Source organism: Caretta caretta, chromosome 3 (assembly GCF_965140235.1).
Source record: "Caretta caretta isolate rCarCar2 chromosome 3, rCarCar1.hap1, whole genome shotgun sequence".
NCBI classification, from domain to species: domain Eukaryota; kingdom Metazoa; phylum Chordata; order Testudines; family Cheloniidae; genus Caretta; species Caretta caretta.
This window is the reverse complement of record NC_134208.1, coordinates 163814858-163959036: the sequence shown is the minus strand read 5'-3', so window position 1 is coordinate 163959036 and position 144179 is coordinate 163814858. Positions and strand designations below refer to the sequence as shown.

The following is a 144179-nucleotide window of genomic DNA, read 5'->3' as shown; positions in this document are numbered from 1 at the left end:
AAAATTGTCCTCTTTTCAGCCTGGGAAGAGGTATTATGTCACAAGATAAAGTATCCTGAAAATGTCAAAGTAGCCCATGTCAGAGCCCTGCTTTAGGGTGGTCTTGTTTGTTTCAGAAAGAGAGAGGTATTTTAAGAGGGGCAAAACTAGATCCTGAGAGTTTGATTCCTGTTTAAAGTCTGTGCATATGTGCTTACGGTATTACTATCACGGGTTTGGAAATTATGCGTGGATAGAATTCTTGTAGTTCAAGATAGAGCCCCAAATACCTCTTTCGATAGAACTGAATTGCTAAAACTAAACACTCCACTTTAATTTAGTCTGACCTACCTATGCTTTATCCTGCGTTTTTAAGAGATACTTCAAGATGCACAAAATTAATAATCATATGTTTGGTTGAAAAAATTTGTTTAGTGTACAAAACTTGCCTGGTAAGTAGGACTAGCCTCTCTAGTTACTACTGTGGGCTATGGGAATGTCTCTAAATTATCGAAAGAAGAAACATCACTTGGACTTTCATGATACCACATGTGATTTTTAGCTATAACGTTCCCTTTGGCAATTTTCAATTTCTGTAGTAAAGTCTTTGATTATGCCTATACTGTGGAGCCTGTGTTGGCATAGCCTGCTCCTGTAGATGCTGAAGGAGTTGTTCTGTCAGTGTAGGAACACCACCTCCCTGAAAGACATTAGCTATGTTGACAGAAGCACTCATCCATTGGCATTGCTACCTCTACGCTGGGGGTTTTGCTGGAATAGCTGTGTTGGTGGTGGTGTTTTTTCACATCCCTGAATGATATAGCTATGCCTGTAAAACTGTTAAGTATAGACCAAGGGCTTGTCTACACTACCGGCCGGATTGACGGGCAGCGATCGATCCAGCGGGGGTCAATTTATCATGTCTAGTGTAGACTGCCAATCGATAAATCGACTGCCAATCTCTCTAGCATTGACTCCGGTACTCCACCTCAACGAAAAGCGCAAGGGGAATTGATGGCTCCCATCAACACACCACAGTAAGTAGATCTAAGTACGTCTACTTCAGCTACGTTATTCATGTAGCTGAAGTTGCGTAACTGAGATCAATTCCCCCTCGTATTGTAGACCAGCCCCAAGACTGTAACTTCAAGATTTGGAGCATAACTATAACAGCGTTTAAAAGAGAACTGGATAAATTCATGGAGGTTAAGTCCATTAATGGCTATTAGCCGGGATGGGTAAGGAATGGTGTCCCTAGCCTCTGTTTGTCAGAGGGTGGAGATGGATGGCAGGAGCAAAGGGAAATGTCACTAAATCAGCAGTTTCCAAACTTTATTGGTTCGTGTACAACCACCTTCAAAAATTGTTTTGAAGTGAATGATGGAACATTAAGCTCATCTACAGAGAGCACAGTTTGGGAAATGCACTAGGTCATAGCTCTTTGCCCATTTCAAATGCTGAGTCAGACCTTAGTTCAGCGGTGCTTTGTATATGACTCTTGAAGTGGAACTGGTGTTTGTCTGAGGATAAAACTTTGTTCTCACACTAATCTAAGCAATGTGTAGTGTGTTTGGAGTTGACTCCAGTTCGCTGTAAATTAAATTACAGAATTGGAAGCTGCAAGGGTAGATCCATTGTTGGTTTTAATTTTTCCTGACTTCACAATCAGCTTGGTTCTGCTTTGATTTGGCTCTTCTAAATCTAGTGCTTTTTAAAGTCTGAGCCGTGAGGGTACACTTGTGTGATGTTTTCAAGCTTTTCTTCATAACTAGGAGGGCTAGAAGATTTTTTTAATGAAAGCTGAGATTCTTATATAATCGTGTGAATCCAGGAGCTGGAACTTTACATCAGATCTCACCAGATTTGTGATCAGGTTGCAAGAGTTGGCAACATGAAGGCTGTGTCTAGGATTCCTGAGTTTTGCTCATGACAGTGCCACTGACTCACTCTGACCTGCAGTAAGTACGTTTACATCTGTGGTCTGTTTCCCCATCTGTAAACTAGGAATAATACAAGCCTAGTTTAGCTAATGTTGGTAAAGAGATTCTCAGACTAAAGTTCCTGTAAAAGGGCAAAGTCAGAGCTGTGCTATTGCTTGAAGGTCTTATTTACATGAGAAATTAAAGGTGTGATTTTAAAACTGATTTAGTTGAATCAGTTCAAAAGGCTGTGTGGGCTCTCTTAAACCAAAATAAATCTCAACACTGGGGTTTTCACTGATTGAACCACATTGGTTTAAAAACCCATATAAATTAAACTGGTCCAACTTTGAGGTATAGATGAGGTCTAGAGTAGAATGCTGAATAATTGGCAAATTCTTTGTGTTAGGGAATAGACAACAGCTATGTGATTCTCCACTCTCACATGTCCAAAAACCTGCTGGTGACTCAAGATAGCAGCGTGAAGATGTCTTGGTAGCATAAGGACAGTGCATCTTTTAGAAATTACTAAATAAGATGGGATGATGGCATAATAAGCATCTAAATGAGAGTCTTCCATTTTATCATTGCACTTACTCCAGGATCAGCACTCATGAAGTTCTTTCCTCCTTTCATGACATGGACACAGAACACTAATGGAATTTGTATTCTGTGGCTTAAATAAATATACTTCTCAGAACACAGCAGTTTTATTCGATCTAAATGCTGACTGTTCACAATAGTGTTCATATAAGCATAACAGGGCCAGATCATGATACCTTTACTTGTGTTTTATAGTACCTTGCACCGTGAGAAATTCCATTGAAGACAATGAGACTACACATGGAGTAAGGTATCCAGTGAGTGCAATGGTACTGCAGTTTGGTCTGGGTTACTGAGGGGCAGCATGGTTTTGTGCTTAAATTATGAGCCTGGGCTCAAGTCTCTTACGTTCTATTCATGGCTTCATCTTGCTTTGCCGGTGATCTTGGACAACTAACTTAACATACCCATTTGCTGGGCTTGTAAAATTCACTAACCACTTGGCCCTGTACAAATAAGAAAATACCCCTCAGAAGCGGGGTGGGCTGATTCTGATTCTGGAATGAAATAGTTCAGTTCTTCAAAGTCTTTTTTTCCCTTCCTTCAGCTAGGTATTCTGTACAGTTAACTAAACATGTGTTAAGGATTTGCTTTCATTAAAAGTGCATGTACAAAAATTCCAGTTGTAAGCTTTGTGAGCCTCGGTTCTGACTGTGTGTTCTCCCTTAGGCCTGACTCTTTTTATTGCTGTCCAAATGGAGCATTTTGAGAACCGTATAGTTGGGGACATGGTGTGGTGATGGGGATTGTAGGTTAGGGAAATGGAGGGTGAAAGATGAGATTAGAGAAGGGAGGAGGAAGGTGAAGGGAAAATGCATGCTGGGCACTGTTTTATGAATAGGCTCTTCTGTGGTTCTGCTTGCTGTAGAATCTGTCTGGAATGTGAGGAAGAAAAATTGTCGTGTTGAGGGTGGGGTGTGTCTTCGTCTGGAATACATCTGCTGGAGGTTTCATGAAGCCAGCAGTAAAATACCATTAGAGTATCTTAATATTATAGACAAAAGGTATTGCACCCAACATGAAGTAACTCTACTTTGGATCTCACTGTAGGGAATAAATCACTGGACTGGAAGCTGGTTGTTGCTTAGGAGCCAGTGATCATGTCCTGATTATATTCAATAAAGGCAAACAGAAGACCATCTTAACCAACAATAAATATATTTGCTGCTTCAAAAAGTGTAGTTTTCCAAAGCTGAGGAAATTTATGAGTGAAATTGACTGGGAGGCAAAATTTAGACAGAAAAATGTGAATGAAAATTGGGCGTTCTTTAAGAAGCATTTTTATGTATTAAGAAAGAGGACAACTTTGGCTAAAAACTCATCTTGTGAAGACTGCAGTCAGAAATAAAAAAGCAGTATATTTACAAATGGAATAAAAGGGAAAATTGATAGCAGTCAATATTAATGAGAAGTTATGAAATGAAGAAACTTGTCAGGGAAGCTAAAGACAGCAGGGGAAGATCCATGTCTGTCAGGGCTAAAGACAATAAGTTTTAAAATATACTAGGAACAAAACAAATCTTAGTAATAGTAATGGCCCATTAGTAGCTGGAGATGATAAAATTGTTAATGATGGAGAGAAGGCAGAAGTGTTCAATAAACATTTCATTTTTTTATTTAGATAGAAGCAGGATGAAATATGCATATCCTAAGGACTTTCCATTTCATTAGTAACTGCTAACCAAGGATGACGTTAAGTACAATAAACATTTTTTTTAAATCAGCAAACTTGGAGAACTTGTACCCAAGAATCCTGAAAGAGCCGGCTTGGGGAATCTCTGGCCTGTTGGCATTAATATTTCGTAAATCTTGGAATACCAGGGAAATTCCAGAAGACTGGAAGAGTGCTAATGTTATGCCTATATTCAAAAAGGGCAAGCAGGAAGACCCAGGTAATTATAGGCTAGTTAGCCTGACATCAGTCCCAGGCAAAATAATGGAAGCGCTGATATGAGAGTCAGCTGATAAGAATTATAGTATAGGAATATAACTAATGCCAGTCAACATGATTTTATGGAAAATAGATCTTGTCAAACACACCCGATTTCATTCTTTGAGGAGATGACAAGTTTGGTTGATAAAGGTAATTGTCAAATAAATTTGTTAGTATCTAAGCTGCCATAAGTACTCCTGTTCTTTTTGTGTAGATGTAATATACTCAGATTTTGTAAGGTGTTTGATTTAGTACTGCATCATATTCAAAGCAGCGAATTGGTTTCTAGTAAAAATAAAACAAGTTTATTAAACAAAAAGTCATGGGTTTAAATGATAACAAGTATAAGAAGTAAGGAGAGAAAAGATTAAAAACAAATGAAAACACACTTTTAAAACTAAAGCTTAATTTCAGCAAATAACAATCTTTGCCTAAGCAGGTGTTTCACTTATCAGTTCCCAGAGTCTTCAGCCTATTGGTTGAAGGATACAAAATTCTGTGATTTCAAGAGCTCTGGACTCTTTAGTTCCTCAAAAAATGGATGCAAAAATGGCGTTTTCTTCCTCCATAGCTTCGATCTTCCCAGAGTTCACTGACCCTGCTTCAAGAGGCACAAATGCTTCATCGGAGCGCAGTCTCCATTCCCTGCAAGATTGTTTATTAGTCATCTCTCCCTACTTGCTCTCTTGATGCCTCTGTTTACCTTGCATAAAGGTGGGGTTTTTTTTTGGTCTTTGGTCACAGCTTGCTTAATTTACATGAGACACACATTCCTTTGTCTGGAACGGGTGTGACTTAGGCACTGCTTACCAAGTACATTTTAAGAACATATTTGCAGCACATCTCTCTAAAGTCCGTTATGGGTTTTACTGTACGTACATCATGCAAGAATATTAATGATCAGTGAGTTATTGGTTTTCCAGTGATATACTGAAAAGGTGGCATGTAATAAATAACGTAACAGGGTGCCAGCTAATACTGGGGTGCTATAAAGGTCCTAGATGTTTCTAGTGGGGTTCTGAAGGGGCTAATATTAGGCTTGATGCCATTCAACAATTTCATCAATGATCTGGAAGTAAATATAAAATCACTGCTTATAAAATTTGTGGATGACACAAAGATTGGTAGATAGCGATCAGGACAGGGCAGCCATACAGAGTGATCTGGATTGCTTGTAAGCTGGGTCCATTGAAGTAATACAGCCAGTTGAGGGTCATTGATATAGCAACAGTGTTTGCAGGCCATATGTACAGAGTGAGGGACAGTATGCTATAAAGCAGTGACTGAGTAGGCGATGTAGGGGTAGTAGTGGACAAGCCACTGAACATGAGCTCCTAGTGCGATATTGTGGGGGAAGAAGGGTCAATGTGATCCTTAGGTGCGTAGATGTGAGAAGGAGTGGGGAGATTGTTTACCTCTGCATATGGCATTGGTGAGACCAGTGCTGGATAGTGTGTCCAGGTCTGGTGTCTACATTTTATAAAGGATGTTGTAAAATTGGAGAGGCTGCAGAAAAGGGCCACAAAAATGACTCTAGGGCTGGAGAAAACACCTTACAGTGAGAGACTTAAAGAGCACAGTCTGTTTAGTTTTTCAGAAGGAGTTTTGAGAAGTGTCTTAATTAGTGTGTAAGTAGGATCTGGTATTTCCCCGTGAGGGTAAAGAGTTCTTTAATCTAGCAGGGAAAGGCATAACAAGAACCAAGGACTGGCAGCTGAAGCCAGACAAATTTGAATTTTAACCTTGAGGATGATTAACTACTGGAACAAGCTACCCAGGGAAGTGGCTTATTTTCAGTAGCTTGATATCTTTTAATCAAAACTGGATGACTATCTGCAAGTTGTGCTTTAGCCAAACACAAGTTATCGGGCTCAGTACAGGGCTAAGTGGATGAAATTCAATTGCCTGTGGTATACAGGAGGTCAGACTAGATGATCTAATTGTTCCTTCTGGCCTTAAACTCTATAAATCTATGAAACAATGCCCCTGTACAATAGTGAAGTATTGTCTCAGTTGTGCAGATGGAGAACTGAGGCACAGAGAGAGACCTTTACTCTTACTAGGTAGTACCTTATTCCTCAAATAGTCCCATTAACTTTATTGAGTTACTTGTTACCCTTACTCATGTTGGGTAGCATCTGGCCCTTAGTGACTTGCCCAGGGTCACACAGAAAGTTTATGTTAGAGAGGAATTAGTTCAAGCCTTCCTGAGTGGCAGACCAGTTCATTAACCACAAGGCAGTCCTTTTTCTGAGGGTTCAAGCATGGTATGAGAATTAGAGCGCCTGAAGCAGCTGTTACCAAAGTCAGTGCAAAAAGTGAAGGGGTTGCCTAGATGTGCTGGGAAAGATCTCTCCTTGTTCCCAGGTCAGACTTCAAATCTGCTTGCAAACTGGGGAGAACTGAAACTCATTAAGGGCAACCCAAGAGGTAGCTAACAGAACTGCTGTCCCACATGTTGCCCTCCAAAGGAGGCTTCATCAGTCTGCTTTGGTGGTTGCGGGATGTATATCGGGGTGGGGGAGGGGGACTGGTGGCCCTTTCTCTCTCCCCTCTTCTCACATGCTGCTGCTGTTTGTTTTCAAAATCCAGTATTACTCTGCGCAAAAGAAAGAAGTAGGTATTACCCATATTCTCAGGGGAGATGTGAGCATCTCTTTGTGACATAGGAGCTCAATGTTCTGGGAAAGTTTGAGCATTCTGGATCCTAGAGCCACAAAACAGCCCTCCGGATACTTTCTATCTGCCTAGGAAATTGTGCTTTGAGGGTCTTTTACTTTAATGTGGCTTGTGCGCTAATCTGAATTAGCTTTGTGTATCTGTGGGTAAATGTCATGCAACCATTAGGCTAATCTGCCTGGTTCTATTTATTTAAACACTAGGTGTCAGTGTTGCGGTTTTAATATTTTACCAGAAAAGCTTTTTCTCAGAAATCTGCCGCTTTTAATCATCAAAATGTTCATTAATCCCATAATAAATTGTCACTGCTCTCTTCTCTTTCCTCCCACCCCAACTTCTTAAATCATCACTCAGAGGAGCAAATGCTTACACAATGTACTTTGTAATAAATTCATTATAGTGATGTATGCCCCACTGGACGTCGTCTTGAGGAATTAGTTGTAACAGGAAATGGTGCGTGGTCCTGAACTCTTGTAACATTTCAGCTTGAGAGGAATTCTCTTAGTGGTAGGATATTCAGAAGCAGGGATTCTGACATCTTCCCTCTTTCTTCAGGTTCTGAGCGGAGTTCAGAGCTCCCAGAAGACGACTTCTCTTCAGAGGGCGAAGCATTAGACGGTGACGATGAGGATGAGGCGATGGCCCACGGCAAAATGGATGAAAATGAAGCAGAATCCCAGGCTGGCCCAAGTGCGGGTTGGGCGGAGGCCATGGCGAAAGTGCTTAACAAAAAGATTCCCAAAAGTAAATCCACCATATTGGTTAAAAGTAAAGAGCTGGAGAAGGAAAGAGAGAAAGAAAAACAAGAGAAGCTAGAGAAAAAGAGGCAGGTGAGAAAGAGACCGTCTGTGATATCCCTGTGCAGTACTGCCACTCCAGCACTTAATGGAGGCTCCTGAGCTGGAGCACCCTGGTAGAGATGGGGAAGCTGCTGGTAGACGTCCTCCATGAGGACTCCTCATCTCAGAGCCATAACAAGGGCATATTTGCACCCAGGGTGAGCAAGCATATTTGCATCCCCTACTGTTTCTTTTTCCCCTTCATTTCTTCGCCCCATTTTTCCGCCCCTGTGGCTATGTGCCCTGGGCGGCTGCCCCCACTTACCCTGCCCTGGTTATGGCCCTGCCTCACCTTTGGGATCTGTTCACTCATTTGAACTGAAATAGCCTGAATCTGCTGATCTTCAGAGCATGCTGAAGACCTGTGTCTTTACCCACACAGGCTTTTGAGTCGCAATAAGGTCTGATGTTTGGCAATGGGAGTATTGTGTTTGGATTTTGCTCTCATTTTGGATTAAGTATGTGTTGTTGTGGGGGGGGGGGTGAAAAGCATCTACTGGTTCACTTTTCTTAAGACTATTTTTAATATGTGGTATAGGTGTGTTCTGGAGTGTTACAAACCGAAATAAATGTGAAGTTCCAATGTCTTAGTATCACAGAAGCTAGAGACAAAAAAGTTGCCTTGGGCTAAATTCTGCTGTGACTTATGCCACCATTTGACTTCTGTGTGTAAATCAGAGTGGAGCTTGATTACCTGGTCTAGTGGATCACGCTGCCAGTTCAGTTTCTTTCCCAATGAGTATTTTTTCTCATGTTCTGTCTATGGTTGTTTTAAGCATCCCAGGTTGTATGCAGTTTTGAAATTGTTAGGTGACTAAAACAAAATTGTGTAGCTGATTAAGTAGGTTAGCTGCTTTTCCTATGAAGAATTGTGATTAAAAATAGAAAATTGATTTACCTTGCTATTAAAAGTACAGAATAGAAACACTTAAAACAGTATTGTTAGGCCAAGGCATTTAAATGGGATGACCCAGTCAGTGGTTTGGTTAGCTGGGACATACCGTGGTGGTTACAGCCCACCTTTTAAATGCAAAGCATTGCAGTAAGCAATCTAATCAGTTACTGTTCACGCTGAATACCTCGTGTTATCCAATAAATATGTGGGGTACTGCAAATTAGTGGTGGTCTGTGAGGCTGTAAACTGATTTGTTCACCCCTGGATAAACTTGAAAACAGTCTGCCTTTTATTAATTCCATGCTGATGGAAGCTAGAATAGGGTAATTCTTTTGATCAAAGGCCAGAGCATGGTCATAAACTCATGAATTCATAGTAGTCTGCCTGGAATGATAAAGATAAGGACTCTAATTTCATGAACGAGTTTTTGTATGATGCAGACTTAATGTAAGATCCCTATGACTAGAACACTGTTAAATTGCTTTTAAAAAAATGATGCAAACTTGTTCCTGAAACAGGGGTGGGGAATACAACTTTCCACTATCATAGTGGAAATAAAAACACTATTTACCGCGGCTGATGATGATGGCAGAAAATATGGTTAGGCTGGATTTTAAAACAGCGAGCTTCAAAAGAAAACTGAAATGTTTTATATCTCAGCTCTTTTTCCAGTGGACACAGTGTTCTCCCTCTTTGGTCCAAATTCTTTCCTTTATAGCTTTCTTCTTGCTATGTCGTTGCCCATCACAAAATACAGTGCATTGTATGATAGTCTGTTCGATGGAGAACATCAAGTAGTGTAGGCCCAAAATGTGACACACCTTTATTGGCTGAATATTTAACTTAAACTTTTTGTCTACTATGCTGTTCCTACACTGTGTGATGAAGAATATGATTTTTGGGGTAGGGGTGGGGAAGGATTCCTTTTTGAATAATTTTCTCCTGGTTCGCCACTCTCTTGCTGAAAAGGGATGAGCTGAGTTTCCTCCCAGACTCCATTAATCCTTCTAGGTCACCCAGAAGATTTTCTGCAGGGGGACTCTCAAGGGCTTTTTATCTCCTTGTGGGGACAAGAGGCTGTTTGAGAATCTGATTGGCATCCTTGTGTGAGTGTGGCAAACTTATCGCAGGACCTGTTGTCCAGCCCCATAAAAGTACTATTTAGAAGTTTCCCTAACCCTCATCCAAACTGAGTCCAAATGATTTATCATCTTTGTCGTCTTACAGAATATCCTATCAAAGTATGTTACATTTTAAAATGCCTAATGTTTTTTCACATAACAATATTTATAACCTAGCTTGATAAAAAGCGGGAGTGGGAAATGATGTGCAGAGTGAAGCCAGATGTTGCCAAAGACAGAGAAAGGGAGAGAAATTTTCAGAGAATTGCCACACGGTAAGAAAGTGTTTTGTCCTTCTTCTTCTTCTTCTTTTTTTTTAAAGCAGATATAAAAGCATGTGTGGGTAATCTGTTTCCAATCAGATAGAACTCTTAAGAAGTGACTCGTGGGAGCCAAGTGATTTATACCCAGGTTTGCCTTGTACAGTATTGAGTTCAACAAACTAGTTCAGAAGTCTTATAAGAACATAAGAATTTAGGCAAGAATTTAATGTGTTAAGTGTTTGCCCAGCATGAATGTGGTGCCTGAGCTCGTTGTTTTGTTAATTCTGTACTTAAAAATATGTAGATCAATCACATCTACCACGTTCTTTTTTTTTTCCTCTACAGAGAGTTCACCAAATTCATTTTTCTCGTGGTCAGATTACTGTCTCACATTACCCCAGTGCGGTATCACGTGTCTTTGGCAGAACACATTGCTGGTGTTCGCTCTATATTTACTTTTATTTTGCTGAGGTCACTCTGATACTCCTTCCCCTTTCTGTCTTGATAGGTGGGAGTGGCAGGTGATAGATTTGGGGGGCGGGGTAGAGCATTGTCCTGTGGTTGACTCCAGCACTTTGTACCATCCTTCAGCAACTTGATGTGACTGCTCAATAACCTGTTAAGAACTCTGGCTCTAGTTCAGTTATGCATGTGAGTAGCCCCAATGACTTCATTGGGACTATCCATGTGCTTAAGTACCTTGCTGAATTGGGTCCTATAGCAGTAGATGTCTGTCTGGTTCATAGCAGCAGGTGTGAAGAATGAGGTGCATTATGATTACTTGCTCTTTAGCTGTGTGAGAGCCTTAAGTCACTGTTTTTGAGAACAGTAGTTGATGGTCTTTTTAGCATTTGCACCAGCACAACGTTGTTGTTGTGGTGTGTGTGTGTGTGTGTATCTGTGTATCTATAATGACAACCTGATGCAAAATGCAATATCATCTTTCTTTTCAACCCTAGGGGTGTTGTGCAGTTATTTAATGCTGTCCGGAAACACCAAAAGAATGTTGATGAGAAAGTGAAAGAAGCAGGGAATTCCAATAGGAAACGTGCTAAACTGATGTCATCTGTTTCAAAGAAAGACTTCATCAATATGCTCAGAGGGAATGAAGATGCTAAAAGAGAACAAAGTATTTCTGGGAAGACCCTGAAAAGCAAACAGGTAGGCATGGTCTTGCTGAATTGACACGAGGGGTTCTCTTACTGTAGTTGTTTATCCTGGTTTTATTTGATGGTGCATAAATACTTCTGCCCTTTAGCACAGTGGTTCTCCAAGTATGATTTTTGTGTGTGGGCTGCTTAGACAGAGAGTGAGCGTCTCTAGACCCATCTCCCCTCACATCGTAATCTTTAGTCAATTCTGTGAAGCTCAAGGTAGACTTTGATGATCCATTGATCACAGTGAGTACATTTTGCTTTAGTGATACGTAAAAGTTGGACTCATGCTTGGTACATAATCAGAGACAGTAATAGAAACTATTGGATTTTAATGGCTTGTGACTTGATTTGAAGTCTCATACAGTAGTAAATGGCTGGGACTTTCCTGTGGTAACATGTGGCACAGTGATCTGTTCAACTTACGCATTCACGCAGGTAGTCTCTTTGTACTCTCTTGCTCTGAAATGATTATCAAACTTGAAAATGAAGGGCTTTGCACAGGTGTGAGGGTGATTATTGTTATGGAAAGATATACTATATTGGCAGGGAATAATAAGGGTATTTAGAGACTTTTTTAAAGATCAGATGTGGGGGTTTTGTTCACTTAATTGTATGCACGTTAGCCAGGTTTCAGAGTTGGTTAGGACATTATGCATTTTTCTTTCCTAGAGTTATCAAACAAAATCACATGGTCATTACAAACAGATACTGGAGTGACACAGATTTTTTTGGATTTGCCAACCCTTGGACCAATCCTGTGAACCCCTCAAGTATCTAGGGTTTAATAACAAGTTGCTCAGACTTTTCTCTTGCTTTCTGAACTTTCAGAAGCTGCCCCATTTTTAAGCATATTTGTGCTTGTGTTTGAACTTTATGCTTGGTAGCGGGTGGAATACTTCTCTTGGCCCAGATCCACACAAGCTAACTAAGTGCTTTTGTGTGCCAGGAAGAAATACTTTAATCGGTTGGGAGACAACAGTTTGTCATATGTTTTTTGTTTATGTGCATTTAGGGAGCGTGTTGAAACACTCCATGGCATGAAGAGCACTTAGAAATTTCACTCAAGTGTGGTATTAAAGTATTTTTAAAACTCTTTGGGTAATTAGAGCAAGTTAGCTTGGTGCTGACGCTTTATTTTTCTTAAAATCTCTGTAGCTTGCGTGATTTCAAATAGCAAAAAAAATATAGCTGGTATAACAGCAATGCCCATTAGTGCTGCTGTGGTTAAGAGTCTGACAGTATTATAACTCCATGGGCAGGGGAGATTGTACATCACCCTGCAAAAATATGGCAGGCTGAGATTGGGCCAATAGTTAAGGAATTATTGAGGGTTTTTTTATTCCTATCCAATTGTCGAGTGGCAATTGTCCAATTTCTTCTAGTGACAAGGTCACAAAATGTAGGTTTCAAGTGCCTCTTTGTGACCTTATATACACTAGAATGACTGACTTTGAAGAAGTCAGCATGGGCATGTTCCTTTTCTGATGCTTTGGAAAATCAAATACAACTCTCTGGATGCTGAATGGTGGTTTGTCTTTTTTCTAGCTTTATAGCTGATGTCATCTTTTCCCCCATCTGAACAAATTTACAAAGTCCAGGACTTCCTGAGTTGGGGCATGAAATTTGGGGGTTTTGCAGCTTGGATTTGGGGCCAAATTTGCACTTTTATAACAGCCATATCTTCTCTGTAGATACCCCAGCTCTTCTCCTCCTGTCATTTCCTTTTGTCACCATGGTCCTCCAGCTAGGACTGAACCAAGTAAGAAACTTTGTTCAAGCTGCTCTTAATCAAGTCTTGTTTTCTCTTGGTAACGTAGCTCACCAGTTATGGAAACGCCTAGCTCGTACCTTGATGAGAGAGACTGAGGCAGGTATCTAAACCTAGGTTTTCTCATTATTAGAATACAAATGTTCTGCCACTGAACAGGACTTGTATCTTTTCTCACATCATACCTTGCTGTTTGGAGTTTGTGGATCTTTTGGGGGATTTTGAGTTGTATATTGGAAAGAGCAGGAGATTTTTAGCTTGTGTGTAAGATCTGAAGGCAGGTTTTGGTAGCAAGTTGCTGTGCATTTCAGCGTTGGAGTGTATGGTCTTTACTGTTCAAAAAACGTGAATATGTTTATTTCAACATAAAGAAAAGGAGTACTTGTGGCACCTTAGAGACTAACCAATTTATTTGAGCGTGAGCTTTCGTGAGCTATAGCTCACTTCATCGGATGCATACTGTGGAAACTGCAGAAGACATTATATACACACAGAGACCATGAAACAATACCTCCTCCCGCCCCACTGTCCTGCTGGTAATAGCTTATCTAAAGTGATCATCAAGTTGGGCCATTTCCAGCACAAATCCAGGTTTTCTCACCCTCCGCTTCCCCCCCCCCCCCAAACTCACTCTCCTGCTGGTAATAGCCCATCCAAAGTGACCACTCTCTTCACAATGTGTATGATAATCAAGGTGGGCCATTTCCTGCACAAATCCAGGTTCTCTCACTCCCTCACCCCCCTCCACAAACCACACACACAAACTCACTCTCCTGCTGGTAATAGCTTATCCAAAGTGACCATTCTCCCTACAATGTGCATGATAATCAAGGTGGGCCATTTCCAGCACAAATCCAGGTTTTCTCACCCCACTCCCCACCCCCATACACACACAAACTCACTCTCCTGCTGCAGGAGAGTGAGTTTGTGTGTGTGTGTGTGTGTGTGTGTGTTGGATTTGTGCTGGAAATGGCCCACCTTGATTACCATGCACATTGTAGGGAGAGTGGTCACTTTGGATGAGCTATTACCAGCAGGAGAGTGAGTTTGTGTGTGTATGGGGGTGGGGGGGTGAGAGAACCTGGATTTGTGCAGGAAATGGTCCACCTTGATTATCATACACATTGTGAAGAGAGTGGTCACTTTGGATGGGCTATTACCAGCAGGAGAGTGAGTTTGTGGGGGGGGGGGGGGGGGCGGAGAGTGAGAAAACCTGGATTTGTGCTGGAAATGGCCCAACTTGCTGATCACTTTAGATAAGCTATTACCAGCAGGACAGTGGGGCGGGAGGAGGTATTGTTTCATGGTCTCTGTGTGTATATAATGTCTTCTGTAGTTTCCGCGGTATGCATCCGATGAAGTGAGCTGTAGCTCACGAAAGCTCATGCTCAAATAAATTGGTTAGTCTCTAAGGTGCCACAAGTACTCCTTTTCTTTTTGCGAATACAGACTAACACGGCTGTTACTCTGAAATATTTCAACATAAACAATCTAAAAGATGCCAATCCCACACTGTGGGCACCCTGCCATCAAGTAGAATACAGTTCATAACAATTAACCACCACTACCACCCCACCCACATAAGCAAGAAGTCAGCAAGAAGAACATAGCAGAACAAACTCTCCCCGTGAAAGCCAACCTTTCTTAAACCAATCCTTTTGGTATGCAGATAGTTAGGCTACACTCAGGAGTGTATCTGCTGTAAGTTGCAAATGCAGCGAACTGTGCACTCACGAACTGCCATGCCCTGAGGGAATGCTAATTTTTCTCCTCCCCTCCAATATCCTGGTAGCTGATCTTTGGAGAGGCACTGATGGGAACTTTCAGGGATCATTAGTATCTACTTTTTGCTGTGATTTGCTTATTAAGCATCTGTGTACAGATCTGTGCGTGTGAACATTTTGGAGACATAGAAGTCCACCTGTGGAATTGGGATTTATTTCAGTAGCATAACCACCCTTCTAATAGGGTTTGCGGTGTTCCTTCTTTACCCTTACAGCTTGTTATCTTAGTTAGATGAGGGATTACTTGTACCTTTCCTAGAACTTTATTTGTTGTATATGGTCTTGTATACTTGCTTTATATCCATGAGCCTAAAATCTTTTCAGTGTTTCCTTTTTTTCCCTAATACAGCTACAAAAGGAGGATCCATGGGCTTCTGTTAAATATTTGCTCATACAATTTAAAACTGTAGCCCTTTTGCAGGTTGTGTGTGCCCAGATGGGAGTAATTACTTTTCTGACTTGAAGCCAAGGGGTTTTGCCTTTCATATCATTAACTGTTTATCAAGATATTTCTTAATCCTGGCTGAGCCAGCTAGCTTGTGGAATATTTTTTTTTTTTTTTTCCCCAAGGTACTGTGCACAATACTTGTTTCTGGTCAAGATCCCCCACCTTATCAGAAAGCCTTTCTACGTGGGACAAGAATGTAGTCGTTGAAAAGTACTCCAGTTTTTTGAGCATTTCTTTTACAGTGAGATGTGTTTTGTTTTGAAGTCCTTCTAGAACAGCCTTTCAGTACAGTGCATTGTTTGTCTTTCTCTTCCGCCCCCCCTTCCTTCCCTCCTGACCCCACTAAAACAATAATATAATCTGCAGTATCTACAATCTTTTTTAAAAAAAAAAGGAAAAAAGTGCCTGTGAAAGGTGCTATATTGCCAGCTCTGGGGACAGAAATCCTCTGTGAATCCACAGAACAGGTACAACATGGATAGTGGCAGTGCTGGGAAGTGTGCCCTGCTCTCCAGATAAGCCTCAACCGTAAATTGGAAGGACAGCCTCTAGGGTGGGAAAAGTAACTTGTCTTTCATGCCCATTCAGTCCTTGACCTCTGAGATAGACCTCAAGGGAGTCGATTTAGGTAATGAACAAGTGTCTGTTGTAAAATTACCCACAGGTGCTCTGAGGCTACAGATGCATTTCCCAGAGGCCCCCAGACCACAAATGTGATAACTTTGATTAGTAGGAGCCTGGCCCGGATTAGAAGTGATGATCTGGAGGTGAATGGTAATGGGGTACAGAATCCGCATAGTTCTCTCTTAGGAAACTTTGTCTTGCTTTCCAAGGCCCTTTAGGTAAAATGTAAGAAACCTGTTTTGTCTACCAAAGACTTCTTGGTGCTTACTTCTTAAGGATACATTTCAGAATGTGGTTACTGAGACACTAACACAGACCATCGTGCCTAATTTGATGCAGGTTGAATTAAAAGAGAGTCCAATCCATCTTTTGTGAAAGTTCAGTGCAAAAACTTCAATGAGATTTAGATCAGATTCTTGCTAAGTAAGCTACATGCCAGGTGTTCTTAACACATTGTTATGAACTGCTGATATAAGGGACTTAGGTTTATTTCTGTTTCCAGGACTAGTTGAGGGTTCCAGTACTATTTTAGACTGGCAGAGACGTGTAGTCAGTAAGGTACATTAGTCAACCTTAAGGCACGAAAGCAAGGAAATTCAGAGTTAATATTCCCAGGACAATCCCAACTCTGTCCCTTTACCAGTTACAAAAGAGTCTTTCATTATATGATTGCAGCAGAAGCATTGGGGTCTCTGGAACAAATGATTAAACAATCAGTTTGTAAGCATCTAGAAGATAATATGGTTCTAAGGAATAGCCAGCACGGATTTGTCAAGAACAAATCATGCCAAACTAACCTAATTTCATTCTTTGACAGGGTTACTGTCCTAGTGGATATGGAGGAAGCAGTAGATGTGATATATCTTGATTTTAGTAAGGCTTTTGACAGTCCCACATGATATTCTCATAAGCAAATTAGAGAAATGAAATTATGGTAAGGTGAGTGCACAACTGCTTTAAACACTGTACTCAGACTTGTTATTGACGGGCTCGCTGTTGTGCCCTCCCAGTTTATCTGGTGGGACTTTGCAGGGGTCAGTCCTGGGTCCAGTGCTATTCAATATTTTCATTAGTCACTTGGATAATGAAGTGGAGAGTATGCTTATAAAATTTTCAGATGACACCAGGCTGGGAGGAGTTGCAAGCACTTTGGAGGACAATATTAGAATTCAAAATGACCTTGACAAATTAGAGAATTGGTCTGAAATCAAGAGGGGAATTCAGTAAAGATAAGTGCAAAGTACTGCACTTAGGAAGGAAAAATCAAATGCACAACTGCAAAATGGGGAATAATTGGCCAGGTGATAGTACTGCTGAAAAGGGTCTGGGAATTATAGTGGATCACAAATTGAATGAGTCAGTGGTGTGGTGCAGTTGCAAAAAGGTTAATGTTCTCGGGTCTGTTAACAGGAGTGTTATATGTAAGACAAAGGAGATAAATGTCCAGCTCTACTCTGCACTGGTGAGGCCTCATCTGGAATACTACGTCCAGTTCTGGGCACCACACTTCAGGAAAGATATGCACAAATTAGAGAGAGTCCAGAGGAGAGCAACAAAAATGACAAAGGTTTAGGGCTTGTCTACCCTGGCAAGTTTCTGCACAGTAAAGCAGCTTTTTGCGCTCAAACTGCAGATTTGTACACACTGCCAAGCCACTTTGTGCGCAGAAACTCCTCAGTTGCAGCGCTGCAAAAAAACCACCTCGACGAGAGTCCTAAGGCTATTTGCACAGAGCCTCCAGCACTCTATTGCCAGTGTAGACACTTGATTGCTCTCTCCGCTGTAATTGACCTCTGGAGCATTCCCATAATACCTCAAGTGACCACTCTGCTTGTTGTTTTGAACTTGGCTGCCCTGGAGACATATGGCCCTCCCCTTTCAAAGCACCATTTCTGACAGCCTTTATGTGCTGTGCTGAGCTGATCTGCTCTGGGACACAAAACAAACCATTAATGCGGAATGCTCATGTTGTTGAACACAGAGAGGGGTGTGTGTGTGATTGATTGCTGTGCAGAGACCCCAGGGAAGGAGGCAGGGGGCTGATGTTGGGATTTTCCCCTCCCCTTGCCTCAGGACTGGTTGCTTCCTGCTACTGTCTGAACTTACAAGACAGCATGCTGACACTCTCTCTGTCCCCCAAAACACACGGTCTTAAAATATGATTGGGGTGTTCTGAAGAGAATGGCGATCAATTGTTCTCTGTGTCAACTGAAGATAGGACAAGAAGTAATGGGCTCAATCTGCAGCAAGGGAGATTTAGTTTAGATTTAGGTTAGTTAAAACGTAAATGTTAACAAGTAAACATTGTATAAGTACATTAAAAGCAAGAGGAAGATCAAGGACCGGGTAGGCCTGTTACTCAATGAGGGCGGAAAACAATAACAGAAAATGTGTAAGTGGCAGAAGTGCTAAATAACTTTTTTGTTCCTGTTTTCACTAAAACAGGTTTAATAGCAATTGGACATATAACTTAATGAATGTTGGTGAAAATGAGGCTAAAATAGGGAAAGAACAAGTTAAAAATTACTTATACAAGTTAGATGTCTTCAGGTTACTAGGACCTGATCCTAGAATACTCAAGGAGCTGATTGGGGAAGTATCTGAGCCATTCGTGATTACTTTCGAAAAGTCATGGAAAACTGGAGAGATTCCAGAGGACTGGAAAAGGGCAAATATAGCACCAATCTGTAAAAAGGGTAATAAGGACAACCTGGGGAATTACAGACCAGTCAGTTTAACTTCAGTACCTAGAAAATAAAGGAGCAAATAATTTAATCAATTTGCAAACCCCTACAAGATAATAAAGTGATAAGTAACAGTCGGAATGGATTTGTCATCAATCATGTCAAACCAACCTAATAGCTTTCTTTGACAGGATAGCCTTGTGGATGGGGGGAAGTGGTAGATGTGGTGCATCTTGACGTTAGTAAGGCTTTTGATACATCTCACATGACCTTATATACAAACTAGGGAAATACAGCCTGGCTAGAACTACAATATGGTGGGTGAGTAACTGGTTGGAAAAGCATTCCCAGGGGGTAGTTATCTGTGGTTCACAGTCAAGCTGGAAGGGCATAACGAGTGAGGTCCTGCAGGGATCAGTCCTGGGGCCAGTTCTGTTCAATATTTTCATCAATTATTTAGATAGTGGCATAGAGAGTACTCTTACAAAATTTGCGGATGATGCCAAGCCCTGAGGGGTTGCAAGTCCTTTGGAGGACAAACTGGAGAAATGGTCTAAAGTAAATAGGATGAAATTCAATAAGGACACAAATGCAAAGTAGTCCACTTAGGAAGGAACAATCAGTTGCGCGCACACACACACACACACACACACATACACACACAATGAGAAGTGACTGTCTAGGAAGGAGTACTGTGGAAAGGAATAAGGGGGTCATAGTGGACCACAAGCTAAATATGAGTCAATAGTGTAACACTGCAAAAAAGCAAATGTCATTCTGGGATGTAGTATTGTAAGCAAGACACACGAAGTAATTCTTCTGCTCTACTACGCACTGATTAGGCCTCAGTTGGTGTATTGTGTCCAGTTCTGGGCACCACATTTCAGGAAAGATTTGAATAGAAGTCCAGAGAAGAGCAACAAAAATGATTAAAGGTCTAGGAAACATGACCTACGGGGAAAGATTGAAAAAAAAAAAAAAAAAAAAGGATTTGTTCTCTCTGGAGAAGAGAAGGTTGGGAGGGGGGACATAATAATTTTCAAGTACATAAAAGGTTGTTTCAAGGAGGAGGGTGAAAAATTGTTGTCCTTAACCTCTGAGGATAGGACAAGAAGCAATGGGCTTAAATTGTAGTAAGGCGGTTTAGGCTGGACATTAGGAAAGAAATTCTAAATGTCTGGGTAGTTAAGCTCTGGAATAGGCTTCCAAGGGATGTTGTTGTAGAATCCCCATCATTGGAGACTTTAATAAAAGGTTGGACAAACCTTTGGTTTAAGGTTTACTTGATCCTACTTCAGCACAGGGGCTGGACTTGATGGCCTCTCATTTCTTTGCATTTGTACTACTCACAGTAAGATTGTCTTAAGTGATAAGAGGTATCCCAGTGGTGTGTAATTTACATGGGAGTTGTTTAGAAATATACTGTGTAACAAGCTTCCTCTGTATTGGTCAGCCTTATTTTGAGTTAGAGGTCTCCTGAGTGTGATCTTCTGAGTCTCCTCCGCTTGCTTTAACCAACAAAACTATTCGTTTTCTGTAGTTTTTATTGCAGAGCTGTTGCAATGGTGATGTGTGAGCAGGACTCTCTTCTGCCCTGTTTACAGTGAACTACACTGTTAAATTTTAAATTCTATTGCTAGCTTCATTGGTGACTATACAAATCAGTAAAAAGCATAATTTGATTCTTAGACCTAATTGACTGTCCTATGGTGACAGCTAGGAAAATCGCTTTGGCGTCTAAACAGGGTAAATTTGCAATGACATACAAAAAAGTGAAAAACCAAGGTGCTATTTTCAGCCATCTTTTGGCCCTAAGTGTAATTCTAAGTCCTCGGTCTGGAGTTGTATCATGGGCCTCAGGAGATGGAACAGCTTTGCTACCAAGATTTCTTCTTCCCTCTTACTTTTTTGGAACTGAGGTACATTTTGTGAATGCTCCTGGTAATTAGTAAGCAAATCACAAGTGCAGATGATTGCAGGAGCAGATTGGCTGGGGAGTCTAAAAAGCACAAGCTTCGTTTTTGTTTCTTTGCCATGTCCTGGTTTTTGAAAAGTTTTAATCCGTAAACATGGAAGTTCTGAGTAATAGCTTGCCATTAGTATTTTCTTTTGCTTCTGAGAATGTTAGTTTGACACTCTTACCATGACTGCATCAGATGCCAGATCACAAATAGATGCAAGTTTTTGGGTTGTTTGTTTTTCTAATCAGGTTTGAGGAAAACAAAATCACATGATAATAGAAAAACATTTTTCAGGTGAAAAGTCAAATATTTTTTAAATAGGTGCAATTTTTTTTTGTTTCCGTTTGGTCTGGGGATATTTTGTGGTTGTTTTTGTTCAATTACATATCTTTATGGGCTTTGTCAAGTCACGTTGCTTTATTCAGGGTCCTGAGAGTACAGATATGAAAATAAGCTCCACATCCAGACAACTTGTTGAAGTGGCAAGAATCTCTAGGGCTTTTTGGGTCAAGTAAGGTCAGGAGGCTCATAACAGTGTTCAAAAAGAACGAGATGAAAGTCATGGAGGATAGGTCCATCAGTGGCTATTATCCAGGATGGGCAGGGATGGAGGTGTTTGCCAGAAGCTGGGAATGGGTGACAAGGGATGGATCACTTGAAGATTGCCTGTTCTGTTCATTCCTTCTGGGGCACCTGTCGTTGGCTACTGTCGGAAGACAGAATACTGGGCTAGTTGGACCTTTGCTCTGACCCAGTATGGCCATTCTTATGAGTGTTGATGAAGGCCTAGAACTCTGCTAGCAATCTGGGGTCGCTTGAAACCTGTTTTGACCTTTTAAAAAGCAGTTGCTTATGCAACAAGAAGGCACAAATATTGCAGAGTAGAGTCTGGTGCCAGATCACTGCTGCAGATGTTCGTACTGGCATTTGTTTTCAATGCTACAGCCACTGGCAGTTCTCTGCCGAGTGTGGTGCAAGCATACCGTAACTGTCCGCATGTAGTGCGCTGGGCTTACAGAAAGCATTTTAAATACAAATCCAGAGTGATAGGAATTTGTTGGGAACAAATAATTTGGCTGGATTTTCTGCAACATAATGTCAAGAGTGACAGCAGCAAGAACTTATTGCAAAAGACTAGTATTTTGAGAGGAAATAACAGTGTATAGTGGATGCCACTTAAAAAAATAGCAGGAGTTAACACATTGAGTGTTTGACTTTATTGTGTATTGACACTACTGTGGTATTTCCTACCTGAAGTATCAGAAATGCCACAGTAAAGTCCAATACTGTAACATAGTAACCCATTGCTTTTTTGGAGGAGCGCACCTACATTTTAGAGTGTTTAATAGTCAAGTAAAGTTACAGAGTATGCAACTTGTCCAGGCACTGAACTGTCCCCTTTAGTCCAGTTGACCATGTTGACAGCTGCAGCAAACTCCTGCAGTAAAGTGAAAATCTCTCACCATCCTAGTCCATAGTGATGGTCCTAGCATTAATACGTGAGGATTTTTCCATATGAATTTTAGTTTAGGTTATTGTATAAATCCTTTTATTTGTATCAATTTCTCTAGCTGTACATATCTTTGATTATTGCTAGTCCACCTGCTGGATCATTTTTGAAGCTCACTTATATTTTTAGTCTAGGTTTTTGTTACAATGGAATGTGATCATATAATTAAATACTGTATTATAATGCACAGGTACAATGATGCTGAATCAAGGTTGCCTGTGCAACCTTAATTCTGGCATTTCCTAACTTCTGTGTGCTTGACTTTGCAACTTTAATGATCTTTTAACGTAGGTTTTCTTTGTGTGTAATTTCATAATTTTTTTTAAGCAAACTGGAAAAAAACGAAATCCTATCATGTAGGACCATGATCTCCACCTTGGGTTATCAGCAAGATTGGGATATTTACATCCACAGTACAGTCATCTGGTGCTTGAGCAAATGGAGTAGTTGGTAGCAGTAGAAGGCTGTATTCTTCTGTGTGAACCAGACAGGGAGAGAGACAAACTTTGCCAGTGGGTTTTATAACTATTTGCTAGACAACAAAGCAATGTTGAGACTCAGCATCCTGAGTTCAGTTCCAGATTCTGGAGGGGCATGTGTTCCAGTCGATACAAACAGTTCTGCCAGCGTCCCCACCCCCTTTCAGCTATCTTTTCCCCCTTCCTGGCTCCTGCTCCTCCCTCCCCTCTGCATTCCAGTCAAGCTATTTCTTCCTCTCTATGCTGCCTGGGCACCAACAGGGGGAGCACTGAGAGTAGGAGAGAGAGTCTCCTTGCTTTCAGTTCTGATTCCTAACACCAAAATGACCCCAGCTGCTGGGAGAAGGAATTGGAGGGAAAGTCCTGCAGCTGTGGGATTGAGCATGCTTAATTAGTTTCCTTGTGGGGATGGTGCATGTGCAGTCTGATCTCATGTGAGAGCTGTGAGGGATTGGAGCAATGTCAGCGAGGACCGACTATTTGGAATTTTTATCTGCCAAACTTTAACAAGTCTCTGCTTACCATGTGCAAACTGAGATTTTTTTTCAGAGGCTTATAACGTGGCCAAATTTGAATGAATCTTCATGAGAACATCAGAAGGCACATCTCTGGCATCAGGGTGACCCCCTAGCAAATTACAAGTCCATGCTCCAAAGCATGGGGGAGTCTGAGCTTCTTAACAATGTGGTTGTAAGAATTTTTTTTTATCATGGGCAAAACAACATTTTTCTCTAATCTCATTCTCGATAATAGCAGAACTGTTTTAACTGAAACTTTGCTTCAAGTTGGACTTTTTGGGGAGGCACCTGGCATGGAAAATTTCAGCCCAAAGGGTTTATTTGACAATATTATAAGCAACTGAAAACAGGGTCTTATAATGGGTAATGTTGGGCAACTTTAACTATAGGCAATGCTATCAGCTCCACCTATAACATAAAAATAAAGTATTTGAGAATTCCATGCCTTGATACACATTCATTAGTAATTCAAAGGGAGCTGCTTTTCCCAGATGTTGCTGCCAAGCTGGATTTCAATGAAATTGTGACTAAAACAGCCACAGGGAGGGGTGCATTTGAACAATTTGCGGTATACATCTTCTTTTGATCTTCTGTAAATGCACAATACATAGACATCCAAAATGTCTAATCCTATTAAGACTGCTTTATTGAACTCTCAAACTATGATCTCCAAAGCTATTTTAATGGGAAATATGTCTTGAAGAACTCAAATTGGATGTCTAGTTGTTTTGGCTGAGGCTTTAATAGCTCATGGTGTCATGTTTGGCTTAGTTGAAGCTTGTCCTTTTAATTTGGACCCTTTTTTCCACAACATTCCTTATTTGTTGTATAGGTAGCAGAAATTTGTTCCTTTGTGGATAAATAACTGAGATCCTTTTTAGGACGTTTATCTCTTTCTAAATTCCAATTCTTTCAGTTATGTTTGTTGACAGACTTTCTAAACTGTCAAATAGCTCCTTCTCTTTGATTGCATCAAATGATCTTCTGACCATTGGCTAAACTCTAATTGGTGATTACGTTTTTCTGGTCACTGCTTATATGCGCTTAGCACTGAGTCAGTTTAAAGCCAAGGAAGTTCAACATATTGGCCCAAACTCCAGTGGTAAGCAAATCTCAAAAGGTTTGGAGTATGGATTTGATTTCGGTTAAATCTCCCAAAAGCAGAATTTCCTTGAGAGTTTTCTGTCTTTGTTCATAGCAGTTATTGGCAGGACAATGTATGTAGAGAAAAATATACATAAACACTTCTGAACTTTATATAAAGATTTTTGTTCGGGGAAAAAACTGAAGATTTGGTGTAGTTTTTATCTGAACTAGTTTGGTTCACCCCATCTGAGTGCTGTCTTTCACAGATTACCTTGTGGAGCAGTCAGCTCTGTATTACTTGGGTTTTTTTGGTGTGATGTGTTCTGATTTCTATTTACCATAAAAGAGCATATATGTATTATAAGTATGACTTCTGTGTGCACCTGCTCTCTCTTTATTTATGTGGGTAAATTGAAGAGTTCTGCAGTGTAACAGATGGTGGGTTAAACTGGAAGAGCAGTTGAAAGACTGAGCTAAACGTTTACTATCATCAAAGAATTTGACCAGTTTTTAATGATGGTTTCTCAAAGGACACTGGTGATTAAAAGAGAAATCACATAATTGAGGTCTTTTTTTAAAACAACTGTTATGGAAAACACCAAAGATAATTTTAACTGAAAGATTAGAGAGCAGTTAACCCTTTTCCAGTTTGTTTGAGCATGTGACACTATTCTGTGTATAGTCAGTTTAGTTTCCCCCTTAATAGCCAGTTGGCTTTCCCCTCTTTGCAGGGTAAAAGACCCACACAAAAAAGAAACTTCCCCGCTCCCCCTCCAAAAAAAAGAAAAATTGTAACCCATGAGAATGGGGTGGAAGAGTGGAACAATTGGAGGCAACAAAAGAGAGGGAGGATGGTGCACTACCTGGGGTGGTAGCCTGGAACTCAGAAAGCCAGGATTAAATTCCTTGTTCTGCTCCAGACTTCCTGTGTGACCTTGAGTAAATCACATAGTCTCACTGTGCTTCAGTTCCTTCTTTGTAAAATGGGGATAATAGTGGATAATTCCTACTTCACAGGGGTGTTCTGAGGATAAATATACTAAAGATATGTGTGGCACTCGCCTCCTATGTTAATGGGTAGAATAAGTAGGGGGCATATTCTCAGATAAATAAGTGGGGGATTTGGGGACAAAGTGTAGTGCCATAAATTACTTAACTTGTTTTTAAAAACAAGTTAATTTCAAATTAATGGCATTCCTTTTAAACAAATCAAAGTCCTGCACTAGCCAGACACTTTTCTTTAAAGGAGACTTGTCTTTATTAGCTATGTGCCCAGGATTAAAAATTACACTGGTCGAAGGTTTGCTATGTTAGATGCTGGACCATTGCAAAAATAGCACTTCTGCTCAATGCCGGTTTTAAGGACCATTTTCTCACAAAACACCCGGGCTAGATGTACTCAATTATTTAGAAATTTGGTTGTCTTTGAATTGTGAACCTTGAAAAATTCATGATGTTGATACTCTTGCGTTTTTTTCTACACTTCAGTTCCAAACTGAGTTTAATGGTTGCCATCTTGAGGATTATAAGAGCTGAAATGAGTACTGTGCGTCATCTGAAAAAATTCTTTGTTTTCCACTTAACTTAGTATTTGTAACTCCTGAAGGTGGAGGCACTGTGACTGCTTTTATGATGATAGCAGCAGCATAGGACTGAAACAGACGGACAAGCTTTATTGGGAGAGGGAACTACAGTGATAGTCCAAAAAGACCTTGATCTGCAGACCTTCAAGATGTCCTGCCAAAGCTATGTGTAGGAGGAGGGACCAGATGGGGTTTTGGGTGGAAAAGATTTGCACAGCTGTCAAGAAGTTTCCAAGTTACTCACTTACAAAGATTTTGAAACAATAAATTGGGTGATTTTCACTCTTGAAATTCTAATATTTTATACCTTTTGGTAGACCAGTAATCTCATTTCAGGATCCATAAACGTAAGCATTTGCCCTGGACTAGTGATCGGAAAGGAGGACCTTTTCCAAGCCTGGACCCATTTGATTGCTTTGTCAGGTCACTTCGTTACCTGAAATGCCAAAGGAACTGTCATTACTTTAGTCTTCACTGAATGATTAAGGTCCGTCTATTTAGCAAGTCTGTCTGGGATTGACTCTTCTGTGTTTATTGGTCAGCCTTGTTAAGAATGGCGGTTGGTATTTGATTATCATTTGCAGAGAGGTTTTAGTGTTTCTTTAGCGTTTAGTGTTTCTTTCATTTCCACTGGTTAAATTCATCACCCTCAAATTGTCTGAAACTCTGCAGCTTGTGTGTTTACTCTCAGTTGGATCCAGATAATGCTCTTCTTCACTGTGTTCCTGGCTGACTCCCGTTTTCATACAAAGCCTGTACCTTATAGTTTCCAGAAATTTCTTGGCACCCAAACCAATCTGATGATGCTTGAATTGCACAACGTTTGACAAAACACATGAAAAAATTCTAATCTGACTCTAGAATGTTTATCTAGATAAGATTTAATTTTAAAAGCAATAATACATATTTTTTGTATACGGTAGCAACTGGAAGCCCCAGTCATGGACCAGGTCCCCTTTTTACTCTGCAGTTATTTATTTATTTATATTTATTTTTCAGATCGATCTTTATGAAGCAATCTGTGCATTGAGAGGTCACATGGGGGATGCTATATAAAGTTTGGGTTCACTGTTGATCCTTGAACTCTAATTCTGGCCTAATTTTAACTGCCACTGTAATCCTTTATCATTTGATCCCATGACACTTAGAGTAACATACTCATGAAATTACTGTGTACCCATCTTGCAGAGCATTAGTTTCAAATATTAACAGAAATAGGAACTGTGATACATGTTCTACCTCTAATGCATCTTATATACCTATAAAATATCACATTGCATTTCACTAAATCAGACTTGTTTTCAGGTATTTCTGCACTGGGTACATGAGATTAATATAAAAAGAGCCTGATTACATTTTACTAGATAACTTTCAAATGTCTTGTGGGCTATTTTGTTTGTAAGTAAAATGGTTTGTCATGGAAGAAAAGAGAATTACAAGAATATTCAACCTAAAAATACAATTTAAAGGGGTATCAGCTTAAAAAACACTTCTTAATTCTTTTTATCCAGTATTGTTACATGTAACACCTAAAATGACTATAATTGAAAGAGACTGAGAACAGCATCTGTCCAATTGTTTACAATATATTTTACTAACTTTGTATATAGTCCGTTTCACGATATCTGCTCCTCTTTCCTCTTTTCATAGTACCTTCCCTTCCTCATTGCAGCAAGTTTGTGTGGGGGTTTTAAACAGCAACACAAGGGAGAAAACCATGTTTAAAATCAGAAAAGTGACTGTAAAATCACGAATTTGCAGAAGATCTATTACCTGAAACTGCTTTAAATGCTTTTTTTAAACTGATTTAGATTTCATGTTGATTATGTTTCTTTTAAAAGTCATATGCTTTCCAAAACACACGTACATTGTGCATAGTATAATCTGGAACCCAAATTTATGTGTTTTCCTGGGCAGCTCCTAGTGATGATACTCCCATATCTTTCTCCACTACACTCAACAGGTATATGTGAATCTCTTTGCCAACATGTCTGTCTGTTGTCTTGCAGCAGCATGTGGTAAAATTCTTCTTGCAGTGGAAAGAATTCCCAGATGGCTGCTATCAGAAATGGAATGCCCCAAACTCTGCAAAGCACCAAAACTTCCAGGCAAAAACCAGGCCCCTCCTAATTCTCTATTTTTTCTTTTAATGTCTTTTACATCTTGTGGTACAAATGCTCTTGAAACTCATTGGGTTTCTTTTACCAGGACTAAATAAAGCTGCTTTTTTTTTTCCCCACGTAAATAGCTCAAAATATAAATGACTTCTGTTACATCTCTTTACAGTCAAGTATTAAGTAATGGTATTAGAGAATGAGGTTGCTATTAATTTCTTTTTTTCACTAAAGCCAAGGTGAATGTTTATTTTCAGAATTTCTGTAATTCAATTCTGGGCTTTATTAGGTTAGTGTGTACTCAAACCTCTGTGCGTGCCAACCCAAGCATTCCTTCTCATTCACACATCCACCATGGCAATAAACCCAAGAGAAGGATGTAGGGATAGCGGGATTACTCACTCAGATTGCTAAACTGTGGGGTGCTCTTCCAGTTGTGCCCAAAATGCTAATCAATGTTTGTTGAGCCCAAGTTGCCCCTCTGTGCAGTAACTCCAATGTTTTACCTAATGTAGAAGTTGAATATTAACGGCTGGAATTCAAATGCTGTAAACAATTGTTTGTAATGGTTGTTTACTGGAACTGGCCTTATAGATTCTAGCCTATGCAAGACTCCTGGGTAGAGCTGTGACTAAATGAGATTGTGTATTGCTCCTAAAGTCAACAGCCTAGATATATCTCAAATATTCAGTTGCATTTCAATTTAGTCACTCTAACTTGAAGTCCAGGGGAAGTGTGAATGTGTGTTGAATGACATGCTTATCATTAGGAGTAAGTGTTTGTGAAATTACCCTGGAGCAGAACAGGCACCTGTTGTACAGTCGGCATGTTCTACAAGCTTTCACTTTAAAATACTTTCCTAAACCAAATTAATATGAAGTGTGTTGTTCAGAGAATGTAATTTACCCTGTTACGACAATTTTTATGTGAAGGGAGTGTTTGTGAAAGTTGCCAGATTGAGAGTCCAAGATGCTAACAGGACAGAATAACATAAAACATAGTTTATAAAGTTTTCAGAACAGGGATGTTACTTCTGTGTCTGTTCAGGGCCATGCATATTTATGGTGCTTTGTTATAGATGAATTTGGTTTCAGCACCAATATTTTTCCATTATAAGCCTCTGTTTTCAATTGCTGCTTATATTGCCAATTTTTAACTGCTTGGGCTGCAATTTTCCTTACATGTTCTCTGCCTCAGGAGAATTTTTTTTAAAGCTTCAGAGAAAAAGCTTAGATATTCCTGAGAATAAGGTTAGAAAGAGTAGATAGTTTTGGCAATGTTAAAAAAAAAAAAAGTTTCCAACTGTTTCTTTGAAGAGCTTTAGCACTTTAGATGTTGGGAGCAGGAACTTGAAATTTAGCAGGGAAATTGTTGTCAGAGTCAGAAGTGCCTTTTATTATTTCCTTGGAAATCCATCCAGATTTATCCCAAGTTAAACGCATCTGAAAATCACCATTTGCACTTGTTCAATAGAGCTTATTTGAAGTTGGCTGCTAAAATCACTGAACGTTCTAGCCACATGGGGCATACTCACCTGCCCCAGAGTTGGACTTCTGCGCAGGAACGGCAGCATCAGCTAGCCCTTTTTGCTTATGGGAAGGAGTGCTGGGCCAAGAGTCAAGAAGAGACGATGAATTTCTCGGGCTTGTCTACACTTAAAATGCTACAGCAGCACCACTTCGGTATAGACACTACCTATGCCGACGGGAGAGATTCTGTTGTCGGCAGAGGTAATCCACCTCTCTGAGAGGTGGTAGCTAAGTGGACGGAAGAATTCTTCCATCCATCTAGTGCTGTCTATTCGGGGACGCAGGTCGACTTAGGTACGCCATTCAGGGGTGTGGATTTTTCACACTCCAAGCGATGTTGTTATGCTGTCCTAATTTTCTAGTGTAGACCAGGCCGTAGTCTCAGATCTTCTACTTATTGGTGGTCATAATTCCGTGTACTTACATCTCTTCGTATTGAGCAAAGTCTCAGATCCCTATCTTGAAAGTCAGGTAGTTCTAATTCCTCCCATTTTACAGATGGGATGCCACACAAGGTCACTTTGAACAGAGCTTATAATAGAATATGATCTCCACTATAGCTATCCAAGCCTTATCCACTCAGCCATACATGGCTTTTCAAAACAGGTGGCCTGAATTTATATGCTTAGGTGTGCTGTCATTAATTGCTAGACCCATTCTCTGGAGCCAGGAGTGGATCCCAGTATTTGATTTCCAGCATTCTACTGCTATCTAGCAAAATGTGTCATGTTCCCCTCAAGTGACTGGTCCATACAGAGGTTAACACCCTACTGCTGCTTCAGACACTCCTTTACCTGAAGTGGAAGGGGTTTTTTACTGTAATGTAAAGGTCCTGGGTTCCAACTCTAATACTGAAAGACCCAGAAAGGGGTTCAATGTGGTTCCATATAAGGGTATTTCCTCAGTTTTCTGGTTTTGGTTTGGGGTTTTTTTTGTTAAACCTTAAAATAACCAAAACCAAACCTGTATTTAAAGGAATATTGCAACTGCAAAGTCGAGCACTCAGAAATAAGGAAACATGAGTATTAAGGTTGCCTCTGAAACCTCAATTTGACCAGCTTGTGCATAAGCATTATGATAGTCTTGAATTACATGATCTTTACTTGTTCCAGTGGGATGCCTGCCTCATTCAATGCACAATCTGGACAGTGAATGAGGCAAAGGGTTGTAAGAAAAGAACAGTGTTTTTCTGTGGTAAAGGCAATGTGATTTCTGATTCTACCACATACTTTCTATGTGATGTTGCACAAGACTGTCGTGCATTGGTACAAGTTAAGATTGCATAGACAACCATAGTACTGATGTTGCCTAACTTTAGAGTGCTTGACTTTGCAACCTTCATTTTCTTAAAACATAGGCCCTTCTTTGTATGTATTAAGCAACTGGGCACAGGTAGTGTCCGTGCAGACTTTCCCACACTGCACTGTTGATGTCCCTCCTTCCTATCCAGGAGCAGTTCCTCTGAGGGGATAAAAGAGAAATTCCAGTCTCCTTCGCCATTCAAAATTTTGCCTGTCTTAGACTGCCAGCAGGGTGCCAGTCATGATGGTGGTTACTGTGGAGTGTGTATGTAAATACCAATTAACCAGGAAAGCTTTGCCACAATGAAATACTATTTAAATAATAAATGCTAGTTATTGATTGTGTTTCTAGTTTTATTGCCAAGTAGAAAATAATTTGCAAGCTTCTCTCCAGCACTCCTATTCTACCAGGACCCCAGACAACACAAGACTGTGGTCAAGATGGTTAATTCCAGTAGTGGATGCAGAAAGGTCAAACATATCAAATGACTTTTGTCAATTACATTTCACAGTTCTTTCATGGCAGTCAGTGCCTCCTATATTTCAAGCTTTCAGACTGCTGTCTTGAGCTTAATGGGTGCAATTGGAGATGTAGTTTGAATTAATTATGCTTTAAGAAAAAAATGTAAAAAAAAAAAAAAATTACTCTAGACATAAAGCTGTTGCTTAAAAATGTTTACATTAGAAATTCCTTCCTTGCGGTACAAGTAAACACTTATTATAGGTGAAAGGTAATGCAAGAGTGAGGTCAGTGCAGTGTCTGGTAGTTCATCTATGAGTATAAAGTGAAGGCAAGGGAAACCCAGTATGTTGGTTATAATTGCCAGGCTTGCAAAATCCCTGCAAACTTCTGCTAATGTTCTACACTTTCAGACAAGGGTGTCAATGTACTTTACACCAGGGTTGGGGAAATATTGCTCAGGCATGCAGGAGTGAAATCAGGAAGGCCAAATCACACTTGGAGTTGCAGCTAGAAAGAGAAGTTAAGAGTAACAAGAAGGGTTTCTTCAGGTACGTTAGCAACAAGAAAAAAGTCAAGGAAAGTGTGGGGCCCTTACTGAATGAAGGAGGCAACCTAGTGACAGAGGATGTGGAAAAAGCTAATGTACTCAATGCTTTTTTTGCCTCTGTCTTCACGAACAAGGTCAGCTCCCAGGCTACTGCACTGGGCAGCACAGCATGGGGAGGAGGTGACCAGCCCTCCGTGGAGAAAGAAGTGGTTTGGGACTGTTTAGAAAAGCTGGACGAGCACAAGTCCCTGGGCCGGATACGCTGCATCCGAGAGTGCTAAACGAGTTGGCGGATGTGGACGTGGTGTTCCTTGATTTTAGCAAAGCTTTTGACATGGTCTCCCACAGTATTCTTGCCAGCAAGTTAAAGAAGTATGGGCTGGATGAATGGACTGTAAGGTGGATAGAAAGCTGGCTAGATTGTCGGGCTCAACGGGTAGTGATCCATGGCTCCATGTCTAGTTGGCAGCCGGTATCAAGTGGAGTGCCCCAGGGGTTGGTCCTCAGGCCAGTTTTGTTCAATATCTTCATTAAAGATCTGGAGGATGGTGTGGATTGCACCCTCAGCAAGTTTGCAGATGACACTAAACTGGGAGGAGAGGTAGATACGCTGGAGGGTAGGAATAGGATACAGAGGGACCTAGACAAATTGGAGGATTGGTCCAAAAGAAATCTGATGAGGTTCAACAAGGACAAGTGCAGAGTCCTGCACTTAGGACGGAAGAATCCCAAGCATCGCTACAGACTAGGGACCGAATGGCTAGGCAGCAGTTCTGCAGAAAAGGACCTGGGGTTACAGTGGACGAGAAGCTGGATATGAGTCAACAGTGTGCCCTTGTTGCCAAGAAGGCCAATGGCATTTTGGGATGTATAGGTAGGGGCATTGCCAGCAGATAGAGGGACGTGATTGTTCCCATCTATTCGACATTGGTGAGGCCTCATCTGGAGTATTGTGTCCAGTTTTGGGCCCCACACGACAAGAAGGATGTGAAAAAATTGGAAAACATCCAGCGGAGGGCAACAAAAATGATTAGGGGACTGGAACACATGATTTATGAGGAGAGGCTGAGGGAACTGGGATTATTTAGTCTGCGGAAGAGAAGAATGAGGGGGGATTTGATAGCTGCTTTCAACTACCTGAAAGGGGGTTCCAAAGAGGATGGCTCTAGACTGTTCTCAGTGGTAGCAGATGACAGAACGAGGAGTAATGGTCTCAAGTTGCAGTGGGGGAGGATTAGGTTGGATATTAGGAAAAGCTTTTTCACTAGGGGTGTGGTGAGTGCATTACCTAGGGAGGTGGTGGAATCTCCTTCTTTAGAAGTTTTTAAGGTCAGGCTTGACAAAGCCCTGGCTGGGATGATTTAGTTGAGGATTGGTTCTGCTTTGAGCAGGGGGTTGGACTAGATGACCTCCTGAGCTCCCTTCCAACCCTGATATTCTATGATTCTATGAACCCTTTTTGTGTCACGGGCCATTGACGCACGGAAAAAATCAATGGTAGGCCGTGCACGTTCAGCTCACCTGCCGGGGCGGGGTGCAGAGGCTCGGGGCTTCTGGCAAGCTGGCACTCATGGCTCCAACCCTGCGGGTGGGAAGCCCCAAGCCTCTGCGCACACACACCCCCTCCCCCATGGGGCTGGAGCCATGAGCACCAGCTCGCCCCACCGCCGGGGGGAAGCCTCAAGCCTCTGCACCCCCCACGGGCTGTAGATTGTCCACCCCTGCTTTACACACACAGCCTCACAACTTCCCTGTGAGATAGGTTATTGTTTTCGCAGATGGGGACACTGAGGCAGATAGAAGTTAAGTGACTTATCAAAAGTTTCAATATGAGTTAGTGGAAGAGCAGGGAGTAGAACCAATATTCTTACTCTGTCATGGGTTCTCACTACAGGAGTTCACTCCCACCAAGAACTATACTTTTGCTGATGTTGTCTCATCCTACAAGGTTTAGAATCTTTCCTTTCTTTCTCCTTTAAAAATACTGTGTCAGTTGAATGGCCGTGTTTTCCTCATTCACTTAAACTTTGTTTCTGGCACACTAGTTATTCTAATCGTGTTTTCCAAGAGAGAGTTACATAACACGAATTGGTACAAGCAATAAAAATAATGGCTAAAAACAGAGAGGGACGCTCAGTTCTAAATTCCAAAATTACTTCATCACAAATATACAGATCCCAGCTGTGGTGGCATGGGGGCTTCACAGAGCTGGTTACTGCACTGGCCCCAAGACACCCCCAAAAATTAGATGCCAAGGCCATATTGCTGTGTTGTACTGTACAGAGTGACATCCATTAATGATTATGTCCTCCTATTGGACCGTTCTACTCATTTTTCAAGACTTGGCTGGCAAGATTCAGCTCACTGTGTGTGAGTCTTAGCTCAGGTGATTGGCACTCATGGCTGGTTCATGCTGGGAACTTGCGTCCACATGGCTGCGTCCCTCAGGGGGCGGGGGGAACCACACCCCCTGAGAGATGTGTATATGGTGCCCTAACTCCAGGTGTTAACAGTGCTGGGTCGACAGAAGAATTCTTCCATCAACCTAGCTATTGCCTCTTGGGGCAGTGGTTTAACGACGCTGATGGGAGAACCCTTCCTGTTGGCCTAGGTAGCGTCTACACCAGGGATCGGCAACCTTTGGCGTGTAGCCCACCAGGGTAAGCCTACTGGCGGGCCGGGCTGGTTTGTTTACGTGCCACATCCTCGGGTTCGGCCGATCGCAGCTCCCACTGGCCGCGCTTCACCACTCCAGGCCAATAGGGGCTGCGGGAAGTGGCGCAGGCCAAGGGGTGTGCTGGGCGCTGCTTCCCGCAGCCCCCACTGGCCTGGAGCGGCGAACCATGGCCAGTGGGAGCTGCGATCAGCCAAACCTGCAGATGCGGCAGGTAAACAAACCGGCCCGCCAGGGGGCTTACCTATTGCCCCCTTACCAAAGGTTGCCAATCCCTGGTCTACGCTGAAGCGCAACAGTGACCCAGCTGCTGCATTGCAGCTGTGCTGTTGTAGCAGTTTGTGTGGGCATTCCCTCAGACTTAGCCTAGCCCAGGTGGAGCATCCTCTCTGCAAAGCAGACCCGTGTGGTTGCATCCACACAAGTAGTGTGCTTATGCATGAGAGGCTCTTGGAAAGATGTGGAGGGGGTTGGCTGTCTTTTAGTGTTTTGCAAGTGACCATAAGCACAGCTGCTGTCTTGGTACAAAAACGTATCTGGTTTTGGGAACAGAATAGGGTTAGTCTGGGTGCTCTGGTGAGATAGAGGTCATCCCAGAGCAGTAAGAACGGCTGACTTAGCATGTGTCCAGTCTGGTGTTGGCTGCCCAGATGTATTGTTCTCAATGCTTCAAGCCAGTGTGAACATTTATTTTTTTTGCATGTCCGATATCTTTTATAATGTGCCCGTGTTGTGCAAGCAAACAAGTTTCCAAGAGATGCTGTGGATTAGATTGCTGTTATCAATTAACCCATGCAATACTTCTGAATATTATCGGTGAAAATATAAGAAGCCATCTATGAAATGTTCTTCAGCCTCTTCCATCTTTTAAAGTGATAGATGGAATTAGCCATCAGGCCCCTGTTGAAACTGTGGAATAAAACAAAATAACTTGAACATCACTAGGAAACAGCGACTCTTCAAACATTATATATACACGTTGTTCTAGTCTCCTGAATGTCATAACCTGTTTGAAGAACAGTTTGCTCTACACATGTGAAGCCCATGGCACTTTACTCTTGCCTTCCCAAAACAGTCCTTTTGTGTAGCACTACACGCTAATGTTTACACACTTTTTTGTTTTCATTTGGGGATGTTCAGAAGGGACTTCAATACTGGAGTAAAATCTGGAAGATGTGGACAAACAGCTGAGTGAAAGCTCAAAGCAATCATATGGAATGAAAGCTGGTTTACTTGGCAAGTGCCAAGAATCAGTTTGTTTTTACTTAGATGAAACTAGATTATGGTATTTAAAACCCTAGGACATGAACATTCTTGCATAGATAAAGCACGTGGTGAAATTAAACATGAACTAACTGCTAATTAGATGCACAGATTTACTGCACATTTTCCTAGGACTTCATTTTGTTTGTGTGATATTACAACACCAAATAGGTCAGTTTTGTATTTTCTTCCGTCCTAATTCATTGACCCCTTTGCTTTTTCTGTTCTGCAGTAGAAGTGCCCCACTGTTAAGTGGGATGAACATGGGTTTTCTCCTTGTGGTAATATATTTAAAACCGATAAACCACCTGAAAGTAAGTGCGCATCTTCCAGATTGAGACCTGATGCTGCTTTCTAACGCTTTAGTTAATGCTTGCACAGGTCTCTAATCCAACTTTACATGTAATTCATTTACACAAGAGATGGTCGCTTTACTGAAGTTCAACATCTGGTTTTTGCTGAAGTCCTGTTTTCCAGGTGTTGCTGTTCAGTTGGCTGAGCCAAAAGGAGGCCCACTGGCTTACTGAAGGTCAGATGATACTGGCTTTGAATCCGTGGCTGCTTTCCTGGTTCCTAGCCCTTTGCTCTAATCCCCTAGAACTCACTGCTGCTGCCTCTTGTCCTTTATCTTTTTAAACGCACCATGTGGATTAAAATGTAGTGATCTTTTTCTGTTGCATTTTTCTTTAGCAAAAGCAGCTTATTGGAAAAACAAGCTGGATTTTTTCAATTGAGTATTTAGAGTTTTACTTCAGTGTTATATCCAGACTGTGGTGATTATTGGGTTTAGCAAAGAAGGGTTTGTGAGTGTTTTCTTTCATCATTTTAGCCTCTCTTCCCTGACAGGGTAGATGATGAGATATAAAACAGCTGGGGCCCAGTCAAGTCCCATTATCTCAGCAACAATTTTCTTTTTAAACTGTTCTTGTGCATTCTGGCTATCCGCCAAAGGGAACGCCACTCTGTCTTCTGGGCAGAGCTCTTCTCCAAGCAGCCGTAGAGGAGCCCACCCTGCATGCAGACCAAAGAGACTCCTGGTTTGGCTACCAGAGACTTTTATTACCCAGAGTTCATTGATGTTTGTAGCCTTGAACAAACATTTGCGAAATATCCACATTAGCCTTTACCAACATGTTAACTGTTTTTGAGTTAATTGGAAATCATTAAGGCAAGGTGAAAAAGTCTCATGTAGACAAACGCTGCAGTAGGTGGACGTCAGGCTTTGTGTGCACACAGTTTTTGTACTAGTTTAATTGTTAAGAGGATGATTCTTTTACTGATTTAGTTATACCAGTAAAATCCTTAGTTGTGCTGGGATAAAGGGGCCTATTCCCCTTCCCATATGGGAAAAATATATACTGATAACTGAGCTCATGCTGTGGGGGAAGCAGGTGTTACCGGTTCCATTCTGCAGTGCAACTTCTGCGTGGAGCCAAGCCCCCTGTGGAGTTAATCAAGTTCTCTGGAGGCCATTTGGTGGAATCTGAGACACTGCTGTTGGAGAAGAGGGTGTTGCTGATTCCGTGGTGGCTGGAGATGGGAGAACTACTCCTTGGAACAGGAAGTGGCGGAAGTAGCTGTAAAGGCCAGGCAACCCGTAAGAAGTCTAATCAGCAGCTTCACAGGGTACTTTTTTCGGGATTGGGCTTTTGGGAACTCTTTTGAGAAGGATGTAAAAGAATAAAATAACCAACCCTATGAGAGGCATCATTTTAACACAAGTGCAGGACAAGTTGTAATTCTAGATGAAAAAAGAAAAGGAGTACTTGTGGCACCTTCGAGACTAACCAATTCATTTGAGCATAAGCTTTTGTGAGCGACAGCTCACTTCATCCGATAAAGTTTATCGGATGAAGTGAAGTGAGCTGTCGCTCACAAAAGCTTATGCTCAAATAAATTGGTTAGTCTCTAAGGTGCCACAAGTACTCCTTTTCTTTTTGCGAATACAGATTAACACGGCTGCTACTCTGAATTCTAGATGAATGCTTCTGTTTTTTGACAGCCATTAGCTTAAAGATCTCGCTCTTTATGGAAACACAGGTCTGGCCCAGAACTTGTATTCATTATGCAGAAATGCTTTCTTGCTAGTCTTTTTATATGTTTGCTCTTTACTAATTGACCTGAGTTTTCCAGTCTCTTTTTTTCCCAGGGCACTAAATCCTTATAATCTCTCCCTGAGATCACATGAAAGTAGGCTTACACATATTGCGTTCTGTACTCTTTAATGTATAGCATCTAGAAATGCACTAGAACAAGGAAAGGCATGCATAAATGTGAAGAGACTGACTATGTGCAGTAGGCAGAGCAACAACCGTCAAGGTGTTTATCGCATAGAATTCTCATTTCAATTAATTCCTTGTGCCAAGATTCATTTAATAAGATAGTATTAATCCTGACATATCCCAAAGCACGTTACACCAAAGTTATGTGTACGCGCTGTACACATCATATAGCATCACGAAAGTGTAAGTGCTTCTGGGGTGACAGTTTACTAGTCAGTGATAGCAATGCAGGGGGAGAGGATACTTTTGGCCAGGAACAGCAGGGAAAACCCCTACTTTTTCTGTTTGTCTATACAGTTTCATCTCAAAAACCCTTCAGTGGTAAACTGCATGTTACTTCATTCATCTGCCTTCCAAAGGTGAAGCAGATATTGAGCCATGTTGTTCCTTGGAATATTTCACACCGGAGGCTTAGATCACTAAACTACCACTCTAGTACATGGAACAGTTTTGAGTGTTTCTCTTCAATAATATAATATAGGTAAAATTCGTATAAACTGTATTGCTTAAATTATTTCCACAGGGTGGTGCTGTTGCACCGTCTGTGTTTTACCACGTAATCTTTGGAGATCTGCTGCCTCGCAATACATTAAATGATAAGCTAACCAAAGCTCTTTGTCACCCTTCTTTTTATTAACCCCCTGAGCCTTTAAATATTGCCTTAGTTAAACCATTTTCATGCAGAAGCAAATTTGGAATCAAGGTACTGTTGGCTTGCTGACCATAGATCAAATTTCCATTTCTTTTGGAAGCATCTTTGTACCATATGTAGGCCCAGGTAGTGAGGCAATAATAACCCACATAAAGGGGATTTGGTTCACAAATCACAAAATATGTTAAATGTTAAATTTGTTTTTTACAAAGCCTTTATTAAATCCATATTTGTATTGCAGAAATGTGCCAAAAATGTTCTAATGAAGCAGCACCTGGGGGTTAATAAATGATATCATGAGTCCATTTTGATTGCCAAAAATGATTTTACTAAAGGAAGCCATGCCCAGGGTTGACTGTGTTTAGTCCATGAAAAATAATTGTTTTGTTTCCATATTTCTTTTATTGCTTTGTCAAGTTTTTTTATAATTCGCTTGCATGCTTGTTTGCACTGAAAGCAAATGAAGTCAGCCCTCAGTTTGTCTGTGTTTTTTCATGCATTGTAAAAGTGGGTTTTGGGAGGAGGAGGGGGTATTGTGGAGGCTCAGAATCCTCCACACTGCCTGATTTCCGCATTCACCTTTTCTGTTTTTGTTTTATCCTATTCAGGGTGAAGTGAAATCTGATGAAGAGCCAGCATGGAACATACTCCGTGACGATTTCATGATGGGAGCGTCTATGAAAGACTGGGATAAAGAGAGTGACAGGGAAAGCAACACTGGACAAGATGATGGACTAAGGCAGGATAGTGAAAGTGACTGATGGATGAAATAAAAGAATATTCAAGATAAAATGTTAGTTTACTTGAATAAAAAGCGCTACATTCTGTGAATGCACAGCTTTTGGGGATTGTAGAGATGCCTATTTTAAGGAAAGCAAAGACTTTCTTAGATTTGGGTGTGGCTTCTTTCCTCATTAGCTTCAAACTTTTATTTACCAAAACTTCACTCCCTATACTGAAATCCTGAAATATTTTCCAAAACATGTATAATTTTCAACATCTTTCCAAAACATTTTGTACAGTCAAAATAGTGGCACCTGCCCAATGAAAGATATGTTTTGCCAAGGTCATTAAAAGTGAATACATTGGTCATGGCTATTGACGTATTATTGTGCCTGCATTTCCAAAGCTAGGTTGCACCTTGAAAAGGTGTTAGCAATTTGTAATAGAAATGGCTTACAATAAACACAGAAATTCCATCACCTTGTAAAGTTATTGGTCTCTTGTAGAGTCTGCAGTCCTTTGGCCAAGAAAGATTTTGTAGATAATAAAGAAAAGTTATGTTATGTTATATGACTAATGTCATAGTACTGGTCTCTGAGCATTGATTTGGTGGGAGACAATGGACACTTAATTTAAAAAAAGAAACTGTGCCTTATGACTGATGTCATCTCTTTATATTTTCTTTTTTTTTTTTTCTTTGCAGGTCTTAAGTTAATTGCAGTACAAGACTGGTAGGAGATGAAAGGTGCTCTTGTGTTTTGTTTTTTTTTTTTACAATAAATAAAACTTCAGGGGGTGATGTTGAGATTCAGATATTCCACATTCAGAAAGGAACTTCACCTGTGAGGTCCATGGCATAATTGCTATGACAACTGTACAGCTTGATTGATTAATGGTTTTATAAAGCGCTGTCTGTACATGATGTTGAATTGTGTCAAGGAAGGGTCACTGCTCTGAATTGCTTTTAGTATGAAGGTCAGATTCTCAGTTGGAGTAGATGTGTCGCTCTGTTACTAATTTACCCCAGTTGGTAATCTGTTCCTTAAAGTACAATGGGTAGAATACATATACATGTAAAGAAGGGATAGTTGTGTGGATAAGGAAGAAAAGTAATTCAGGGGACTGAATTCTGTCGCCCCACCCCGCCCATCCATAGGCTTGCTGTGAGAGCTTGTGTAGGTCAGTACCTCAGTTCCCCAATTGTAAAATGAGGATAATACTTCATGGGTTTTAAGGCATAATTCATTGATATTTTTAAACCACTTTGAGATGATCTGGAAGCTTTTACAAAACTGCCAAGTATTCTTGAGTCTGCTGATTTCTCATGCACTGAACTATCTTTGCATCTTATTATATGCAGGGCACTAAGGAGTGCCTTCACTAATTTAAAAAAAATACTCTTAAGTATTCCCTTATTCGGCATCTAAGTGAAAATATAAAGGACATCATTGATGTAGTAGAGACAAACTATAAATGTTAAATTGGATTTAAATTTCTTAAATAATATGAGTGGAGGGATTTGTATATATTATACCATGTAAATATAATATACATATATAATTCATAAAACCAGCCCCTAACAACTGGCAATAGTTCTGTTATACTGTAGCCTGTTAACGCATCTGTTATATATTGTAGCATAACTCTTTGAGGAGAACTCGAAGCTAACAGCAGAAATGTTTACGTTTTCAAACTGGTTTGAGTGTGAAGTGTATTAGATATCTAAGGCGACATTAGCTTGTGGCCTCATGATTATTATCACAAATGAAGGCATGTACCCAAAATATAAAGTGGCAAAACCACAAAAGTTTGATGTACATTTATCCCAACTTCTGAGGATTTGACATCTGTATAGTTATTAAATTAGTAGAATTGGCATCTCATTTATGCATTAATGTAAACAAATATTTTTAAATAAGATAATATAGTTCGAATCTTATAAAGTACCATTATAGTTTCATATCACATTTCTTGGTTTCTGCAGAGTTTAATTACTTTGAGTAAAACCTCCATGGGCAGCCTTAAATCTATAACTTTACTGAACAAAGAGTTGATGATGCTGATTTAAATTTTCTCTGTGGTTTGTTCTTAAGGCCAGGTACTGACTTACATCCAACATCTAAGTCCTGTTTGAGATCAGCAGTATTTGGCTCTGACCAGTGGCTTACTGAGAACAACTACTTTAAAAAAGATGAATTTTTCCTACCAGAAAGTTGCTTGAGAAACTATAGTATATTTTGAAATGACTACATTTTATAAAATTATTTTCAGCAAACATTTCCATAATCTTTGTTTTCAGAACTTGTTTGTATGCACTTAGGTTTTTGCAGTAAAGTTATAAGTGACCAAAGCATTGAGTTGCCATTTATAAGTGTTTTTAAGAAAAACACGGAGAGATTATACATCAAAGATAACGTCTTAAAAGCTATAATTTTAGATGGCACATCAGCAGCTGAGCGTTGTGTGTGTAGGCCACATGTATTGCCTTTCAAAACCCTTAACGTACATAACTCTGACCTTTTTTATGTACTACTTCACAGACTGCCTAACCAACCCTCTCACCCTATAAAGCCTCCTTGCTTTTTCCTTTGGGTTGCATACAATATGCTGATGAATAATTAAAATCTAAATCTGAGCCATGATTTTTTTAAATTAATCTTAAATAGGTGCTTTACTTGAACTGAAATCTGCAAAGCATCAGCACATCCATACGCTGTTTGAATTGCTACATTATTGACAGCATTATTGTCTAGCTTTCAGTGAAGTACGTATATGTGAACTTCAATCCTGCAACTTCGCTGGCCAATACATATTTTTGGGAAAAAAGTGTTTGGGGGACATGCAAATATTTTAATATTTCATCAAAAACAAATTCTTCCTCCCACCACTTCTTTCTCCATCCAAAGTAATTCTGAAACATATTTCAAGGCACGGAAATAGTCCACTTAGCTTAACCCAACTGCCTTCTACCTTCTCTGTACCCGAAACATTTCTGTGAACACAAATCCTGCCTTATAATTTGGTATTGTGGTTAAAGCCCAGCTGGAGATTTAAATGTGTAGTAAAAGTAGATTCCTGTTGTATAGGAGCAACTCTGAGACTGATTTCCTTTCTCAAGAGGGCAAGGATGATCAGACCCGTGGGCTCAATAGATGCTCAACACCTCTGGAATAGTGTGGAAGAGACAGAGCTAGAACCCACGTCTGCTGACTCCCTGCCCTCCCTAGCAGTGCCCTCTTCCTCTACTATCGCAGAGAGAGCAGAACTTGGTTCTCCAGATCAGTCTCCTGCTCCCATGAGTATATAGGCTTCAGAAGAGCTGTGCTACTGCCTGACAGGAGAAGTTCATGATCCTATTTATCTTTATATGGTGTCTTTTTACATCCGCAGAAATAAAGACACCTAGGGCTGGTTCCAGATGTGCAAGGCACCAGGTAGGCTCCATAATAGGCACATTGGAAAAGGATTCTTGGCTGCATGGATTGCAGAAAATAAATTTTCATTGCGGGGAGCAGTTCAGCTTAATTTGTTGGTTACTTTTGCCTTCATCTTCCGATCACCTTTCAGCTTCTCTTTCTGTGAGGAAAGGACCATCTTCCCCTAGCAGTGCTTCGGGTCTGCCCCGGTGGGAGAACTTTTGGTGGGCTGTTCTTGGGGTTTATAGAATATTCTGTACTAATTCTACTGGGGCGCGCACAGGCTCTGGGAACTTCCCTGCCATGGCTGCTTGAGTGGGGAGAGCTGCCTGCCTGCGGTGCCTCTCTCTGGCTGGTGATCTCTTGGTTCGGGCTGAGGAGCGTCTCCCTTCTGAAGTTGTATGGTCTGACCAAGATGAGCAGAGTGAACCAAGCATTCCCTTAGTAGGAAGCTGCTGATTGTGGGCCCTACCTGTTTTCTAGTGAAAAGGGGAGATTTTTTTTTTTTTTTTGAAAGAATGAAACTGTTCTGGGCAGGGTGAGGCTCCTAGAACAGGCTGACCTGTGTAGCTGAATGACCTGCATGTCCCTTGAGCTATCTCTGCAGTCACCACCAGGGAGGAAGGCAGTAGCCATCTCACCTCTAGCTCTTTGCACAATAGTTAGAAGAAGGACAAACCCTTAACTCTTATTAAATTGGTCCTGGCATCCTTAACAACCAGATTGAGCAGTCATCAACTTTGCTTTCTTCCAGCCCGTGCAAACCGATCAATGACTTATCCAGGACTTGCTGCAAGGTAGAGGCAGGGGAAGGCTTGAAATGTCAGGGAGCCTTGAGATCTTGTTAAATTTTGATCATACTTGGAGCAAATGTGCAGAGATCCTAAAGCCAAATGAGGTTCACATTAAACACATAGACAATGAACAGATGCTTACAACCTTAGCCAGGGGTTTTGCATTCTGCAGTAGTTGGGAGGATTGTGAGGATTCCAAAAAGGCAGTTGAAAACCTGGTGACTTCACTCCCCTGCTTTCTGATGTACAGGGGAGATGCTTGAAGCAGAATGTTCTGAATAAGATAATAAATAATACCACAGGGCAAATACTGTAATTAAAGATTACAGTTGGGGAATGAGGGGATATGGGCTAGCTTCCTTAGCTGTCTTACAACAGGCATTTGCTTTCCAAGGCAGTTGTTTATCGCTCTTATCTTTGGGTACACACTGACTGAATAGAGCTTGACTCAAAATGCGTAGCTTCAACACTGAATAAAATACTTGCTTTTAGCCTCATGCAACATTTCAATCTTTAGAGTGAGTTCAGTCACCCTAACATGTATATAACTTGTGTGCTGCCAAATGCTTTAATAAGTTTAAAGGGGACCTTTTCAAAAGCTCCTAAGGGATTTAGCATCACACGACTTTCAATGGGATTCTAAATCTTTTAGGTGCTTTTGGAAATCTTCAGATAAATCAACAGTATTTCGTTATAGTATCATAGTTCATCCATTCTAGTGAGCTGACCAATAGCCTCTTCCCTCACTCCAGTGAATGGCGGAGATTCTCATGCACCCGCATGCAGATTTTCAGTAATAATCTCAAAGTTCTATTTTCAGCATTTCTATTGGTCGTAAGATTGCTAAATAGGTCTGCATCCTGCAAAAACTTACACCCGAGGGGTCTCATTCTGTAAATTGCATATATAAATCTTTGCAGGCTTACAGCCCTAATAACTTTAAAGGATATTAAGATTCCATTTATAAATGGTTAGTTAATACATGATGAATAGATGTTATAAGCATGTAACAAACAGGAGTAGTGTGTGTCATAGATGGTTACAAGCACATCAGTAGAAGGTGTTGTCGATGGTTATATACCATGGTTGTAAACAACATCTTGACTATCCGAATCCATAAAATGCATTAAAACATCTGTTAACCCATTATAAGCTCTCTTATAAATGTCATTTTAATATGACGTGTGGCTGATGTGGTTAGTTTGTTGAGTGAGTTTATCTCTTTGTCAACTGCAATTCTGTTATCCCCATCTGGAGAGAGACAGTGCAGTTCCTAATTCGAATGTTTCTGAAGTATTTCCTTTGCCATAATCTTGCCTGGGATGGGCAGGAGATATAGTGTCATTAATTAAATGAATGTTCCTGATTATTGCTTGGCATATCCGTGCGTCTAACCACATAATGAATTTTAGTTAGCATATGTCTTATGAAGTCATTTCTTTACATGAGAGAAGTAATTCATTTTTTTTGTATGCGATGTAGATGTTAAATACATGTAAAACATGTGTATGTTACATAATCTATTGGAAAAGTGCAGACGAGGGTTTAAAACAAGACACAAGGATCCAGGAATTCTAGCTTTTATTCACAACCCTGCCACTAATTAAGTGACCTTCCCAAACACCTCCAAGGAATTTTTAGGGACAAGAGCTTTCCCCATTCTGTTACCAGCACCACATGGGCAGATCCCGGCACCCTGTGCAGAGCTTTTCCATGATCAGAGCCTTAATAAATATTTCTGAAGTGTTTTTAGATTCAAGGATAAAAGATACTATGTAGCAGCAAGATGTTAATAATGTTCAGAAAGTGTGCCTGGTATGCTTTGTATAATACATTTTTTTAAGACTGAATGAAATATTCAGTAACACCCTGTTAATCTCTGTGCTATTTTTTATTTTGCAGGCACATGACTTAATATTTCTTTATAAAACATGTGGTTTCAGAAAATTCCTTTAGGCTAGAAGTTTGCAAGTGGTGCTACTGATTAGCATCATATCACAGTAGGACCATGCTAATGTTAGTGACTTAAGACAACAGGATCTGATTCTCACATACATTCAGGCCTCTTCACAATGCCAGAACAGGGTGTCAGAGCCACAGAGTGTAAGCACACACATCAAATAATATTTTAAAACTGACAACAGTGAAATAATACATGGAAATTCAGTCTTGGAACTTTGGGTAGTGAAGGCCCCAGTTCTTGCAAGGTACTCTTCTCTCCCATTGCAGCACCTTGCAGGATCATGTGTGAACCTGCCAACTCCACACCTGTTTGTCATCTCACATCAGCTCAACAGAATTATAGCCTTTATTACATGGCTAGTTTTCTGTGATATTATTTAATTGCCTGGGGATTTTTTTGTTTTTAAGTTTTTGGTGCCAAAATGAAGGATTAAAAAATTAAATTATGTGAAATGTACTTAGTATGTGAAGAACATTCCTCACTAGATTGTAACAGTTTTTAGGTAGATCAAATAGGAAAATCAACATACTGGCTGTGTCCTTTTAAATTCAAGTCCCTTTCAAGTTTGCTTTTTGTGAGGTAAAAAATGATCAGATGTCCGTATGACATACATAAGGCTAAAGGCTTGATGCTGGTAGATACACGGCACCCGCAGACTTAATTGGTTTCAGTGGGTGTTGAAACATTCTGCAGGATTGGGTACAACACACATAATCTAGACTTGGTCCAGGAGACAAATTGTTTTCCTGTATAGGGTCACAGAACTCAATATTTGGCCTCCTGTACGGTGCCATACCAAATCCAAGGGCTGATTTGTATCCTTCCTACATCATGGTAGCATACAGTACTGGTAGATGGGCTCCAGGGCTTGTGATGGGGCGGGCAATATTATCAAGGGGGCAATTAGTCAAGGTAAATTGATAGCAAGACTGACTTTGGGAACTTCCTTGTGCCTGTATATAGCACTCTCCTTCCTGCAGGTTGAATTTTGGCAGCTGGGTGTATGATTCTGGCTAGCTACTTGAGAATAAAAACCATAGACTGGCCCCTTGAGACTTGAACACACACAACCCGTCTGATCTGCTGCTGATTCAGTAGGCCAAGTGTAGGGCCAAACCACGATACAGCGTGCCAGTGATCTACACTGGTGAATAGAGCTTTATGGGATGGATGAGCTGTGGCCAGAGCTCTGGAAATGACACCCAAGGTGACATAGGCAAAGTCACTTCACCTCTCTGCCTTAATTTCCCCCAGCTGTAGCATGCAGTTAATACTTGGCCCTGTTTGTAAAGCAGTGAGGAATTACATCTGGATCTACAGCAACCTAGGCCCAAAATGTTTATTAAAAACTAAAATATAATGAAGAGGTTTATAAAATTGCTGATTCCAGCTCTGTTTTAGAGTGAAAGGGGGACAGGCGTCTGAAAGGAAAAGGATTTAGCTCATGCAAGATGCTAGAGCAGAAGGTCTGTTGACTGAAGTCTGTTTATTGACACCAACAGGGCCAGAGGAGGTTTCTGCCACACTGCCTTGCCATTTGAGCTCTGTGCCGCATTCCATCCTTGGCCGTTCTGCTCAGACAACTAGCGCCTGTGTACATATGATAGGTAGTTCTGGGAGGTGGAAATCTGTGCACTCCGACCATTAAGCTTATTTTACCCAGGATGTTCAGACAACTATTAGCAGTTAATAATACTAGCAACGTGTGTTGCACTTAATCCAGCAACCTACAGGTGGCTAAAAATCCATTTTAACTAGCTACCCAATACTTTCAAACATGATGAAAAAATACTTGGAAGCATGCACATTGATGCAACCTAACATATCAATTCCAATGGATGTCTTCCTAATTAACCTTTTTTCATCATCATCGTAAAGTTATCCAACCTGCTGCACACATATAATTCAGTGCCATCTGTTTCTCACTTTAATACATAATTTATAATTAAGTTTTAGCCAGATTTTCCAGCAAGATAATACAAATCTACCGGTCAATGAGACTAGATGTAAAATTGGTCAACACAAGGGGGAAAAGGAAGGAAGGAAGAAATAATTGAACAGAGTTTGGGCCAAGATTTGAATGAAATTAACAAAATTAAAAGAAGACACTCTGAGTAGCCTCCATCCAGCAGCTGTGTACAATGCTGAAAGGACCAATAGGAAAGATGCAAAAAGGAAAGGTAAAGCTACAAGGGGGAAATAAATGTCTGTACAAGGAGGTCTGTCAGACAGATTCCTCTGAAGTCTAAACTTTTCATAAATTGGATCAGGAACGCTCCAGATAGTTAGGAGATAAGTTCCTATAATTAGATAATGGCCAAAGGGCAGATAATATGTATTAGCGCAAAGAGAGGGTCCTTTTCATGGTATTCTGAGTCCTGGGTCCCAGTGGTATAGAAATCCAGTTTGCATAGCCTCTTTGTCTCCATATAATTCTATTTTTTGCAAAATGTGCTAAGAAATCTGGGCTTCAAAGATTTGCAAAATATGCTGCAATTATTTTGTTCGTCTTTATGGATTTAAAGACTTGGCGGGGTCTCTAATCCACGGCCTGGTTGGGTGGAAGAGAGGCCTGGCCGAAGCTGGAGCTCCCAAGGGCATTTTATTTGACTCAGTTTCAGTGCCTCTGGGGCAGGGTGTGTATATGCTCTGCTGTGGGAGCTCCACCACCTTTTTACAGGGTGCTGTATGTACTCTCCCCCATGTTTGTTCCCCTCCACTGCAGGTGGGGTGTGGACAGAGGAGCAAAATCCTCATGGTCTCCGGGACGGATTGTCTGTCTGACAGGTGTGCAAGAAGTATTGACTTCCTAGTGCCCTGTTTTCTTCCCTCTATACCCCAACTGTGAGCACCCATGCAAAACTGGCTACCATCTTGCCCTATGGGTGCTCTTCATTGAAATTACTGGACTCTTAGAGTGCTAGACTAGGAAGTGCTCTGTGACCAGACAGCCTAATTGCTATGTATATCTCCTGAGCTGCCTGCTTCTGCAGGCCTCAAAAATTGGAAGAAAGTTCCATGTTATAGTCTCCACCTGCTGCAACACCAAAATAGAATACAATGAAGGACACAGAGAAGGCAAGGAGGAAGCAATAGGTGGGGCAGTCCTGCTCTTATGGAAGTCAATGGGAGATGGAATAGATAGAGCCTGGAGGCCCTTAAAGTTTGCATTGATGAGGAATTACCTACTTTAATGGAAATAACATTTTCTGTAACCTCTGTTCCTTGATTCTTCATGTGTGATGGAATAGGCTTACTGTAATAAAAGAGGCTGCACCAAATTTGCATGGGAGTGGGGCAAATGTGAGTTTAGAAACAAGAACAGCTGAGAGTTACATCCCTGTGTGTGGGTGGCCTTTGCAGCTGCTAATCCATCCTAGATCGGGCTTAATTTGGAATGCTATAGAATTGCCTTTATAGACCTTACAGGGTCAAGGGATTGGCTCTAAGTGAATAAATGGAACAGCTGACTGGAAGTGCTTTATAGGAAGCCTCCAAAACTGCATACCAAAGAAATCCAGTTTGAGAGAGTTTATAGAAAGGCAAGCAGGATCATCTATGCATGACTGGAAAAAGCCTCCAATGTCAGAGTCTATCCCCACCCCACGCAAGTGTAAGATATGGTCCAGGTAGGGGGTACATCTGACGCTGAGATACTAGGCCTCAGCTAAAAGACCCATGGAGCAACCAGATCCAAAGCTGCTGTCTGAGCCTGTTCGTGGTGTAGGTCCTACAACTCTTAGTAAATGTAGTAAAACTACTGCAGATTCTGAGGGAGGCATACTGGAGGTGAGCAGAGGGCCTGGATGGCGTAGCAGACTAGCGATCAGAGCCCTATACCTCTAGATCACTAGCACAGGTGGAGTAGTGACCAAAAGTGGCTATTCAGTAGCCGATGTGAAATCAGTTTGGACTCAGACTGATCTGTAGTGGGAATGTACAGTTCAAAGATATGAACACCAGAGTTACGGACTTACCGGTCAGCCAGACACCCTGTGGAACTGGAAGTCCTCAATGAGGCAGCAGTGGAGACAAAAAAAAACCCCCACCAGCAAATGCTGTACTACCTCAAGCCTTCAGGCCCAAGGCTCAGGGCTTCAGGCATGGTGGGTTGGGGCTGCAACTACAGGGTAAGGGGGCTTGGATTTTCTGGTCTTCAGGAGCACTGGGGCGCAGGGGTTTAGACTGGGGGGGAGCGCTGGGGCTTGGGGCTTCAGCCCCATGGCTCTGCTCCTGGTGTTCAGCCCTGCGGGGGGGCACTGGGGCTCGGGACTTTAGCTAAGAGGGGAGTGCCAGTTTCAGCCCCAATGCTCCCCACATAGCTAAAACCCTGAGCCCTAATGCACCCCCCCCCCCGAAACCAGGAGTGGAGCCTTGAGCCTTGGTGCCTCCCCACCCAGGACTGAAGCCCTGAGTCTCGGCACCCCCTGCAAGGCTGAAGCTGGGTGTGGAGCCATGGGGCTGAAGCCCCCAGCCCCAGTGCTCCCTGCAGGTCTAAAGTGCTGAGCTCTGGTGCTTCTGTGGGCCCCAACTCCGCCCTGACCCCCACCCCCACCTTGCGCCTGCAGTCTCAATGACCTCCCCCACCCGCCCCCAGCACTGAAGTCCATAACGTCTTCTTCAGAGTTACGGAACATTTCAGAGTTACAGACAACCTCCATTCCCAAGGTATCTGCAACTCTGACGTGCTACTGTACCCACTGCAGAAAAATGCCAACATGGTTGATGCTCTTGAGGGGCAGTCTCAGCTGAGGCCACTGAAGTGGCATAGATACTGAGCTGCCCTCTTACCCGTTCTAGTCAGGGGATGAGCTGTGTTAGCAGTATCATGCTGTAGACAAATGCAGGATTCCAACTTCAAAGGATGTCAGTTCCTCTCACTGCATTCACTAAACCAATCAAACAAAACCCATACCAAAGCAAACTAGAATGACTAATGTATGAATGAAATAATCCAGTTCTGATTTCAGTGTAAACATTCTGGGAATATGCAACATTTTTCTGCGCTATTTAGAAACATTAGTGTTGATTCTTTGATGTGGCTTGACAACTAGCTGCTTTCATAGGGAATAGCCTTATGCACTGAATGAAGCTGGGTTATGACAGTAGACCAAGGATGCTCATTGTCACAGTGAAAGCCAGGAAAAATAGTGAGACACAAAGTTTATTACACTTTATTATGGGTATATTTGCTCCCTGGGGTGAAATTCACTCCTGTGCAGTGCAACCACTAAAGGCTTACATAACACTTAAAAGCACTTAGGATGGCTAAAGGCATAGGCTTTTTGTAGGCACTCTGTACAGAGGCAAATCTGATCCTACTTGGTCTAGGGCTGTCTCTTCAGTTTGATGAATGACTGCAGTTTCCTCATTTACATCAGCTCATTCTACAGGGACACAATCCTGCAAGCTCTTCTTGTGCAGAGCGCCAGTTGATTTAAGTGGTCCATGGACAGTGGACTTGAAAATGTTTAAAAAAAACCCCAAACATTTGAAAAGGATACCAATCTCTGGCCACAGGGAAAAAACTAGAAGTTGTTCCACCCCTCTCCCCACTTCCTACTCCCCAAAGTAGATCAGCGTGGACTTTCTACTGGGACAGTCTAAAATAGTAAATCAAAGTCTAACTGTCTAGAGTTTTTCTTCCCCGCTGCCCTTGAAAATGAGCCACTTTGAAGATGTTACACTCTTAGGAATCCACTTTGTTTTATTTAACGCTTTTCTTTGTGCAAGCTGCACCAACGGGCTGCCGGAGAAGCAAGAACCCTACAGTCTTCGTGAACTAAAGAATAACTCTGTTCCTGTGCAGCTGCAATACGTGGCTTAAGATATTACATTACTACAGGCCCATTTTTGAGGCTGCTGCCACTTACTTAATATTGCTTTATAAACAATCCTCTTCTTAAAAAACCACCACAAGTACAGCCTGGAAGCATGTTTTCACTGAAGTTGTACAATTGAATTTCCTGAATATTGTCATATAGATGTTCTGCTAGAACTACTAACAATTTCTACGATTATCATTTGTCTTATTTATTGGCGCACAATCAACACTGTCTCTATACAATTCTAAAATAACATGCAATAACCTTTCAGGCCTTGAAATATTATGAAAGAAATACATACGCACTCCATATAACGCAGTGATCTATGAATTTATAATAGTTTAGATTAGAGGTCCTGACCACTATGGTCTTTATAAATTCCCTTACAATTTTCATAATACTAGTGCCCCCGATTTTCTGCAGCATCCAGTCTCCACTGAGTAGTGGAGGGTTGTTCCACAAAGGTGCTGTTGTGGCTTCCAGATTGTCAGGGTCTAATCTATGTCAGCTAGTAACAGTTCCTAAACTAGAGTATTGTGGCCATACCCCCATCTCTGCTCCCAGAATTCCTCCAACAGCTAGAGCTGCCGGGAGGAGTGGTCCAAGAGATAGCTATGTCAGCTCAGCACCTACCGGGGACTGCATACTCCTCCAGTTAGGGAAATCTGTGGTTGATCTGGCCTTAGGTGTCTTAATGCTGGTATTCTGGTCATAGTCCATTCTAAATTTGCACTATACCTTCAGTTGCTTGTGGTATTGTTCTTTGTTTCCTGTCTTAAATTGTTGTGTAGTGGTGGTATGCACTGGAGAACAGTTCCCGTCTTTCAACTCAGAGGTGCTGGCACTGTATAAGTGGAAAAAGTTATTTGGACCGAATTCTGTTGTTCTTTCTCACATGAACACTCCTAATGAAGCCAAGAGGTCTGTTTGCATGAGCTGGGACTACTTGTGAGGAAAGGTTGCAGGATCAGACCTTCACTTTGTAAAGTATGCAAAGAACTTTGGGCCTCTAAAACAAAAATCACTATGTTAACATAAGATCATTTTAATTTTATGTCGAACAGCCAGAGATAAAAAGTAGTCAATGTTTTTGAAACGTAAGGGCTGCAGGACAGAGTCCTGTATGAAATAAGAGACACATCCTGGTGGCAATGGGGCCACTTGCAGAAGTAAGCTCAATAGGATTTTGGTGTCAAGTACACATAGGAATCACTATGCTCACTAATGAAAAGCACAATACCGAAGTGTAGAGGACTGGTGCCTTCAGCTACACCAAATGGTAAAATCAAGTGTTTTATTACGTACGGTTTTCTTCTATTTGTCATCTCTTCATCTCACTGTTATAAGGTGCCACCTCTGCTCTAGAAATTGAACGGTTGTGTGTGCTTGTTTTTATAGAAAGGAGAATTCGCAAGTTTCTTGCCTGGCAGACTGCGTCAGAACAGCTAAGATTCAACATGAGCAGAGTAACTGCTGCAAAGTTCTGTGTATGCCACAAAGAATTAATTGTGCAATTGTCAGACGCTCGTCATCAATGTGAAGCTTATGAAATGTGCCTCTTAAATTTTAAAAGTTATTCCTTCTCCAACAATGTTCTCTAGTTTATGAAATGTGGCCAGCCACCTTACTTAATGACCTGGTCGTCAGCAGTTTGAGAAAGATTATTGCCATTGTATTTTGCACAGCACATTTGTGTATAACCAAAACAATCTAAAAAAGAAACCACAAATTGTAAAATCCAGACCACATAATTTTTAAGTTAACAGGAAACATGAAAGCCTTAAGTTCAGTGTGTGAAGTAACTTTCCAGGTGTCCCTGTTTTTGTAATAAACAGTTACTGTTTATTAAAAAAAAATCAACATATAAAAAGACAGCATTGTACTGAATTGAAAGCCCAAGAACAGATAAGTCCTGTTCTTTCTCTGTGCTTTCTTCACTCACATTTGGGTGCCCAAGAAATGCAGGATGGGGTCCATTTAAAAAAAAATATAGATCAAATGAAATTTAACTGCATTTGTGTTTAGTAAATGTTTTCCACAGTAGTTTTTCACTCTAATTCACTCTTTAGAATGTAATACATACAAGGGATACCTTCCCAAAATAAAATGCAAGGGTTAATTATGATAGTTTAGCCTATTAGATATGTGCAGAGTGAAAATAAAGTTATAACTCAAAAACTGAATTACCTGTATTGAAAGTCATGTGGTTGTTTAATTCTGAAAGTATGTTTAGTTTATGGCACTTTATCCAGCAGAATTGCATTGGACCATGCACATTAAAATGGCAAAAGTTACAGGGCCAAATCTTGATTGCCTTACTCAATGCAATTGGTCACATGTCCATGATAAACAGAGGTTGGGCCATAATTTCTTTGGGGTCCAATTCTGCATTGCTTGTATATCCACAAGAAAATATGTGGGAGCAAGAGTTTTGGGTGCACATAGAAAGTAGGCAATGTGTTATGAGAGAGAGAATTCCAAATTTTCAAAATGGAAACCTGGTGCTTGTGTATTTTGGTATATATTGTAATGAACTGGCTAGAATGTTCTCTACTAGGGAGAATCACAATGGCTGAGCTGTGTATATCAGGCCCTATGTTGCAGGTGGTAGGGGCTTAGATCAAGTGGTAGGGATCCATCTATGCTTTTGGAACAGGAGTCTACATTCTATCCCGGCTGCTCCTGAGAGCTTCTGAATGGCAATAATTTGCACCATAGTGATACCAAGAAGCCTTAGGTAGCAACAGATTTGTTACACTGATGTCAAACTGAGAGCTGAACTATAGTGAATGCCAGACACTTGAGGTTGAGATTTGTCAAACTAAGAAAGTGTGTAATGAACTGGTAGTTTGTGTGTGTGAACCACTATTGGCCTCTCTACTGGACAGCATAAGAACTGCTCTGTTGTAGGTTATAAGACTTGTAACGAGAGTTGATCGGAAAAGTTCTGGCACAACATTCTTCTTCTGGAATTTGCTGATTTGGCAAAATCAAAACATTTCCTGGAGACCATTCAATTTCGCTGACATTTAGCTGAAAACCAGCCAGGTTTTGAAACCTGCGCGCTTTCCTGCCAGCTCATTTGCCTCACTCCCCAGCTCACCTGGAAGGGTCTACGGCTCTGGAGCAGCCCCCCAAACAGATTGCCTCAGAGTCAGAGACCCTAGGGTCCACAGAGAATTTTGAAATTTTTGTTTTTTATTCCTAACTTCCTAAAAAGCAAGTTTCAAAATATCAAAATCCTGAAGGAGAATTACCTTTCTCTGCCCAGCTCTGCTTATCATTGCGGACAGCTAGTGAAGAGAGTCTAAATGCTCACATGCTGTGGGCTAGTGCTTGAGTAGGAGGATCTGCGTTCTAGCTGTGTTGTCGCTGTGAAGTTGTGGATTGGCATGAGGTACAGCGTAGTAACAACTGTAAATTCTTATGTGGCCCTGGATGTATTAAGGTATATTTCTTCATGGTTTCAGGTACAGGTTTGGGAGGAACTACATTAATTTCACAAACTTATGTTCAGAAACATTCACATCTTAGATCCAACGGGTGGCAGGGCCAGATCTTTAGTTGGTGAGTGAAGTCAATGGAGTTATATCAATTTATACTAGCTGAGGAAATAGCGTTTTGTTTTTAAACAGGAATCTTACAGAAATAAGATCAAATGAATCCACTAATTCAATTTCATTTCGCCTGATATTGGAAACCATATTATTTCCCAAATCATTATCACTGGAGCTGTACCTTTCAGGTCAAGAAGAGTAAGACATTGACACAGAAAACAATCAAAATGTGGTGATGTGAGAGGAAAACTTTTATTCAGCTCTCTGTAGGAATTCAAACAGGTTTAAATGGACAGGTGCCATTAAATGCGATATTCAGGACTGGTGCAATGTCAGTTGTGTGGCTGCAGTGCCATCCATCTCTGCTTATTTTTAAACGTGTTTACTTTCAAACGATGAAAAAATGACCTTTCAAATATACAGTATTCTCATGTCCTTTATCCAGTAGGAAGGCTCTTCTTTGCTTATATCCTCAGCAGTGCGCTGGCAACACTGCTTTCCCTACAGTGGAGCCCTGCCATTGCGAACAACATGCAGTAGTTCAGTACTGCTAGGCCCTTTTATCCCCCCCCCCCCCCCCCATTATAACTGCTGTAAGGAAGCTGTTTTCCTTGCAGACATACTGAGAAGTAAAATCTTGCCCTTAATCTAAGGGCTACCACTTTCAAGTGACTAGCAAGTCTTCAAAATCTTTGTAATACTTCCTAGAAACAGTACTTCTAAGGCTAGATCATCAGCTGGTATAAACTGGTATAACTCTTTTGACTTCAGTGGTTCTGTGTTGATTTATACCATCTAAGGATCTGGGCCTATATCTTTTGGGATATTTGAGCCGTCCTATCTCGCTTCCTCTGTACATTTTTTCTAACATAATTAGGAATAGTATAGCTGTGGTCCTAACCCTTTATGCCCCTTATGTCATCATGCTGCACTGAATGCTCCTACACCCCTATCTTATACCATAACAGGAGGTTTAGAAACAATCTGGTCACTATGGAAGAGCGTGGGCTAGATGACTTAGTAGAGGCTCCCAAATGATTCTCTCTCTCTTAACACATCCAGTGAAAAATTATGACAACTTAATGCTTAAGGGAATGTAGGGATATAATGGCGGGTGTTAAAGGAACAAAGGCTACTTGATCATTTCATGAAGTTCATTCATGCTGATGTACAGATGTGATAAATGGACTGTGACAGAAAAAGAAAAGACATAGGGGATGAAGTTAAGAATGAGATCTATTTGACTGTAGAATAATTTCTCAAGAGCAGGGCCAGAATGCAGTATGGGCAGAATGCATTTAAGTCAAACCACTAGCAATTCCCTATGTACAAAGAAGGAATGATCATGCATTGGCACCAAGATGGACAAGGTAAACCCAACAGGTCATTCTATGTATAACATCTAGGAGACTGTGGTGGATATAAGAAGTAACTGAGAGATCAGATTAGAGAGACAGAAATTAAAAAGCTCCTGGAGTGAGCAACTGAGTGGCCTAGTACAAATGACAATGCACAAAGGACACCTAGGAGAAGGCAGGAGAGAATCATCATCACAGTCCTAATGAGTATAATGATAACCAGGTAACACTTCAGAGGAGAGAGAATGATGAGAACGAGGCCACAAAATGTGTATGGAAGTAGAAGTTAAGTACAGGCGAGGGAATTGAGCAAAGCCAGAATACCTTCTGTTGACTATTAAAACAATGGGCCAAATTTGCTGCCTAATCTAATAATGAACCATAATTATTTGCACATACTTTTCTAATAGAAATACCTCACAGAGCTCCACAAAAGGTGGGGCAGGCATGACAGTGACCCCTATCGCGGGTGCCAGTCAATTGCCTGCAACACAGTTGAAAGCCGCGGTGCGCTTTGGCTCCATGACGTTAATAACAGGCTCAAGAAACAGTAAACCCCAAGCAAGCCTGGCAAGAATTGCTTTGGCTTTTCAGCTCGCGTCCCCCCTCCCCTTCTCTCCGACCCCGCGCGGTGCGGCACCTTGAAGCGTATGCACCGCTAATGCTGGCTGGCGGGGCCCCTGCCTGCTGCACAGAGGGACTAAGGAGCCGGGGTGAGGGAAACGCGAGAGGAATCCTCTTCCATGCAATCCCACCACGTCATTTTGTTGGGAGGCAAACACGTGGTGCAGGGAGACCTTATAAATCTCCCTCTCCCTGCAAGAGCGTGATGTTATCTGCTGGCAAAGTTTCTCTCTTCGCGAGGAAAGCAACGGGGCTCAGCGAGGGAGGGAGGCAGGAGGACACGGAGAGAGAGAGACTAACGGGGCTGCAGATAAAGTAAAGCAGGAGCTGCGCGGATCGGGCCGTGCGTGGCAAGCTCTGAAACCAAGCCAGGGGGGAGAGGTGCCCCCGAGGGAGAAAGGGGCAAAGCACCTTTTGAACGCCCGGGCTCGCGACCCACAGGAGGCTGCCGCCGCCGCCGCCGCAGCAACAGCAGCGCCGGCTTGTTGACTGTGGCTTGGGTTGGCTTTTTTTGGAGGAAGAGGAGGGCGCCGGGGAAGCTGCACCGCAAGCGAGGGGGGCTGGTCGGTGCATGCAGCCCGGGGTGCCGGCGGCAGGATCAGCGCCGCACGGAGGAGCGAAGAGCAGAGCCCCCCCCCGCACCCAGCCCCGGGGCGTCCCGGACTCTCCCCGCGCGCGCACACACACACACACACACACACACACGTGGGCGCCCTCTCGCCTGCGGGGCGGCTCGCTCTGCTCGCAGCTGCTGCGTGTGTTGTTGCAGCTCCGCAGCGCGGGGCCAGCAGCGCAGCTCAGCTCAGCTCAGCTCAGCGCGCGCCGCCAGCCCGCCCCTGACATCGCCCCTCTCCCGTCCCGTCCCGTCCCGCGCGTGGCGCTGGAGGAGCCCAGAGCAGAAGCCCGGAGCTGAGCGCCCGGCTGCCACCCGCTCGCCCTCCGGCTTCAGGAGCGCTGCTCCCTGGCCAGCCCCGCCACACCGGCTCGCTAGGGAAACTCTCCTCTAGTGGCTCTCTCCGCGGTGGGGGCTGGTTAAAATCCCCCCCCCCCCCCATGTTTGTTCAGTTTCGAGGCTGATGCAGAGGTAGCGACCTGCTTTCTTTGCAACTCGCCTGTGTAACCCGGGGGCGTTTTTCATTTGCACCCCCGTTGCCTTTTCCTGGCAACCCGGTTGCGTTTCCAACCGCAGCTGCTTCCCCTCCTTTGCACCCCTCCCCCCATCCCCTTCTTTTCCAAGTCACTCTTTTTGGGACGCTGGGTTTAAACCCGAAAATGCACCGCTATCTCCTGAGCGTGGTGCTCACCCTGGATCTGGCCACGGTGGCGCTCAGCCTGTCTACCTGCAGTACCCTAGACATGGATCAGTTTATGCGCAAGAGGATCGAGGCGATCCGAGGACAGATCCTGAGCAAACTGAAGCTCACCAGCCCCCCTGAAGAGTACCCCGAGCCCGAGGAGGTGCCCCCGGAGGTCATCTCCATCTACAACAGCACCAGGGACCTGCTGCAGGAGAAAGCCAACCACAGAGCCGCCACTTGCGAAAGGGAGAGGAGCGATGAGGAGTATTATGCCAAAGAGGTTTACAAAATAGACATGCTGCCTTTTTACCCCGAAAGTAAGTCCTCTGTGTGTGTGTGATTTCACCCCCCGCCCCAGCCTTGGCAGGGCCCTGAAATACCTGCCCCATGTACCATAAGCCCCCTTATCTGTTCATTTCACTCATCTTCTTAGTTCGTTTTTCATACTTTTTTTGGGGGGAAGGGGGGGTCGGTTGCTTGCAGATCTGTTGTGTTTGATCTCCTCTCACCCTCTCCCTCAAACTCATCACACACGTCACTGTGTGTGCCCCTAGGACCTGGGCGTGCTGCACCCCCACACCCTTCCCTCTCTAAAACGACCCTATCTCTTTCCACAGCTGTTCTTCCCCTCAATTTGCCTCAGTCTATCCCTGCGTTTTTCAAAAAAGGTGTTTAAAAAAAAGAATCCCAGGCTTCTTTCCCCATCCTTGCCAACTCCCCAATCCCCAGAACATCATTCTCAAGATCTCTTCTTAAATTGGTACCCTAAGAAAGGACAACTGCAGAGACCTCTCCCTTCTGTTTGCAGTTTAATAGCCACTCTTGCAATTCATGGTGCCTTTAATTTAGGTACAAAGAAGTTCTCCCTTCTGTTTAGTGCCAGGTTCCTGGAACCCCTCTCATTTTTCTGCCCTTCACTGTTTTTTTGAATGACACTGATGATACACATCTCATTCTGAACAATAAAAGGGAAAAATGTTATGTGCTGGTATCTCATCAGATCCCACCTATAATGAATACAAATCATCATAACATGCCTCTTTCTTTTGGTCGCGGCAGCGGTGGGTGTGCAGAAAAGCATAAAAGTCCTTAAAAAAACCAAACTAGCTGCTCATGCCAAGGAAGGTTAAATACCAGAGAGAGAAAAACATAACTTCACCATCAGTGTATCCGAAACTCCAGTGCCTAATCTGTTCATTTCCCTCCCTCTTCCCCCACCCTCCACTTGATGCCCTATATATTTGCTGTCTGTTTTTGAAAAGTACATACCTCTTGCTTAAATAGATAATGTAGCCATCTTGGTAACTTTATCCTAGAGTTTCTAATTGCATTTTCTTTTATTTATTTTTAGTTTTAACAAGTTGTAGCTTTATAGCTTGCTGTGTCTTGCATGCGATAGTCCCATGATGCCAGCCAAAGTGTCCGCACCCCACTCTTTGCAGCTGCCTTTTTCTTCTTTTACTGTTAAATGACACCATCAGGTACAGGACATCCTCGCAGTCAAAGCCATTTTATTATTGTAATTACAATAACAGCTAGGATAAATATACTCCACCCTTGTTACCCTGGGGGAAGGAAGATTTTTTTATGTATATTGGAGCCAAGTGGGTATGCGCAAAAGCTTCAGTGTAATTTGTAGCAATAACATTGAGACCGAACGTAGAAATCGTGGCAGTTTTCCTTCAAAACACACACCCACACCCTCACTGCCACACCATCCTTGCTGGTATTTTGGTGAAAGTCAGAACTTTGTTTTGAGACCCAACACCTCATGCTCTGAGCCTGGTAGCAAGTATTTACTAACAAAGGCCACAGGAAGTAGTAGCAACTCCTTGATATACGGGTATGAACGTGTAATAGAGGGTTTTTGAAGGCAAGGTGCATTGATCCTGACCACAGATCTGCCCCCTTTTTCCCCCAAAGAAAATCACACAAAGAGTTACTATTATCAAATCCAGCCATATACTTGTCAGAAAATTAAAATATCTGAAGTGTGTGACATCAAAGTTGACAAAAGAGGGTCTATTTTTAAAATATTGTCAAAAGCCGGAACAGTGCTGAAGTATTAGTAAGGGTTTTGGCAGCATAAAATAGACTTCAGGTATCTACCAACAGAGTGCATCAGAAGTTTGGGATCAGAAGGCCATTTAGCAACAGATCCAATACTACTGTGCAAGTGCCGTGGTTAACATCATAGTAAGTAGGTTAACTGTTTTTCCACTGCTCTCTAGTTATACTGGATTGAGCGAACCTTTCCAAAAAAGACAGAAAGGAAGGAATTGCTCCACCATATTTTAAACAAACAAATTGAAAGTGCAGCATTGGCTGCACTTTCTCCTAGACTTCACTGAATAATTGTCATAACTCTGCAGTTCCTGATCCCGCTGGGACAGTGATGAGGAAGGAGAAGGAGATCAATATGAATGCATTGAAGGTCAAAAGCTGCTGAGATGAAGGCATGGGAAAGATCAGTGGTTGAGTTTTTAACCACAAAGTTGTTAGCGTTCAGTAACTGACTACAGACCAAGTATTACAAATATGCTCTAATTATACTCATAGTCAGCTATATATCACTGCAGATTGCTGATAGGTCTTTGTGAGGCATTTTATACAGTTCAGACTAAATATTTTTAGCAATGAGGAGATGTAAAAGGAAAACTATAAGAGATATTGTATATACCCTAAGGCATATTTTGTCTTAAATATTATCCTTGGCCAACTGTACTATATAAATACCGTAAATATGAATAGAACTGGCAAGATGCCAATCTCCTGGGATGAATTTTAGTCAAGAAGGTATTTATGGGATATAAATAATACTGTGTCAACATTTAAAGAAGGGATCTGATTAGTTTTGAATTTATTCATATTAATCTTTTCACATGCTGTTAGTTTAAGGCTCAAAGTAAAGTTATGCTAAGGTTTACTGATAGTTTGCACCGAGGGAATAAGGGGGCATCTGGTGTCTGCTTGACAGTCCATTTGAGGTTAAAGACACTTGTAGTCAGAATATATGTGGAAATTCAGAGAGTCAAAGAATAATAGACCCATGTAGACAATAGATTCCAAAGCTTCTTGATATTATTTTTGTGCCACTAGTTTTGCAAACTCAAAAAGCAGCTGAGCTTTGGTTTCTGCAGCAATCCCTATGTATCTTGTTTTGGGTTAGGTAATAAAAGTCCAAACAGTCAGTAATTGAGTTGTTTTACAGAGATCTGTAAAAGGAGATTGAATGTGAAATCTAAAGACAGTAGATGATAGAACGCTTGAAAACTCTGTGCCTAGAAACCATTATCTTTCAAGTTCCAAAGTCCTGGTTTTATTAAAATGAGGTCATATTTAGGTATTTAACCTTCCTTGGCAGGAGCATTTTAGAAGATAATTTTGTCTCTGGGATAAAATTGCTGACTAGACAGGTTCTGATATTTAAATTGAATGTTTATTTCAATTTAGTGATGGCAAACATTGCACTGTTAATCTGCAGAAATGTAATATCAGTACAGTTACAGATTGCAAATAATAATAATCTGACATCTGGGACATTTATTATACATACATATAATTAACGAGACATGTGTTCAGGGATTTGGAAGGCTTATTTGTGGTAAACATATAAAGGCCCAATTCTGTATTCCTTATTCATCTAAAACTCCCATTACAGTCAGTAAAAACTGATGGGGATTGGGCCTTATGAGAGTAAGTGATCACTTTGAGTATTCTATCATCTTTGAAGGAGGTGGGACTAAAAATATACAAAACCCTGAAAAATTATGATTTCTTTTCTTGATAGTTGTTTCACATTAACGTTATACTAATATTATACAGGTCCCCCTCCCCCCCCCCCCCCCCATGAAGCCAAGCTCTTGTCTATACATGCATTTTATGGAAGTTATTGATATAACCTATCTTTGAATTAACTCTATTGCATGAATATTGCGTTACATAGACTGTCATTCTGCTGAGTATTTGACCAATGGAAAAAAAAAACCCACCTATAAACTGGCTGGGTACAAGGCCATGCTTCTGTTTTATGAACAAGGAGTTGATTTACCAGTAATTATATGCATGTGGACTTCTTGTCTTCAGAATAATTGAGTTACTAGTACAGCCGTGTCTATGCTATATGCCTTCCCTTCACTGATTGCATCATTACCAAATGTTAACAGCTACTCATGTGCAGCTCATGTGTGTTTTGCATTTAGCAGAGCCCAGAACTTAATCTTTCAGGATGTTTTATTTTGTTAAAAATATGGAAGCATTCTCAAAAGGAGTATATTCTTTTAAACCTCCCCACTGTGTTGACCCAGTGGCCTAGCTGTGGTGCTCAGCACCTCCCTGGAGTTTGATTTCCCCATAGCCTCTTACTGCTCATAAGGAATTTGGAGCACTGGAGGAGGCTTCCAGTAGGGTAGAGGGAAGGTGGTGGGAATGATGCCATGTGGCTTAAACATGAGTATCATTCATGAGTCTTCCTCTGCTCTTTAGAGCCAAGAAGTTGCTGATGGATTTTAAAAGGGGCGCGATAATATTATGAACAATGGTATCATTTGTAATTCTACATACTGAGGGGGGTAGTCAAATGTCTTGCTTCTCTACATAAGATGATCACCACTGAAGTCAGGAAGGAATCAGTCCTCCCACATGTACCCTCATCATACAAATGGCAAAGTGCATTCTGGGTGTTTTTCACTTTCTTCTGAACCATCAGGTATTGGCCACAGCCAATAGTAGAGTACCAGATTTGGGAGCTCAGTAATCTGATCTGGCATGGTAAATTCTGTTACTGTGTGATTTGAGGAGAGGGAGACTAAGGGAAAGAAATATGGAAGGAATACCTTAGGCTCTTGGAGGGGTTCAGAAGACCATCCAGAACAAAAAAACACAAAACCCTAGGACCAAAATCCTGAAGCCCTGTCTCAGTGCCTACTCAAACAAAACTCCCATTGATATCTGTCTTAAATAGATACATCATCTTGGAATCTAGTCAAGTTTTTTAAAATGTAGATTGTCTGGTACTCCACCCAGCCCCTACTCCTCTGCCAGTTTGGGGTTTTACAGTCACAGGTGACCATTTTTAGATGTTTTTCTGTCTTCTGCTTCTGTGTGAAAGACCCACATAAATAAAGGAGGAAACTGACTGACTAAAGTGCAAATCCTGTAAGTGACTATATAGATGGAACCCTATACCCACATGAAGTTCCTTTGGCTTCAGCCTGTTATAGGATCAAGGTGCAAATGGCTACAGAGGGAAGAAAGCAGAACTGACTATCTCAAAGTGCTGTCAAACACACAAAGTAAATAAACTGAAAAAAACTAAGACAAACTATTTGCTTTCACTAACCCTTGTCAGTCCTAGTAATTTTAGGTATCACTTGTAAGGACAATAGGTAAAATATTTTCATAGGTTGATGTTATCGTGTTAAATTTGGGACTCTTGCATGTATAAGAACTGAGCAAAAGCTAAACAAGGACACTAGGATTTGTTCTTCAGTGAGGTCCCTATTCAGCAAGAAACAAGTGTGCAGCTTTAAGGATGTGAATAGTTCCATTAACAATTAAAGCTTAAGTAGCTTGCTGAACTGGGACCTGATTTTATAGGACATTAGCAGAGGTATGAACAGAATTTTGGAGCCATGCAGCTAAAATCCCTCACAGCGCTTAGAAAACGTATTGCTAAACATCAGGACCAGTAGCAGAGGCAAGACGAGAAAAGTCTTTTTCAGAAAAAAAAAAAAAAAAGTTCTCTGTTCATTATCTTTGTTATTCTGAAGAGTCTCTTCCAGTTGGCCAGCTTGCTTTCTTTGTTATGCAAGTGTCTCTATGCTAGAAATGCTTCCACATTACAGATTAAGAGGAAACTCCCAGTGCATCTTGACAAAACAAGTCATTAGTGAAGATGCACAAATGTTTCCATTCCCATTGTGAAACCATATGCTATACATTTAAATGGGCAGCTTTTAGCCTGGGAATTATATGTTCTCCAGGTATTATTTTAATTTAATAATATGTTATGGATGCTGAACAGATTTGTTTAGACTAAAAAGTTTGCTTCTGTCATTTTGTATAGAGTATGTTTGCATCCTGCCTACAACCGCAAACTGTTGTTTGTTTCTTTTTAAATCTATGATATCCACAAGTAGGTACCTAACAGCAACATTACTATCAACTGGTTTCCTGGAATGGTCTGGCTACAGCAGCTACATTTCCTCTTGAAACAACTCCTTCAAAACTGTCTACACCGTCCTTGCTGTTCTATAATAACTGTGAGGGAAAACCCAGAAGTACAAAAATACAGCTGAATGGTACAGAAGGGAGTAAAGGAGAGGGGGAAAGGGTTCAAAGGCCACAACTCTGCACAAGGGGGTGGGGAGCACATTCAACTCCAGGCATCATATCCCCCCTCCTCCCAATGTAAGCTGCAGGCTCTGTGTGAATGAATGAGTGAATGATGATGCCCTCTAGTGGCTGACAGAGAGGAGAAGGGACTGTGCTATTACTAATTACTACAGGAGTTCTCCTTTAGCTCATATGACAGTGTGCTGGGCTTTTGGATCTGAACGACTAGGTGTATACCTCTGGGTAATTGTTGAGGTTTTTTTGTTACATACAGCAGGAGCTCTGCAAGTTGGTTCTGAGCTGGGAAGTACCTTCTCTTTGCAGTACGATGGCCTCCAAACCCAGTGGAGTTCCAAGTGGAAATCTGCTTGTGCTTTCTCACTGCTTGTTGAAGTACAGTATTGACTTCCCTCAGGGGAAGAAGCCTGTGGCTGTTGCATGAGCCATATAATATACCTTAGGGGAAGGGTCTGGCAAGCAGTGCAGATGGACTCTGTCATACCCCGAGGCCCAGGGAGACGCACCTGGATTTCCCTGTGAATTCCCAGGCAGTGTGAAGTTTGCACCCTGAATGCCATCCTATGGATACTATCCCATGTTCCCACCCTAAGGAAGAAAGCTCTGTAGCAATCCTGTGAGTTTGAACTGGTGGGATTTTCAGAACATCTTTTCTCATCATACACATTTTCCTGCAAGAGGGGAAGGTATGCCCCTAGAAATAGAAATTTCCTATAACTGTGGTTTCATGATGCACAGTGAGGTGCATTGAAACTATTCTGGATTTTCACTACAGACCTCATCTTACTCCCTCTGAAGTCAATGGAAGTTTTGCCACCAGGCTGAGCTCTTTGGGGCAGGGTCTGTCTCTTTGCTCTGTGTTTGTAGAGAACTTAGCACAATGGGTCCTGGTCCATGACGGCCTCCCAGTCAGTACTGCAATACAAATAAATAACAATAATAGTTTTAATCTGGACAAGATTGCACCACATATCCAAGTTCCCTATGACCCCAAAGTCATTGAAATCAATAGGAATCTTTCCATTGACTTCAGTGAGCTTTGGATCAGGCCCAATATGTTATATTTTCCTTGTATTATAAAAACTATTACTCATTTATTTATAAATTCATTTGCTTTCCTTGCATGGAGAAGATATTGCTTTTCAGACAAAAATATAGGGCAGGCTGAGTGAAAATATTCACTAGTGCATTATATTTCAGCAAACACTGTAGCAAACAAAACAAAACGGGGGAAAAAAAACAGGGGAAAAAAAAAGAGAGAGAAAGAAAATGTTATGACTTTGACCTTGGCTCTGTTTGTTTGGCTCCTTCCCACCATATCTAACCCACACTACTCTGACAAATACTGCATCTGTCTTGACAGGCTAGTTCACAAATAACCATTCATTCATAACTCAGGGCTGTTGTAAGAATCCCTGTTTGTTGCTTAATCTGATGACTGTGAATTCGAACATTGGCTTTGAAAAAAGGACCCTGCAAAATGACCACAAGTCCAGTCTGACTTCGCAAAAACTAAGAGGGAGGTCTTGCTTGAAAGAGGATACTACACTTTTTAAAAATATATATAAATATATTTAAGAGCATTAAAACAGCTGTTGTTGCCAAAGCCCAAATTGGAATGTTCTGGGAAAGATAATTTAATTTTAAACTGCTGGACTCATTTCAGTAATGGTAATTTCAACACTTCCTGGGGAAGGTCTATCAGTGATTATTATGTGCACACCGAGTGCAGCAGTTGATCTGTCATTCTTTCCATTTCAGTTTTTCACTTGTATAAATTTATTATTTTTCCTCATTTGGCCAGTGTTGGTGTCTTGTGTTTTCACTGGCTTCGTCTCATTCAAACCCCTGTCTTGAATTTTAAAAGGCAAGCTAAGCGCTGCTGAAGTTTCCTTTTCTTATTTGTTTTTGTTTACGTTGGGCCTTTGCAATTCAGTAGCTAGCTCAACTAAAGCAGAGTGTTGGTCAAATCATAGAGATGACTAAGGAATCAAAATGTGGGGGTTTTTCCTTTAAAAAAAATTGGGAGTGAACTTTGTGCTCATGAAGTTGAAAAACTGATAGCCCTGTGTCTTGTTGTTTGTTTGTACAGCTCCTGGCACAGTGGGCCCGATCCTGCCATATGAGTGTTAAACAATAATAATGAGCCCAACATTCAGTAAGCAGATGCTGTTTTAAGCTCTCCAGTCTGCACATGTCTGCTAATGCATCTCAAACCTGACCTACAATAGCCCTTGTTATTTCAAAGCTTGGCTGCTCCTGAGCAGACGCTGCCCAATGTGCTGTACGGATTGGTGTTTTTGTGCTCTGGAAAAACGGGCACTAAGGACTAGCTGAAATTGTCAAGAGTTCTAATAGGAAGAGTAACACGTAGCAATTGTATAGCAGTTTAAGTCTTCAAAGTGCCATGTAAATATTAAGGCGCAAGTTCCCCCTCTTTAGGTACAGAGGAGTTGAAATACTGGCCAGAAGTGGCTGGCAAGCCTGGAATGGTGAGAGAGGAATCTAAGTCACCGCAGGAAATTAGCGAATATAGGAAGTTGCTTGTCCGTTTTCAAACCCTACTTGCCCATAAGAATGGGGCAGACCAACAAAGCTGAGAAACACTCCTGTGAGCATAGTGAACATAGCACCAGCTTTTCCTCTTGGATCTTAATTGCAGACTTCCCCATTTATGAGGTTCTTCATACTGGAGTCAACTCCAGCTAACCCTGCGCAACCTCATATTTAATGAAAATATAGTCAGTGAAATCTTTAGCAACTTCATTCCCACATGTGAAGGGGGCAATCTGCACCCCTTGACCACATGCCGGCTGGAGCAGCTTCAACAGGAGGCATTCACCCTTGAGGAAAGAAAGGCAGCTACATTACTGCCATCCTTTATCGGGATGGGCACTTTTAAATAGGGGCTGCGTAGGAGCTCTGCTAGTGGCTGTTGCCTAGGAGATGTGTGGGATCAGTGCATGTCCTGGGTGCTCTGGTCCCACCCGCTCACCGGCTGATCCTGCCCAGTTTGTGAGCTGCTGTTCTGGCTCCAGACTCCTAGCAGAGTAGGGGTATAGGTGGCTTGCACCATTGTTTCCCTTCCCTGAGCTCAAGTTCTTTGTGATGTGCCCTTCAGATACAGAGTAGCTGCATCTCAGCATTGAGATATGCAGAGAGATGCTTGCACATTTTCTTTGTCCTTCCTGTTGAATATTGATGTAATATAGAGTGACAGAATATTGCACCAAACAGCATGAAGAGCACTAGGCATGTCAGCCTGGGAATAAGTGCCACCTTTCTTGAAGAAATCCACTGATCTGGTGGTGTTACCAACCAAGAGGCTTGTATTCAGGATCTACGTTTTGGGCAGCTGGATATCTAAACTCGCAGTTAGATGTCTTTACAATGGGCTTGTACTAAAACCCTGTGTCCAAGCTCTCTCAAAAGTTGAATCTGGATCCAAACATGGCAGGTTGGATCCATCTTTATGTCTGGGAGCGAGTCAGTTGGAATTTTCACACACCCCTCCTTTCTTGGGAACAGAAAACCCTAAAAAGATGCGGAAAAAAGGATCTTTAAAAAGATTGCCAATGGCTGAGTCACAAGTATCATGTGTCTAAGGGAACATTCCACCCTTCCAAACTGAGGTCCTGTCTTGATCCACTTTACTGGGAAAATTCTCTTCCTCTTGGTGGTAGGCCATGTGTTATGGTAGGGCTGGAGAGAGTTCTGTCTAATCCACACTTACCACAAGACCAGCTGCACATGTGTTGCAGCTAAGTCCCTGAACTTTCTGCTTCTACATGACTGTTGAGAGTCTGTACTACTGATTTAGGGCCTGATCCAAAGCCCACTGAACTCAGTGGGAGTCTTTCCATTGACTACAAAAAACTTTGCATCAGGCCTATGATGCTTTACCCTCGGTTTAAAAAAATAACCACATTTTCAAGGTATTTTTGGACATATTTTTGTAATGTGGCTCTTTGCCTTTGATAAATTGCCCTCAGAGATATTCTTCGGTATAAGGCTTTGTAAAAAGCTTTAAAAATAAACTACATTGTAGCTTATTGGTAGCAGCATTTGATAGCAGATGTCATCTGGTAGCAACATATGGCAGCAATATGGCAAGAGCAGATGATTATAGAATACAGAGTAATAGACATAAGTTCATGTCCTGTACCTCTCAGGTATTCCACAGCCCCCTCCCTAAAAGAAATGACAATCTGACCATGAAGACCTTGCAGATAAACATGCTGTAAAAAGTTACTATCATCCTCCCTAAATCCAGTTCTAGTCTAGAAGCTAAGGGCTTCATATCTAACAGTCTCTCTACAGACAAGTGTAAAAATCAAACCTTAATAGACATAGCAAGAAAGATTCTAAAGGCTGCAAATAAGAATCTGGTAACCCACCAAGCAACAGATTAGAAAGAAAGGCCTGGCCTAAGCCAACAAGGTCCTTGTATGTTATCTGCAAAATCTTAAAGTCCATCCTGAATGGAGCTGGAACCAGCAGAGCGACTGCTAAAAGCAGCAGGTTTTGAGTCAACTAGCTGCAATGATATATGCTGAATTTACAAGCTGGAAAGCAAAGGAGTTTGGGAACAGGAACTGTGCTAATGGGCTGGAAGTGAATGTGGTTTTAGATAGTGCCTCTCTTGCTTGATGTGTCTCAAAGGGCCTCACAAAGTGATGAGTTAAATATTTGGAGGTACATTCTGATCTCAGTTACACAGATGAAAACTTGGGGTAAGTCCGTTGAAATCAGTGAAGTTAATCCAGATTGTAACTGGAGTCGTGGAGATCAGAGGTTGTTGAATGACTGATTCGGCAAATGGAGCAGTCACTGTGGATGGGATTTTCAAAGGAGCCTAAGGGAGTTAGCTATCTAGTTCCCATCAAAATGCAATGAGATTTGGTCCCTTAGGCCCCCTTTGTAAATAGCAATCCCCTGAGCAACCTGCTTTTCTAGGAGTTTATCCTGCGCTTTTAAAAACACAAATAAAATCAGTGAGAGCTCAGCAGCCATCAGAGGCAAAAAAGAAGGGGCTTGGTATACCCCCTTGTCCAGAGGAAAGCTCCATTATTGCAGTACTTCCCGTGCCTGATCAGGGTCAGCCTGGAGTATGTGCCCAAATATTTTGGAGTAGGAATTAAAGCCAAAGAGCCTGATTCTCATTTACTCCTTTGCCTTGCCCCAGTGGTGTGCAGGGGCCTGGGTGTACATGACAATCAAACCTACAATCTTCTGCTTCAAAGGCTTGCTTACTAATGGAGCCATAATGCCACTTGATGTGTGTGAGAGGAGCAGAGACAAGAGATTCTGCTCAGAGCATACATTTCCAGATCTGGCTTCATTTTTAACTAATAACTAACTGATAACTTGACTTGTTGTAGTTGGGGAGAGGCTGTGTGTTAACCTAGGATCCAGTAGGGTTAAACGCATTGACTTAGGTTTAGAGCCTAGCATATACCACGGTAATTATGAATTTATTGGGCTTATCCTATTTTCCCTGGGTAAAATATGGAAGGGTCCAAATGACTTAGGAGCCTAAATCCCGGTTTCAAAAGCGACTTAGGCACTTCAGAGCCTGAGTTCTGTTGGCTTATCATTAGTGGGTATCATGGAGGCTAATTTTGAAAATCATTAGCTCATCTTGCTCATCTGCCTGCCAATGTAACATTGTTCCTTACAGAACAGTTGTTAGTGCTGTGTCCAGTGTAATACTATATGGAGGGACCCAGTGTTGGTATCCAAAACTGTTGTTAAAGCATAGATGTGATCAGAGACATGCTGCCCTCCAGTATATTTGCAGTGCAGAATGAAAGAAACATGTGGCAGGGTGAATCAAATTTGACTCCGGGTTATGGGCTCAGGGTTCAGTCTGGGAGCAGGGAAAACTTCCATTAACTCCAGTGGGACTTTGGTCTGTATAATGACTGCAGCATCAATTGCTACATGGTTAGAATTCTACAGGTTGGTTTCAAAATCCTGTAGTTAGGGTCTTATTCCTTTTTAAATTCTATAGGTTTTCAGAGTATTGTTTATGGCTAGGATTTTCAAAGGTGCCTGAAAGAGTTAGGCACTCAATACATGTGGGTGCTTTTAAGATTGCAGGCTATATTGTGTATTCATATTTATAGAACTTGCCAATGAAGGGCAGGTTTGGCCTGAGTCTCACATACTAACAATGTAAAAAATATTTAACGTTGGCTAAAAGTTGAGATTTAGTTTTGTTTCTAGTTACTACGTGTTGGTTCTTCCTCAGGTTTGACCTTAGGCCAAGTCATGCAAGTGACCACGTAAGTCACATCCCTGCGCCTCGCCCGGGCTATCCTGTGCTGATTCAGCAGCTTGGAGGCTGGCTCTGTATCTCCCAGTAGCCATTCTACCAGGATGGAAAGAAACCCACATCCAGAATACCCTCCCCACTCATGGCTGCTTGGACATCACAAATAACCATAAGACCTGTGCTTCATGAATCCTAGCTGCATACTGGCCTGATCTGATCATTGTTTGCTCATTATTTGACCTGAAGAAGACCTCTGTTGGACTCAAAAGCTTGTCTCTTTCACCAACAGAAGTTGGTCCAATAAAACTTATTAGCTCACCTACCCTGTCTCGCTTGTATCTGGGGACCAACATGGCTACAACAACGCTGCAAACATTTTTTTCACTGACAGATCAAATGGCTGCTTATTACACTAGCATAAAATAATAGACAAGTGCCTACTTGAAATTTAGTGGTTACTAAATTTGTACTTGAAGGCATTAGACTTGAAAGGTCTGTTAGTCACAGCTTAGGGCCACTCTGAAATTTTATAAAGAGTAATCTCACCACTCCAGGTGTTTATCATTAATATTATCCCGTAGTTTCTTCTGAGGTTTCTTCCTGGTCGACAATGCAAAATCATTCTGTGCATTTCCAGTTCTAATTTGCAAGCATTGCTTTCACTTTAATTATTGATGTGAGACAGAAAAGACATCAGAATTCCAATTCAGTTAAAAACTTGCTGTTTCTTCTGTCTCTGCCATTCATCTATTATCCATTAGCTGGAGTATCTTTATCTTAACTATTTTAAATTGTATTGGCTGAGATTAGAATCTGTGAACTTCACTTGATTGCAATACGAATCAAAATGTCCAATTTTCTTTTTACTTTCTTTCCCCTCCCTTCCTGACTGCACTTTTTCTCTCTGTATATTTCCTGTTTTTGTTTTTTTTTGTCTCTAGAGCAAAAGGTTGGACTGCTCAACCTGCTTTTCTTGAAAATGACTTGCTTTCATTTCCTTCTACAGCCAGGGAATAGTTTAGAAATTCTGTTCTCTGGGCCCTGGGCTCAGTGTCAGAAGCCAGCTTCAGGGCTCGCCAAAGGAACAGGAGCGCTTCCTGGCAGAGGTGGGGCTAGAGGAACAGGATCTAAACCGTGGGACTTACTTTCATCTCCTCTCTACAAACCAGTGCAGACATTTGCTGACTATTTTTAAACGTTCCAGGCAGGATAGATAGGCCACAGGGCCCTTTGTTTAAAGAAAAACAACCTACTCTGCTAGATAGTAATTGAGTAAAAAGACAAGTGAGTCTGTGCTGGAGGGAAGGCAGCTAGTGTAAGAACGAGTTACTGCATGCTGATTGTGATTTTGAACACTTGGTAAGGGAAAATGGGCTATTCTAAGCAGCTGGAGCCATCCTCACTGTCACCTTGCATGAACTGCCTCTGTTCTCAAATACACACATACTCAGAATTGTTCTAGGGAGAATAGGGCCTGTGTTCTCCTCTCCATTTCAACATATTTAGAGGCAGGGACAAGCCCTAAGGCTCAGATTCACATCAGCTTTTTTCCAAAATTCAGGGGAAATGTGGATCTGTTCTGGTTTGGGCCCATCACTGGTTTGCAGTGCAAAAGTATCAATGCTCAGAGTGAACCCTTCTGCTGGAAATAGTGTATTGGATATTGATGATGCTTCAGGATTCTTATAGTCCTTTGCAAATTGCAAGCATATTATAGCAGTAACAACTTTACAAATCTGATATATTTACAGAGTACTGATTAATAAGGTACAGAGTAATAAAAGTGTGACTTGCAGGACTGCTGGTAAGAGACAACAGAACTTTGTTTCCTAATGTCACTCACCTGACCTATGTCAGGTTTACATGGGTTAGTCCCCCTCACACAGGACAGGGTCAGTATCACGTGTTGTGTCCCACCCACTAAACAGGTACAGAGTGCAAAAAACCACTAGTGCGTACCCGCACTGTAGCTGGGACCATTCTGCTGTTAAAGTAATTACTGAGAAGATGGGGGCATCCAGCAGCATCTATCGTCTGCTAGACTCCTTGATTCATCGTAATCAGGTTTCAGATCAGGGCATAATACAAAAATGGCCCTGATGGAGAATCTTCTCCAGGCCTATTATCTGTCTGCTGATACAGCTAGACCTCTGTGTCTCAATAATTGCTCCCTTCGTCGTTAACTTCTTCCTGAGACCACTCAGAGAGATCTTGAGATGCCACAAGTACTCCTCATAGACTTAGCTGTCACCCAACTCATCTGAATGTCTTCTCCAATGACTCAGCCTCTGCAGTCACTAGGGTGCACCAGTGTCTCTATGAAATCAGCAAAAGGATGAAGAGTCGGTAGCTCAAACTCAATTTAGGAAATACAGAACCAGCGCTGGTAGGGAGTGGAAAATACTTTTAAGGAACTAACCAGTACACTGAAATCATCAGTGATCCAGAACATCACAGATTGTCACGGTGGTGCAAAGCCTCAGGGTCTTGCTAGAAGCCTTACTCCCTCTCAACATGCAGCTTGCCACAGTGCCGAGAAACACCTTCTTTGACCTTCACTTGACCAGTCAGCCATGTTCACTCCTTTCGGGTGAGGACCTAGCCAAAGTGATCCAGGCTTTAAACATGCCCAGGTTGGAATATTGCAACTCACTCTACTTAGGTTGGACGCAACTGCTTCAAAAAGGCCAAAGCTGGTAGAGCATGTCTTACTGGTAGAAATACCCAGTGCAAACACATCACATCTGTGCTTTGCCAATTTCACTGGCTCCCCCATTTGCTTCAGTGTAAAGCTCAAAAGCCTGGTTCTAATCTAGAAGGCACTTAATAGGCTGAAATCTGTTTGTTTTAGAGACTGCCTTACCCTCTAGGAGATACCAAGACATCTACCCTCACTTTACAGGGACCACGTAACTGGATAGGCCCAGATTCCAACAGTCAGCAAATGGCAACAAAGCATTCTTGGTGGCAGGGCTTTGGCTGTGAAACTTCTTGGCAGAAGAGATCAGACAAAGTACAAACCAGACAGTGTTTAGATCAAGGTACACTTTTTTTGATAAGGAATTGCTATTCTTAATAGTGCCCCAGAGAAAATAATCCAAACCTCTACACAGGCAGTAACACTGTGCTCCAGAAAAATGGAGACAAAACCCTTTATATTCTGGACTTTTATTGTTCTTAACTTTTTAAAGATACCCCAGTGACAGTGGTTATATAACCACCCCTCCAAAAACCACACAAACAGCAGACACTAATATAGATAGGTACAGCCTCCCTCTGCAGATTATGTCTATCAGCTATTGCCAGATCAGGGAGTATGTGTAACCCACACATCTCCTGGGTGTGGTGCTCTGTCCCAGCAAGTGGCACCGAGACCACTTAAAGATTAATGAGTCTGCTCCAGCCTGAGCTAAGGGCCATGTGGGGCTTTTAGATCATGCAGTAGAAGCTCATGCATTTAGCTCCAGAGGTCCCAGGTTCGATTCCACCTGCCGATGAGGGTCTGTTGATGTTACATATGCATCCCCGCTCCATAGTTTTTGTCACAGAGGCCCTGCAGATTCACTCTTCTTTGATGCTGTGGAGGGGCCAAAATGGGAGGAATCACTTTCCACTCCGTATTGCAGCTGCTGGCTGAGGATTTTCTGGTGCACGGAACCACATGCCAACCAGAATTTGGCCATGTATTTACGGGGATCATTTCACTCCAAACCTAAATGCAGCCAACTCCTTGGAAGAAATATGCTGCATCCATCTGTTGCTATCAATACTATCCAAGAGAGGCTTTAGGAGGCAAAGTGAAGGATACCTTAATATTTGCAGTACAGAAGCCCCAACTGAGATCAGGCCTCTGTTGTGCTAGGCACTCTCATATTCATAGTAAGAAACAATTCCTGCCCTGATAGACTAGCAGTTTAAATTGATGAGCCATGGATGCTCCATGATATAAACAGTTATGCTGAAGAAGAAACGAGTCGGCTCTAAACTGTAGACTTTCATAACAGCTCAAAGATTTCTTTGTGCTGATAGTATTCATCATCCTGCAGCTGTACTACTAGTCCAATGTACCTGGACTTATCTAGAGACCAGTCCTACAGTAGAAAGAGGGAATTATGCATTAGAAATGTCACTTATCATTCAATGTTACTGCTTTTTGCAGGGCCTGCTTTTTACTACTTCTTTAACAGTGGCCAGATAGCTTCTAGTGATTGTTATTTCTTGTCAGCCGAGTGTGAGGTCTGCAAAGAGAATTTAGAATCTAGAGTATATTTCCCCATCAGACAATAGCAGTTGCAATGTAGGTCAAACTTCTGGCTCAAACTGTTAGACTGTTTCGCTTTAGGCTTTTACTGCACACCAGCAAAAGCAGGAAGTTCAAAATTAAGGATGAAATACCTCCAATGACTCCAAAAAACACACAGTATAATGAACTTACTAAAACTCTGCCGCCCTACTTGTGTTGAGTATAACCTTATTCTATGAGTAATTCCAATGAAACGCAATAGGATTACTCATGGAGTAAAGTACTACTCAGCCTAGTGAGGGGAGGGTGGTAAATTCTGGGCTTGAGGATGAGATGTCAGCCAGAATTTGGCACTGGGTTGCTTTTATCACAAAATTTACATCATTGCAAAATAGTTTTTCTATTTTATTTATACTGGAGTTCTTTAATTCTCTGCATTAATAGAAGTTATATATAAAGATACTACATTATTCATCCAAATAACAAGAATATATATCATGGTTTCCCAGGTAAATATATATATATAGAGAGAGAGAAAGCATATTTTCTTAGCAAGGCATGTCATTTTTAACCTGAGGAGCTGCTGTTGTTGATTAGAGAACTAGCTCTAGTACAATACTAGAAAATTGTATTTTAAATGGATTATTTACCCAGTACACTGTGGATGCTTCAAAGAAATATTGCCATCTTTCATTTATTACCTACTTATTTCACTATTTAATAGCACATTGTTATAGCCCTGTCATTCACCGTGACTGGGAGTTAGGTGTGTCGAACAACTACAGTTTCAGGCTTATCCACAGTGGCTGCATATGCTCCAAGACAGGAAGGTCTGGTTGGTGCAGATTCCCTGGCTGTGCCTGCTCTCCTGTCTTCCAAAGAACAGCCGCTGCACATGGGCTCTCGGCCTGCTGTCCCTACATACAGGTGAACTCCATTGTAGGGGGAGGGATAGCTCAGTGGTTTGAGCATTGGCCTGTTAAACCCAGGGCTGTGAGTTCAACCCTTGAGGGGGCCATTTAGGGATCTGGGGCAAAAATTGGGGATTGGTCCTGCTTTGAGCAGGGGGTTGGACTAGATGACCTCCTGAGGTCCCTTCCAACCCTGATATTCTATGATTCTGCTGCCTCTTGGCCCATCTGTGTCTGCATGGAAGAGGAAGACCGGTATAAGAATTCCCCCTAATAGAAATATGTAGCAAACAGTGACTTGGAAGAAGTTGCTGAGCATGTAGAGCATCTGATTTTCGAACGTGAACAGCTTGACCATTGTCATTTTTGTGTGTGTGTGTTTTAAATGGCTGTCTGTAGTACAACACTTAGCAGTTCTTTAGTATCTTTCATCCAAGGATCTCAAAGCATTCTATAAATGCACATGGGAAATTATGAGAAAGTGGGAGCAATAGATCTCTGCTCTGACTGCCTGCTTTATGATTTTATAGTTGTTTCCTCTTTGTTAAGGGCTAAGGATCTGATAAATGTCCTCTCAAAAAACGGAAGCTATTTTGGAATGATTGGGTTGGTAAATAAGAAGACATTAAACTCAGAGAATTCCTTTTTTCCCCTACTTCTGACCTCAAAATGACCAAAAGAGTTTTTAAAGTAATTAATTTTCATTCATCTTCAATAAATCAAAGCCAAGTAGTATCCTCTTCCTGACCTTATTCAATCAATGTGCAATGCTGGCAAGGGTTGCCATACTGTCAGTAGGGTTTAGCATGTCAGTAGGGTTTAGCAGAGATGGAAAATGCCATCTTCTCAGATTTGTTCTTTGGACAAGGACTATTTCAGTTATGTTTGTACAGTGCCTCGCCCAATGGGGTGCAAGTCTGGAAGCACCACCATCATTCAAGTTATTATTTTTATTATTATTCAGATTATTTTGTTATGATTTCCAAAACACCATCTCACTAGTGCTCTACATTTGGTGCCATGAGTATATTACTTTGCTAATGGGTCTCCCTCCTTCACCTCTTCTGTGCTTCCCTTCGTCTCAGCCTCCATCTCTTTGTCTCCATCTAATGCACCTGTCACTGCTGAACCTAGGCATTATCTAGCCTCCCACACTCTTCAGGTGGATGATAGGGGAGAATGGTGCTATATATTTGGAATGGTTTAGGCAAGGAAGCATATATAGAACTGGCATTTTCCTAAGCATCTATTGTGTATCTAATCTGTTAGTGTTAATTGATATTAACTATAAATTTATATTTTGTTTTTTAAATGAATTGCATGCAGATCCTCAACTGGTGTAAAATGGCATAGGCACGTCATATTTAATTCTGAAGCCACATGTTCGTGACATAGTCCTAATCCCTGGAGGACAGGGATTTATAAAGACAGTGTTAACATCTAACTGTGGGCCAAATTCTTCCTTCAGATAAGTGTGTGTAACTTTCCTTTGAATCCAAGGGCCCAACTTACTCTTATGGAAACAGCAACAGCGTTGCTTTGATCCTGTTTCAAGGAGATGATGCTGAATTCAGCAGCTGTTCAGAGTGCCAGCTGTTGACTCAATAGTCTCTAACAGAATATCAGGACTGGCCTTGAACTAACCATGATCCCGTAAGGCCTGAAATATTAACATTGCATCACCCACAGGAAGGGGCATGGGCATTCTTTTGCGCCCCTTCTCTGAGCACGTTACTACTGCCTGATTTGGACCCTGTTTAGTTTGCCTTCACTTTTTCACCTTAATGGCGGTTTTATTTCCTTTTTCTTTCTCTATTACTAAGATCATATCTTTCTTTACAAAGGACATATAGTTTCTCCTGGCAAATCAGGAATGCCTGTCAATAATTCTCTTAGCATTGAGTAACATGCAAGCAGGAGATGATTTGGCCACTTCTGACAAAAATGTGCATTGATTTACTTGAAAGGTTTGAGATATAGGTGGCAACCAAAATTTACAGATAAATCATGAAAAGAGCCCATTTATAGTTTTTTTTTTTTTTTTTTTGGACTGGTTTGTATAGTTTTCTTGGAATGCTTATAAACAGCAAATTGCTTTCTTAGGAAAGAATGATCTAAATAAAATTTATAAGCACCTTTTATAGTCCTAGACATGTCAATACAAGGACCAACTTTCTTAAGTTCCGTCGTACACTATCTTCTGTGTCTGGTTTGACTTCTCAGACTGAGAGACTTCTATAAAATATTATTTGCTGATTGTCTTCTGTTTCCTGCTGTTCATAATATATCCTTTAATCAGGACCAAGATGGGGCAGGGAAACTACAAAATGTTAAACTTTTGTGGGGGTGGGAGTGTTGAGTGATGTAGGTGCAAGTTGTTCATCACTTTGCTTCTAGAAGGCACTGAATATCCTTCTTGTTTTTTAAAGCAGAGCAGAGTTCAAATATATATATGTAACAGAACATATAGATCAGAGAAGTTAGGGATGGAAAAGATCTAATAGGACAGGTCGGCCATCTCCCTGCCAATGCTGGTGTGTGTTCACTTCAGTCCAGTCTGGTGGTAACTGTCTGAACCGATAGGCTAACTTTTTCTGAGGGACTATGATTAAAATTTTCAAAAGCAGCTTGGTGACTTAGGAACTTAAGTCCCATTTTCAAAAGTGACTTAAGCACTCATTGAAAGTTAATAGGACTTAGGCTTCTATATCACTTAAGTGCTTTTTAAAATTGTACCCAATATCTCGCTGTCTGGAGATACCAGGTTTTCCTGATATTCAGCCTAACCCAACCTTAACCCGATGCTTTTAGCTTCTCTTTCTTCTGCCTAACTGATCTGTCTGTTTCTTCTGTACTTACCACCATTGTATCTGAGTGCTTAAAAACACCTGATAATGTTTTTGGCACCTTGTTAGCATTCACATGACAGTGCCAGAAATTATTCTAACTAACAAGATATTTTCCAGGGTAATGGTAGTACTGCCCTAAATAAGCTCTCTTTTCTTGGTGTTTAGATCCTTCAGAGGTTTGTCAACAGTTACTGTCACCCACTTTGCATATGTAGCTCTTGTCATTTTTCCTCATTAGCCAGCTCCTCCTGCCCTCTAATCATTGTGTTGCTTTTCTCTGAATTCTCTCCAGTTAGCCAGTATCTTTCTCATAAGAGATGCCCGGAGGAACCGAATGCAATATTCTTGATGTGGCCACAGTTGATTCACATAGGGCTGGTCTACACTACCGCTTTAGTTGATGTCACTTACGTCACTCGGGGGTGTGAAAACGCCACCCCCCGGGCGACACAAGTTGCAGCAACCTAAGCGTTGTCCACACCGCTGCTGTGTCAACGCTCTCCCGCTGACATAGCTTCCGCCTCTCGCGGAGGTGGAATAATCATGCCAATGGGAGAGCGCTCTGCCATCGGCACAGCGCATCTTCACCAGACACGCTACCACGGCGCAGCTGCATCAGGGCTGCTGTGCCGGTGTAGCACTTGCATGTAGACTTGCCCTGCATGGAGACTTGAAACAGCCTCCCTGCTCTGTGATGGGATGCCTCTGGGCATGCAGTCCAAAAGCACATGTTTTTTTTCTGCTGCCATGTCAGAATGGGAATTCTTCTCTAATCTGCTATATCCATTGTCAACTCTATCTCTCACTACTTCCCAGGACTCTCCCTCCAGCAGAACACCAGTATTTTGGGTTATTTCTCCCCAGACATATTAACCTTCAGTTTAAACTTCATAGTTAATTACTCTGTTTTTACTCTCTCTAGGTGTCCATAAAGCTTTTTATATGCAGGGGCACATGGGAGAACCTCTTGAAATGTTTATGCATACTGAAAAAAATCTTCTTCATGTGCTGTATTTCAAGAATCCCAGTGGCATTAGATGAGGTGTCTTAATTGGCTGTATGTAAGTGTCATTCTGCAGTGTTATGTGATTCCTGTCATATGTATCAAGCTGGGTAAAGTGCATTCCGCTACCAAATGCACGTGTTGGAATTCTGCTGTACAATGCTGCAACCACCCTCAGTGTAGGGAGTTTGCAGCTTACCAGAGCAACCTCCAGTTGGGCAAGGTATGGGCACCGCTGAAACACATGTAAATATGCATGATGTTTCTCAATAAAAACATTCCATTTCAGAGTTTACAAATTCAGGACTGTTTGCCCAAAGGGAGTATAGCTACTTGGTTTCCTAATTTCTGGGTCAGTTCCATGTTTCACATCCTAGTTTGCAGAAGGGTGTTCCCTATTTTCTGTAAATCCCTTGCCAATTTAAACACTATATACTGTACTTAATAGCCCTTAACATCCTGTGTAACTTGAAACAGAATCATCTGACTAAATTAAATCAGGAAGATTACTTAAAGTTATGCTTCTTTAGCTTTAATCAGTTAAATACCTGCACTATCCTACTGATAACAACTGTAATCAATAAAATATATCTATAATGTGTATACAACGCAAAACCAGCAACTTGTTCTGAAAGGCCCTCTTGGTTGCTCTGTTGCTTTATACTAGTGTGTTCATAAGTAATCCGCTCCATAGTCTGTTCTTTGCAAGAGCAGATGCCTTGTTAGTCAGTTTTGATCTTTAAAGGTACTGTTTCTCACACTGCTGTAAATCTGTATTTACTGAATCATCCTATTATATGAAGCAATCTGTAGACTACAACTCAGTTCACAGTCTGGGTTAGTTTTGGATTCTTTCTGTCTGTCTGTCTCCTGTTTCCCCACTTCACCGCAACCATTTATGTTTGTCCAGGAGAACGGGAAGGGAGCTCCTACAAAAATGAAGCAAGTGTTGCTTCAAGGATCATTTATTTGGGTGTTATTGTTAGGAAAAGAACAGTCTAAGAAACAAAACGTGTGAAACTTCAGGGACAGTTAATGGACTAAAAGCAGCGATCAAAACTTGTAGAAATAGGGCCTTTTTACTTTGATCTGTTGGTAAGCTTGGACATCATTTCAGTATCTGTGGAATTCTGAGTACCTGCTAATGTGGTTTGTAGCTTTCAGTCATACACACTGGTACTGATACAGCTCCATAGCTTTCAGCATTGTAGGGTCATTTTGAAGTGCAGGTTTTCTGTCATGCTTTCAGAGTTTTTGACACCTCTTTTGGTATGTGGAAGAGCTGACTTAAAAGAAAATCTGAAACTTACCGAGGGGAAAAAAAGGAACCAACCCCTTGACAATTTAGCAGAACGTGCTCTTTGAAACTAATACTTTGCTGATGAACATGATGCAGGTAGCTGCCATCGCTGTGACTGATGGAAAATGAGTCTGTCTCAATCAAAGACGTTTGTCATGTCCTTCAGTTAGATCCAACTAGCTCTATTTAGCTGGTGCAGTCGCATCCAGGAAAACCAAAGCTTGTCTTGTTAAATAGGAAGCTCAATCGATTTTGAAAATACCAGATGCAATACAGACAAGACTTGTGTCTTCACTCCTGAGTTAACTCATGTGATTATCCTTGAGTTACTTCCTTATCACCAGGGAGAGCCATACTGCAGAATAACAGCTGAGCTGCTGTTATGCCCTGCCTCCACACTGGCACTCTACTACCTTGTGTTTGGTTTGTAGTGCTGCAGTAATTTGTGTTGCTCAGTGATTTTGTTTGGTTTTGCACTTCTTCCATTCCAGCCACTGAAGGGTTAAAATATCATAAGTGCACATTGATTGTATCAAATACTTAATCCTTTTTCAGTCTGTATATGATTTTGCTCCAGGCAAGGCATCTGTCTAGATCTACAATAACCAGTATTTGAAATAAGTCCATTTTAAGGCTGAGAAGACTGTCTAGGGCACAGTAGATTATGCTAGTTTCAGAAAAATGATCTATTTTTTTCCAACAAAAAATAGTGACTAGCCAAGTTTTGTAATAGAAATAACAACTGTATTGTAATTTGAAAACTTTGAATCCAAGTTTTTTGGCAATATGCCCTTTTTTACTAACTTCTTCCCATTTTAAATTGTATGGGAAAGTTCTCTATTGTACACAAAAGGCCTTCCTGGTAAAGGACAGCTAGACGGTTGCCAACCAAATGATCTTCTGTTTCAATATAAATCTCATGTTCATTGCAATGGGAGAATACATTAAAACTTTTGTTCATGTCAGCGATCCATTTCTTAGATTTCTGGACACAGTCAGCCATTTCTGAATCTGAGGAATTGCTTAGATCAAAATATGTAAAAGATATGTTGTTTTAGTGGAAACCAAAAAATAACTGTAAATCATTTATTTATACGAATGCTTACAGCATTTCCAAGGATACTTTGGAATACCAAGAAATCTGAAACAATAACGCCTGAGGAACAATTGTTAGATCCTGCCATTAGTCATGGAACTATTACATAAATGTAGGATTTTTCCCTTTTTTTGATTCAAAGTGATCTCATTTGTTTCCATTTTGTATATTAGGTGCTGAATTCTGTGCTCACTTATACCTGGGCAACACTATTGTGGATCTACTGCTGCAGGTGAGGGTAGAACGAAGCAGAGCAGTCAACTAAAGGTGTTCCCATATTTCCCTGAATTGAAGCTCTTAGTACAGGCTGACTGGCCTTGTGTTTGTCTTATACCTTTGTCAAAATCCTGGTGGGTTTTGCAGTGACTGTCTGGAAGCAGACTTGCTTTTCCATCTTTTGACAGAAGCCTGCTCACAGTAGACACCATGGAAAAAGCTAACAGACAGACTACTCTAATTGTGTAGGCTAGAAATACTTAGTACAGTACATTGCTCCCTTCAGCTGTTTTAAAATTCTTCCCTATAGTGCAAGGAGTACTCAGAAATCCTTTTGCACTGTTTCGTACTGATGGTCACAGCAGGTCACAGCATGATTCTGTCTCAGACTTCTTGGATACATGGCAGCCCATCTGTAATTGCTTCGAGAACCTTATGCTACATGTGACCTCTTTGGACATTCAAGCCTAATGGTGCAAGGATTCCTATTTAGTATTCCATTAGACAGAACAATACATACAGTAAGTCTGCTTCTCACACATGCATCTCTACAGGGTGGTCTCTTCTTCTTTCAACCTTGATAAAGAAACACTCCTCCTTCCCCTTTTCAGTCTCAAATGAGCAGATGATAAGAAGAGGTGCTTTCATAGTAAGTTTTTTGAGGTAAGGGTAGGTTTAAAGTATGTTTAGAAAGCTCTAAAGTTTTAACATTATTAGAATTTTTTGTGGCTACCACATAATCCATTCCCGCTATAGCTGGATGTGTAAAATCTTATATTAACATAGTTTCTTCAGTGAGTGTAGTAGTGGGGATACATTCCATTTCTGTCATCGTTGCCTTTCGAGTGGAAATACCAGAGACTTCTAAACTCAGATAATAGTATAAGTCCCTTATTTGAGTCTCCTTCTGTTCCACAAGCAAACGCTACCAGCAGGATACAGTGTTCCAGTTTTCTCCAGGGGAACCATTTAGTGGGGGAAGGGGTAGACCACAGGTGCAGTTTTGGTGGGGGGATTTTTAATTTTTTGGCATAGAATTCCCTCAGGAGTATTTAGTGGGGAGGTTCTATAGGTCATAATAAAAAGATAATCCTCTTATAGTTAGGTTAGTGTACCATACCAGTCAGAAAGTCCTGAGGCTGTTGACGGATATGGCAGAATAAGAAAGGATGGTGTATTTCTTACCTGTTGTTTGAGTTCTGTCCAATTCCAGATTTCTCCTCACCCCATCTAAATCATTTCTTCAACCTTTCAGTATTCGAGGAGCATGTGGAATACGTCCAACTAAAGCATTCAGTGATGTGCTATGAGCTGGAAATCCTATCTGTTTTCTATTTCTGTGTGTTGGATGTAAGGAATCTTAACCCAAGCATGCAGACTAGAAAGTGAAAATGCTAAGAATTGAAAGGCCAAATTTCAGAGGGGTTGGGAACGCTTTTGGAGCACCTGCAATTCCAGCTGAAGCTCATGGGAGCTGCATTTGCTTAGTACCTCTCAAGACTTCGCCCTAAATTAGCAGATAAGAAATGTGCCTTTTGACAGCCATGTGCTTTTTGACAGCCAGTCCATACTGTGTGATACAGAAGGTAGTTGCCATGATATTCATTTTGGCCACTCAGTAATGCTTGCTTATAAAGAGAAGACATTTGAATCTGAATACTGCAATGTGATTATATTTTCACCCGTTAGCATCAACATTGTCTCCTAGGCAGCAGGCAGAGGCCTGTTTAATGCATCCAGATAGGCATTTTCAGCTGCCGGGAGATACTGTAAGCAAATGTCTCCAACTTGGCTCTCCTAACTCATTAAGTACCACACTTTGCAGACATCTATGGCTAATTCTGTACTAGCAGAACGGTGGTCAAATGATTTAAAAATCCTACATGCAGGAAAAGCTTTTACTTGGTTTAAAATACTGCCCAATGAGCTTTGTTGTAAATGTCAGGAAGTCCTCCACTTGCTGATGACCATGGCTATGTGTGATGATGTGGGGAAAGATTCTATGGGAGGTGAAGAGCATAACAAATCGTCCCTGAATCTTCCTTCCATTGTTCTATATTTATGAAGAGCATACCAAAAAATGTAAACATTTTGTTCCTCTATCCAAAGTTGAAAGATTTATTCAAGACCCGGCACTCTTTAAGGTTTCTAACTAGAAAGGCAAGTAACACTTGTCTGTTTCCCTTAGGAAGGCATTTCTTTTAACTGTGACTTTGATTGGTAAACAATCTGACTGTTTATATATCACAGGATTTTAATACCTTTATTTGAATTGCATAAAGCCAGTTGAATGCAGTTTGGCACTAGGCAACAAAGCATATACATTTAGGTGCCAAGGAGAGAGACTGCTGTGCTTGAGATTCTTTACATTCCAAACCAGTTACCTTGTAAGTGTAATATTTACCAGATTTCACTTCAGCTGGAGATGAAGAGCAGGCCTGTGGAGGAGGGGGAGGTAGGGAGAATTTGAGCTTGAGGAGGGAAAACTTGAATGAACTGGTACAGCTTGCTAAATTCTTATTGGGTAATTGACTTAGGTGAAGACATTGTAAAGAACAGAGTCACTCACTGGGCAGTTTATTCAGGCTAAAGTCACTGTGCAAAAAAGCAAAAAAAAAAAAAAGGGGGGGGGGAAATTGAAAGAACCACTCTAGCTGTGGATGTAAAGCTCTCTAGGCTTTGTTGGAGGTGGCTAACATCTTAGCTAGCTTTGGGTTTTATCGCATTTGCACATGTGGACTGGTTATTACGATGACACAATAGCCATTTTAAGACTTTCATCCCTACATAGCTTTACCAAGCCAGAATTTGTCTTGCCATGAGACTCCTCTCAGTCAGAGGGGATTTCGGTCAATTTCTCAATCAATGCTGGAAAACTTCTTGTTTATAAACAGAGCTAGTAAATGAGATAAAGCTAAAGGGTTGCAGAGACGGGGTCCCATAAACATTTTTCTGCTGAGCAAATAATAAAATCCAGAGTCTGAGAAGAAACAGGATTGATTTGCAAAATCACCTACATAATTTGTGTCCCAGTAATTCCCTCTACATGCCAGTGAAGAATGATTTCAAATGTTGTCTAGTAAACTGAAATATTAAAAAGAAGCTGGAGCCAATTGGACTTCATTCTATTGGTTTTTTTTCATGCCTCTCCAGCTGAAAAAAACGCTCCAATTCCTAATACAATGAGTTACAATTGTGCAAAATCCTTAATCCTATTTTCCATTCATTTTATGTAATAATTAAAACCACAGCACTGGGAACTGCTTTCATCAGCAACTTTCAATTGCAGAAGCCTACTTAACTTCACGTCTTACAATTATGCATTTAATTTGGCTGCCTTTCGATTCCAAAAGATGCTGAAACTTGACAATCTTACCTTAACTATCAATATAGGCATCTGTTCTCCTCTGACAGGTACAGAATTGTACTATACAGAACATGACAGCAAAATTAGGCCTTTAAAAAAAACAAAACAGTGTTTTCTTTCATGGAGGGCATTGCAAAATGCTTCACTGAAAGAATAATTTGTGAGTTTAAAGAGAAAGGAAGTTTTAAGGGAATAATTAAAGATGGGAAATGACTCAGTGGCTTGAAGGAAGAAAATTATGGGAGAGTTCCAACTGATATGCAGGAGCAAAAGTGATGGAGAGTCATGTTTGGGCGGCACTCAGCATCTCTCCTGGTGGGAGCCATACAAGTAGACTGAGAGATGAAGGGATAGCTTGGAAGGGACAACACCGAAGGATCATGATTCATTCAGATGGCAGCAATTCAACAGTACATCACTAATGGGTGTAGTGCTCACTCTATGCAGAGAATTGTCCATATAAGCTAGCTCTCTTGATAATTAAAGCAACACTTGCCTATTGAGTTTTAAAAGCCCAACTTCATATTTCAAAGTTAGATGCTTTTGTGGGCCTGGATGGCTCTGTCTAGACTGACATCCAGTCCAGGTGAATCTCACTCCAGTAAATATCTGCTTCACAGATTCTCCATCCACGGCTGACACTAATTGTCAGCCCTGAATGGGAGCCTCAGACGGGAGGGCAAGAATGGAATGGTTATGAAATTGAACTACACGCTTACTCTCGGAGGTGGTCTCTTCAAGACAGGAATCAAGTACAATGGCAGGGCACTAGGGGGAACTCACATTGCCACCATCATAGATAAATAGAGGGATTCAATCATTAGGGCTATCTATCCAACACAAAATTCACACCCTTTGCTCTTACGGTTACAGAATGTAACTCAGGAGAGCTCTTAAGCACATGCTTAAGTCCATGCCTGTTCAGGAAAGCTCTTAAACTGACTTGAGTGGGATATAAGTTTAAAATTAAGCACAGGCTTAAGTGCTTTCCTGAATCAGAGCCACAGACCTTTTATACCACTGCACTATAGAAGATTCAGACTGATTTTATCATTTATCCCACACATCTTCTTTTCCAATTAGTTGAAACTCTCTGCAGATTAATAAAGGGAAAAGAAAATGTTTTACATGAAAACAGTGAAACGAGCAAAATGATTGCAGTTGGATTCCCCCGCTCTAAGATAGAGACACATAAACACAACAGTCTGAACAGCTCAAACTGAATTGTGAAATAGCCTGAGAATGTATTTTCACTGCCATTTCCTTGATTTCAACACCACTAAGTTTGTCATGTATGACGGCTTTGTGGTTGTTGTGACACTGTTGTAGAAAATTGGATTTAGGGAAAGCTTACTTAGTAGTTCTTTAAGTAATTCAGAATGTTTCCAATTCTCCTTTCCCCCCCCCCCCCAGCGCAGCTTGCTTCAGCAGTGGCATGTTTTTGTATCGTACGAATAGTCTGTTAGCACTGAGTCATGGTGTCAGTGTATAACCGGGAGGTAACCTTGGGGGGTTCCAACCATTGTACTGGGTTGTACAACAGCACTTGCAGTTACAAGTCCTTTCCCACAGACGATTAAAATGCAGTTATGTGTTCAGAGAGGTAAAACATTGTCCTGGTAATTTAACATTGAAAAGCTTAACTCAGCTGCTAGGAGAATTTATGATGGCTGTGTGTATTGTGGGAGTTGTAAGGTTTACAGAACCGGTTTTTTGGGCCAGGCCTGATTTTAGGGACATAGAAATATCAAGGCCAGTCTCAGTTTACATTAAAAGAAGAGTAAATCTGTGCGGGGGATAGCCTTGAAAGTGTACTAAGACAGTTTTTGGTGTTGAAAGTTTGTGCCTGTGCTCTACTCCAAAGATCATGGGTTACTCACAGTCCCTTTTACAGTCACCCAGGACTGGCCTCTGGTACCCCAAAAACCACACAGCCTGAACCCCTCCAAATCAAGGGGACTGCAAACCAATTTGTGGCTGAGGGGGGTAATGCCTCATGGGCTGCTGCTGCTGACAAGGCAGCAACAGGCCTCCTCTCAGCCTGCTAGCTGGCTTCCCAAGTACCCAGCATGGAAGGCTATATTATTAAATGGACTTAGCCTGGGACTGAGACCTGAGGATTCCTGCATTCTAATCTGACAGACAGTGAATTATTTCTGGGGGCTAGTCGAATCACTTAACCACTCTTTGTTTCTGTGTATCCATAGGTAAGATGGAAGCAATAATACATATCTCCATACCTACTTAACATATGTAGTGTTGCCAGTTTTGGTTGGATGTATTCCTGGAGGTTTCATCACATGGCATAATCTTTAATTAAAGATTAATCTTTAATTCCTGGAGAGTTGGCAACCCTAAGGTGATAAGAACAGCCATACTGGGTCAGACCAAAGGTCCATCTAGCCCGGTCTCCTGTCTTTCGACAGTGGCCAATGCTAGGTGCTCCAGAGGGAATGAACAGAACAGGTGATCATCAAGTGATCCTTGCCCTGTCGCCCAGTCCCAGTTTCTGGGATTAAATAGTGAACTGATGTTTGTAGAGCACTGTTATGCATGTGCAAGAACTCTCCAGATCGCACACACTCCCCCGCACAGGGACTGAGGCCTAGAGCCCCAGACTCCAGTCTCATTTGGAGAATATCCCCTTGAAATTAAACATTTCTAAATATTACAACCCTAGCAAAAGCAGCTGGCCTCCACTTCTGCAGTGGAAGACAGCATAAAGTTTTGCTCCAGACCCTTTTTACATAAAATGAACCTGTTAAGTTTGAGGTTTCAGACAGAAAATGAGGTTCCCATTTTGACCCACCCTAAACTCCTCAACCTGGCCCTGAGAATGGTGCTGTGATCACAGTGGAGAGGAGTTATTTATATTTGGCAGGGGGTAGGGAAAGAGGATAGAAAAGTGGCCCCATAGACCCACCTAGAAATATTCAGGCCATTTCTGAAAATGTCAAATACTAAGGAGTCCATTGAAGTCACTGAGAAATATCACCAGCTGTCCAGTATGCCCACTCAGGGCTTTAAACATAGCTGAAATAAGGTTACTGTCTTTTTCTGACTTATATTTATAGTATTTAGTTTGTTAACAAACAATGGTGACAAATCTTTTTGCACTTGGCGCAGTGTATTGAAAACTGCATTCTTGCTGCCTCAGAGCTGGCCTGAGCAGCCATATTGGCATCAGACCCCTGTCTCCAAGTGCAGGTGCATCCTGTCCATCTGCGGCAGGTTCCCCTTGAAGTTATTCAGATTCCATGATTCCCATGTGCCTCTCTCTGACCTTACGCCTCAGTTCCAATACCTTGAGAAATCTTAGAGCCGTGAAAAGAGGGATCTGCACAGCAGGTGCAGCAACGTAGCTATGCCAAGAGTCTCATGTGCTGAAGAGAAGAATAGATTTGTAACAGAAGTAACGTTTGCAATAAGTCTGATGGATTCAGTAAAACTATGTCTGGACAATATTTTTTTAAAAATATGGCTCATTAGTAAATTGGCACTGAGATAACATCCCAAAGCCAGGTTTAATCCTGCTGTCAGTATAAATGAAATTTATGAGGCAGGTGCCAAAAGGAGGACAGATTTAAAAATAATAAACACACACCAAACCCAGCCCAATACTTAATCTCCTGTTGATAAGAGAATGAAAAACACTGTCTTTCATAAAAAACATTCTTGGGGTTTTTTTTAGTATAATTTTTATTTTATTTTCACTACTGCCCTCAAGAAGTCTGCGTATAAAGCACTATGGTTTACAAGTAAAGTAGCCAGGCTTTTCATTGTATCTGCATGTTTACTCTGCCAATGGGGATGTCTCTTGTTACAGATCCCTTCTGAAAACTTCATTTAAGTAGTCTGCAACCAAGAAAAGAGGTGGGGGAAAGAAAGGAAGAAAAGGCCTTTGTTATGAAGTAGCCTGTGGTCAATCTTGCAAACATTGCAGGAGATGAATCTGATATGTTATAGGCATCAGCATGCTCAGCTTACCCAACACAACAAATTCAGAGGGCCTCCACTTTGTCAGTTAAGAGGTTCAGCTTGTGTTCCACGATCAGTTTCTTAAATGGAGATGGGAGGTAGCGCATGTGATTCTTGCTTATAAATCCTCGCTGAAAAAGGAGCAGCACTCCATGGAAAGAGATGAAAGACACTTTGGGTATTTTTCTTACATTCCAGTATAAGCAGAATAGCAAAGTGCATACCTGAGAATTTTCCAAACACAACACATATCTATTTACATATTTGATTTCAGCGGTGATACACGATAACCTGGGATTTCATTCAAAGGATACCGATGGTGATTTGGAAGGGTTCTCCTTCCTCAGATGTTCAGAAAATAGCTGGCGAAAGCTGAAGGACCGTTTGTTGGCAACCTTACGCAGGAGAGAACATGAGGCAGAGAGCGTGAAGACTGTCTTGTGCCGAAAAAAACCTTCTTCCATTGTTACACTAGACTGCTGTGCATGCAGGGTGAAGTCCTGGCCCTATTGAAGTCAAGGGGATTGACTTCAGTCGGGCCAGAATTTTACCCCAGAGCTTTAAAGTGTGGCTGCCAGCCCTGGTGGAAAGACTTGCGCTAGTGGAAAGGTTCGAGCTAGCATACTAAAGATAGCAATGTTGATTTTCCAGCTCGGTTCTGCCAGTTCTCACCAGAAGTAGAAAATCACGAGACCATGTGACTGCAGTAATGGCATGAGACTCTAGGGTAGAGCAAGCAAAGCTTCACTGTACATTTAGCTATAGAATTGTACAGGTCTTTTTGCCTTTGTGTCATAATTGTAGACCATTCTGATGCATAGCCACCATTAAGCCTTGAGCCATGTGTATCAATTACTCATTTAAAAATTAGCTAAAGTGCTTGAGTCTCATTTACATTCTTTTAAAGGCCCCTTTACACCAGCAGAGTGGTGTAAAGAGGCGTTAGTGTAAATGAGGTTCAGTTTCATAGCTTTTAATCATTTTAATTTGTGTATGTCTTAAAGATGGTCCAGGATGGAAAGCCAACTGGTACCACCAAAGTACTCTTGGGGAACTTGGCTACCCCTTTTAAGTAGTCCAAGACCATTGTTCAGCAGCCCAAATTATGACCTGAAAATAGCTCTCTTGGTACGCACCAAGTGTTATCATCAGTGCTCAGCCCCTGTGTTTCAGCATGGGAGAGGAAAAGCAACACAGCAGCACAAAAAGTTATAAATAAAACAGAGGGAAGGAATGAGACAAGTGAATGTGTGCCATGGAATTTCTTTTCAATAGATTCATTTCCAAGCAATCCTAGAGGCAGCAGCAGAATGCATACAGTAAAGGAGAACACATCTGTGAAAAACTTGCAGGTGTTTACGTGCAGGTTGCTGGCTGGCCTGATTTTTTTTTTTATGTTTGCAAAGGGGTGAGTGTCTGATCTTCCAGAGAGAGACAGAGAGAAGGAATAATTACTAGTCTTCCCCACTCCAGTGCTGCTTGTTCTGCTTCATCCTGCAAAGTGTAATTTAGAGGGGCAGATTCATAATCTGGGAAGGGTTCCATATTCATTTATAAGAAAGTGAAGCATTCAACACTGGTTACACTAAGTCTTTCTTTGGTCTGTCACTGTGCCATCAGCACTGATTGCTTTGTCCCATCTGGATTCTCTTGCTCTGGGCAGGAATATGTAACTTCATTTATTATTTTATAATCCTAGAGATGTAATGTTATACAGCACTCACGCAGCAAATATAATAGTCTAGCACAGCCATGAAGAAAGAGAGAGAGAGTTTTTCTAGCGGAGGCCACAGACAACTACCCCTTTCTTACTCTAGTCAGAGGTTTCAACAATTTGAATATAGCTTTCGAACACCTCTATAGTTCAGAGATATTTTGATCAGGATTTTGATTCAGGGCTTTGTGCTTAGTCCTACCACCCTAAAATGTTTCCCCAGATAGTCGTAGATGTTTCATCTATAGTGGAACTGCTCTTCTGTACAGTCCTGGCCCTTTACAATTCCACTTCTCTTGTGAGGGGGGAGAAGTGTCATTCTTATAGGAACTCAGTCTTATTCAGTGGAATGCACTCTCAAGACAGGAGGAATTTTAAAGGGCCAGGATCACGCTTTGTGTTTGACTGAATAGCAGTGTCTGACTATGAAGTACTACTAATAAAAGGCCCTCGCAATCCATGTGGTAATTTAATCAATTATATATTTAAACATGTACGTCTGATTGCACAGTATCTAGTCTTTGGTCTCCCGTCTCTACCACTAGATTTCCATGGTCATTTTCTTTTCAATCTAAGCAGATGTTAGATGCACACATATATAACTCCCTTTCCAATCAATGGGATTTTTGTGTGTGGAAAGACTTTGTGATGGTGTGTATATATTTTAAGGTTTTATTCTCACTTTCCTCCTAGCCGTGAGTCGCAATCAGATCCCCCATGCTGTTTTGCAAATGGGTGACCCTGCAACACTTTGTTTAGGCTAAATTCAACAAGGTGTCTCTGTCTCCAAAAATAAGTGTGTTCTAATTTGTTCTGTGGCCTGTTTCTCTTTATGGGAGCCTCTTAGATCCCACATAATGTCATTGGCATGTGTCGTGCAATGCAGGAAGCATGGGTTAGTAAGAGCACACTGACATACAGGTAATTATTTTACAGCAGGCCTTCTTTTGAAAGGGAATAGTAGCTGTTGAAAAAACCCAGCTTTTGTTATCCACTGACATTAAATATGGTCACCCTTCTTTATAAAGGCCTTTTCCTCTCACCTCACCCATCAGCCATCCAGACTCTTTCACTATCGCTTTCTATTTTGGTAAAATTCTCCTGCAGCGGGTGGCAGTGTGTGTGGGCTGGAATGAAGCAGGCATGCGTAGTATCTCTTTCTCGAAACTATTTAGCTCTTGCTGTCTCTACTTTGACAGCACTTAGCGTTTGGTTTTGTTTTTTTAATAGTTCATTCATCTGCAGGAAAGGAAGAAGGAATGGGTGCCCATGATGTTGTACAGCATCCAGTGACAGATTAATGTTGGGTTTGTTAACGGCAAATAATAGGCAATATCAAGAGAAAGAGAGAGGCAAAGAGAGGATACACAGATGTTTTTTCATAACATTTTTGCCTTTTCATTTAGGCCATGCCCAGTGTGTTACTTTATAGCCCACTGTGTGGCTTTCTGATCACGCAGACACTTGTGTCCAACAATTGTTTGCACTTTTTTGTAGTTGGTCTGTTTATCACGTTTGACACCATTATCCTAGGCAACTAGCAGGGACTGGGAGAAAGTTTTTTGCTTTATGCCTTTTGGAGAAGGGAACCAGGGATTGGAGAAGATTTAGGTCAGATTTTCAGTAGGTCTCACCACCCACAATTGGGGCCAGATATTCAGGAGCATTCTGTTCCCATTTCAGCCGCAGAATACATGCCAGATTTTCAAAAGAGCATAGCACGTGCTGAGTGCTTTTGAAAATCAGGACACAAGTGTCACCGTAGCAACTACTGGTCACTATAGTCTTTGGAAAATCTGACCCTTATTTAGGTATGTCTGTGAGAGCTGAGCAACTTTGAAAATCTATCCCAAATTATGGGTGCTGAGCATCCAGAAAATCTGATCTTTCTCGTCTTGGCTTAAAGCACCAGAAGAAGTTAATCCATGTCTGTCAAAAATATGTTAGCATTAGTTTCACAGTTTGCAAATGGACCCTGGGTCTCTTTGCACCAGGGTGGGTTCCAAGCCTGAATTAACTCACTGTTTCATTGCAACTACAGTCTATCAGAAAGCAGAGGCTGTATGTGCCTGATAAAGGGATGATAATGTCAACTATATCTGAGGCCTTCGGCCATCACCAGACACAGGTCATCTTTTCAGATAAACCAGGAGTGCACCTACGTGTCCCTGTAACTTTACTCTTTGGTGTTAAGTTTCATCATCCTCCCCCACATTTTGAGGGAATGAAGTAGCTGATATCCTTTCTCCTGGTCTCCTCAGCTGCAGGGACTGGATGTGTTTTGGCAGAGTGGCTAACTGTTACTGCCATGTAGCCCAGAAGACGGACATACATTCGCTCTTGCTGTCTTGCACAGCAGCCCTTCTCCACTTGGTAGCACACAGTAAATGAAAGCGGGAGAGGGAAGAACCAGAACTGATTGTGTTCAGTAGAGTAGCCGGTTTGCAGCCGGTATTGGTGGTATGGGGTGGAATTGCACAGAGTAGCAGCATTAAGCTGCGGAGTCATGCTCTGCTAGCTCAGATTTGGGTAAAGAACTTGAAGGGTCTGCAGAGCAGCATGTGAGAGTGCTGCATAGGTGGTGGGGGTGTATAGCCATTTACTGCCTTGTTTGTTTGTTTTCCAGATTGAATTATGTTTTAAGTTGAGACTGCAAAGATTCGTAGCTTCATGGGAATGGGAGTGGAAGGGAGAACATGCACAATCAGAGGCAACACATGGCTGGGGAGGGGAGACAGGGTCATGTGACCCCCCCCCCCACCGCCCATTTCTGCCAGGCCGGCTGCAGGGTCACTGCTGGGCAGATCTCCCAGTACTTGTTTGGGTCTCGCACTGGGACCTGTGGGCGATTTAACCAGGGTCATGGGGTGGCTGATGCACAGGAGCCCCCTTCTGGGGTGTATGTGTGGGGGCGGTGTCTTGGAAACCACAGCTGGAAGGAAACCACCCGGGCTCCAGGGGCTCACGGCACGGCCATTGCTGCCCCACTCCCGTGCTTGGATTTCCTGTTGACTCAGAGCCTGCCTTGCTCAGTCAGGTGGTGCTGCTGGGCCCTTGCCCTGCACGGCAGCTGGTGGAACTGAGCCAGTCAAGTGACCGCAGAGGCAAGCTGTGCTGCAAGCTTCGCCCTGCGGGGAGAGGCTGGAGCAACAGCTGGGCGCTGCAGGGACGGGCTGCTGCTTTCCGGGAGGGGAGACTGAGGGTAAGGGGGAGGCCTGCCTGGGTGTGTGACTTGACCTGATTGGGGGAGGGGGGCAGGGGAACCTTTAAATTGTGTCCTCCCACTATCAACAGTTATGCATCATCTCTGTTAGAAAATTACATCTTTTTCTAACTGTGGCCAACTTTCCAAGCAGATAAACATATTATTTTCTTATTGTACTGTAGATTTTTACAGAGGAACAGCAGTTCAACAGTGGAACATTAAGCACAAAGTTGGATAATTATCATCTTGTACATCCATGCCCTCCTAGAACTGTATGGCTGTAGTTGGCTGTGCACTGCGTGGCGATGTGGAGCTTCATAGGCACAGCATGGATAGAACTCACCTCTTCCTGCTGTAATACTTGTATAATTTCAGCATAGACGATAGTTATTAGCTATCAGCTGAACAGGGCCTGTGATGTACATTGAGTCCTGATAGGCAGTTCATGAAAATATAAAGAGAAAATTACACAGATAGATTCCCTTCTGGGTATGCATTGACCATAATGACTCTTGAAAGTTCATGAGCTAATATGGAAAGAAGTTAATTAAGTAAAGAGACCTCATCAGCATTGGTTTGTGTAAATACAACTGATGGGGAAAAGCCAGCTTTTTGGGTAACTAGAGTAGGAGTCTTGTCTCGGGCTAGGGTTTGGGGTTTGTTTTTTTTTCATAGCAAGGATTTGGACTTGACAATCCATGTTCTTCATGGTGGCATATTGGTTTTTTACCATTCTGCTGTGTTGACAATTCTAGCAGCCAGTATCTGTGGTACAGCAACTGATTTGATTTCTGTTGTCATCAATCCTCACTTCTCCCATGGTTTCAGAAGAGTTGTCAGCAATTGGGTCCCAAACGTATTCTTTTTCTTACTGTCCTTATGCTAAGGAAATATCGCTTACTTTCTTTTTGTGTCTCACTGTCTATCCAAATATATTATGTCCATTGCCATGATATGTAGATACCAAACACACAAATTCAAAGAAGTACCAGGGGTATGAGATTGTGAACCTTGTACTCCACTTCCTTTCCCTCCCCTCTGCCCACTGTGATTAGGATTTATTATTAGGTATTATTCTGTGGAATAGATCAAGCTACCTACCATTTTGCTTTGGCCCTCCAGAACAGATTTTAAAAGATGTTTAGGCATTGCTGCACTCGGCATTGCAACTTCTAACTGACATAGGAGCCTTAGTCTCATTTTCAAAAGGCATTTAGGCACTTAGGAACCAAATCCCATTGACAATCAATGATATTTAGGCTTGTGAGTGCCTACATCCCTTTTGAAAATGAGACTTAGATTCCTAAATAAGTGATGGATTGCACTGTGGAGTGCAGCAATACTTAAACGCCTTTACAAATCTGGGCCTCCCTCAATAACAGAAGCTACAAATAGATATGTCTTGCATTATGCTCTGAAAGAGGGAAGACATAAATGTATCCTGATCTGTGGTGGAAGGGAATTCCATTGCCAGGAGCCCTCAGCTGAAGATTCCCTGCTGTACACTCCCAAGAATGTCACCCTTTGCTCCATCAGTGTCCCTGTTGGATGTTAGTTTTAGCAGGGGACTGTGGATAGAGAAGTGGTAGCTGAAGGAGTCAGGTAATAACCCATTGACAACTTGGAAGATTAAAAATTGGGATGTTAAAGCAGATCCAGATAGGGAGCCAGAGCAGAGCTGACTTTCTGACTTTGTGGCATCACTGCAGGAAGTTGGGAATTATATCTCAGTAGATATCTGCATCGAGCTCCACATTGCAGCCACAGTATGATCCATCTAGGTCCAAGGCGTTGGAATAGCAGATGGATGTCTTCAGAAGTCTTTATCACAGAGGGAAAAGCTTACCTTGGGGTGTACATCTGAGCTGTCCATTTGGGCCTCTGAATACTTGAATGTTGGACCCCTGAAAACGTGAATGAAGGCCATAGGCATGATTTGGCTCATTTGTATATAGGCAACTGATTGCATTCGGGAGACTCTGCTTCCCGCAGAATTCTACAGTCATGTTGGAGTCACAAGGGGTGAGCAGAATAATTAGCCGTGAGGTTTTGGAATCCAGATGTGTTAGACAACTGTCTCATTCCTTGGAGGGCTTTTCACTGGAAGAGGGCGCCTGACAGCAAGGATAGGATCCTGCTGGAAAGATATTCAGTGATAGCTTACAAGTTGCCTTTCCCTCCACCTCCCAGTACATACAGCTTCAGTTGTCACATGCCATTGTTGTTAAAGGGCGGGGGGGGGAGGGGCTGCTCTAGACAAGAATCCATATGTAGGGCCAAGAATGAAATCTAAACAGGAGGTGGAAGAAACAATGTCATGTTATGCAAAAGTGACTGCTGCCTTTTTTTTTTTAAAGTAGGCTATTGCTGTCAGTGAGTTGCAATCTAAACAGCCTAAATGGTTCTAATAGTCAGAGGGTTAGGGATCTCTGCCAGAGCATAGAAAGCATAACAACTGCATTTAATAACAATCAAACTCCTCTTATAAATATTTGCATATGCTTCTTCAAAGCCTACTACATGGCCATTCATATAATTCAGTTAAGAAGAATAAAAAGGAGAGACAGAGGGGGGGAAAAAGGGGACACCATGTTTTGTAACTGTCATAATGAAGAACGGGCAGAGCACCAGAAAGAAGAAGACAGGAGGGGAAAATAAAAAGCAAAGAAAACCCTCCAGAGTTTAATAAACACAAAAGGGAATAAAAATAAATCTTTGAAACATTTATTACCAGCCCTTGATGGAAGGATTAGATTGAAGCTCTCAGCCTTTCCAGTGTGGGTGGATGTGTGAAGTCAGTCCTTATGGTTTCTACCAATGAGAAAAGAAAAGTTGTTTACATTTCCTAACAACAGGAAACATATTGAATTAGTTCCACTCATTTGTGATGCTCTTTCAAAGAATATTTAAGGCTTCTGCTCTCTAACAATGAAACTGTGCTTGGAAACTAAACGGGACAGACTCATCCCTGGTGTAAATGCATTGAAATTCTTGGGCCAGAGTCAAAGGGGAGTTGAAGGGAGTCCAACTGTGCCTAATTTGACACAATTTGTATGCTAAGGAGGGGTCAGAAGAAGGTACAAATTACAGCATTTTAGAGTCACTTGGGGCCAAATCCAACGTTTTTTAAAGTCAATGTGAGTCTTTCTACTATCTTAAAGACGGCTACAATACACAGACTTAATGATGATACAATAGGATGGATAGATTTCTGAAGCCCCAATTCTGCAGTTATTTGTAAAGATTTTGTAAGTTAAGTTACCCGTCCTCAGTTATTTTCAAATCGTTGATATCCCCACACCTTTTGTGTAATGGAGATTGAATTAGATTTTATTTGGCAATGGAAAAATGTTTAAATAAATAGATAAAAATATTGATTTTGTTTGATCAGAAAAAATATATTGTGGAGGTGTGTCAAGGAAATTACTGGCAGATCCTTCAAGAATGCATTCATGGATTAATAATAGTCTGTATCTAAAACAAAAAACAGAAAAGGGAGAAGGAAGTATAATTTCTATAAACAACATTGAGCAACCTGGAGGATACCCTTGCTAGATCTTGTTCAGTAGAAATAGAGGAAGACATATGTGGACATACAGTAGAACTTAATTTAATTCTGACACAGAGGGATGAATAGAATCTTATGTACCTCAAATAAAAGCATATGAACAGGATGTGTGTGTTTGTGTATTTGTGTGCATTTGCCTGTGTGTATGGGAGGAGTAGCCCTTTCCTAACTTGGTTTATCCACAGGGAATAAAACTGTAGGCCAATACCTCAAATAATTGACAAGAAAGTACAATTTACAATTAATCCTAAAGAATCAATCATATATTTAGGCATTATTAGGCAAAATTATATTCCTCCCATGATGTGAAATCTGAGGGTTCTATTGAATATTTTCTTTTCCTAGTAGGACAAGATTTGAACAAGGGACAGGTAGTAATCTTGGAGTTCCCTATAAGAGAAAAAGAAATCAAGAAACCTATTTCTGCTCTAAATGGGCATATACCCCCACCGGTTCAGACACCTTCCTGATAGAAAGAAAAGGAGTACTTGTGGCACCTTAGAGACAAACAAATTTATTTGAGCATAAGCTTTTGTGAGCTACAGCTCACTCATCGGAACCTGTAGCTCACGAAAGCTTATGCTCAAATAAATTTGTTAGTCTCTAAGGTGCCACAAGTACTCCTTTTCTTTTTGCAGATACAGACTAACACGGCTGCTACTCTGAAACCTTTCTGATAGAATTTCTCAAAAGTATTGAGACTAAATTTTGTTTGATATTTAAAGGGAAGCTTTTAGAAGAAGGCAATTCCCTAGTACTTTGAGAGAGGCCCACATAGGGTGACCAAATAGCAAATGTGAAATATCAGGATGGGAGTGAGGGATAATAGGTGCCTATATAAGAAAAAGTCCCAAATATCAGGACTGTTCCTATAAAATCGGGTCACCCTAGGCCCATGACCATTGTATTACTCAAGATAAGGACTTCCTGTTAGCGAGGCTTTATAGACCAAATTCTCCTTGAATTCCGATGGTAAGATTATAGCAGACATTTTAGCCAGCAGGGTGGCAAGGTTGTTGCCCAGCATAGTAATCAGTTGGGGTTTGTTTTAGGATTTGGTATATTTGCTAATTTGAGAAGATTTTTTAATTGATGGGATCAGTAAGAAAGACTGGTAAGTCAATGCACTAGCTGTGAGAAAGGCATTTGACCATGTTGAGTGGAACTTTATTTTGGGAATCCCTTTTATGTGGGCTTTGGTATGTATTCTGAGAATTGGTTATCTACTATGTATAGAGAAGCCAAACTATGGTCTAGATCAGTTCTTTGTCATCTGAAGTTTTCCTCTTATTAAGAATTACTTTTTAAGATTATCCATTTTCCAGGTTTTAATGAGATTTTGAGCCATATATCTAGAGGAGCTGCCCTTGTAAAGGGCATAAGGACAGTAGAAATATATGATTTCACTCTTTGCTGATGGTGCCCTTCTCTTTACTGCATTGGTACTTGCCTTGTATTTGTTCTTTACCATATTCAAATCCAGAATGCATAAAATAGATGCAATGAACAGTGACAGGTGTACTAAACATAAATGTGAGGCTGGTGCCTTTTTGAAAATTATCTAGAACTGTGGGGTTGTTCAAAAGTTCAGATAGCTGTGGAAAAATACCTTAAAGACATTGTAAACATGCAACATGTTCTTTGTTTGTGGGTTTCCATTATTAATGATCTGTCCCAATCATCCTCTACAACTAGTGGCTTAGAAATAGACTCAAACTTATTGGAGTTGCCTTTGCTACAGCTAGGAATTGTATAATGCATCACAGAAGAAAGAACTCCATTCCATCAGTATGAGAATGGATTAATGCCCGCGAGTCAGTATACTACAGAAAAGGGTTTGAGCAAGAGTCTTCTCCAGGACGTTTGAGAAAGCTCGAGAGTCACACTTGGGTTTTTAACTGTCCAGAGGCCCAATCCTATAATGTGCCATGTGCCAACTGCTTCCACTTCATGACAAGTGTATTGAGGTGGGGAGAATATTGTGTTTTAAAGATGGTGGCCCAAATTTTCTGCTGGCATAACCTTGATGAAGCGCATGGAGTTACATGGACAGAGGATTTGGCCCACTTTGTCAATTTGTAATGCTTTCCCCACCACCACCATTATGTGTTTTTCATCTTTATTTCTCTTCTATACAGTTTTCAATTTAAAAAAAATGTAAAAGAAAAGTTAGACTTCCCCTTAGCTTTAGTGGGAGTTGTATGAGGCCTCTAGATTCACTTGGACTCATCTCTGAATTTGGCTCCCTGTACCCACTCTGCAATTGGAGGACCTCTTGCCAAACAGCAGGATGTGGAGAATGTCACACTTGCAGTGCGTTTTCAGCAACACTACTACTCCTGTGCCAAAAAATTAAAAATTCTGCACCAAAAAAATAAATATTCTGCACACAGTATTTTAAAATTATGCAAATGTTCTTTGTCAAATAAATGTGGAGGCTCCAGCATGGCTTTAGAGAGAAGGCTAGTGGCTGCACAGAGGTGGGAGATCACTGTGCAGCTCCCCACTGGGACATGGACTTAACAGTGAGGCTGCACCCAACCCTGACACAGCACAAGGACCGGGCCTGCCCCAGAAACACTCCAGGGCCCTGCCTCTCCATGCCAGGTGTGGGCAGGCAGGCTCAGCAAGCCAGGATCCAAGTGTGGAGGGGCTTAGTGTGGGGGATCCAGGTGTGGGTTGAGAGGGTTCTGTGTGAGGCAGTCTGGGTGTAGGCAGCTCAGTGGGGGATCTGAGTGTGTGTGGGGAGTCTGGATGCACAGGGGCTTGGGGCGGGGAGGGGGGAAGTTCTAGGTGCAGCAGTAATGGAACTCTGCAGGGGGTCCAGGTGAAGATGGTTGGGGACCAGCAGGGGGAGGGTCTGGATGTAGGGGGGACTGAACTTGGCAGGGGTGTCTGTGTATGAGGGGCTCAATGGGGGGATCCAGATGCTGGGGGAGTGGGGCTCATGGGTGGGGGTGAGGCTCAGTGGAATGGTGTGGGTATGAGGGGGTCTGGATGCAAGGGGGTTGGGTGGATGGGGGAGCAGCTCCCTGTACAGGGATCCCTCCCCCTGTAGCTGAGGAGCGATGGGTGCAGGAAGTGAGGTGCGGGGGGCAGTTTGCAGAGCTTCCTGCAGTTGGGGGAGAAATCTGGGGGTGGGTCTGACTCAGCCCCAGATGCCGTGCAGGGGAAGAGGAAGTCTCGTCCTTCCAGCCCAGCCGGGACTAGCAGCTGAGCCTGGTGCAGGATAGAAGCCACCAGCCAGGTCTTCCCCAGTCCTTCCCCTTCCCCCACAGTGATCTACCTTTCTGGTGGCTGCCCTGAGCACCTGAAACATACTGCTGGGAGGGTTGCAACACTGCTTTTGTGGCTTCCCTTTGCTTCCCTGTCAGAAAGTCATTTTTCTGCGGGGAAGCAAAGAAATCTGTGGGGGACATAAATTCTGCGCACATGCAGTGGTGCAGAGTTCCCCCAGGAGTAGCACTATACATGGTTTGTTGTTTGTGCTCGTGGACATAATTAGGTAGAACAGCTTATGAGGATCACTGAACCCATTATGTTACATGGGATTGGGTGTAAGTGCTTGCCATGTTAACATCAGATAAGCTTTAGGAGCGGAAGCCTTTTGAAATTTAAACTGATGATTTTTGTAACGCTGTCTTTTAAGATTTTGGTTCAGCTTTTCCAAATGTTAAAATAGTGCCTGTGCTTTTGCCTGATCCTCTTCAGTGCACAGCAGGAGTTCATTTTAATATACATGATCATGTATTGTTAATAGTCGGTCACTGGATATGTAGTTCTCTGTTTTGTACATGCTTGTCTATTCCCTTTCCCTTCTAATTATTTTTTTGCAGTTTAATACAATCAAAATATTTAAAACAGAAAACACATTGTACAGGGCTGGGCATTTTTACTGTCGGCTTTGAAATAATGAAACCTACACGGGGCAAAGTGCTTGCCATTAAGTTCTGTTTTCTTGGAAAATACAATTAAGCCTATGCAAGTCTGAAGTCATTCTCCAGATATCAACTGTCATGAACTTGCTCCAATTTATAAGCATCCAGGATTTTCCACTGTTACTTTCAAAGAACAGGGTTAAATGCATGCCCTGAAATAGAGTTTGAAATGGTTTGTTAATCGCTATTAATCTGCTATTCCCCTAGTTAAACACATGTGTTTATTTTTCTGGTTAAATTGTTAATGATATTAAATTGGCCGTTGGAAACTGAATCATGCTGCACACATTTCCCTTACTGTTTCTTGAAGCTATCTTATGTTGCGGTCTTTGAAAGAACAATGTATTTTATCGTTTTAAAAGATTACACTAACTTCTTGCAGATGCCATCCCACCAAACTATTACAGCCTTTACTACAGAATCGTAAGATTTGACGTCTCAGCGATGGAGAAAAATGCTTCCAACTTGGTGAAGGCAGAGTTTAGAGTTTTTCGTTTGCAGAATTCAAAGGCACGGGTATCTGAACAACGAATAGAACTGTATCAGGTAAAGCTCTGACTATTACTGTGGATGATTGTACTAAGTCCTTATGATAACATTCCGTGAGCCTGATTCTCTGCTGTCTTATTTTGGTTCACCCTCAAGTGACTCCATTGATTTCAGTGGAGTGACTCCCAGTTTACACTTATGTAAGCAAGAAGAGAATCAGGCTTCATGTGCTCAAAATCTTAAACTGAAAAACTAATTTCAAGTGTCTTCACAGTTCAGGCTAGTAAATTAATAAATAATAATAATACTTTGCACTTCTACATCTCCTTTCATTGCAAAATCTCAAAGTCCTCTACAAATACTAATTCACGAATTAGGTCTTACAGCACCTTTCTGAAGTAAACAAAATTTATTATCCCCAATTAAACAGATGGAACAAAATGAGACAGAAAGAGGTAAGACCCAATTTTCAAAAGCATCCCCAAATTTAGGTAGCTAGCAAATTCAGTTGAAGACAGGGGGAGCTGTAATGTGCTCAGCACCTTTGCAAATTAGACCTCAGATGTCTAAAGTTGGGAATGCAACATTGGAGGGTGCTTATGAAACTTGACCCTGCATGACCTGCCCCAAATAACACACTGAGTCAGTGGCAAGAGCAAGGAACAGAATCCAGGATCCTAATTCTCCATCTCTTGATCTAATCACTAGTTTACATGTGAGAAATGGGACTGTTGTTATCAGGCCTAATCTCCAGCTGAACTGGATCAGAGCCTGTTTACTCTTCCTTACCAAAAGTCGTTATAGCATTTCAAAGCAAGATTACAATTTCAGGCTTTATTCGTGGTACTCAGGTGGTTTCTATAGGATAGCCACATAGATCAAAGGGAAAGGAGGAAGCAGAGACAGAGAGTTACATGCTCTCGCCTCTCTTCCATAGGTCCTGGTGAGACTTGTTTATATTTTAATAAAATGTTTTTTTGTTGGTTACTCTGAAAGTTCAGCAGGCACTTCAGCTAATGTGGTGTGGTGACTTATGAGCTCAGCTCCCAGGAGTTCTCACCAAAGGAGTATGTTGGTTATCATATGGGTATTACAGGAACCACATGACACTAGTGTAGCACTGCTTCTCTGCTAGGCATTCTGCCTTGGATCAAACCTGTTAAACCCCAGTAAAGTCCACAGGAGAGACTCTGGGCAGTACCATTGACTTCAGTGAGACTGCTTGTGGAGTAAAGTACAGCTCAGTGGCATAGGGGTATTACCATTTGCTTTAAGGGTTTGTGCTGCTTTCTTGAAATTGGAGCTCTGCTGCCATCCTCCCTGAGAAGCTGCCATGAGAGTATGCACTGCAGTCATCATTTAGGCCAGGGATATGTGGAATTCTGTTTCAGGTGCCCAGCTCACAAAACAAAGGGTCTCAGAACCCTCTTAGAAATCAGCAGCAGGAGTGCCGGAGTTCAGAACTGCAGCTGGTTGTAGACTGGAACCTAGCTTTATTTGATATCCGTGATGGAGTGGGAGATAAGTTCAAATATATGATATTTTGAAGTTTCAGTAACATGCATTAAAAGAAAAAATTAAAGTGAGTCTTTGATGAAGAGTCTTTGACCGAAACCCTCTATTTATAAACAAGATAGATAGATCATAGGGGAGTGACGTTGCAAGCTCGCTATGCTACCACACCAATGTGCATCTCCCTACCTGAGGGTAATTCAGTCTGTGTACTCACCTGGTCTCCCTACTGAGACTTCCTCTAAGGGCCCAACTCCTCAATGGTATTTAGGCACCTGGCTCCCATCAACAGGAGTTACTGTCACAGTGCTTCTGTGGTAGCTAATCAGCATCCTGAAAGGTGTGTATTTGAGGCAGCCTGAGTTAAAAACCCATTGAATTTCTTCATTTGGGCAGTGAGGGACAGGAGGGTTAAAAAAGTGCCTTTTCTTAACTGAGTACCTGACTGGTAATGAGGGCCAGCTGAAGCTCATTATTGGGGGTTTGGGCTTGAATTGAGCAAGCTTGTGCCCTAGGTAAAGTATAGACACCTGGGAAAAGGCACGTACTTTGGCCTTATATATACAGTTATTGGTGAGGGCTGCCTACTTTTTTTGTTTTGGGCAGGGGGTAATGAGGGAAGGTTTTATATCAGTAGTAAATTTAGATGGGAGTGCAATCAAATCAGACTTCCCCAAAGAAACGGAAGGCTAAAGCCAGCTAGCTGTGTGTGTTCTTGTATAAGAAGAATAGGTTGTGCTTATTATTTTGCTCTTACTTACTGATTAAAGACACCAAGCCTGGGACTATAATACAGTTTTAGGTCCCCAGTGTGATAAACTGAAATTGCAACATTTCCTCTGCAGCACACCTATTGGAGTGATGCGTTCGTATGGCCACCTGTCCACTGAGTACTGAAGTGAGACACTCTGATTCACTTCTTAAAGGCTCCTGAAACTCTGGGACATTCTTATCGCCAGTTCCCTCCTCTTGTGGTTTTTATTTTCCTTTTCACTGAGGCCTAGTTACCAATCTTACATCCTTATATACAGCTCTCAGTAAAAGGGTTGACCCCAATCATTCAGCCAGCTCTGTAATGGCAAATCTGTGCTATAAGGTACCTTCACTAGTGGCTCTGCCTACATGAGGACCACCATCTCTAAGTACTGCTAAATTCTCTTTCTGACCACTCCAAGACCTGCAGGCCCAATAGGAGGCAGCAAAAGAAGGGGAACTTGGTAGGGTCTTCAGAAGACCAGTTCTTTGAAGTGCCTCAGTTGGCTCAAAGATGAATTGTTGTCCAACATGGAGAGTTGGAACTGGAGAGGAAGGGAAAATCAAGGGGTGGGGGGAAAAGGGGATAAAAAAAAAAAGGACAGATGTCTTGTGAATGGAGGAGAGCTTGAATAGAACCTGCATATGGGAGGTAAAGCAGGGAGTGCTGAGGCAGGTTCTTAAGTCTTCTGGTTTGATAGAGGCAGGAAGGAGAGAGGAATAATAAAAGAAAGTTACCGTCTGCAGAGACATTCACAGCCAGCCCCTGTCACTGCTTCTAGTACACAGTCCCATGCATGGACAGAGAGTCTCACACAAGAGCAGCAGGGCTGCTAGTAGAGTCAGCCTGCACATCCCATATTCCCCTTTCATGCATAAATACAACCCTCACTTCCTGCTTTGCTGTGGGATATGTGGAGGGACAGCTTGTGCTAGGCCTGCCAGCACTAGTGAGCCTGGAAGGGACAATGTGGCGTTGCATACCACATGGGGGATATATAATTTGATTGTTAGCTTCCCACTCCCACTGAGTTCAGGGGTGGGTATTTGCATTGTGTGTCAGAGTTGCATTGCATTAATGAGATCCTATTCATTAGTTTTAAAAAGTACTTCCACTTCCACCACTTTCAAGGAATGAGTGTGCATGGGAGTCCCCTACCTACCTCTTTGGAGCTGAATTCAGGGGGGTTGGGAGGAGCTGGAGCCACTTCAAGGGGAAGGAGGTGTTCCCCAGTATGGTATGTGCAAGGATGACATGAGGGGTGGAGGGCTCCATGGAAACAAAGAGACCTGGTTAACTTTGCCATGTAGCAGATTTCACCTCATAGTCAGAGAGGCTATGATTTGAGCGTGTGCACCGGGGCTGGGACCAGTTGGTGTTCTTTCTGACCTGGTTAGACAGAAGTGAATGGAGCATGCATGGAAGGACTGGGTCCTAGTATTTGGAGTTAGTGTCATAGTCTTACCTTGGGAACAGTTGCAGTCAAAAATATAAAGGTGGGAAAGATTAAAACTAGGAAAGTAGCATGTGACAGCTATCACAAAGATAAACTTTCCTTGCCTTCTCCCGCTAGTTCTCCAGGTACCTGGGTCCCTCACCTTACAGAACCACCCCTTCAAGCTGAAAAAGATAGAAGGCAGCATCTTTGCTTCCCTAAGATCTTCTATTGACAGTACTCACCCATTCCTTTGAGGCCTCATCAGAAAATGAGTGCACTGCTTTTTGCTAAGGCCCAATAAAGGCACTAACTTCAGGACTCTATTAAGGCAATCAAGGATCTAGATGCACCAAAACACAAATCACCCAGGTCTTCAGCCCTCTATTTGATGTAATGGTGCCAGTGTCTTCTTTCCCAGAGAGGTGGGGTAGTGGCATGGAGCCCCATTCTTACTCCAGCAGCAGTAACAAGGGCCTTTCTTCCCTTAAGGGGACCCTTCTGCCACCCCTTCCCCACCCCCAGAGAGGCAGGGTTGGCAGCAAGGAGGCCTCCTTATATTTACTCCAGTAACCAGAGTATGCTGTTTGAGAGGTTGGCCCAGGCCTTCTACAATCCTCTCCTCCTGTCACATAATAGATCTCAGAGTTAACACCCATTGAGATGCACAGGGAATTTACACTTCTCAAAGCTATTGTTTCTGTCTCCCTGTGGACTCAGGCGGACATGACTGCATTGGTTACATCAGGGGCATATATTCAAGATTTTCTTTACAGCCACAATGGCTAAAAACTTAAAATGAAAGCTTATTTTTGAGGTAATGACATGACTCCACAAGCTGGTCCCAGACATGCACTTATAGTAACTCTGATTGACTTTGTTTCCCCATCTGTCAAAGGGGAATAATGACACTATAATAATAATAACCGCACAGTGGCATTCTGAGGATCAGTGAAAAGCCCTGTGCAGATATGACGTGCTATACAGGTGCTAACTATTTCATCCTTGTCATCAAAGGAAGGCTCTCAGGAGCAGGAACCAAATTTCTTCTGTATTACACAGATGCTACTATCTTTGCAAGCCTGTAACAGGTGGATGGACCCACAGATATTTAAACTTGTCAAAAGAGCTATAATTTCTGTCCCTTTTCCTCCCTGAACCCTCCCTTTAATCAGTTCACAGTGGCTGCTGAACATCAGCACTCTGGAGAGTGGGAAGCTGGAAAGAAATAAAACAGCACAGCCACAAACACCAGAGAATGATCTTTCCTGCTCCCTCCCTAGCCATCAACTTGAGAGCATTCACGCGATGCACTTTTGGATGTACATGAAGACTTTAGAGAATATTAGGAGGCTAAAGTACTTTTGGAGGAGGAATAAGATTAAATAAACAAGTCCTAGCATTCTCCAGTGGCCCTTGCTATGTTTTTAAAGATTTATGCCAAATGCTGGCTTTATTAGAAGTTGATCAGATAAAGCTCGGATGTTATGGGAATGTCTTTGTTCATCAGTGCTCTTGTCTGCTTTGAAGACTTCAGCACATCTTTCTTTTATTAAGGTGCTTCTCTATTTATGAATAAAGCCTGTGCACTCTTCTGAAAAGGCCCAACTTTTATGAATAAGCATTCCAAAAATAAATAGGTATCTTAGCAAAGCTGGAGAAGTGAAAAGCGCAGCAGGGCAGACTCTATCCACTCTAGTTGTTCTGAGAGGCATTGTTTTTAAGGTAGCTTTATTAGGTACAGACTGTCAAACAATAACATGTTAAAATGACTTCCCGTGGAACCGGCGCCATGTTTTGGTAACACATCATAAAGCATCGGGAAGCATGCAGTTGAAACGCTGGTCTTACTGTGGCTGCTATCTAAGGCTGCTATATATATGGGTACCTGATAGGCTGGTAGAAGAGAGGAATGCACCACATGAAACATTAGAGGAAGAAATAGTCAAGCTGAAATAAGCACACAGCACCAGAGTAGAGCCCAAGGGGGACATCAGGTTACAATGAAGAATTTGAAGAAACTGGGAGCAGCATTTTACCCTTTGTGTCTCAGGGCCCAATCCAAGACTCCAGTGGCATTGGATAAGCCCCTAAGAGCTGAACAATAGAGTCTACACTTCAGACAAAGTTACCTAAAATATTTTAAGGGCCCCCTTTTGAGGTATAGAATGATGAGGCCATGGAATGTATCACCCCATTATAAGTCAGATTTAAATGTAAGCCACAGCCAGTGTTCCAAATACCACACTTACAATTCAGACAGTGGTTTGTCTTGTTTTCAGTTAGGGAGTACAGTTAGAACGAGATACTAAAAGCTTGGGCCAAGTTACACTCATGTAAATTTGAAGTAATTACATTTACTTCAGTGGAGCAACCCCAGATTAACCCTACTGTAATTGAGAACAGAACTGGGGGGCCTCATTTCTCTTTTGAATGAGAATTCCAATTGATTCAATGGGCTTGCTTAAGTAATGCTTTTTTCATGCTATGGGAAATGCTGGTCAGAGAAACTGGATTTGGGAATCTGAACCAGGACAACCTATCTGTATTATAAACCTCACCTGAGGCATTTGACTTCACTTGGCTGGTTTTGCGATGGACTGTATATAAAGCAGCTTATTTTGATAGTTATCACAATTTATTTGATATTTTCCAGAAATTATACTTGTGCAATCTGATATTTAGCCTTCACTATAAATACACTGTATGCTGTGAAACTGTAAACTTTGTAGAATATGTAGGCATAACGGTTTTGTTCCCTGCAAAAGGAAAAAATGAATTGGTGAGGCGTGGCGGGTCAGTATAAAGTGTATGTCAGGGTCTATTTCTGCCTAACCGTTTTCTGTTTGTACTATAATTCCCTTTTGTTCCAAATACAACTTGTCGTGCGAAGCCTAGCACACACCAGTCCTTATATAGAGTACCTCTGGCTAATAATGCATATCAGTTGATTAGGCAGAGTCTAATTTTTTAAAAACTTTATATATTGTGCTTTTGGAAACTTGCCTCACCGACTGAAGTGCTGCTGTCTCCTGGCTGGATTGCAGCAACTGTTGGGGACAGGGTCTGGGAACCAATCTGTATCCTATTAGAAATTCACACAGGTGAATACATATTCACAGCTATACTTCATTGCACATGGAAATGTAGACCATTGACTGACAGAGATTATTTACAGTTAGTGGCAAGTATACCTTATTAAAGCAAAAGAGTGTCAGAGCAACTGAATACAGGGGTGCAGTATAGTATTTAGTATTTATAGCATATAGCAGTTAATACCCTGTAGGATACAGGGTTGGGCTGGGTTCCTACCCCCAAACTAGCAGGAGCTGGGGGTGTGGTGGTGGGAGAAGCTTCAGCTTCCATTTTGGGCAGAATTTCAGGAGCGATAAAGAACCTTGAGCTGTTGAAAGTCATCCTTTTGGCTGATTAAGGAGCAGAGATGACTGAGTTAGAAAGACAGTTTAATAAATCCTGGGTCAGAAGAATGACCACCATGGTATTACAGTGTCTTCTGGGCACTGACAAGAGTGTGGAGGTCCCTTGGCAAAAGGAGCTGACACTTTGCTCTGATTACTATTCATACAGGACTCCTTTGCCACTCTACAGAGAAAGGGCTTCTGCCACACAGCTCTGTCTTGGGAGCTAGAATAATTTGTAAAAAGGGACCCAGGCATGAGCAAAAATAAGGGAAGAGCGAAGCAGAGCACAGGGACCCCTTCTCTGCTAAAAGAAGAGAGAAAGGTACCCCCTTCTTTCGCTGGTGTGCAGGAACACAGATCCCCTTCTCCCATGAAATAAGAACTCCCTAGGCAGGGAAATCTGAAGAAGTTGCAGTGGAAAGAGCAGGTGCCTGGCAGGAAGAGTTGAAAGAAAACTGGAGTGGGACAGAGTAAAGGTTTGGATGGGAGGGAAGTTAATCATAAGGGGAAACTGGAGTTTAAGGAAAACAAGGCAAACCGAGAGATGGAAAGGAACAAAGAGGAGTGACTTATGGAGCCGGACAGGATCTTGGGAGATGTAGTAAGTCAAAACATTTGAAATTGGATAGTAAGTATGGTGCTAAAGTATGGAAATAAAATGTACATGAATGTGAGCTATAGATGTCAGGGGACATGACTATAGGAGGAGCAGGAAAGACCTAATTTTAGATGGGAGATGAGCACATGATCGCACAGAACTCTGAGGGTAGGGATAGGAGAGTGGAAAACCCATTCTCGCTTTGTTGGCTTTGGCTCCTAGTTGTTGGTACTTGAATAAAACATAACTTGCCTCTGGCAAGTTACTGTTAAATGGCTAGATAAATGTACAGGATTTTTTTGTTTTGCTTCATTTTGATCTGGCTTCTGAGCTATCTTAAAATCTTCTTCTAAACTGCAGGAAATTGCATTGAGTATTTCAAAATCTTCCAGGAGAAGGATTCCCAGTCATCCTTTCCTGTTTGTTGCTTACACAATGCAGAGTCTTCCCTCCTGGTTAAGTATAAAACATGCATTTGTAGAAAAGAGGTTGAGGAAAACCAGGGATGTCTCCCCAGCACCACACATTGTACCCACTCATGCATAACGTTCATTTGGCTGGCTAGGGCCTTCCTTGGAGGATAGGGATGCCTTCGGCATGGCCCATCCCATCACCACAAGATGATGCAGTGCTGTATCATCACATTTAGAGACCTGTCCATGATGACCACCTGAACTGGTGGTCAGCTTCCTTTTTGATCTGCTTTAACACTCCCCCATCCCTCCTCCATACCTTCAAAGCAGCTAGCAGGCCGATGTAGCTAGGTAGTTATTGTGCTCAGTGCAGCTGCATTGCCTGTAGATATAAACAGGATTTGGGTCTGTGTGCAATATGTTCTCTTTATTGGAAGCTTGCATGAAGAACGTGTCTGGCAAGTTCCAAGCAAATGTATCAGAGCGCTATAGATTTAAAAAACATTTTGGCAAGTACTTTGTACTTTTGGATTTTGGCAAGAACTCTGCACCTCGTGTGTTAGTTTCTAAGGACCAGATTCTGCCCTCAGTTAGAGCCTGTCCAGCACCCACTAAGTCAGTGGAAAGACCCTCATAGACTTCAAGTGAGGTTTTGGATTAGGGCCATAGACCCCTGTAGGCCTATAATATTGCATAGGGTTGTATGGATCAGAGAGCAGATGCTGATTCTGAATATTTTGCAAAACCTGTTCCAGAAAAATCTTGAAAATTGATGCAGCAAATCTTATAGAAAATAAATGGTTGATTTCTTGTGCCGATGGTGAGAACCACTAAACAAGCAAATACATTTCGATCAGTTTTATCAGATAGTGGGGGGATCTTGTGAAATGTGCTGCAAAAGCTTTTCACAGCTAATTGACCACATGAACTTTCACACAGAATCATTAAAGAAGAGGAGAAGAGCAATCAGAGATGAAAGTGGTTTGCAATAAACATATAAATTTTTCTTGCTAGAGTGCAAGATTTTGATCCCAGTTCCTGAATTCGGCAGTAGAGTGAGGAGAAATTGAGGACTAACGTGGAGGTTGTTTTCTCAACCTTACTCCTTAGAAAGAGCTGGGTGAAGTCAAAGAGGACTGTCTGAAAATATCAGTGAAATCTGGGATCTGACAGGGAATGAGTCTCTTACTCACTAGAGCAAGTGGCACACACTTCAGAGGAACTAAAAGCTGCATATGTCAGAACTTGGAAACCTTTTCACGTATATTGTACAGGATGAGATAGCATCTGGTGACTGTTGGCATCTTACCTGGGGACACAGTGTAAACTGTAAAAGCAGTTATCCTGAGTGACTATTTACAGCCATGGTATTATGCACAGTGATCTGATCTCTCATGCTCCTCTGTTGACCAATATCAGTACATAATTTGTCATTGTTTAGGACTGTACAGTACAAGGGATAAATAGTTGAAAGAAGGTTATTTACATTATTGACAAAGGACCATATAGTAAAGGATATTGACTGATGAGTAAGGGAAGAATTAGTGAGTCTGCCGAGATGCTGTCATACAAAACAGTCTGAGATGTCTGAAGCAGCAGAGGAGAGGATGAAAGGATGGAATTTATAAGTGAGCCAACAGTATTTGGAAGGAGGAGATCAGGAGAGGGGAAACAGATTATTGACAGGTTTTTTCAAGAGAATACCCTCATTGCTAGTTCAAAAAAGAGCTAAAACCCATCTTAATTGATTATAGTTGCAACCCTATTTAAGGTGTTAACATAGCAGACAAGATAGTTATTTTAAGGTTGCCATTTGATTTTTGTGTTTTGAAAATTGTTCAGCAATTTTTTTAAAGGAAGAGTAAATTCCCCAAAATTTTTCCTAATACTTAGTGACTGTAATACCCAGCCCCAGGTATAAAATACCCTCATTATTGTTAAAGCTTGGCCTTTGATGTGTGACCAGAGTTTTCTAGGCTTTAATTGATGTACAAAAGCACAGTATCAGTCTGCATTTGCATATAGTCATTGCTAAACCGCAGTTGGGTTTTTTGTTCGTTTTTTTTAAGGAGGTGATGGATTAGCCAAAATTACCTAGTAATAAATTACAAGGTTCCTGGAACACTTGTTTATAGTTTTTTCTGCTCTTTCATTTTTTTAATGTAGTAGCTGAGTACCAGCAGCTGTTGGCCAAGCCACCATACCTGGATTACACTATAGACCAGATTCTGGAAGCCCTTATGCCTCTGGATAACTATGCAGTTGAATAGTCCAACTGAATTTAATAGGGCTATCTATGTATGTACAGTTATTCAGATGAGTGAGTGTTTGCAGGATCAGGTTCTAGTTTGCAGCTGAACTATATTTACTCTAAGAAAGTTGCTTTGGAGTTCTAGTTATTTGAAGAGAATTTCTAATTATTTGAAGAGAGTTTCTAGTTATTTGAAGAGAGGTTCCATCTGTCTCTCTGTGGGATTCTTACTTTTGTCTGTGTGTGGGGAAGGGAATATGCTGTTTTATTATTTTGTTATTGTTTTAGAAGTCATTCATTCATCCCCTGTTTTCGCCACTTGTTGTGCGAAAAGGCCAATGAAAAGGTTAAAACAGCATTTCCGTATTTGTACTGTTTTAAAAAGTTAGACATTCAGATCCTCAGCTGGTGGAAATCAGCATAACTCCACTGAAGTGAAACAGAGCCACACTGCTTTACCCCATCTTAAGATCTGGTCTATCTTGAAAAAAAAGCTGTGTTTCTACTAGTGTCAGAAACTCTCCATTATGATTTATTATTGTATAAATAGCCGTGTAAATGTACACAGTGCTTTACAAAACACAGAATAAGACAATCCTTGTCTTCAGTTTTTACACTGGCAGCTGATATGTTTTGCCTAGTTATTGACTGAAAAACTGCAGTACTTTCTTGGGAGTGAGTAGACTCATACATGCACTAAGCAGGTTTATCTTCCAAGATTTTAATGATTTCAGCTAATTGTCTTGTTTTTTTTTTTAAATGTCTTTTTAAAAGCTAAGGCACTGTAGTGTCTATTAAAAACAAAGCGGAACGAGTGGCAACAGCAACTGAGACTACATCCTGTACTAGAAATGCATTTGTAGTTTCCTCTAACATCTACCTGTGATGAAATTTGAACCCTCTTCATCATTGAATATAGTGACCCTACTCTTCGTAATTCCAGTCTCAGAAAAGCCTACTGTCTTCACAGTGGATGGGGAGATGCCTACATATGTCCCTCCTTGCTAAGCAGTGAACGCACCCCTTTGAGCTTCTGGGTTAATTCATAACTGTTCAAACTTTATAGTGAGTCCCTTTATAGAATTAGTAAAGAGCAGCATGTTTGGTGAGAGCAAGAACAGAATGGGGAATGGCAGAGAGAGGGGTTTTTGGTCCTTATGCTACCACCACTATAAAATTTCAGCATAAGATATAATACTTTGGGGTCTTGTAGGCAATAAGCAGCATAATTGTGAATGCCCCATTTGTTTACAGTGCCTTGGGTGTATTCTGCAAAGATGCCCTACTGTAATCTGCAAAGGAGGAGATGGTATGATGGGATAACATGATTTTGGCAATTAATTGATCTTTAACTATTCATGGTAAATAGGCCCACTGGCCTGTGATGGGATGTTAGATGGGGTGGGATCTGAGTTACTACAGAGAATTCTTTCCTGGGTATCTGGCTGGTGAATCTTGCCCACATGCTCAGGGTTCAGCTGATCGCCGTATTTGGAATCGGGAAGGAATTTTCCTCCAGGGCAGATTGGAAGAGGCCCTGGGGGTTTTTCGCCTTCCTCTGTAGCATGGGGCACGGGTCACTTGCTGGAGGATTCTGTGCACCTTGAAGTCTTTAAACCACGATTGGAGGACTTCAACAGCTCAGACATAGGTTAGAGGTTTGTTACAGGAGTGGGTGGGTGAGATTCTGTGGCCTGCACTGTGCAGGAGGTCAGACTAGATGATCATAATGGTCCCTTCTGATCTTAATAGCTATGAGTTTATGAGACTGTGGAACCCTTTTTTGCATCCATGAGGATTTATTCCTGTGAGTAGCCCCTTTGAAATCCCTGTGACTAGTCCTGCGAGTGCTCATCAGTGTGAGTTAGGGTTCATTAAACATTTGCAGGTAGACGAGGTCTTACGCATGTTTCTGTCTACACTGCTTCATTAGCTTCTCCAAATGAACTACAGTGTGTGTGTTTCTTTCACAGGGTACATGATAGTACATGATCATACCTGATATAAAGCATAGGCAACAGGGCAAGAGACACCTGGGAGTTTTGTTAAGGTGCCTTCAATTCATGAGTTTGTAAAAAGAAACTTGGTCCAGAATATTTAGCAGTGCCATTTTTTTTAGCAGTGCCATAGAAAACGAGCCCGTGAAGGAATGGCCCAAGTCTGGGAACCTCTGGTCTAGAATAATCCCATCCCTTAAGGATAAATACATTACAGATTACAAGGCGCTCGGATACAACAGTAATGGGGATCTTGGCGAGATTAACGAAGACATTTCTCCCAGCCATTGCCTTTACAGAGGGGTACCGTACGCAATAGGAGAGCAGGGAAAAAACAAGAAATTGCTCTCAGACGTCAAAGCATTACTGCCAAATAAAAGTGATACTATGTGTAATTATCCAGAACTTTACTGGATACAGTCCTCTTACCTGGGTAATCTTTCCATCACGTGACCATATGCACTTGCATGCCGTATTACTGTGCAGTAACCCTTTTTAAAATTATGATTGTGCGAGCCCACGTGGAAGCTAGACCACAAAAGCACTTTAAACACACACAAGATCATTCATACACTTACCTTTATAAGCTGCAGGTATTTCACACAACTTTCACTCGCCTTTTGCCTAGCTGGGGCCTGATTTTCAAAGGCGGCTTCGCTCATACACCGCTAAAGCCGTGTGTACACAGACCGGTGCATGGATGCTTTTGAGCATTGGCGCTGACCCCTGTGTGCATATATCGCCAGTATATGTGCGCGATGGGGTTTGGTACATGTAAATTCTGCCCCCTAAACCTGCACGTGGTTGAATCTGTCACCTTCACACGCAGGTGATATTGCACAAAAAGCCAGGTTGGGATCCAAATGAAGATCAGACTCTTTGTAGCTGGTCAAAGGGAGGGATTAGAGGAGATTCTAGAGGGACATGTGAAGTGATTGATTTATCCAGTGGGGATTTTACCTCAGTGCCCCTCTCCGCACCTCCAGAGTCATTGATGTCTTTCCTTTCTTACTCCACTATTTTCTTCTATCCTCCATTCGTATGTGGAAGTACATGGTGCTTTGCAGATAATTTAAACAGGCAGGGTCCCTGCCCCAAAGACTCCATAGTCTAACTCAGGGGTGGGTAAACTACAGCCCGTGGGCCAGATCCGGCCCCTCGGGGCTTTGGACCCCTCGCCGCGCCACTCTGGGAATAGGCCACGTCCCCGCAGCCCCTGGGGGTAGGGCGGCAGAGAGCTCCGCATACTGCTCTTGCCTGTGGGTACGTCTCCCAAAGCTCCCATTGGCCAGGAACGGGTTACCGTGGCCAATGGGAGCTTTGGGGGAGGTACCCACAGGCGAGGGGAACACGTGGAGCCCTTTGCACTCCCCCCCACCCCCCCGGGGCCGCGCAGGGATGTTGTGCCAGCTGCTTCCCGGAGTGGCGGGGCCAAGGCAGGCAGGCAGGGATCCTGTCCTGGCCCCGGTGCTTGCTGCTGCCGCCCCGGAGCCACTCTAGGTAAGCGGTGCCAGGCCAGAGCCTGAACCCCTCCTGCACCCCCACCCCCCAACTCCTTGCCGCATCCCGCACTCCTCCGCACCCCAACCCCCTGCCCGAGCCCCCTCCTGCACCCCACACCTGGCCTGCACCCCTGACCTGAGCCCTGTCCTGCACTCCACACCCCTCCTGCACCCTAACCCCCTTCTGTGAGCCCCCTCATGCCCTTCTCTGCCCCAACCCCTTGCCCTGAGCCCCTTCCTGCACACCACACCCCCTCCCGCACTCTGCCCCTGCACCCCAACCCCCTTCCCGAGCCCTGCAAGCAATTTCCCCACCCAGATGTGGCCCTCAGGCCCAAAAGTTTGCCCACCCCTGATCTAACTCATGCACATGAAAGTCACAAGACAATATTTCAGGTCAGAGAAGGTGCTGAAACATTGTCAGAGGGGAGAGCGGCATAGAAAGAAAAGCTTCCCAAAAGGAATGGGCTTTAAAGAGTATGTGATAGAGATGGCAGGTCCTAGTGTATGGGAAGTGGAAAGGTTGTTGCCATTGTGGGGTATGACCAGAAATAAAGTGCACAGCAAAAAGTATGAGAGAAGGACAACAGGGTAAGATAGGAGAGAGGATGTGGAGTGTTATAATCTCTGTTCATTTATAGAACACCTTTTTCCTGTAAGGATTCCCAAGCACTATCTAGAAAGAGGAGTCACTTTGTCTCCTACTGGGTGGCTGCTTCACAGTGTACAACAATACTATGCTGCAGTGTAGGAAAGGAAGTGAAGAATACTTTATCTGACTGAAAGTGCAGGAGGAATTTTGGTCAGTAGATTGTAACGATCCATACTGGTATTTGGCTGGCACAGTGGGGCTAGTGTGCCCTTACCCCTTGGGGAAAAAATGTCATGGGGTCTTTCTTGATCAGCAGCAGTCAGGGCACTGATTTTATGTATCTTCCTAACACCATATGGGGGTGCTGATTCAACCTAGAGGGAAGACAGAAACACTTCTGCTGATTCACCAATATCACTTAAAGCAGCACCCATAGTGCTTGGAGGCCTCCCATCCAAGTACTGCTCAAGTCTGACTGCTTAACTAGCGATACTGATAACATAGGTTAGCTGAGCACTGCTTAGCTTGCGAATTAATAACCCGGCCTGAGGTGCCATAGCTTTCTGCTCTTCCTGCAGATGCTGTGAATGGAAGGAGGAGATAAGTCTCCCGATCCAATAATGTAATGATGGTCACGTAACCTTCACACTGAATTATTCCCATTCTACTGTTTCTACACATTTCTCATAATACTTTCAGTTCTGATAGCAAGACTGGCTTTCAATGCACTACCGTATGTGCAGGGTGAGTGAAATATGCTCTGTCTCTCATGCCTGGTGAATACAGATAGTGTTCCACTTGCCAGCAGGCTGTCATGGGGGAGAGGGGAAGAAAGGGGGTAGGAAGACATGCTCTTTGGGGACTGGTTCCCTCCCTTGGCCAGTCCCCTCTACTCTCTCAGGGCCCACCTGAAGATTCTTAACTTGTCTCAGGCCGACCATATCAAATCTACTTGCATTAGCAAATGGCTTTTTGCACGTTTTGCACTTTAGAGACATATCATGATATGAAGAGTCAAACCTGCTGTGAGGTGTGACTGCACAGAAGGGCGGAGATGAGCAGAAGTGCTGGGTCCTCTTCAGCTCTCTCCTGAGAAGCATGCGTCCATCCATCCATCCATGCAGCATGGCCGCTGTGTTGTCTTCTTAGGAACACTTGAAGTGACCCAATATAATTCCAAGGGAACCCAAAGTTATATCTGTGCTGCCATTGGATTTTCGCAGCTGTAAATACTGATTCCCTCAGCCCCCTCAGGCACAGGTGAGGAACGGGAACCTTTTTGCTGCCTTCATTCGCTTGCTGTAGAGTTTTGTGAACACTTAGTTTGAAGAATGCATTGTGAAAAAATTGGCTCCAGTTCTGAAAGGTGCCGAATGCCCGCAGTGCCCACTGAAGGTGCCGAATGCCCGCAGTGCCCATTTCTGGGAGGGACTCAGCAGCTTGTAGGATTGGACCAATAGCATCTTGTGTACCCCTTCTCTCCCAGTCCTGCAGTAGGAGTCTGTGGGAGGAAGAAAGGCTCCTTCCTTGGAGTAAGAACTTACCATTCTGTTGTTCTTGTCAAGAGACAAATCCAGGGCTGCTTTCTGAGAGGAGAGATCCAAATACAATTCTCTGATCCGTGGCATGCAGAGGCTCCAACGAAGTCAGTGGAGAAATACTGCATCTGGGGCAGTATCTGAGACTAGACTAATTCCCTTTGTTTCATGATGAAAAACCTATTTCAATCACATGGCCTATTTTCGTTCCTGTTGTCCATGATATTTTCAGGTGAATTTTACCATCTCATTTGCTGATTATGTACCAACAAAATGCTGACTTGGGTTGAGAACACAGAATGGAAAAATGAACATGTCTGTCTATCATTCATTTTAGAGATGGATTCAGACTGTGGGGAAAAAATCCATGAACTGGCATACCAATGGGTGCAAACTGATGTTATCATTAGGTCTTGATTAAAATGTACTTAACATGGCATGACGTTCCAGCTTCCTGAATAAAAAAAAAAAGAAAAGCATCAGTGTAGTAATGGCGGGGAACTGGGCAGTTCACAGACGCCATAAGTCCAAGTTTTTCTTCCTAGATATGGAAGGAATCTGTGATTGCATGCAGTGCGGTGATTGCTTAGTTGTTTGGAAATAAGGGGAAGAATTTGTTGCACTTGAGAATCTGGAAAGGTGCTGCAGTATCTTATAGAGGTAGAAATAGGGTTTTGCTAATGAAGTGTGTGCTCAGTACTAGGTTGTGATAAACCTGTTGGCATAAAATACAAACTAAGTTGGAATGAAAATTTGGGTTAAAAAAAGCATCCTAAACAATACAAAATAAATAGAATAAAAGGCTATATTCAACTAGGATTTACACTGCTTTATTTTGCTGTATCCTCTACAAACAACTGCGTAAGCTACATCTTCTTGCAGTTGTCTGTAATACAATGAGCATTCATGTGGCCAGTAACCCTGAGTCAGAGTATTATTAGACATTAGTAGCTCTAACAAGGTAATACTTATGTTCAGATGAACTGTTCTTAAACAATATAACAGTATCATCAATGTACAAAGCACAAACAGGCTTTCTTTTAGCCTGTGGTGTGCATGTGTTAATTTACCCAACATATATATTATGGCTAATGTTGGACTAGCCTCACGAACTTGAATGTTGGAGTTTATTCCCATTGCTCCACCACTTCTGCAGCATTGTAGTGCAGGGCAGCATTTTGTTGCTGTCATTTCTCCAGATTTCCCTTGGAGAACTACATGGAAGACAGTGCTTTTGTTTCAGGATATAAGCTGATTACTTAAGTGGTTACTCTATGTCTACCCAGGAAAATACTTTGTAAGTCTAGGTGCAAATATGGGGATTCCTCACCCCTTTTTGAAGCATCAGGTATATTAGAGGTAAGATATATTGCACTAGGGAGAGTTATGAACTGCAACTTGGCAACTCCAGTGTCCCTATGACTGCAAAGAAATATAGAGTAACTGGTGGTGGACCATATGCACTACTGGTTCTGGAACAGAATAATAGATGGAAAAGACTTCATTTGCCAGTATCTTTCATGTCACTTTTACCACAATATGCAGATGACTTAATCCCTGATCTTGTGCTCTCTGAAGTCAACAGCAAGTCTCCCATTGATCGAGCCTTATCCTGCATCACGGCTTAGTATGCATTTTTGTGTCAAAATGCCTGAATGTCTATCTACCGTGTGTATGTGTAGATTTCTGTAACATTATTTATTAGTATACCACTCTGTTATTAGAAGCTCTTACAGAGTGTCCATTTTGATAAGTCTGAAAAACTGTAATCTACAGACAGTCTTGACTTGTTCACTGTTTCTTTCAGGTTGTTAAATCCAAAGAACTACCTTCACCAGGACAGCGCTACATTGATAGCAAGGTAGTTAAAACAAGAGCTGAAGGGGAATGGCTGTCTTTTGATGTCACTGAAGCTGTACACGAATGGCTCCATCACAAAGGTGATGAGTAGTGCTCTTCTCTCTTGCCTTCCCACCCCAACTCCTCCTCCATAACCTGAATTATTTCAGGGTCACTGCAAATGTAAAAATGATCCCCCCACTTTCATGTTTTGCAGAGAGGAACTTTGGATTTAAGATAAGTTTACATTGTCCATGCTGCACCTTCGTGCCTTCAAATAATTATATTATCCCAAATAAAAGTGAAGAGCTAGAAGCAAGATTTGCAGGTAACAAAACAACAACAAAAATGGGGGGGGGGGAGGTAGGGGTGTACGAAGGGCAGTGATGTTTGCTGATTAAAAGATAGAAATAACAAACTTTATATGGTCTCTTTAAAATATAAAATACAACTGATTTGGGGGCCTGAGGATGATGAACTAGAGAGCTGTGACTCTTTGTTGGGGGGTGGGAGTGAATGGGATGATTGAGGACACATGGGTAAAGCCATGTCAACACTATAAAATGTAACTGTTCCACAACTGAATCAAGGAGATTGCACTGCCATAAGCACAAATGGTTCAGTGCATACACGCTAGCCTGTTCCAAACCAGTTTAGCTTCAATGCCCTATCAGTATCTATCTCACAATTCAAGGCACAGCTCCCAAAACAGTGGATTCTGGGAGATTTTGAAGTCACCAGTGCACTGGTGCACATAACTGAGCCTACACAATATTTCAGTCTGAACTATTTTATTGCTGTCCACGCTGGCACTAAAATGGTGCAGGGCCACAATAGTGCAGACTAAACCATTGATTAGCACTGGTGTAGGCAGGTCTAATCCAGACAGTGTTTAGAGCACATGCAAACTGTTTGCAGCACTTTTGTCTGTGAACAGGATGTATTTTACAAGTGTGCAAGAGGGACTAAGCAGTTCTTAACATGGTAAATTTCTCTAGTATAGACAAGGCAGTAGTCAGGTGTTTTGCTTTCCATTTCCCCAAACAAATGAGTAATGTCATTTTGAATTTGGAGGGCAGAAGAGCCATTCACGTAACATGAAGAATGTCCTGGTGCCAGACACTGTTTGGCCGATCACAAGATACCATTTTTGGAAGGGTAATTGTTTTGCGGCTGATGTAAAATCATATCAGGCCCCGCTGTTAGTGAGTACCTGCAAATGGACTCCCAAATCTTTGGGGGATGCTAATGGCTCCAGTTGCACCTGGGTGTTTTCACTTGGTTATATCTCTGCTGTAACATTTCAATATGCATTAACTCTTAACTGTAGCATAGATCATTTGGGGAAGAACTATACAGTATGTGCCAAATTTGTATACATGACCTACAATGTTGTATCTGTTGAAGTCCTTTGTCCTACTGAATAAGACTAGTAGTGATCTAAGATCATTGTCAATGGCTTCCAAAAAAATTTAATTAATCCCAATATCCGTGATCTCTAGTTCCAGTAAAATTATTTTAAAGTCCCCACTGCCATGTATGTACCAGATTAAGGGGCTGGAAGGATTGATTTATGAAGAAAGATTAGCAGGACAAAATAATATGTACTGGTTAGTAATATGGAAGATTGGAGAACAGTGTACAAGCATTTGAAAGATGTAGATATGAAGAAGGAAGAGGAATTGCTCAGATGGCATAATGGGGTGAAATAGGAATAATGAAATGAAATTAAGCAAAGAAAAGTGTAGGTGAAATGTCAAGAGATGATCTAATGATGCTTTCTGGCCTTAAAAGCTATAAATCTGAAAAAAAGTGAGATTCCATTGGATTGGTCTCTCACACAAAGTGGCAACTGCGGGTCATTTAAAACTAGCGTAGACTAGTAGACTAGAAACTGGACTTTCTCACATGGGTAGGTGATCCAATCAGTCTATTTCATCATTAATTTTGATAGATCTATTAATTGCCTTCAAAAAGCCATTTAGATAGACTAAAATTGGGGGAAGGCCAATATGTCAAACATGAGGGTATATGATGCTATATATACCTTAATGCAGAGATCTCAGGTTGTGATTCCCTGCCCCCATGACACACCTAGCTGATGTCCTCACCACCGGTTTTCTAAGAGACAGATTTTTTTTAAAGAGATGGTTTATATAATTTGTGAAGAAAAAGCAACACAATGTTTATCACCAAAATGTATTTTTTGAAGGTATTGATGACTCCTACATATATTCCAGTGGTGATGGGAAAGCTTTCAGGTCCAGTAGGAAAAAATACAGTGGGAAGACCCCACATCTTCTGCTAATGTTATTACCCTCCTACAGACTTGAGTCGCAACAGCCCAGTCGGCGGAAGAAGCGTGCTTTAGATGCTGCCTATTGTTTTAGGTAAGTATATGTATAAAGTCAGTTTACTTATATTTACTCCTACATGCCTAAAGGTGTAACTTGGGTTGTTTCTAACATGATCTGATAAATTTCTTTTTATTGAGTGTTAACATAGAACTCTCAGACAAGTTAGGTCAGTCTGTAGTAAAACCGACATGTTCATATGGGATCTGAACCTAACAGGAGATGATCACCTGCAATTCCCATAGAAGTTAATGAGACTTGAGAGTGCTCATGACCTTTAGAAAACAGGAAATCAAGATCCACCAGTACTAGTCCCCAACCACACCAGTCATGTAATCACGGGAAATAGTTCATATGAGGACGCTGACCTCCTCAGAGGAAGTTCACCCTGGCAGAGTCTGTACCTGTACGAGCTGGGGGAAACAGTCCTTCCTAACTTAAATCTGACAAACAGTTGTATATGTGAGCAAAAATAATTGTGGCTACGCATTGCATTCCAGTATACTCTGAGCTACTATTGGTTTCTAAGTAATTGTTTCTTTTTCTTCTTGAATCCCAGGAGTGTAGCTTCTGCCAGTATGCCATGGTTTAAAGAATTACAGCTGAGTCACATAATTCCATAGGGGTTGGTCAGTCGCCCTGCACGTTTCCCCATTGCAGAGCCACAAAATCTTAAGTCTCCCAGGCACTGTTGTTTCCACACAGGAGACAACTATAGATTAGTTTCTCAAATATATGCCTCTGCTTCAACATTGGTAGACTAGTGACTGATTAGTGCTTCCCCTGTACATGGGATAACCTGTCAAACTGTATCTTAACATCAGGAGTGAGGCATCTATGGGTCTAACTTCAGTGAGACCGGAGATTTGGTCCTTAGTAGTTGGAATTGAAATCATTGCTTGGGCACTGTATGGAATCTTACAGTGTGAATTAGTATGAGAGTCAGGGTTGAGCTCACCTGTAAAGCATTATGCAGAAAGCAATTAAATGGATTCACCCCCCCACACACACACACACATACACACACATTGTGGTTCTGACCAATGCATTTGTCTGTATTTTTATTTCCAGAAATGTGCAGGATAATTGTTGCCTGCGTCAACTTTATATTGACTTCAAGAGGGATCTTGGCTGGAAATGGATTCATGAACCTAAAGGGTATCATGCTAATTTTTGTGCAGGAGCCTGTCCATATTTATGGAGCTCAGATACTCAGCACAGCAGAGTAAGTCCTAGTTTTTGAGAACTTTGATTCATGTGACTTGTATTAGAACATCTATGTAAAAATCTTGGGTTGAATTATATCATCCTTGCCCCCAAATGCCAAAAGCTTTCATAGTGCAAAACATGTATTATTTTAATGATTTTCTTAGGGTGAAATTCAGCCCTGTAGAGGGGACCAGTACAAGGCCTCCATTTAGAGATTAAGTGGGACTTATGTGACCTTTTGCTGGCCCTCTGCAAAAGGAGTGAATTTCATCTTAATAATGAGCCCATCACTGTGACATACGGATACATCACACATGTTATAAACATCAAGGAGAGAGTGCCTGAGTTTCACCGCTGGCCCAGCTGACAAGCTGGGCCTTGCCTTGCTGTCTCTGGAGGTTAACATGTTCTAGTTTTGCTAGACTACCTGAGAAAATGGAGCTCCCACTAAGGATTCCCTTTCTTCCACCTACAAAGTTGCAAAAGCATGGTATCCGCATGGGGAAGCGTTCGCTGCCACTGGTTGGACCTTAGCTATTGTTTGGATAACTGGAGGGATTTGGTTACCACTGTTGATCTGCCACCTTTCACAAGTTTCCTAAAAACTGAATAGATGTGATTTATTCCCTAGCTTTTGGTCTACTGTTAAGATTCAGTAAATGTGAAAAGTTAAACTTGTCTCCAGATGAGTGACTCTTCAGCATTGTGCCATGGAATCTGCAGCTGGATTCAAACCAAGAATGATGGCTCCCATTCCTCAAGCCTTCTTTAAAATATGAGATTAGCATTAGCAAGCAATTGGATTTCAGTACACTGAACAGTAATCTTGTTTTCTCTAGTATGAGAAAATCTTATAGTCCAGGCCTGTGTTGATATTGAATATAAACAATGCACTGCATATATGTGGCTGGCTGGCTGCATCAGTGTAGTCCAGTGGGGTCAGCAGGCTCAGATGCAAGAGAGAAGTCTAAATTCCCTCTGATACACAGCAGTGGTATGCAAAGTTTGGAGCAGCACTTGTTTTTTAAGGAAGAATAACTGTCATGGTCACAAATATGTGGTTTGGACAGGTACCCAACAAGGCAGAGGTTGCTTAATAAAGTAGTTAGTGTTGCTGCACTGAACAGGACTTCTGTCTCAGCTGCGAACCCTGTGCTGAAGCTCTGGGGAAAGGTCACTTAGTGTTTAACTAACACATTAATGGCATCCTCGGACATACCTGTGTATCATCAGTGGGTAACCTACATACTTCCCTTAGAGAAAACCATTCTGCATGTGCATCTCCTATGGCATGAAAGCGGCTAACTTGGCCGTAGTTGGTTCCAGGCAAGAGTTTTGCGATCAAAGTCACAGTTAATCCATAGTAGCAATAATGGACATAGCAGCATGGGAGAAAAACCAAGCGATGCCTAACTCAATGAAGGGTTCACTTCTCCCTTTGATGCACTTGCAAAACCAACATCAGTTAACAGTCAACTAAAATCTGAAAGCGTAAATATGGCTCTTTCAGTGCCTACCCCGTTAACAGAATGTAATGTACATCTAATACATCTGGATTTAAAGGGCTGAATTTCCAAGGTAGTCGCCTTAGAAAAATACCCATAAGTTCATTGTGCCCTCGAGCCCCCATATCTGTGCACAAATCAGGTCAATGTATGTGCAAATAAAATAGTTTTAAAAGAATTTCCTCTCTTACTCACCTGCCAAGACCTAAGTTTAGTGTTGTGCCTTTCTCCTCCAGCAATTGATTACTGTGTATCACTGTCACTTTAAAACATTGTAGAGCGTGAACTCAACTCAGTTCTTGGCAGATAAAAAACCTTTCCGTTCAACTCTGACTAAGCTTATTTACCATTAATGGAAGTTTTGCACACACATTATGATTTACTTATATCATTTTATTGCCTAGTGTTTTGCAGCCAAGTAAGAGGACAAGGCCTCTGTCCCAAAAAGCTAACAATCTAAATAAACGGGACAGCACCTCAAGGGTATAAGAGAGCCTCAAAGCAAAAGAATGCTGAACATCAGCACCAAATGTGTTATCCGTTATAATTTGTGAAGCCTGCAGTCACACACAGTGTTGTACAGTGAATTATCTGTGCCAGAAGCCATACATACCCCTGACGGTTTACAAGCTGGCACAACACAGTACAAAACTGAACAGAGTTTGGAATGATATTTCTAGATGGAAAATGCTATGGAACAGGTTTTTAGAAGTCTGTTATAGCAGGAAAGGCTGTCTTGCTGTATACTGGCATCTGTTGATGATAGGCACAGGGTGAGTGATGTAGAAGGCATGAAGTTGTATTTGGCAAGGAAGACAAATGGGATGAGATGTATTGTTAAAGTGTAAAGTGTGACCAGGGCTATAGGCCTAATCCAAAGAGTATAGAAGTCAATGGGAGCCTTTCCACTGACTTCACTGGACTTTGGCTCAAAGTCTATAGGAGCAAGTGATGCTAGAGATGGAGATAGGCATTGATTTGTGGACACAGTGATAAATGTTTTCATCCCAGTTTTTTTCTTTCTTCTTCAAGGTACTCAGTTTGTATAACACCATAAATCCAGAAGCATCTGCCTCTCCGTGCTGCGTGTCCCAGGATTTAGAACCCCTCACCATCCTGTACTACATTGGCAAAACACCCAAAATTGAACAACTTTCCAACATGATCGTAAAATCTTGCAAATGCAGCTAAAGATATCCCTGAAACAGCAATAAACAAATATGTAAAAATAACCAAGGAAGAAAGAAAAAGAGATTAAGAAAGAAAAAAGAAAATCTAAGTTCATCAGTGTTAAAAAATACAAAAATAATAAAAAAAAAACCTAAAAAGAAGAAGAAAAGCGGTACTAGTCCGAACTGTTTGAAAGTTTGTGTGTTTTGTTTTTTTTAAAACTGGCATCTGAAACAAAACATTGAAGGCCTTTATCCTACACTTCACCTACTCAGTTAGTGAGATAGACAAGAAGCAAACAAAAACCAAAAACAACAACAAAAACAAAAAGAACCACACCTTTTAAAAATAAACACTGGAAGAATGTGTTAGTGTTACTATGTGAAAGGAAAAAACAGGAAAATCCCATTAAGTGGAGTTGCTGTATCTGTCCCATGCCTTACTTGATCTCTCTGTATTGTTATGCGATAGACATCCTACCCATTCTTTTTAGTTTTAGTGTTAACAGTGCATTATTTATTTGTATGTAAAAACTATCACATGAACATTTCTTCGCCATTGGAAAAAAAGAAACAAATGTGGACAAAGTGGAGACCAAATAAACTGCCAGAAATATGTTGAATGCTTAGGGGAACTCAAGCTCAAACAATCCTGAAAATAATGGTTAGTTTAGTTCAATTAAAACAGAAGTCAGTTATTACATTATTGAGAAAATCTGCCTTAAAAATGCCTTATTTTACATGCCAGCAGCCTAGGGAGGCTTCTTTTAAAGTCTCAAACCCTTGTTTTAAATACTGAAAAACTTACTAATAAAGGACGCTCTGTTTCAGTCTCAAAGACAAGTCTATAAGATTTTTTTTTTACTGTAAATGATTAAAATGTCAGTTTAGTAAACCAGTGAAATATTTAACATGTACTGGTCTAATCTTCAGACCTTAATATGTTGCTGTATAGCTATGCTATGGGATGTTTTGTTCTTTTGGTATATGTAACCATACCTATAGTATTACAATAGGTGGGTAGTAAAAGCCAGCTTAATTGGAAACATATCTGTAGATCTCTATTGTAAACTATTAAAAAAATTAAGTACTTTATGTGTAATGTGTAAATTTTCACCATATTTTTGTATTTTGTAATACTGTCAACTCTCATGAGTTTGAATTTGAATTTGGGGCTCTTTTTGATCACTCAGTCATGTGTTTCCCTCCAGCTGGCCAGTATGAGTAGAGTCCCTATATTTTGACTTGCACTACAAATACATGTTTTATAATAATTTGCTATACATATGCTTTGTATATTGTTCATCATTATGACATAAGCTACCTGACTCCATTTGTTTTTTGTTTTACAAAAAGGATGGATTAAAATTGTCTCCTCCTCCCCTCCCCCACATCCTAGTTCATCCACGTTTGTAGCAGTGAATCGCAACGCGACTTAGCGTTTTAAACCCAGTTTTGTTTCATTTTCTCAGCTAAAGACAGTCAAACGGATGGATAAAAGAGCAAGATTTTCAAGAAAAGATTTTACAGCCTAAGTGATATGAGGCTAGGGCCCAGTCCTACAAACCCTTACATACAGTGAAATTCACTACTGTGCAGAGGGCCAAGACAAAGCACATGCATCACTGAAGCCCTAAAAACAAGGCTTGAGTGGGACTTAATCAGTTTAGAGGCCTTGTGTTGGCCTTTGTCACAGCAATGATTTTTCACCTGCAGTTAGTTTATGGGAGTGATCCTTCTCCCACAGAGGTCAGCAGAAGTTTTGCCACTGACTTCTGTGGCAGCAGATGAGGCCTAGTGAGAGTGTTTACATGTGGAAGGATTTGGAGGATCGGGCTCTGTGTCTTTGTTTAATCTTTTTTTTTTCTTCAGATAACACCTTTTCTTTTTCCTCTTTCTAAAAAAAAGGAACAAAGGAACATAAGTCTCCTAGGAAACTCCTTTGGGCCCTAACAATCTGCAGAGTACTCTAGAGAGAGTAAAAAAAGATCTACATCGTACACGTTGTTTAAAAAAAAATGAATAGCAACAGATCCCTAACCTAGAACCAAGAGGTGTAAAAACATGAAAAGGAACAGTTCAATTGATTTTACATTATAAATTGTTCTGAATGGCAAAGCTTGAAGACTGTGCAAGGAAATATGACAACTGGATGTAAAGGGCACATTCCCTCAAATACAATACAGGAACAGGACCTAGGGTGAGATCCTGGCTCCATTTAAGTTAATGGGAGTTTTGCCATTGACTGAAATGGGGTTGAGATTTTACCCCTGAAGCTTTAAAACAAAACATTAGGGGCCTGATCCTCCACTGTATTAACTTGAATTTAGGATAGTGTAACTCCATTGACTTTAGCCGAGCAACACTGCTGTAAAACTGAAGTAATATAGTGGAGAATCAGGCTCAAGGTCTGGATTCTGCTCCTTTGATTTGCACAGACAGTTCCCATTAACTTCACTGAGAGCCTGCGCTCATTGCCGAGATCAAAATGTAGCCCTGTGAATAATCTGACCTGCCTATTGTCTCAGTGCAGAGGAGGTATATGAGGGTTTGTATGTGTGTGTGGTTCTTCTCTTATTATTATTTATTTAGCAAATTGAAATTAACAAATGAAGGGTCCAATCCTACAAACACTTGCAGGAGCCATGTTTACTATCCCGAAGAGACCCGTGGAAATAAACAAAACTCTTTGAGGTAGAAAGCACCGTGACTGCTGGCGTTTGCAGCATTTAGCCCTCATCTGTTTTATTAGCTTCAATATCTGAATTCTATGGGTGGGGAGGAGGGGACAAGGGTTGGACAATTTTAAAAAAACCCAACTTGCCATTCACAATTGAAATGTGGCAAAAACCTGGTATTGAAGCTTGATGATTTGAAATAGCGGGATCTGAGATGCTATTAGTGTACAACTACACTCACTATGTGCTGGATGCAGGCAAAAGTTTGGGCCAGGGAGATGGGTATGTTTTAAAAAATCTGAGAATAATGCCTTATAATTGCATTAGGTCATTTCCCCCAAATTGGATGAAGTTTTGTTTTGTATCTTTTCCTCAGAAATGCACTGATAGTATTTGAAATGTTCTATTTTACAGCTCCTAAATCTTTTCTTTTTTGGTTTATTTTTAGACATATAGTTCCCGTTAGTGAATAAGGATATTGGGCCTGATCCTACAAAGGGCAGACAGAGCTCCTTTGGGTGAAACTCACCCCTGTGGAGAGGGAGGCCCTGGCACCATTTAAGTTCAGCGTAAAGCCTTAGAAAGAGGTTTAAGTGGAAATAAAGAGGCGCAGAGGCGCATACTATGGGGCCCCTCTGTGAGGTGCTGATCTTCTCAGCTTGCAGTGAAGATAGTGAGGAATTAAGGATACTCAGCACTGGGCAGGAGATACTCAGGACCTCACAGGATCAGACTCAAAGGGAAGGGGTGGGGCTGAGGAACACATCTCAGCACTTGGCTGGTTGGGTTAGGACAGCATTTTTTGTGTGTTTAGCAGCAATACAGTTGTATGGACAGCATGGTTTAAAAAAAAATAAAGAAGGAACATAAGAACAGCTGTGTTGTATTTTGATGACCCATTACCTTGTATTTTAACACAGTGTATGTCTGTTTTTGTGGTGCTCTAGTGGTAAATAAATTATTTCAATTATATGCTTATGTCGCATTCGTATGGCAGTCTTCTTCTGACATAAGAAATCCCTCAGTTCAGTACTGTATGTCTCAGCCTAATGTGGGAAGTAATTTTTGCATACTTGCTTTTCAGATTGTATTCTGGGGCCTGAATCTAACAAAAACTGTTCTCTGTATGGATGGATCACTTCTTTGCTCTGTTTTAGTGCAAAGATTACATAATCCATGCAGTGCTTTTTTCCCTTTCATTGCAGGATAAATACAGGCATATTGATTGACAGAAAATTGTTCCAGGTGAATATAGTGCCAGCAAAAGGTGTTCTGGATTGACAGTCATGGAGAGTAAAGTCTTCTGTATTCATAGTTACAACATAGGCAGTGGTATTGTAAACCTCTGTTACACCTCCTCATCGCTGGTGCCAGACCCTGATCTGCACCACGCATAATCAGTCTAGAACCTCTCTACAGAGACTGCCTTCAGTCTCTTACCAATTGCGTGGCGGGCTTTCGCTGCTAGATCTGGGGTTTGAATCCAGACCAGGTCAACCTGGTGGTGACAAAGTAATTTTGACTTCTGTCTGTTCAGTTGTGCTAGGTGAAGTGAGTGGGTGATCTGAGTCCAGTTCTTGATCCACATAACAAAGGCTCTTGCCCAGCTCAGACCTCGAGATAGAACTCATTGAAATTGTACAGTATTGACATTGATGAGCTACATAGTCACTGTGAGCTCTTGTCTCGTGCAGTTTTCCCACACAGTCTCATAAGAGGTCACAATCCTGCCTGCTCTTTGTTCTGTCATGTGTTGGCTAAGTGTGTGTGTTATACTCTACTTGCAAACCACTGCGTTTATAGTGGTTTGTTCATAGCAGAGAAATAGTTACATGGTTCTATTTCTCTCGACAAGTAATTTGATTCCACAGTTTGTTATGAGAAGAGTCTTTCCCACCCCATTCTGCAATTTACAGTCACATCATCTGAGCAATTAAGAATCAAGGGGCCCAATACCACAACTTTTACTCCCTGGGCCATCAGTAGCCTTAGTCACATGAGTAAACGTAACTCAAATGAGGGATGGTCACAGGGCTAGACCACAATGTTTTAAGATGAATTTATTAATACTGTATATTAAAAAGTGTTTTCAAACATAGAAGCTGATTGCAAGGAGTGCAAAGCAAGTGCAATTCCTGTTGATTTCAGTGGGAGTTAAGAGGCTATCCAAGAAATACTATGCATGCCTTGGTGCTGAAGAAAAGACCCATCTGTTTGTACCTGGTTATTTAGCATATTTTGCTAATAACAACAAAAGGACCCCGAGGACTGTCAATATCTTCTTAAACAATTAGGTTTGGAATGAACATTAAAATAATCTTAGGGCCCAGTTCACCAGGGTTAGTCTAGTTTTACACTGGTTAATCTTCATTAATTTCAGTGGTGTTACACTGGCATAAAACTGCAGTAATGTAAAATTATTAGGCCTTTAATTTCCATTTATATGAAGTTCTGCTGAAAGATGCTGCTTTTGATGTAAAAGTGCCAATGATAGGACTTTCCAATCACATTCTTACCAAAAGTAATCGTTACACATTCTTACAGAGCACCTGTTTGTCAAAACACTTTGAAGTCCTGGTTTCTCTATTTCTACAAGTGAAGAATGTTTCATGGGGGAGGGTTGATGGGGATTTTTAGTTAGAAAAATAATTATGGTGGGTATAATTAGAAAGAAACAAAATAGAACAGAATGTCCTGAGAAAAGATTTTATGATGTGGGGTTGAAAAATGAGAACTGCCCCATCATAAAGAGATGTAATCAAACAGCTATGCATAATTAAAGGTAGGCTATTTGTGCAGAATATTTCTGTGTGTTGGGCTTGTCTTTTCCCTTTACTAATACATCTTACCCAGACTTGATTAGAGACACTCGTCCTACAGTGCTTGAATCAAAATGTGGTTAATAAACATAGAATATTCAATATAGGAATAAAACTCCAAACCATGTAACTGTCTTGAAAACCAGTTTTTAGGCCAAAATCTGCCTCTTAGATCAGACAGAATAGATTCTATGAGGAGCCATGAGTTCTGGGAGAAAATAAACCAAGAGGTTATGTAATTATATGTGGTTATAAAGTAGATGTGAAGTAATGTAGTTGGCTTGTCAGTGGGTATGGGTGTAACAGTAATTTCTTCATCTGTATAAAAATAAAATTAAACGGAACAGAAAGCTGATGAGAATTCCCAATCAAATTTGATATGCTCGTTTAATGAAGTAACCTGCTGGAATCTAATACTGAGCCCCATGGGCATAAAGCCTTCTTAAAACATATTGTGGTGGTCCAAGAAACTAACATTGCCTTTTTTGTTGTTTTAATCCAAACCAAAATGTTGGCAGGAGTGGGGAAGGGGTCAGTGATCACTGGGTTTCTGTAATGTTTGCACATGCTATAGGCTGAGCCCAATAAAACTTTTTAGGTGTGAGTTGGATGGATTGTTTAGTCATAAGAAAGGGAACTACATGCAAGTGGCAAATAGAACTTTATGTGCTTTTTATGTTTTGAAACACACTGTGGGATTCAGAAGATAGTTCTTATATACTATTTTCATGCAGCTAATTGGAGGTGGGTGCAGGCCAGAAAGTTCAGAGGAGGGTCCAAATTTTTTCAGATTCTGAGGTCAGGGACCTAGAGCTGAGCTATAATGTTCAAATCTGGATCCACACCTTACCAAAGTTTGGGGAATTTGGTTCTGAGGCTGATCTATAACGAGAGTTTTTATGGCCAAATTCACTACTGGAGTATGCAAGGACAGCTCCATAGACTTTAGTTGAACCCACTTTCATTAGCAGGATGAAATTTTCCCCTGTGCAGAGGGTTCACACTCACCCAAGGCCTATGCACTCACTTAAGTGAGTGACTAGAGTGAATTTAGCCCCTAGACTCTTTGGCCATAGTGCCATGAGTTCTTAATGCTTGGATAACTGCCAGCACTCCAGCTCCAAATCTCACTTAGGGATCTAATTATCTGAATTGCCATTTGCTAAAATAGTAGTTACAGGACTGAATCTCTACAAATCAAGATGGCCTCCAGGGAACTCTGTGTCACCTAGTGACTAAAATTCCAGCAGTATGGTACTGATCTGACAATGTCATTGCCAGCTGATGGAACCTGTGTGACATGAATTGGTGGCCTGGTGTAAACTTGTTGCCAATCTCAGCAGAGAGTCCAAGGATATACAGATTTATCTCATCCAGCAAAAGCAGAAAGTGTCTTTATCTGGAAGACAATGGCTCCCGCCACCCCCCCCCCCCCCCACCCATTTGGAAAAATGTAAATATGAAGTACAAAATATGCAGCAGTTCACAGTCAAGTTATGCATTCCATTTGCAGTGTGTAACCTGCTATCTTAGAGGTGGTCTGGATCAATTTAAGAAGATTTGGGAGCTGTAACTCAGCTCCCAAATCTTCTTAAATCTGTGTATCTGTGTACAGATATGTTATAAAATATGGTGCTTCCCTCAGTTTGGTGAGAAAAGTTAAATAAGTTTTCAAAATATAATAAATGAGCATTTTTTAACAAACCCAAACTACTATATGTGCAATGTACGAGATTAATCATTGCAGATGTCTGGTCTGAACTAAAGCCAATTCACGTATGAGGAGACAGGTGCACATAAATCAAGAGCACTGAATGTGTGCAAGGAGTATGTGGATACAGGATGGATCGTGTGAACATAAAGCACTGTAAGATGAACAGAGACACAAGTAAATTGTATTTGTTTTTGCTTTGGTCTTTGTTATAGTATTTATCAAACTTGCAACTGGTTCCTACTATTCCTAAATTCCTACTCCTTTGTCTTGGCATAGAGAAACCTTTCAGCAGCTAGGAATTTACCTAGCAATAACTGCAATCACAGAAATATTCCAATATCTTTATCAGCCACTTAGTGCATGGACAGAATCCGAGGGTAATTAAAAGCAACAATTAACAAGACTCACATGTGGTTAATTAACCACAGCAATTATACACTATATACTAAGCACAAAATCCCAGACAGGTAACAAAGGAGCTTCGCCAGCAACTAAATTGCTCTTCCAGCCTCAGTCTCTTTTAGCCCCAGATTAGGAGCACCTTCTTCTCTTTGGGGTAGCAGATAATGGTTATATGGTACTGCCAGCTTGGCAAACACACTGGGAATTGGCCTGTGGACCTTCAGACCTAAAAGCATGAGTTACTACAGCTTCAGCAGGTCAGCCAGGGCTCTCAAAGTGGTGCTGTAGCAGATTCATATCCTCTGCAGACTGGGCACAGAGGGGGACTTGTAACACACACTGATGAGTGGATTACACTTGCATTTGGCACAAGTATACAGAGGCTAGGTCCTGGTCTCCACATCATGTTCAGGGGCCTATCCTTTTAGTCCACATGCTGGTCAGAGCTTCCTCTTGGGAGCTGGATATCTCAGCCCGATTGGCTGAACTGGTTGTGATGCCATTGTCTTTGGTTCCTCCTTCACACACAGGCTTCCCTTGCCTGCGGTCACCCCATCCCTGCTGGCTGCACTGCATTACCGCTGCAGCTGTGTTGGTTGCCAGCTAACTGCGCTCATCCTGTCTGGGCTTAATATGACCATCCGTCCTGTTTTGGCTGGGAAGGTCTCTTTTTTAAGCCCTGTCCCGGCCGTCCTGACTTTTTTGGCCACAGTGGGCACTTGTCCCATTTGTTCTTGCCATCTTGATCAGTTGGCAAGAGCAAACGGGACAAATGCCCATTTTTGTCAAAAAGTGGGGTGTGGCGGAACATGGAGGGGGGGGGAGCAGCGATGCCAGCCCCGTGCAGGGGGGAGGCAGGGCTTGGGTGAGTAGCGACTCCAGCCCTGCATGGTAGGTGGTGGTGGTGGGCTTGGGCGAGTGGCTTAGACCAACCTTGCGCAGGGGTGGGAGGAAGGTTCAGGTTAGTCCCACGTGGTGTCCTGCTTTCCCTTTGGGAAATATAGTCACCCTAGGGCTCCTTCAGTGTCAGGCCAGATTATTGTACTTTCTCCTAATTACCCTGACCTATGGGCTCCATTTGTTCTTAGGCAGCCAGACCTACTGGGGTGGGCCTGGTGTAGGCTGTTCTCTGGGCTTAGCTCTGCCAAGAGCTCAGACTGTCACAGCAGCCGCGTATCCCACTGCCTGCAAGCCATAATATGCAGTCTCCTCCCAGCCCTGTCCTGCAAGCCCCTTTTCAGCAGCATCAGGCCCAGAGCCGATCAGGTGGCCAGTGGCCTGTGCTCTCTTGTGCAAGGCTGAGCTCCTCCTCTGCAGTGGCATCCCCATCACCCAACAGCAGATGGGCTGGCAACTGATCAGGGCTCTGGGATGTGCAGAAGCCAGCTCCTTCCTTCTGTCTCCCCCCCCCCCAAACCAAATAAGGCTCAGGGGGTAGGGCCAGCCTCTTTACCGCACTGCTGCTGCTGCCATGTGGGATGGGGACTCCCCCAGACTCAAACTTTGGGGAAGTGAATTTAGCAGTTGATCCATAACTCCTTAGTGGGCAAACTCAGACTCCAGATGGGAGCACCCCGAACTCTCGGGAAACGTTCTGGCTCGGGCTCAGCTCTCACATGAAGATGATCACCTTTTCCTTAACAATGGGTTTTAGTCAGCAAGCTTTGCGGGAGTGGAGTGACATTGATTTCCTTCGTGCATTTCATTTGTGTGCACAGCTCTGAGAAGCTGCCAAGTGATCAGAAGCTCTTGGGGCTCAGAGATAATCATTGCCACTAGCTGAGCCACACCAGGAAGCATAATCCTCTCATCCGTCAGGAGGGTCCTGGGCATCTACCCTGACCTGCATCCTAGACTTCTCTAATGGCATGTTTTAGTCACTGGCTGTATTAGTTTGTGGGGATTGGGACGTGTTACTGGTTTATCTGCATGTGATTTAAAAAAAGAAGAAGAAGAAGAGTGGACATTGGCTTCTGCCGGTGACAGCAGCAAGCACGTTAACGCTGACCCACGTCACGTGAGTGAGGCCAGGAAATAAAGCCCAGTGTTTTACAACACTCCTGCACCAGATCAGAACCTCAGGATGGAACATACCTTGAACTTTAGGAAAGTTTGGATCTAACTCTGGACCCAAACTCGGTGGCTTGGGCCCATCTCTCTGACCGCTCCTAAGAACAATAAGTAGCTCTTATGGAGCATTTTCTCATCTCTAGCTCTGAAAGTGCTTTGCAAAGGTCATTCTGCGGAAAAGGACCTAGGGGTGACAGTGGACGAGAAGCTGGATATGAGTCAGCAGTGTGCCCTTGTTGCCAAGAAGGCCAATGGCATTTTGGGATGTATAAGTAGGGGCATAGCGAGCAGATCGAGGGACGTGATCGTTCCCCTCTATTCGACATTGGTGAGGCCTCATCTGGAGTACTGTGTCCAGTTTTGGGCCCCACACTTCAAGAAGGATGTGGATAAATTGGAGAGAGTCCAGCGAAGGGCAACAAAAATGATTAGGGGACTGGAACACATGAGTTATGAGGAGAGGCTGAGGGAACTGGGATTGTTTAGCCTGCAGAAGAGAAGAATGAGGGGGGATTTGATAGCTGCTTTCAACTACCTGAAAGGGGGTTCCAAAGAGGATGGCTCTAGACTGTTCTCAATGGTAGCAGATGACAGAACGAGGAGTAATGGTCTCAAGTTGCAGTGGGGGAGGTTTAGATTGGATATTAGGAAAAACTTTTTCACTAAGAGGGTGGTGAAACACTGGAATGCGTTACCTAGGGAGGTGGTAGAATCTCCTTCCTTAGAGGTTTTTAAGGTCAGGCTTGACAATGCCCTGGCTGGGATGATTTAACTGGGAATTGGTCCTGCTTCGAGCAGGGGGTTGGACTAGATGACCTTCTGGGGTCCCTTCCAACCCTGATATTCTATGATTCTGTGATTACTTCCCCCCTTTTACAGATGGGGTACCTGAGACACAGAAAAGAGTCGCTTCCACACAGTAGGTGAGTGGCAGAGCTAGGAATAGAACCAAGGTCTCTTGAATCCCAAATCGGGCCAGATTGTTGTTAATGAAATGAGTTTCATTAGAAAGATTGCCAAGGAAAAAAAAATGCCATGTTTTAAAACAACATATTTGTAGAGAAATGTAGAACAAGAAATATTTTTGTCAAGGCAGTAAAGGATGACAAGACCTGTTTCTGCTAGGATAACCTGGCAGAGAGTTGTGGAGAAATAACTTAATTGAATAGTCTGGGTAAAACTACAGTATAAATTTGGGTTACTCTCCTCTGTTACAATGCACTCCTATCTCTTCGTCTTGATATATCCCTTTGAAACTCTGCCAGAGATAATCTCTCACAGTACCTGCTTGTACACTGAGATGAAAAACAGCTAATGCCTAAATAAAAATGAAAGGTCAGCCAAACTCTTTAGCAGCCTTTCTGTATGAATCACTAGTACATCTGTATTTCCTGCTGGAATCATTAGTGAATGAATCTGGGAGACAGTGATTCTACTGCTTGTACCCAATTATGTTATAATACACTCATCAGACACTGGAGGTTCATGTATCACACACAGTGGCAATTCCCCATCTGTACACTTAGTCTGGCCCTTTATCACTACCCTTCTCTCGCCACAAACACTTCACAGCAAAGGAATACACAAGAAGGATAACATTTCAAAGGGGACAGTGTGCTCTGTGATCAACACTAATCTTCAGTGGAGAATTCCCTGGATCCCACATACTGCTGGTGGGGTCCAGTGGCTAACAGTGCTTTACCTTTTTCATATGAAAAATGAAGTGAGGGTGAAAGCAAAAAAGCCAACAGTCCTGGAAACAGATGTCACTCTTTCATCCAATGAAATCATACCATGTGGTCAGCAGCAGAGCCAGCTCCCATATGCAACACTTTGTCAATGTGGCTGAACCCTCGTCAGGGAGAAAACTTCAAAAGCTAAGAGGGTAACCCAGACCTTATGTCTATTCAATTGATGGCTGATATGCTGCGATTGTCCACAAGCTTACCAATTGTAATGATGGAAATTTTGTGTTTGATGTGGACGTTTGTCCACAAGGAATTGGACTGAGACCACCACTTCTTCACACAGACCAGCAAACAGCCATAAGATCCAATGACTTTGAGTGGAGTGGATTGGATTCAAATCAGTGGCCTAGAAGTGAAAGGCCCATTACCAAATCTCCTGAGCAAGGCTTTGGAATCCAAGTTTTCATGGATTTACATTCATGACACCCCTTCAGAAATCTGCCCATTAGAACACCAAACAGACTCCTGAAGGCGTCTTTAACGACAGAAACTAAGTGGGAAGGTCAGAAAGCCCTTAGAACATTTTATAGGCCTGGCAGCTATACTCATAACGAAACAATATTCAATGGACAAATAGAACAAAGCTACCATTGCCCTGAATGGCAAATAACACATCTCTGAAGTCATAATACAAAAGATATTTGTGGAAAGGGGAGCTAAAATTCTATTCCAAAACATAGTAAAACATGGAGACTGTTAGGAATGCTGAACACCCATCAAATTTCCACCATTCAGCTTTACATCTTATTTGTCTGATCATAAATATTTTTGTAATATAAAACCTGGTGTATTATTGTCACTCAGTCTTCAAACTCAGTGTCAGTGCCCTGCTTAAACAAGAACTTTTCTGCTTTAATCTCACTATCTTATATAGGAAGAGAAAAGAGATCAAAATATCTTGAGAACTACATCTAATTATAATTGCCTCTGCAAATACTAGACCAAAATATGACTCCTTCATAACAGAAAACACTGTAAAACAATATTATGCAGTTTACAAATTCCATCAAACCACTGTACAAATAAACAATGCTACTGAATCACACAACAAATCATTTTACAATTAGGCCACACAAGATCATCTGGTTTACAAACCAGCCTACGAGCCAAAGAGGAAAACTTTGAAGATAAATAGTGCCATATGTGGAAGGCCAGGAAAAAAATTACTAGCATGGAGCATCATTCTGAAATGTAATTCTCTGTGGGAATCAAAGATTTCATATCGCGACTGATGTGTTTTTCAAGAAACCTCGGAAAATGGAGGGGTCTGGAATCACAGATAGGACTGGTGACCATAAAGGAATAAGATAACTGGCAGAATTGTAGGATTCTGTTCCTTCATTTGTTTTTTAGTCGAGTGTATTTGTGGATAATTCTGGTTATTCACAAGCCAACTTGAGAGCTTTACCATTTTTCCCATCTAGGAATGTATATTTGTATGTTAAAAATCTCCTGTTCTTTCTCATTCAAAATGACATTGATAGCAGTAGCATATTTATTCAGTCTATACAAGCATTTTAAATGCTAAATCTGTGTTGGTGATGCTGTTTTTTACCAACTCAATATCTAGAGGTTCCCAGCATACCTGTCAGAGTGTCTAGCAAGACCTGAAGACCTAAAGCTCACATTTCCAAAACTGATGCATGATTCTGGGGCACCCAACTTGAAACACTTTCAAAAAGCCTGATTTTTCAGGGGGAGAAGGTCAACATTTTCTGAAAATCAGGTGCCTTTGAAACGGCAGAAACTTAATACCCAAAACTGAGGCACCCAAAATCACTGGTCACCTTTGAAAATCTTGGTTCATGGGTATGCTCCTACTAATGGGAGTGATAAGACTCCTGTGAACTCCCATGGTACAGGATCAGACCCTACAATAATAATTTCATGGCCCTAAACCTGGATGAATCAAGTCAGAAAGATAGCTTAGCAAAAATAAACAAGAACACGATCTTTGCCCCCTCCACCCCAAAGGCTCTTGACTGAAATATTACATGAACATATACAATAAAAAAGTGCTTGATGTACTGGTGATATATAGAATTTGGGAGCAGTGCTCAGAGTCTGGTCATACTTTGTCTTGCCATAGCCTGGAAGATGGTGAGACAGTTGGGGGCGGTTGTATATTTCATTTTATTTATTTATTTTGCTAAGAAATAATAAAAAATGTGCCAGGGAAATATTATATTTCGGAACTTATGTACAGAATTTCAGAGCATTCCCTTCCCCCCCACACCCTGGTTTTTAAATATAAAATAATTGCTTAGAAGTTTGAAACTGAATTTTGTTTAATTCAGTGGGGGGGTTTTCATTCTATCACTGGTGGTTTGTCATCAGGTTGCTCATGGGTTCTTGGGCTCTGCACAATGGCGGGTTTGTTGTAGAGTGACTTATGAGCGTTGAGCTCAGGCAGGGTGTGTTGTTATTGTAGGGCTGCTAAGAAGTGCTGGGCTCCTGGCATTCAGATGGTTCTTGTGTTCTGAGGAGAATTTAGGAAAAATCAGCAGGGAATAAAGAAATCAGAAACACATACAATAAAGAAATAAGAAACACATACAATGAATTATGTGGCTGTTACAAAGATATAAGACAAAAGAAGATCAAAATCTGGGTCTAACATTAGTAGTATTCCTATAGGTAAACACAATATGAACTTCTTGGAAGCTGTCACATCCAATGCTCATCCTTTAAAGTTATGCTTGAAAAATAAAAGTTTGGGTATCGGTGACTTAAAGCAAAAGCTCAAAAAGTAAAGAACTTTCAAAATGGACAAGATATGTCAAAATGTTTTGGGAACTAGGATTTGGGCCTGCTTCTCCATCAGTTAAACCAGTGTAACTCCAGTGATGTCAAAGGAGTAACTCTTGATTTGCACCATCCCCTAAATGAATGCTGATTTAGGCCTTACTGAGGCAGCACAAGAAATAAGAATGACCTTGGCTTAGCTTCAGGCCACGTTAACTTCTGGGTCAATACTCTTGTTCTCGTATTTCAGCATAAAGTTAGTAGCTGATAAATATCACAGGAAAACAGTGTAACGTTCTGCATATCTTGCTGCTTCCTGGGATTACTGTACTTGGGTCTAGCCCATTTAAATCTTCTTAAAAATTGTCTTAACTCAGAGGGTGGAAATAGTTTGGCCCTCTACAATTTAGCCCAGTGGTGGGCAACCTGCGGCCCATCAAGGTAATCCACTGACAGGCTGCAAGACAGTTTGTTTACATTGACTATCCGCAGGCATAACTGCCCACAGCTTCCAGTGGCTGGGAACGGTGAACTGCAGCCGCTGGGAGTTGGGGGCGGCTGTGCCTGCGGATGGTCAAGGTAAACAAACTGTCTTGCGGGCTGCCAGCGGATTACCCTGACAGGCTGTGTGCTGCCCATAGGCTGCAGGTTGCCCATCAGTGAACTAGCCTATTCTTTTCCCACATTCACTCACTGATTTACTATTTTCTTTAAGGCCCACATCTTGCACCTAGCATCTGGCCTGAGTAGCTGGGAAGTGAGAGTAGTGAGGTAGTAGGTAGTGAGAGAAATCTCTCCCCAGTGTTACAGAGCAGCTGTGTTTGTCTCTGTGTATGTATATATATAACATTTTCAGAAAAAAGAAAAGGAGTACTTGTGGCACCTTAGAGACTAACCAATTTATTTGAGCATGAGCTTTCGTGAGCTACAGCTCACTTCATCGGATGCATACCGTGGAAACTGCAGCAGACTTTATATACACACAGAGAATATGAAACAATACCTCCTCCCACCCCACTGTCCTGCTGGTAATAGCTTATCTAAAGTGATCATCAAGTTGGGCCATTTCCAGCACAAATCCAGGTTTTCTCGCCCTCCACCCCCCCACACAAATTCACTCTCCTGCTGGTGATAGCCCATCCAAAGTGACAACTCTCCACACAATGTGCATGACAATCAAGTTGGGCCATTTCCTGCACAAATCCAGGTTCTCTCACCCCCCCACCCCCCTCCCAAAAGCCACACACACAAACTCACTATCCCGCTGGCAATAGCTCATCCAAAGTGACCACTCTCCCCACAATGCGCATGATAATCAAGGTGGGCCACCCCCAGCACAAATCCAGGCCTTCTCACACCCCCCACCTCCATACACACACAAACTCACTTTCCTGCTGGCAATAGTTCATCCAAACTGACCACTCTCAAAGTTTAAATCCAAGTTAAACCAGAACATCCGGGGGGGGGGGGGGGGTAGGAGAAAACAAGGGGAAATAGGCTACCTTGCATAATGACTTAGCCACTCCCAGTCTCTATTTAAGCCTAAATTAATAGTATCCAATTTGCAAATGAATTCCAATTCAGCAGTTTCTCGCTGGAGTCTGGATTTGAAGTTTTTTTGTTTTAAGATAGCGACCTTCATGTCTGTGATTGCGTGACCAGAGAGATTGAAGTGTTCTCCGACTGGTTTATGAATGTTATAATTCTTGACATCTGATTTGTGTCCATTTATTCTTTTACGTAGAGACTGTCCAGTTTGACCAATGTAAATGGCAGAGGGGCATTGCTGGCACATGATGGCATATATCACATTGGTGGATGTGCAGGTGAACGAGCCTCTGATATTGTGGCTGATGTTATTAGGCCCTGTGATGGTGTCCCCTGAATAGATATGTGGGCACAATTGGCAACGGGCTTTGTTGCAAGGATAAGTTCCTGGGTTAGTGGTTCTGTTGTGTGGTATGTGGTTGTTGGTGAGTATTTGCTTCAGGTTGCGGGGCTGTCTGTAGGCAAGGACTGGCCTGTCTCCCAAGATTTGTGAGAGTGTTGGGTCATCCTTTAGGATAGGTTGTAGATCCTTAATAATGCGTTGGAGGAGTTTTAGTTGGGGGCTGAAGGTGACGGCTAGTGGCGTTCTGTTATTTTCTTTGTTAGGCCTGTCCTGTAGTAGGTAACTTCTGGGAACTCTTCTGGCTCTATCAATCTGTTTCTTTACTTCCGCAGGTGGGTATTGTAGTTGTAAGAAAGCTTGACAGAGATCTTGTAGGTGTTTGTCTCTGTCTGAGGGGTTGGAGCAAATGCGGTTGTATCGCAGAGCTTGGCTGTAGACGATGGATCGTGTGGTGTGGTCAGGGTGAAAGCTGGAGGCATGCAGGTAGGAATAGTGGTCAGTAGGTTTCCGGTATAGGGTGGTGTTTATGTGACCATTGTTTATTAGCACTGTAGTGTCCAGGAAGTGGATCTCTTGTGTGGACTGGACCAGGCTGAGGTTGATGGTGGGATGGAAATTGTTGAAATCATGGTGGAATTCCTCAAGGGCTTCTTTTCCATGGGTCCAGATGATGAAGATGTCATCAATATAGCGCAAGTAGAGTAGGGGCTTTAGGGGACGAGAGCTGAGGAAGTGTTGTTCTAAGTCAGCCATAAAAATGTTGGCATACTGTGGGGCCATGCGGGTACCCATAGCAGTGCCGCTGATCTGAAGGTATACATTGTCCCCAAATGTAAAATAGTTATGGGTAAGGACAAAGTCACAAAGTTCAGCCATCAGGTTAGCCGTGACATTATCGGGGATAGTGTTCTTGATGGCTTGTAGTCCATCTTTGTGTGGAATGTTGGTGTAGAGGGCTTCTACATCCATAGTGGCCAGGATGGTGTTATCAGGAAGAGCTCACGAAAGCTCATGCTCAAATAAATTGGTTAGTCTCTAAGGTGCCACAAGTACTCCTTTTCTTTTTTTGAAGTTTCCTCAGGAAGTCAGTGGTGTCTCGAAGGTAGCTGGGAGTGCTGGTAGCGTAGGGCCTGAGGAGGGAGTCTACATAGCCAGACAATCCTGCTGTCAGGGTGCCAATGCCTGAGATGATGGGGCGCCCAGGATTTCCAGGTTTATGGATCTTGGGTAGTAGATAGAATATCCCAGGTCGGGGTTCCAGGGGTGTGTCTGTGCGGATTTGATCTTGTGCTTTTTCA

At 41.9% G+C, this 144179-nt stretch overlaps 2 protein-coding genes across 3 annotated transcripts in view; both read left to right on the top strand.

Annotated features, from left to right (window-relative positions):
* The window catches only part of RRP15 (ribosomal RNA processing 15 homolog), a 46797-nt gene extending 2054 nt beyond the window's left edge, over positions 1-44743 (top strand). Inside the window, exons 2-6 of one of the 2 annotated variants that reach the window (XM_048843199.2) lie at positions 7669-7943; positions 10146-10243; positions 11191-11392; positions 39267-39451; positions 40085-44743. In XM_048843199.2, the coding sequence (XP_048699156.1) occupies positions 7669-7943; positions 10146-10243; positions 11191-11392; positions 39267-39419 (728 nt within the window). In that variant the 3' untranslated portion in view covers positions 39420-39451; positions 40085-44743. Of the gene's footprint in view, positions 1-7668; positions 7944-10145; positions 10244-11190; positions 11393-39266; positions 39858-40084 lie in introns of those variants that run through there. The other variant, XM_048843198.2, reaches the window with a different exon arrangement.
* Positions 44744-56974: 12231 nt separating this feature from the next.
* Positions 56975-130470, top strand: TGFB2 (transforming growth factor beta 2). The gene is made up of 7 exons (XM_048843201.2): positions 56975-58533; positions 102618-102781; positions 120546-120678; positions 120795-120905; positions 122790-122967; positions 124003-124156; positions 126678-130470. The coding sequence occupies exons 1-7, from the start codon at positions 58191-58193 to the stop codon at positions 126834-126836; spliced, it is 1242 nt and encodes a 413-aa protein (XP_048699158.1). The 5' UTR covers positions 56975-58190; the 3' UTR covers positions 126837-130470.
* The last annotated feature ends 13709 nt before the right edge of the window (positions 130471-144179 follow it).

Bases quoted from the DNA above. Each gene is read 5' to 3' on its own strand.
- TGFB2 (XM_048843201.2), top strand. From the start codon at position 58,191: ATGCACCGCTATCTCCTGAGCGTGGTGCTCACCCTGGATCTGGCCACG. The intron at 120,906-122,789 runs GTAACAAAACAA...TATTTTTTGAAG, and splicing joins GCTAGAAGCAAGATTTGCAG to GTATTGATGACTCCTACATA. The intron at 122,968-124,002 runs GTAAGTATATGT...TTTTATTTCCAG, and splicing joins GATGCTGCCTATTGTTTTAG to AAATGTGCAGGATAATTGTT.